The sequence below is a fragment of the Aplidium turbinatum genome, chromosome 13, assembly GCF_918807975.1.
Source record: "Aplidium turbinatum chromosome 13, kaAplTurb1.1, whole genome shotgun sequence".
NCBI classification, from domain to species: Eukaryota; Metazoa; Chordata; class Ascidiacea; order Aplousobranchia; family Polyclinidae; genus Aplidium; species Aplidium turbinatum.
In genome coordinates this window covers 13,226,801-13,336,601 of record NC_137484.1, presented here as the reverse complement: position 1 = coordinate 13,336,601, position 109,801 = coordinate 13,226,801, and the positions used below count along the sequence as shown (strand labels likewise).

At 38.4% G+C, this 109,801-nt stretch overlaps 6 protein-coding genes across 9 annotated transcripts; 4 read left to right on the top strand and 2 right to left on the bottom strand.

The window, feature by feature from the left end:
* The first annotated feature begins 16,197 nt into the window (after positions 1 to 16,197).
* LOC145782532 (PIN2/TERF1-interacting telomerase inhibitor 1-like) lies at positions 16,198 to 21,281 on the top strand. Its single transcript, XM_082594335.1, has one exon. It carries the CDS (start codon positions 16,198 to 16,200, stop codon positions 17,134 to 17,136), a length of 939 nt encoding a protein of 312 aa, XP_082450461.1. The 3' UTR covers positions 17,137 to 21,281.
* Positions 21,282 to 21,316: 35 nt separating this feature from the next.
* LOC145782531 (PDZ domain-containing protein GIPC1-like) lies at positions 21,317 to 28,870 on the top strand. The gene is made up of 8 exons (XM_082594333.1): positions 21,317 to 21,494; positions 22,407 to 22,505; positions 22,814 to 22,910; positions 23,066 to 23,163; positions 23,230 to 23,401; positions 25,266 to 25,378; positions 25,890 to 25,971; positions 26,350 to 28,870. The coding sequence occupies exons 1-8, from the start codon at positions 21,333 to 21,335 to the stop codon at positions 26,502 to 26,504; spliced, it is 978 nt and encodes a 325-aa protein (XP_082450459.1). The 5' UTR covers positions 21,317 to 21,332; the 3' UTR covers positions 26,505 to 28,870.
* A 6,213-nt stretch (positions 28,871 to 35,083) lies between these two features.
* Positions 35,084 to 69,903, bottom strand: LOC145781821 (protein HGV2-like). 3 transcript variants are annotated; one of them, XM_082593497.1, is made up of 16 exons: positions 69,845 to 69,903; positions 63,880 to 63,978; positions 59,922 to 60,035; positions 43,245 to 43,363; positions 43,089 to 43,154; positions 42,611 to 42,724; positions 39,941 to 39,997; positions 39,540 to 39,629; positions 39,278 to 39,431; positions 38,599 to 38,728; positions 38,383 to 38,518; positions 37,142 to 37,260; positions 36,448 to 36,564; positions 35,895 to 35,984; positions 35,681 to 35,824; positions 35,084 to 35,389 (listed from the first exon to the last, which is right to left on the bottom strand). In XM_082593497.1, the coding sequence occupies exons 1-16, from the start codon at positions 69,886 to 69,888 to the stop codon at positions 35,330 to 35,332; spliced, it is 1,653 nt and encodes a 550-aa protein (XP_082449623.1). In that variant the 5' UTR covers positions 69,889 to 69,903; the 3' UTR covers positions 35,084 to 35,329. The 3 variants fall into 3 exon arrangements, with proteins under 3 accessions (XP_082449623.1, XP_082449624.1, XP_082449626.1); XM_082593498.1 differs by lacking the exon at positions 42,611 to 42,724 and adding an exon at positions 42,067 to 42,159; XM_082593500.1 differs by having other exon boundaries at positions 63,880 to 63,997; positions 69,845 to 69,877.
* Positions 69,904 to 71,747: 1,844 nt separating this feature from the next.
* On the top strand, positions 71,748 to 80,433 carry LOC145781822 (serine palmitoyltransferase 1-like). Of its 2 annotated transcripts, XM_082593502.1 has the most exons (10): positions 71,748 to 71,801; positions 73,093 to 73,298; positions 74,562 to 74,728; positions 74,993 to 75,125; positions 75,336 to 75,465; positions 75,755 to 75,952; positions 76,228 to 76,420; positions 76,764 to 76,818; positions 77,762 to 77,876; positions 78,355 to 80,433. In XM_082593502.1, exons 1-10 carry the CDS (start codon positions 71,748 to 71,750, stop codon positions 78,520 to 78,522), a joined length of 1,419 nt encoding a protein of 472 aa, XP_082449628.1. In that variant the 3' UTR covers positions 78,523 to 80,433. The 2 variants fall into 2 exon arrangements, with proteins under 2 accessions (XP_082449628.1, XP_082449627.1); XM_082593501.1 differs by lacking the exon at positions 71,748 to 71,801 and having other exon boundaries at positions 72,423 to 73,298.
* Positions 80,434 to 81,603: 1,170 nt separating this feature from the next.
* LOC145781924 (serine palmitoyltransferase 1-like) lies at positions 81,604 to 88,461 on the top strand. Its single transcript, XM_082593620.1, has 10 exons — positions 81,604 to 81,734; positions 82,084 to 82,289; positions 82,543 to 82,709; positions 83,128 to 83,260; positions 83,645 to 83,774; positions 84,162 to 84,359; positions 84,699 to 84,891; positions 85,186 to 85,240; positions 85,592 to 85,706; positions 85,952 to 88,461. The coding sequence occupies exons 1-10, from the start codon at positions 81,681 to 81,683 to the stop codon at positions 86,132 to 86,134; spliced, it is 1,434 nt and encodes a 477-aa protein (XP_082449746.1). The 5' UTR covers positions 81,604 to 81,680; the 3' UTR covers positions 86,135 to 88,461.
* A 1,446-nt stretch (positions 88,462 to 89,907) lies between these two features.
* On the bottom strand, positions 89,908 to 94,228 carry LOC145781607 (transcription factor Atoh7-a-like). The gene is made up of 2 exons (XM_082593277.1): positions 94,122 to 94,228; positions 89,908 to 90,319 (listed from the first exon to the last, which is right to left on the bottom strand). Exons 1-2 carry the CDS (start codon positions 94,184 to 94,186, stop codon positions 90,127 to 90,129), a joined length of 258 nt encoding a protein of 85 aa, XP_082449403.1. The 5' UTR covers positions 94,187 to 94,228; the 3' UTR covers positions 89,908 to 90,126.
* Between the last annotated feature and the right edge of the window lie 15,573 nt (positions 94,229 to 109,801).

Genomic DNA, 109,801 nt, shown 5'->3' with positions numbered 1-109,801 from the left:
ATAGCGGCCTTACTTGCTAGTCGGCCTTACTTTGCGGCCGTCTGCTCCCTGACAGACACATGGTTCATAATTATGATGATGGAACTTGTGCAAAACCGCAGTTTTACCCTCACAACCGGCAGCGGTCGTCGAAGCAGACTATGCCGACTCAAAATCGACGTCCCACAGGGCTCAGTCTTGGCTCCTGTCCTGTTCAACACATAGCCTACACCTACGACATGCCCCCACCATCTCCACGAAATATGCTTACGCAGACGACCTGGCACTCCTGCACTCAGAGGGAAATTGGCAGTCAGTGGAGAGGAACCTCAGCCAAGACATGCAAACACTATCAGCATACCTCCAGAAATGGAAGCTACAGCTCAGCAAGGCTAAGACAGTGTCGGCGGCCTTCCACCTTAACAACTGGGAAGCACAGCGCGAGATAAACATCACCATTGACGGGGAACGCCTTCCCTGCTTGCCGAACCTACTTATCTCAGCATAACCCTGAACAGGTCACTCACGTACGGCCGACACTTGGAGTCACTGCGCAAAAAAATATTTACACGCTTCGCACTTTTGAGGCGATTGGCGGGTTCCTGCTTGGGAGCTGGTGCCAAAACTCTTCGTACAACTACCCTAGCCCTTGTTCATTCCACTGCTGAGTACTGCGCACCAGTCTGGTGCCGTAGTTCTCACACCCACCATATTAATACCGCCATCAACGATGCGCTGCGTACTGTGACTGGATGCCTGCGTCCCACCCCGACAGACTAAGTCTACCTATCCTAGCAGGCATCCAATCTGCTGAGCAACGTCGTAAAGGAGCCACGATTCCTCTCGCTCGCCGCGCTCTGGACCCCGACCATCCCCTCCATCCAACATTCAAGCGACCACCACCTATAAAGCAGCGACTGAAATCAAGACGCCCCTTTGTGCCTGTCGCACAACAACTACTTAAGAACGAAGAAGAACTTGGGTTAAGTGGGGAACACTGGACGAACCACATGTGGAACACGGAGTGGCAAAACCATATACCTCCACGCTCCGTGACTTCATACCCGACGGCGATCCCCGTCCACCGGGGATGTCCCTCGCAAGGCTTGCGTGGATCAGGCTTAACCGCCTGCGAACTGGCGTCGGCCGCTTTCGTTCGGACATGCACAAGTGGGGCCTGGCTCCTCCATCAGAATGCGAGTGTGGTGCCACAGAACAGACCGTAGACCATGTCATTCACCACTGCCTAATCCACCGGCCTCCACACGGTGCGCATGGCCTAAGGGTCCTGAACGACGAGACTGTTGAGTGGCTGATGACTTCCTGCCCTCCAATCTAGCCTGGAAAGACCTGCTCATACGTCGATGATGATGATGATTCAAACACGATGAATGTCTTTAGCCAATTCACTTTCTAACTTCGCAATGTTTGCAAAAACATTGAAAAAATATCAGGCAGTAGTAGGCTACCATTTTTGGTTACTGTTTAGGTACCACAAATGGGAAGCCTCTGCTTCACATTTTTATTTGAATTTCGTCTGCCACGAGAGCCAAATTATCCTTAAATAGTTGACTCTCTTCCTCATGGTAGACCCCAATTTTATCCGCTCTGCCTACTGGCAGACCGGGTATAAGAGTCAAAGTACCTGCGCCGAGGTCGCGTGAGGGAGACGTGGGCGCCGTCCGGCGGTCAATTACTGCCGGTTCCAGCGTCCACACGCGACGGGTCGCCCGGCCCGTCGCAGGCCATCTTTCTGGTCAATGCAGAAAGAGCCTGTCTCCCTGGCCCGCTCCGCCATTCTAAATTTGCGGACGGGTCATGTAACCTTTTTCGATCCACACTCTCCCTCCACAGGTACCTCGACTCCCCAGCCTGGCCCCCGCGACCTAAGCTGGTGGACTTACCCCTCCGGGTGCATCGTCACCCCTAAATCACGCCGCTCCCCGCCGCCGCGGGGTGTGGCAGGCCTGTTTCTGAAAGTCTTCGACCTGGCTATGTTTGTTTGTGCTCTCTCGCCGTGTCAATTATTTGTACCCGTGCGCTGTTGATGCGAATAAAACAGTTTAACACCTTAACTACTGCACTGATGAGACCGGGAGGTCGAAACGGTGTGCACTGTCTGCAGTTAAAGCAATATTTTAGATTATCACACACTACCTTCTCCCGATATGCTGCTCTTTCCCGCTCGGATCAACCTCGCGTTGCTTTTAACTCATCGATAAACATGATTTCCCGATCAACTCGATGCAACCTCCAAAGTTTCATCCCACTATTCTATATTTTTCCTGGTAACGTAGCCTAGTCATATCTATGCTTCGATCGCTAGTCCCCCCGATCTATCTGGGCGAACCTGCCTCAACGTCTGGCCAGTGCACATCCGTGCTCGTTGGTTCAACGTCAACACTTTTTCGGTAGGTAAAGCATAGGGGAAACTTGGGAGAGTTGAGCCACAGGGAGAGTTGAGCCACCCCGACTTTTTCAAAATATACTTGTTATAGAAATGAATTACCGCCACCTATTGGAAGAACTTGTAGTTAGGTTGCTTCTGACCTAAAATGTTTAGCAGGTTTAGACTCGTCGTACAACTGTTTTTACGAATAAGCATATTTACACCAAAAAAGTAAAAGTTGGACTTCAAGGTAAGAGCTTTTATATTATCGACGTATGTTTACTAGTTTAATTTTAATACATTTTGTTATGTAGCCAGTGCGCTACTCTTTCATTATGGTTGTGAAGGAAAATCATGTGGCTAGCTTTACAGCAACAAAGTTGCAAAAAGTTAAGATGACTGGATATGGGGAGAGTTGGGACACCAATGGTTGGGAGAGTTGAGCCGTGTCCCAACTCTCCCTCTATTAATTGGAGGCCTAATGACTTATTTATTGGAGGCCTAGTGACTATTGTAACTAACAAAAACACTTTTAGTACCGGTATTTATAAGTTCTTTGCTTTTAAGCTTATATTAAATGTTTTATAGGCTAATTACATTAAGCCAGACACAAAAAGGTTAAATTTTACATTAACCCGCCTTTGTGCTGAATAAATATTGCACATTCATTAGCTGTTTTGCAGATGCCTCGGAAATACGTCCGAAAGACTAATCGTGGAGCGACAGAGGAAGATTTAAGCATAGCTAGAGATCGCGTCAGAGAAGGAATTAGTATACGCAGTGCTGCTGATGAATTTAACATAGCTCGAATGACATTAAAAAGATATAGGCTATAGAGAAATGTAGTGAAATAAACGACGAGCAAAACAAAACCTTTGGGTACAAAAATTGTAAGCTTATGACAAAAAGTATGATATTTTCGTTAGAGATGGAGACAGAACTTTCCATCCACATAAAAATATTAGCAGAGAAGTTTCACGGACTCACGCGAAATAAATGCCGCGAGTTGATAGTGGAATATACATTAAGAAACCATGTGAAAAAAGTGGAATGCAAAGCCAAACAAGCGTTATTTCAAGCTTGAGCAAGAAAAGAAAAAACACCTAGTTCATCAGAGGAAAGTGATATTGCTATGGTATTTGCAGAAAATGGTGACAGCAGTGATGCAAACGAAGAAGAAAAATTTATAGAAGGTGATTTCGTTGTTGTGAAACTGGTGTCAGCCAAATCGAGGATTGTCCATTACATAGCACGAATTGATGTGGTTGATGAGAACGAGTATGAAGGTGTGTTTCTCAAACGGGAAAGCAGTCTTGTTCAAAGTGCATCCCTTTTTGTCATCAATGAAAATGACAAAGCGTCATTTTCTAATCACGACATTGTTATGAAGCTTCCTGCTCCTTGTCAAGTCGGTGGTACAGCTAGAAGGGCAGAAAAATTTACATTTTCATGTGACTTTTCAAGATGGGATTTTTTCTCATCATTCTATTAAGCATCCGGATTTGAAACTTTTTGATGACAATTTTTTTGACTGTTTGCAGCCCTCGCATCGAATTTACGAATTTGAGTTTGCCAGTCCAAAGTGCTAACGACTACGCCATATTTCGATTTCCTAGTGTGATTTTCTCCTGAATGATATGGGTATGGCAATATGAAGCCCGGTAGTTTTTAGTCATCTTCGTGTATGATCTGTAGGCCAATAGCGTTGATATTAACTTTTTTTCCATGTTTCAGCGAGTCAGTTCTCTTCATTCCTTCGTATTTCGAGTTTGCATATGTTGCTGAAATACAGATTGGCGCAAAATATAACGATTTTCGTGAACATGTATGTGTTTCATCTATAGAAAATTTCACTGTCCCAAGTCTCCTCTACATGTCCCAACTCACCCAATAGCATGGCTCAACTCTCCCCACTGCGTGGGAGAGTTGGGTCAAATTATTGCCTTTAGAAAATTTATTCTCGTTGTATTAATTTACATTGTCTTGTAACAACTTGCCTGCTATATAAGCGCTATAGGTCTGTGCATGTTACAAGCTAGGAAAAAATTCTCTCTTGTGAACAGAGGTTCTGTTACATGTTCAAATGCAAAAAATGACCCAACTCTCCCAAGCTTCCTACAATATATTCCCACTTGCCATCTTTTTTTTACACCAATTAATTGAGCCTTTGCTCCAGATTTTATATAATTTTCGTTTCCCACGAGTATTCAAATCGTCCTTGTAGCTAAGCTTCTCTTCCTCGTGGGAGACCCCAAAGTTTATCCGCTCTGCCTACGGGCAGACCGGGTATAGGAGTTAAACGTACCTGTATTACGGTCACGTGATGGAGACGTGGGCGCTGCCTGGCTTTATAAAACTTCTGTCGCCCGGCCCGTCGTGAGCTGACCTTTTTGCGTTTGCAGAAAGCAAAGCCCGTCTCCCTGGCCCGTTCCGCCATTCTAACTTTTGCGGACGAGTCGCACAAAATTCTCGATCCACACTTTCCTTCCACAGGTACCTAGACTCTCCAGCCTGGCCCCCGCGACCTAAGCTGGTGGACTTCCCTTCCGGGTGCATCGCCACCCCATAATCACGCCGCTTCCCGCCTCCACGGGGCGTGGCAGGCCGGTTCTTTAAAGTCTCTGACCTGGCTATGTTTATTGTGTTCTTCTCGCCGTGTCAATTATTTTGTACTCGTGCGTCGTTGATCAAAATAAAACAGTTCATCATCCAAGCCCTATATGCACCAACTACAAAAGTAAAGGTTTTCAAATTTCTTTCTTCAGAAACATCATTACAGCCCAGTGGGCTACTTTGTAACCAGCATGCCGTGGCACCGTAGTGTGCCGAGCGGCGGCACTAGGTGTAGCCAACGGAATGATAATTGATTTTGAGATGTTTCTATTCTTGGACTAAAAAACCTTCTTTGAAAGCTTAATTCTTGTAGTTTCCCATAGCCTACTTATAGAGGCTTTGAACCACCGCCGCTGGCCCGGTCACCTAGATTGGCAGAGTGAAGTTTTCGTTTGCTGAAGTGTTGTTATTATTCCATCCAGTAAGTGTAGCTGAATGGAGCTCTTCTTCATGATGCAATACCTTCAATAGCTTGCTCTCCTCCATGATGAGACACCCACCCCATGACTATAACGCACCCCTCCAGACCATCAACACTCTTGATAACGCACCAAGGTCGATCAACATAGCAACTGTTTATTATTTTTTGTTTTTACCAATATAAATTTAAAAAATTTTCCTTGCTCTTTTTTCCTCGTCGGTTTTCTAAATATTGAAACTCTTCGAAGGTGTTGGATGGATGGATGGTCATTTTATTTTTGTTTGGATGCGAAACGCCGAAACATACATAAAACAAAAACTGACAGTGTGCATCCAATGAGAGAGTGCGAAAGACCGTAGCCCTGAAGGCGTAGGCCGTAGGAGGTCGTCGAGTCTGCACTCTCTCATTAAAATAGTTATACGAAAGAAAGTAGGCCTATTGGGTTTTTAAATATTGTAGCAAATTGACACAAAAAAGAAGAAGGAAGGAAGAACAGAAAAAAACAAATACAGATACTACAAAAAATAATAACAATTAACAGTCAGGTAGTGGATGTCGTTTCTATAGCTCTTGATTATTGAAGAAGTGTTTTTTGCACATTTTACTGAAAGATTTGAAGCCTTTTTTCATGTTTTTTTTTCATATTTTGAGGTAAACTGTCCCATACCTTGATTCCCATGCATTTTAAACTTTTTTGAAATAATTGGGTATTTGCCTGTTTAATATAAAGTGAATTAGAGCTTGAACGTCGGGTGTTATACGAATGAATAGCTGATACATGTGTAAAGAAAGTTTTGAAGTTTTCCGGTAGTTTATTATTATAAAATTTGAACATAAATTTGCTTATTTCCAGTTTAGGCTATAAGTAGAATTAACTAGAATTAACAATGTCTTCTTAAGTAACTTAAATAAGTAGAATTAACAATGTCTTCTTAAGTAACTTAAATAAGTAAAATTAACAATGTCTTCTTAAGTAACTTAAATAAGTAGAATTAACAATGTCTTCTTAAGTAACTTAAATAAGTAGAATTAACAATGTCTTCCTGAACCAACAATTTGCGTGTACTGCAATGATAACAAAATTGAACAGGTTCAAAAATTCAAATATTTGGGCTCAATACTGAATCCAAGCACCCGATGTGAAGAAGAAATTAGACGACGCATTGCATTATCAAAGTCAAGTTTCAACACCATGGCAAAAATCTTTAAAGATCGAAAGCTCTCCAAAACCTTAAAAATTCGTTTGTTAAAATGCTTTGTTTGGTCAATTTTGATGTATGGATGTGAAAATTTTGACATATCATGGAAGCAAGTTTGTTTCCTATCTTCACTCTTTGTTGCTAGTGTAGATATTTTAGTGTAATGTTTACTAAATGTTTATTCATCGACTTGGCTGAGGGTGGCTGCTTGACTCGAAGACCGTCATGGTCACTTCGCAGCTTCCCGTTGTGATTTACTTATCAACGATGCAGTGTACATTTGTTATTTTTCTTTGTTTCAATTGTGTTCGTTAAGCGTACTGCATCATTTAATGATTTTGCTGTTATAATATTGCACAACAAATAAACCAATCAATCAATCAAACACTAACGGCAAAAACACGAAAAAAACTTGAAGCTGCAGAAATGTGGTTTTACCGAAGAATTCTTAAAATTCCATGGACAGCTTTTCGAACCAACAGAGCAGTTCTCCAATAGATGGGCCAGGAGCAGCAGATACTGAGATCTTTAGAAATGCGGCAGCTGAAGTTCTTAGGTCACATTATAAGGAAAGGCGAACTTGAAGATTTATCTTTAAGTGGAAAAATTCTAGGAAAACGGTCAAGAGGAGCACAAAGATTCACATTTTTGCACAATTTTCAACCACTTATCAAAAACCCTACTAAAATTTGGCAAGAAGCACGAGATCGATCAAACTGGAACATCATTGTACATCGAGGGCTGTATCTGCTATGATACCTAAATAGAAAGAATTAACAGTTAGTAGGCTATTTTATTTTCTTGATAGAGTGGCAGTAATTTAGTTTTCATTTTAATTATCTTATTTTGTCTAACTTGGATTCTATTCAAGTATTTTGTGGGTGCGCATCCCCAGTTGATAATTCCATATTGTAGGTGCGAGTGTAGCCTACAATGCTATAATAAATATTGATGAGAACTTTTCTAGAAGTAAATTTTCTAAGTTTACTCAGTAGCCTACGCCTGAAGAAGAGGATAGTTTTTTCGAGATAGTTCTTGCTTACCTTTGTGTCATATTTTAAGCTGATTATTCTATTTTGGTGTCAAGCACGTCATTAACTTTCGCGTTTTGTCGCTCCTACTTTTTTTAGACCTCTGTTAAGTTTGGTATATATTGTTATTCGCTGTGATGGTCAGAAATATAAACAAACTGTCCTTAAAATGCGTTGCTCGTACGTACACCCTGTGAACTGAATCAGAGAACCTTGCGGTTTCTCTCGTGCATAAAGGGGGGGGGGGGGGCGCTTAACCAACTGAGCTATCGGGACGGACCGCAATCTGAACATACTTTTAAAAAAGCGACTCGCAATTTGAAGGCAGACTAGTGATTTGAGAGGATGATTTGATTTTCAGACGTCAGCATAAATTGTCGGTCAGAGGTCCTATGAAGTTAGTTCTTTATGGGCCTACTGTTTGTTTTCCAGATTTGAATATGGAGAACTGCTTTGAAGTAGCCTACATTGCTCAAGCTCATATAGTTACATAGCCTACTCCAAAAATTAAAAAATTACTTTTGTTTGATCTTGCTGCTTTTTTGTTTATTTTACTAAAATATGATATTTATCCACAGACCATTCGGGGCAGACGTTTTCACCATTATTGAAGAACAAAAAGATTAGGCTTAAGTTCTATTTGAGCCTCATACTAAAATTCCGAGGCAAGGTTTGTCAAGTTGTCTTTGTTGAACTGACGGAACTCAAGGATTAAAGTTGTTTCAATACGCTATAGGCTACCACTTGACTATTTTTGGATTCCTGTTGAAGAAGATATAGCCTAAGCAAACTTCGGAAGCAGTTATTACAATTTGCTCCTGTTATACACTAGGCCAGGGATGGCCAACTTCTCATCGATTGTGATCGACTAGAAAATTTCTTAATCACTATAGCGATCAATCGGTCGGTGATCAAGTCACTAAACAATTTTTTTCCAGTGACACCTTTACTGTAAATGCATTTACATTTATCACACATCCACCATCGTCAGCACAGAGCAGAACACCAGTTTAAGATTTAGGCTTGCAGGTTTTGATTTTAATTTTATGTAACCATCTATTTAAAATAGAATTTTATGCATGTTGATAATATCGGAGTTTGCTTTATTTGTTCGTTTTACGTATTTTCAAATTTTCTTTTTTACATGTGCTAGCTGAAGATGCTATTACTAAAGCGAAATCGATTCTTATTTAATAAATAACACTAAGAGGTTAGATTGTTGTGCAAATGCCAGCATTTGATGAATGCAAAATAGCAGAGCAGTCTATTCATGTTTCAGTTAATTTGGTTCTTTACAGTAAAACACGAGAAGAATAATTATGTTCTACAAGTAAATTTACTTTAAATTTCTTCTAAATGAGTCAGTGAAATATTAGAGTCATCATGTTGTAGGTACTTCAGCTTGCCGTTATCGTTACATCAGGTGTCTAAAGCAATCGTCCAGGTGGCGGTCGGTTAGCACAGCACGTTGCTTTTTTTGATTACGTTCACAAATGAAAATGCAGATTGACATAAATAAGTTGAACCAAAACTAGAATGGATGTGTTCCGCACATCTTTTGATATTGCACTATTTTGCATCAACAACAAACCACCAGAAATCATCTTCGGATGCTCGAACCTTCAATGTCTACATTTCCACTTCAATCGTACCTACGTAGCCTACCTGTTTCCAACAAAAATATTTCATTTATTTTGAAAGAAATTAGTAGAGAGTAGACACAATTAAATCCGACTTGAACGGGTATGAGACGTAGTTGACTATTTCTTCGATTTCATGAAAAACACTAAATCGAGATTTAAAATCATCAAAAACAATTTTCATTTTTCAGCAATAGATATTTTGTTTCTATGGCCTAGTTACTAAAGCTCTGACTGGATTTATCTACCAAGCAAATTATCTGAGTCGATCGAAAATGTTTCTCTCCGGAATATTGATGAAAAACATGCCTTTTAGGAATGTTTTTCTTCCTTGTATGACTGTTTGTTATCAAAAACATGTGTTAATGTTTGTTCTTTGCTGTGTATTGTGGATAGTGTGTAACATCGACAATGCCTGATAAACCTGGAAATGATCGACAACCCAAGAAAACTTTCGACAATGCCTAACAAACCTAACAACCACTGAATATGTTCGACAATGCCTGGAAATCCCAGACAATGCTTGGAAATTATCGACAATGCCTGAAAGTAGCTACTCTACAATGCCTGACAACCCCTGCAAATGCTCGACAACCCCTGAATATGTTCGACAATGCCTGAAAATGTTCTATAATGCCTAACAAACCCGTCAACCACTGATAATGATCGACAATGCCTGGAAATCCTAAACAATGCCTGGAAATTCCAAACAATGCCTGAAAGTAGCTACTCTACAATGCCTGACAACCCCTGAAAATGCTCGACAATGCCTGAAAATGTTCGACAATGCCTGAAAATGTTCTATAATGTCTAACAAACCCGTCAACCACTAATAATGATCGACAATGCCTGGAAATCCTAGACAATGCTTGGAAATTCCCAACAATGCTTGAAAGTAGCTACTCTACAATGCCTGACAACCCCTGAAAATGCTCGACAATGCCTGAAAATGCTCGACAATGCCTGAAAATGTTCGACAATGCCTGAAAATGTTCTACAATGCCTAACAAACCCGTCAACCACTGATAATGATCGACAATGCCTGGAAATCCTAGACAATGCCTGGAAATCCTAGACAATGCCTGGAAATTCACAACAATGCCTAAAAGTATCTACTCTACAATGCCTGACAACCCCTGAAAATGCTCCACAACCCCTGAATATGTTCGACAATGCCTGAAAATGTTCTATAATGCCTAACAAACCCGTCAACCACTGATAATGATCGACAATGCCTGGAAATCCTAGACAATGCCTGGAAATTCACAACAATGCCTAAAAGTAGCTACTCTACAATGCCTGACAACCCCTGAAAATGCTCCACAACCCCTGAATATGTTCGACAATGCCTGAAAATGTTCTATAATGCCTAACAAACCCGTCAACCACTGATAATGATCGACAATGTCTGGAAATCCTAGACAATGCCTGGAAATCCTAGGCAATGCCTGGAAATTCACAACAGCAATGCCTAAAAGTATCTACTCTACAATGTCTGACAACCCCTGAAAATACTCCACAACCCCTGAATATGTTCGACAATGCATGAAAATGTTCTATAATGCCTAACAAACCCGTCAACCACTGATAATGATCGACAATGCCTGGAAATCCTAGACAATGCTTGGAAATTCCCAACAATGCTTGAAAGTAGCTATTCTACAATGCCTGACAACCCCTGCAAATGCTCAACAACCCCTGAACATGTTCGACAATGCCTGAAAATGTTCTATAATGCCTAACAAACCCGTCAACCACTGATAATGATCGACAATGCCTGGAAATCCTAGACAATGCCTGGAAATTCCCAACAATGCCTGAAAGTAGCTACTCTACAATGCCTGACAACCCCTGAAAATGCTCGACAAGCCCTGAAAATGTTCGACAATGCCTGAAAATGTTCTATAATGCCTAACAAACCCGTCAACCACTGATAATGATCGACAATGTCTGGAAATCTTAGACAATGCCTGGAAATTCCCAACAATGCCTGAAAATAGCTACTCTACAATGCCTGACAACCCCTGAAAATGCTTGACAACCCCTAGAAATGCTCCACAACCCCCCAAGAAGCCGACAATGCCCGACAATGCCTGACAATGCCTGACAATGCCTGACAATGCCTGACAATGCCCGACAATGTCTGACAATGCCCGACAATGCCTGACAATGCCTGACAATGGGTATTTAGAGGTACCGATATAATTGAACCTTTGGAACAAAAAAAAATAAAGCCAGTATTTGTGTTTACTTTAAGCATACCTTCGAGTGTTCTGCCAAGACACAGCTGCCTGCTTTTGATAAGTGTCAGGGATAAGACATGATTTTTCAACAAAAAGATATTCTGATCCATAGGCGCCGACTTCAAAAAACCTTGGGGGGCGAGAAAGGTGATGACGTCATAACCATAACGCTATTTTACTCCATTAAAATAGTGTTCGATTTACACTAGATTTAGTGTCTTGTTTATATTGACACCTAGGTCGCAAACCGAATTTATTAGAGCCGCTGCTTGAAACGATTAGTTTTACACATGCAGTAGGCTACGCCTAGTCGTGAAACTTTTGATATTGTTAGCTCATAATTAGAACAGTTGGAAAACAACCCGATTCATTTCCTTTTCGTGCGAGTGAATAACAACGATCAAGAACAAAATTATCGAAATAAAACGCAAAAATTCATGATCTCAAGCAGAGTGGAAACTCGCTGTCAGTTTTATTAGCTTCGTTTTGCTAATTACTTACCTTCAAAGCATTAACAACCACGAAGTGTTTTCTCTTATCGAAAACCGCGTATAGGTCGAGATGTTCGCAAGTGATTTTCACCTCAAAAAGGCAGGTCAACTTATACACGGGACAAGCTCGGCAGTTTTCAGAATGAACACATTTTTGCTAATGGGCAAAATCATTGCCGACGTAGATTACGGAGTGTGTAATGGCGTCGACCGAAATAAAAGTTTTGAATACGTTTATTTGCAGTGATTCAAATTAAATTTTTAAATTTAATGATTTCTTGTCAATTCTAAACTTTACGCACTTGTTGAGCAATATGCAAAGCTGCTCACTAGGGTGGTCCTCAAATGTATGGTAAAATTTTAAAGTTGGAAAAGTTTGGTTCTTACCCTCTCATTTGGTTCCTTTTTACTAAAAAACAGTTCACTAAAAGTTTGAAGTATTTTGATAAAAGTTTAGAGGTGCCACATGACCAGTGAAAATTGACAAAAATACGAAAAATTTGTCAAAATAGGTAAACCGCCTAAATGTATGTCTTAAAAACAAAACCTCAGCAATATACAATGCACTGCAGATACAAATGAAGAAAAATAGGCAACAATCTTGCCAAATCCGGCAGTAGCAACAACTCCAGTCTGTAGTGGGCTATAAAATATACTGTAATGATACGCTGAGTGAATATGTTTATAAGTTAGATCACACCCACCTAGAGTGGACACATTTACAGGTCTCGTATATCAAAATATAATTCAGTCTGTGGACTTTAAGTGGTTCTCAATATTCTTATTATTGCAATTTGGAAGATGATGCAGAATATACTGCATTTGATCTTCATCTTTTGTCAGCAAATTGTTAAAATTTTGCATCAATGCAACACCTCTTTCAGCAAAATCGTTGATCACATGAAGACCACTAACAATGCTTTTTTCTCTCTTATAACTTTCATCCAAATCCCATGCTACAACTTCCAGCTTTAGAAAGTCAGTATGGCAAATCCAAAATCTGGCACAATCGCATGGTGTTGGATGTGACAAAGTCTGATAAATCTTTTGAAAAGACGTTATCTGGCAATGAAGAAATATGCTTCAATGGTGGACTACTCATTCCTTTATTGGTCAAGGCAAAAACTATAGCTTCTTTTTCAATACTTGAAACACCATCATCAAAAAATACAAGGCCAATGAGTTCTTCACTTATGTACCATAAGTGCATAGAGAATTTTTTCATTGCTTCTTTGGCTACCGCTGAATCATGTAGCTGATATTCCTTTAGTCTTTTTAACAATTGCAGATCATTCCGTGGGTCGCACGTTGTTAGAAAAGCAGTAAACCAAGATTAGAAGTATCCATTGCAATGCGTATGCACATTGCAATGCGTATGCACATTGCAATGGATACTTTCAACACAAAAATGACAAATTTTTTGAAACCACGTTGCTCCTTATTGATCAAATCAAACTGCATTCTGAACAGCCAAATCTTCAATGCATATATAGCAGTGGCCATCCATCTTGCCTGATGAAGGGCGCCGGGATAACGAAACCGAATGCCATGTGGTGGTGCTCGATTAGGAATTATGATAAATATTTCAAGGAACTCTTGATAGTATCTCTTGATTGAGTTTTTTCCAACTGGTCTTTGCAAAAACTAATGATTTCATCAGAAGTCATCATTTTCTAGATTAGCAGAAGTCATCATTTTCTAAGGTGATATAACAATCTTTGTCAAAACTATCTCACTTTGCTTTAAATCCCTTGAAAACAAGAATATCCTGTCAGGATGATGACCCAAGACATGTTAAGAACGCTCTTTGCAACACAAGTTCTAGAATATGGTGACAGCAAGCCAAATGGAGCAAGTCCTTGTTTAATTCTTTTGCAATTGAGATACAGGCACCGGACTTAACACCAGTGTTGCTGGATGTGGTCAAAACACATTGCTCTTACATTGTCAACAACACCCCAATCTTTAACACATACCATTACTCCATTAGCTTGTGCACTTCCTGATGAAGACTGTAACTTTGGCACTCCAAGCAATTTGTTAGTAGTCATTCCTGTGACAATTACTGGTAATCGTTCAACTTTTTTTGTTATTAGTTATATCAAGAAGGAGTTTTCCATCCCAGTGAAATGTGAATATAGACTATAGTATAGAGTCATCAACAAATTCATCTCTAATTTTTATGGAGATCCCTTGCCGATGAACGATTCTTGCCCTACGTACGGTATCATACTGATGAGCAATTGAATGCTATTTCATCAAGGTCACATCCCGACTGCTAGCTGTTGCAGTTAAAACAAATGTCGCTTACCGATCACTTAGGGCAGTCTGATCTAAAGCAGATGATAAAGCCTTGTTCATGATTTTCTGAGGCCTCTTTTTGGAGTTGATGCTTTTTCCGTATGAATAACATCATCGTTCATTTTTTCACAATCACAACTGTCTTCGGCACTACTGCTAAAAGCTTCAACAGTCTTGACTTTCTTCCACAATAGCTGTTTTTCAACGTCTGATTTAGCTTTACATTTAAGCTGTACCTTCTAGACTTTTATTGCATGCTTTTGTCGTGGCGTAATACAAAGTCTTTACTACCCATTTTACCTTGTTGATCTGGCAATCTTTGCATCACCAAACACTGTTTATCTTCTTCATTGGTCATGATGGAAAGAGCATCTTCATGTGCATTGTGCAATGTCAAATAGTCCTAAAATTTCATGTTTAAATTTGTTTTCTTTTTCAATTTGTGGTTTGGATCTTTTTTGGAAATCTTTTTGCAATGATTTCCATTTCTGAAACAGCCTTTCTAATTTCTACTGCCCATTGAACTTTGGTAACAAAAACACCAACTTTCATAGCCAAATAGTGAATAAGTGCCACTGCTATGCCTTGTATTGATACTAAATAAAGTCATGGAAAGTTGAGGAGTAGAAGCCACATGGTTGTGTCATACTGTGATGGGAAGATTAACTCCGTTTATAGGAAACTACTTCTTTAATAGGTGCATTGGTGCAATTAAATAAATGAATACAATTACAGCCACCGGCAGACAGATACAGGCTGCCTGCAGTAAAGCGAAGATAATTCACTGAAGCTACATAGGGCGAAAAAGTTTGATTTTAACCCTATTTTCAGTTTTTTTGCATTTTTTCAAAAATTAAAGCAGTTAGAGCATACTTTCCTCTTGAGTACAGATAGGAATGTGGTTGCTTTGCATCTTTTGACACCAAGCACAGTTCTCTATCTCATTTGGTTCTGGAGTTACGTAAATTTGAGCAAAAATTCCCCGCAACCCCCCAGCTCGATTTTCAAGTTCATTGTGGCACCCCTAAACGTAGTCCAATGGGTCTCAATTTTTTATAGGTTTAGTTTTAAGTCATTTGGAAACTTTTCAAAGGGTAAGACATAGCAATTTCAAAAATTCGATTTTGGGGACCACCCTACTGCTCACGAGACAAAACAGCGGAAAGAGCTGTTTTAAGAGATCAATTTTTTTTTTTTTGCGTGTAGGATATATTATATATAATAATAATCGTTCTAATTACATAACATTCCATGATCGTTGAAGACTTGAAGTCGATGTCAAACCTTAGCGGCCGCATAAAACAATGATGTCAGGTTGGCTAGGTGATAACAGCGGTAAAAGACGTCGTTAAAGCAAGCAATATCTGCGACCAAGACCATTAAACACCTTTTCTTTTATCGGTTTTCAATTTAATTCTCACACATTGCGAACAAAACAATGCGTTCTGTTGAATCATAATTGATCTCACAGCGGGAAGACCTCGTTGAAAACAGCGCGTCTAATTTAGCTGGTTTACTTAATATTGCAGTGAATAGTTACGTGACTATTCCAGCAGCGTAAGTTACTCTACCATCTACTTCGAAATTTCCATACCTTATGAGAAAGCCATGCGATCAACTGCTGTTTTGCAGGCAAGAGCAACGTAGACTATTTTTCGCTTTCAGCATTCTTTAAGTCCGTTTCAATGATCTAAATCTCTTTCGCGATTCGCGAAGTATTTTATCTTTGAAACACCACTTGTAATAATCATTTTTGTTGCCCCTCAACCATAAATTTACGGGGGGCGTCGCCCCCGACCCCCCCGGAGGTCGGCACGTATGTTCTGATCCATAAATACCTTACATTATATTATTTTGATATGTTTCAGATTATTTAATATAAATGCAAATATGCTTGCGGACCCTAAAAAGAAACCAAAATGGTCATGTGACCCACAAAACACAGCATGGGCTAATGATCAGTCTAGATTTGGATTTAAAATGATGGAAAAAATGGGTTGGGAAAAAGGAAAAGGTCTTGGAGCTAATGAAAATGGAAAGGTGGCTCCAGTAAAAATTTTGAAAAAAAATGACAATCGTGGTGTTGGTTGTTCTCATTCACATGACAATAACTGGGTGGCTCATCAAGATGATTTTTCTTCTCTACTCTCAGAATTGAACAATCATTCTTCATCAAATTCTAAAGAAGAAGATAAAGGAACATCTGTTAGTTGCATGGAAGAGAAATCTAAAGTTCAAAAACGAGTCCACTACAAAAAATTTGCTAAAGGAAAAGACCTTTCCAATTACAAAGCAACTGACATGGCTGCAATTTTTGGGTCCAGGATTTCGCACAGTCTTCCAACAACTCCTTTGAATACATCAGATGTAGATGATTTAAGTGATACAGAATCATGCCCAGAATCTAATGAAAAACCAAAATCAAAGTATAGGAAAAAAGTTAAGATTGTAACACATCAAGAAAACTCAAATGTTATTACATCAAAACTAAGTATAACTGAATATTTTAAAATGAAAATGGAATCGATTGAAAGCAAAAGTGAGTGTGACTCAAATAATTTTGCTACAGATATAAAAAGTGAAAAGAAACTGAAAGATAAAGAGACCGCTTCCGCATATACTAATTCAGAAAAAAAGAAGAAACGACCAAAGAAAGAAAAATGTTCTATTGATAAACAGTGCTCTTCTATAAAAGATAGTATGAATGGTGTTGAAAATGTCATGAAAGTTGATTGTGTTAAAAAAAATCCTGGTGCTACTAAACGAAAAAATAAAAAATCTACTCGTGATGATAAAAAGCGTAGTAAAATTGCTACTAATGAAGTTTAATGTTATGCACTTTTATGGCGGTATATGTTGCTATGGGGTCATTTCAACATTATCAATTTGTGGTTGGTTGATGCAAATTTACATTTGGTCAAGTAGGAAAAATTTGAATAGTAATATGTTTGTTGAAGACCTTATTGCTGTTCAAAGTACTTGATGTTTATGTTCTTGAATGCACAAAAGTTGTTTCAGCTCCAGTAGCTGTGATGCTGCTTAGGTGTATTGTGACTTTATAGGCTATTGTGTCTGGATAGAAAAAGGTTTTGTGGTACAATTGCGGTTCAGTTTTTCCTCAATCCTGATCATGCTGAATGAACACTTCAGTAATTACTTTGACTAAGAAAATGAATGAACTACTGTATCTCTGATAGTTGTCAAACCCACTACAACACTTGATGCTAATGACTTGGTCTCATGTCTTTTAAAACAAACTGTAAATATATTTTCACATGTCAATAAATTCAATCATAAACAGCTAAAAAACCAATTTCAATCTGCCAGCAACTAGATCATTTTCAGTTTTGAAGCTTATCCGAAGAGAATCAATTTATTTGAAAAAGCTTGAATCTAGTTGCTAGCAGATCAAAATCACTTTTTCAGCTGTTTTGATAGCATTAATATGTGTGAAAATAAATTTGTTTGTTTTACTTTTTACCAACTGCCGTATTTTTGTTGTTGATGAATTTTAGAACATTTTTTCTGACAAGTTCATTCAGAAACAATTTTTTATAGTGTATTTTTTAATGATGAATATACTAAAAATTGCAAACATACTATCAGATATCAGTACAAAAGCATTTGTTAGTTACAGCAACTACACAATGTTATATTTATACAGTAGAATTTGCTTAATTCGTCACCTCAAGGGGATTAGAAAAAAGTGAAGAATTAGGCGAACTGACAAATCATGCAAACAGGTCAAAACTACTGTACACCAAAACGGCACCGACGAAAGTTTGACAAATAAGGCAAACTGACGAATTAAGCAATGACGAATTAGACGAGTTACCATACTGTATTGTAGGAAATTATGCCCAAAAGTGTATTGTATCATGCTGCTCATTTTGATTGCTTCTAAATTGTTGTATTCTATTAATATTACAAACCATAGTAGTGAGTGGAATTTGTGGCCGAAAGCAACACAGTCGTTTTAGGGTGTTGGAAGAACGCTAAACATGGTTACCGTAGAATAATAAGTCAACTGAACATTTTCAATCATAACAATGAATATAAAATCGGGTGCCAGTATAGTCTGTGAGCTGCATGTGAAAATGGTCCACAGCAGTGTGAAGAGAATATCGTATTAATAGAGCATGTTAAAGTAAGATTAACTTACATCCTAACTTTAATCGGAATGGCCCGTTTCGGCGAGTCCGATTCGGAGAGTTCCTTATTCGGAGACAGCCTTTTTCGGAGAGTTCCCTATTTGGAGATTTTTTGAAAATCCAACAACGCCTTCTGTTTATTTAGAGAATTTTGTATTTTATTCCACAATATCGTTTCTTTTGCATTCGGACAAAGAAAAATTAATTGAATTGAAATTTAACGAAAAATAAAAAGCGAATTAAATTTATATTTGAGCTATTAAATTAAAATGTTTGCTCACATAAAATTGACATGTATCCTGCGTCGCCGTCTGTATGCAAACGAATTTTGGATTTTATTTTTATTTATATTTTCAAAAAATCTCCAAATAGGAAACTCTCCGAAAAAGGCTGTCTCCGAATAGGAAACTCTCCGAATCGGACTCGCCGAATAGTAGCAGACCCAACTTTAATACTAGACTTTAATAGCAGAGCAGTATCATCATTTTGTATGTGATATCCATGTAGATCACATATTATTATTATACTGACACCAAACATTGTTTTGCTATTCCGGAATGGCCCGTTTCGGCAAGTCCGATTCGGCGAGTCCGATTCGGAGAGTCCGATTCGGAGAGTTCCCTATTTGGAGACAGCCTTTTTCGGAGAGTTCCCAATTCGGAGATTTTTTGAAATTATTTTTGAAAATTATCGGGTGCCGTAGCCTAATTATCATTGCCGTTTTTACATCGTTTTAACGTCGCTAAACGTTAAAATCGTGCAGAAAAAAATAGAAAATTATCGGGTATCGTGGCCTATTTATCATTGCCGTTTTTACATCGCTTCAACGTCGCTAAACGTTGAAATCGTGCAGAGAAAATAGAAATAAAATGTTTGAACAATTAAATGAAAATTCGTCATGTCAGTTCAGTTGAGTTGTTTTTATTTGTGACCATCATATCAAAAACAATACACGTCAACATAGCAAAGGTCGAGAAAAAGGTAGAATCGACAAAACGCGAACGTTAAAACGTGCTTGTGACCGAAGTAAGTGATTGAGTTGAAAGAAATTTGGCACGGCCGCAACACCTTCAGAAAAATTTAAGATATGAAGAGAAAATAAAAAAAGAAAATGTTACAAAAAAAAAAAATCATGTTTATGTCTATAAGTTAGTACTTTTGAATAGTTAAAATGATTACCGGTAGTTTGGATCAACAAATGTGTGGCCTACAGCTTGGATTGAAAGGAAATTATCGGGTACCGTAGCCTAGTTATCCCGACCAGTAAAAATTTGTTCCAAGAACCCAGTTAGCCTAACAGTTCATTTTTACATTGTAGTAACAGATAACCAAATGTGTGGCCTATCGTTTTAACGTCGCTAAACGTTGAAATACCGTAGCCAAGTTATCCCGACCAGCAGAAATTGCCGTTTCTACATCGTTTTAACGTCGCTAATCGTTGAAATTGTGTAGAAAAGAGAACTTTAGCTGACTAGGATACGCATACTAGGATATTCCACAATATTGTTTCTTTTATAGTTGAAATTTTCAAAGCTTTAGATGAGTGGGGTTTAGACCTAACCATTGAGATCTTAAAACTAAAAAGCGAATTAAAATTATTTTTGAAAGTTCTATTAATGTTTGCTCAGATAAAATTGACATGTATCCTGCGTCGCCTTCTGCATGCAAACTTAGAATATATTAGAATCTTCAACTATTACAAAATTCTAAATCCAACGACGCCTTCTGTTTATTTGCAGTAGAGAATTTTGTATTTTATTCCACAATATCGTTTCTTTTATAGTTGAAATTCTCGAAGCTTTAGATGAGTGGGGTTTAGACCTAACCACTGAGATCTTAAATCATATTTATGACACCGGAAAGACCCTAGTGATATGGTACGTTCCATATTCATAACTTTACCGAAGAAAACCGGAGCAACAGAATGCTCACTCCACAGAACAATTAGCCTTGTGAATCACCTAACAAACATCTTACTCCGAATCATGATGATGAGATTGAGACTAAAACTACAATCGGAAATTTCAACAGCACAGTTTTTATTTGTTCCAGACAAAGGGACCACAAAAGGAATTTTTACATTAAAAATGATAACAGAGAGATGTATGTCCGATTCTTCTGCTTATTTAGAGAATTTTGTATTTTATTCCACAATATCGTTTCCTTTGCATTCTTGCATTTTATCCAGTGTTTACCTTTGAGTGCCTTCCCAGACGGCAAAATCCGTCATTTTTACATTGATTCAACGTCTGCAGACGTTCGAATCAATGTAAAAATGATGAATTTTGTTGTCTGAGTTCGTTCAAAATATGTGTTTTACATCAAAACAACAGTTTTCATGATTAACAATAGGGGTTAATGAGATAAAGTCTCAGCGAAAACGTGTCAACTAAAAAAAGACAGTTGCCAAATAACGTTTTCCATAAAAGCTGAAGTTAAAACCTAAGTGGCAGTTTAGAGTAAACCTATAATTTTTAAAAAAATTTCAAAAAATCTTCGTATAGGGAACTCTTTGAAAAAGGCTGTCTCCGAATAGGGAACTCTCCGAATCGGACTCGCCGAATAGTAGCAGACCTTGATATACAGTGGATACTTGACAAAGTTTTTCACTAAAATTTCATGTTTGTTAAGTGCAATTTGCAATTTTTGTTTCGATTTCAAATTTTGTGACAGTTTACAGCATGACTGCTTGTATGTTATTTTGTGCATATGAATGCTTGCATAGAATATTTTGAAATCAATTAAGTTCAAACAAAATAGAAAAGAACAAAATGTGTGTTATTTATTTAGCAGCAACAAGTTGACATGACATACATTTTTGCGTTGCAGCATCGACTAAAAGTGTGATATATTTTTGTGTTGTTGATCATCACCATGCCCTTTTCAAATCCCTTTCGACGTGGGAAAAAGGATAAATCAGTTGTAGGTGCCAACAGATCGCCTGCTGTTGAGAACCATTACGCATCACCATCACAAGTCAATGGAACTCCAGGCTCTAAAACTGAATCATCACAGGCTCTAATGTTTCAGGCTCAGGTTGTTATAGTGTTGTTCTATATTCTATATATATATTAACCCAATTTATTAACTACCGTATTGATTTTAAACATAAGAAATTTAACTTGCCGGATTTAAGACATGCTTTACAAACCAATAATCCTTTGTATGGCAATGCATTGCAGCAAATTTTTTTGCAGCACTGGTAGTGGTATACAATGTGAGTATCTTTGAGAACAAAGTAATTAAGTTGAATAACGCCATTTAAGCTGAACAGAACTGAAATAAAACAGAACAATTCAGTAAAACACTTGTTTTGTCTGCACATTGTAAATACATAGAAACCATGCTTAAAGAATTCATTGGCTTTTCTTTTATTCAATTATCAACATGTACGACACGTACTGTGTTGTGCAGCTAATATAAAATATACTTTCTCTGAGTTATAACAGTTCAAAGTATTGCTGAACGCACCTTTTTCACTAACATTAACAGTTTCTTTACAATAGAAAAACTCTGTCTCAAGCCATTTAGATGTTCAATTGATTAATTAATATTACTTGTTATAATAATAGTAATGGTGTTGCAAGCACAGTAGTGCTTTTTCACTTTTCATAATGAAGTTACACATTATAAAAAATGATTATTTGACCGTGTATGGATTAACATGATTCTACTCTACGCAAAATCAATGCCCTTTAATGGAAGTTTATTGAATTTATTTTACAATCTTGGCAATTTGGTTCATTTGATTGGACCTAGCATAATGTTATGACACTGCTCTAGAGCTAGAAAAGTGCCATTCATGCCTGGTCAAAAAACCAGTGTTTTTGATAACATTGTGTTGTCTTGCTGCCAGTAAATATCTGTTGGTCTGACCTGGTTGTGTGGTTAAGCTTAATCGTATATTGCAGTAAATTTAAAGTTGGTTCTCATGAAAAATTATTTTAGCTTGCTCATGGCAGTCCGACTGCGAAGATAAGTGGATTTTCAAACGTTAAAGAGTTGTATTCTAAACTAGAAGATGCCTTCAAACTACCTCCCAACCAGGTAGGGTGTCAAAATAGCTTTTGACACTATTTTATGACTTTGCAGAACGTTGAACAAGGTTTGCTATGGTAGACTATTATGAGTGTACTGTACACCACAATTAATTTTAAACTGCTATTATATATAGATTTTTGTTAAGTGGTAAGTGATTTTTGTTAAACTTTTTGTATTTCTTTGAAGCACATTCTCAAGTCATGTGTGTCTGCTTACTTTTCTGGGCTTGTGACATAGCCAATGATAGTTTTTCAAACTTTTGTGTATGGTTGCAGTGTCTATTATAGGTCTCTCTCATTGCTTTGCACTTTCAGTTGATCTACTGTACTTTGAACACACACAAATGTGACATGGATCGTTTGCTTGGACCACAAATCGGTTTACAAGATTTTATATTTGCTCATATCAAAGGTATGTCAGGATTGTCATGTTGCTCTTTACCAGCTTCAATGACGTAAATATGAAATTACAGTTGCTGGTGCTATGTCATAAAGTACTAGACAGTATCATAAATTGGAGTCTCTACGAAATAGTTAATACATTTCTTCGTGTATTGTATTATACAGGTGAAAAAAAGCTTGCCACCATCACCAAAACAGAACCCACGATTGGACTGACCATCACAGACAACGGAACTGGATATCCTTTTATCAAACGGATAAGAGTAAGTACAGTACTTGCGCGAAATTGAAACTCTGGTAAAAATCATCACATTGTGATTTATGAACAGGAGAATTCTGTTACTGCTGTAAACAATGCGATCAAAGTCGGAGATCACATTGAGGCAATCGACGAGCAACAAACCGTTGGTTGCCGACACTTCCAAGTTGCAAAGATACTTAAAGATATTCCGGTTGGAACAACTTTCAGTATGACCCTGGTCGAACCACAAAAGGCGTTTGGTAAGATTCATAAATAGCGTTATTCTCGTTATGAATCTTCAACACATGGTATGTCATAGGCTTATATGGTGACATCTCCCAAGACAAGATAATGGAAGGGTATAGGTAGCAGTTGAATATATTATATGAGATGCGCTGAAAAGTTTTGACTTTTTACTGTACCGGTACAAGTATTTTTGTCTTGTGAGTTTGCTTGCATAGAAAATATTTTGATTGATGAATTTAGTAAGAATGTTGTTTTGAGTGCAGCTGCAAGCATTACTTCACATTTTATTTGCTCTTCTTGGCAAACCTGTTGTTAATTTTTCAGGCTCATTTAAAGTTAATCTGCAATTTTTCAAATGTAAATGGTTGTGGTGGTTGTACATGGTTTTTAAAATGCAATGATTGTGATGCCCCAACAATCCATATCGTATCGAGAACAAAACGCACTTCTGAATTACCGTTTTGAAGGTGGCGTGTGAGGTTTCAATCCCGTTTCTGCATCATAATACCACATCTTTAAGTTTCACTTCTTTATAGTGCACTGCGTTTTTGCTTTCCACCTACAGTTTGTGGATTTATTTGTGTGTTTGCTTAAGTGGTCGCTGTGAAAGAATGGAAGAGTCTTAAGTCTTAACAGTTTCTCAATTCCTTATTATGAACATGTTGTATTATAAGAATGGGCGTCATCTTCAATTTTAAGTCTTGTCGCGCTAATCAAAGATCTTCGTCAGCAGTTTAATTAACTAATTTCTCTACGTTTTGCTATTAAGTATTAACCATCAAAGAAAGTTCTTGGCCGGAAAGCCTGTCCCATTGTTTTGTGTTCACTTCTTATCGACTCATGAGTTTTTCTGATTAAGACATGGTTAGAATTCTTTTCGACCGTTTACGTCGTGAGCCTCTAATTCATTACATCGACTGCTTTTGGAACCCACGTCACTCATGATAATAATAACACACACACCGCTAGCGAGACAAACAACCTCAAATTCTAAATACTGTTGCTTTATATATTTGTAAGTTCTTTGTAGTCCTAGAAGAGTTAGCCGTTTAAAGCATAACTTTTCCCAAGAGCTGGAAAGTAGTCAATTACGTTGAAAACACAATCACGATTTTCTTATTTTAATTCCAATTATCTGGTACTTTTTCGACGTGATACGCTGTACAGGCGAGTATTGCATAAGTTGAACCACTGTGATCACGCATGGTTGAAAAAATTACGCAAAGGTTGCATGTCCTTTCGACTTCGGTTTGTTCAAAGCAGTTCAGTAGTTACGTGGATCGCGTTAAGTTTTCCAACAAAACCTTTTCATTTGACACTGCCAGCAAGTAAGTCATTTTTAGGGATTTAACGTCTGCAAATGTTAAGTCATTCTAAAAGATGGCTGATTTGCTCACTGGTAAGAGTGTTATGTCTATTCGTAGGTGTGTGTTCAATTGCCTGCTTTTTGTGCTATCCAAGAATTACCATGGATCTGTGATGCATTTCAAATGCAGCGATCTGAATTCTGTGTGGTTAAATGTATTTATTCCCATTCTGTTATTGATTTATAGAGTACGGATGACCAAATAGTTGTCTGAAGTTGTTTACTCTGTTGTGTACGCTCAGTAGTTAATCATTATTCACTTCATCGTTTCAATGCGAAAAGAAACAAAGTCGCATGCTTTCAGCACTGTAGTAGCACATACCAACCTGTCTAAAACTCTTGGTCGTTGTTGTTCATGTCAGTGTGACTTTTTTAAGTGGCACAGCTACGATAGTCACCCCAAGAAGACGAAACATGTTTAATGACCTAAACACAGTTTTCTTGGGAAAGCTGCTCAAAACGCCTTTCTATTTTACTGTAAATGTTTTATAATTCTTGCTTTGAAATTCTAGACATGATTTCTCAAAGAAGCGCAGTGACACTTCCCGTCTCCAACAGCAACGTAGGTACCGGCAAATCCACTCTGAGAATGAGATCACAAGGCCCAGCGACGTTGGAGGCTTTGGTATGATTTACTCTTGTGTCTGCCATGGACAGCAAAATTCGTCATTTTTACATCGTTGAAGTACGTCTACAGACGTTGAATCAATGTAAAAATGACGGATTTTGCTGTGAAGGTTGTAATAACTCATCAAAATACTCGTTTTTGATAAACTTTTGTTAAATTTTGAAATGCATCAACTTGAAAAGCTTCACCATTCAACAACTCGACGACCACAAACGTTATGAAATGGTGGATTAACCACTGCTTTCAAAATCTGTTTTTTCGTGCAACATCGTCACTGTTTTCGAGAAGCAATTGTAAAAGTTATTATACTCGCACTTTCTCATTTACTTGTTTGTTGTCTCAGCATATCATACACTTAGTTCACAATTACAACCAATTATAGGCTTCCAGTTAGATTCCTCGTCTTGTTACAAAATTTTGTCGTTAGAAAGTAGTTGAGAATCTCTTCGGTTTGTCTACTTCATGTACAACAGCTGAGTACCACAATTTGTAATGCGTTGTTTTTCAGCCGACAGAGACTGAAGATCGTGCCGTGAAGAAGATCGATGGTTTATTGGACAGCTTCCTAGGCATCCGCGACTTGGAACTCTGTAATTTACTTTTTATTACATACATTCAAAGCCAGCAAAGATTGTCTTTTTTATATGTAACGACGTTGTGAAAGGTTTGAATGATGTAAAAACGACGGTTTTTGCTGGCTGAGCTTTAAAATCTGGCAGCAGTCAATTTTTAAACATTTATTTTTTATCGTACTTTCCAAAACTGGCAGTGTTGTCAGAAGGATTTGAATCCAACAAGGTGCAAACTAATTTCCAAACTGTGATCTGCCAATGAGGTCCTCAACTCTTCATGCATCTCAAGTACGTCCGTTCTACACTCAAGTGTTTACGAAGTAACTTCATCTGTGATTTCGGATTGGCCAAACTTATTCGCCGCATTTCTTCAAATAACTCGACTTTCTATTCCAGCGAGCACCATTTGGGAGAGCGGGAAGAACAAGAACAACCCCGATGAATTTTTGACAACCCTGAACGATCAATTAGGTGATTTCGGATTTCCTCAAGAATTCATATTCGATGTCTGGGGAATTATCGTTGATTCGAGAAGCGCCAACACCTTCTAAAAACTACAGATTCGTTTTTTTTTCCATCAGTATCTGTGACTTCAAGTATCTACGCTTTCCAGCATTACGCGGATACATTGTTAACAAAAAGTATACAGATCAAAGTGCATTCATATTGAAAGTAGCATTGTGTTTGATCCCTTGTCATTTATTAACGTTTTGTTTCGTCCTTTGTAGTTGGTCATGTAGCTATCACAACAGAGAAAATATTCCTCTTTGTGACTGGATCTTTTTCTTTCTTTTTGTTCTCATCCCTAATTACTATTATTTATTGTTCATTGTGGAGTATTTCCCAAATATAATGATGGGTTGTGTGTTGTATGTTTGTTATTGAAAATAAATCGTCTATTTTTTCTGTGTTGCAATCGAGAAGTTGTTCTTAAACTTTGTGACATAACGTCTGCAATTGATCATTTTTAAGATTTGTAGTCATTGAGCTTGTGCAAAAACAACGTATTATTTTGCAATACGTCAACAATTCATTTGAATCGCGTTGCAAGTGCGCTCATACAATGTTGCTAAAGTATTGAGTGTTTGCTCATGCAGTGTTGCTACACCACAGACAGAAAACCCGTCATTTTTGCATTGATTTAACGTCTGCAGACGTTGAATCAATGTAAAAGTGACATATTTGGCTGTCTTGAGGACGTAGAGTGTTGCTAAAGTTTTTATCGTCTGCAAGGACATTGGCTTTTGATGTGGTTTGTTGGTTACATTCAACTTCTCTAAGAAAAGAAGTAGTTTAAAGTTTAAACTACTTCACTAATCCCTTACTTCTGATCAAGGTAGGCTACCTCCATTGAAATGCACTTTGGTTAAGCTGTCAGCACAAATTAGTTGTGGTTTCCGTACCACAAAACCGTCAACAGAGTTTATTTATAACATTTTAAGAAAGGTCACACCAGAACAACTCAAAGTTCACTGTCAACCGATGTGTACCGCAATGAACGCTGAATGTGCTTCTTAATTCCTTGTGAGATTCTACAGTTCCAGACGTACGATGAAGATTTTGTGTGAAATTTAATCACTGTGCATTATTTGCGCTCTTGGAAGTGATTGCCGTGTACTGGCAGCCGCATGATTATTCTCTTATGTCACAGCTTTTCGTAATTCATAACGAGTGTAAATTTTTTTTTGCGACATTTACGTACTGTGTGTATTGCTCATTATAACCTGCACGCGTTATCGCCGTGCAATGTTAATGTGTTCTCTAAATGTCGCTTGAATATTCATAATCTGCCGAATCATAAAGTTATTTGCGTTTCAACCTTAATATTATGTGATGGATAAAAACCGAACAACGCACCAAGCGCTTGAAGATAACGAAGGCTTTCTTGTTCCACGTTATGTAATCAAAACACGAAGCGCTCCAAATATTTCGAATGCAACCAACACTAGATTTAAGAAGATTATATCAGTATTTGCTTTATGTTTGTTAAACAATGTATTTTATTGATTTTAATAATCTTATTGTGACTTGCTTCAACCGCGTGAAAGCTTATAACCGACAGATCGTGACCTGAGCCTCCTTTCTGCGAGCTATAATAACTTGCTAGGCAGCTAGGATAATAACTAAACGTAGTAGCTAAAACATCAAGCAAATACAGTATTATAAATGTCTTTTATTTAGGCTACATGTTTTGTATTAACACGTCAACAATTCATGACCCATTTTGCCTCACCATATAGCCACGTCAGTTTAGCAGCCCAATGAACAGAAAATGTTTGGTAACTTTTTTAAGCTAACAAAAACTAGTTTTGTAAAAAAAACTTTCAATCTTTAGCATCCAGTGCTTGTTCGTTAGCAACTATGACGTAATATTTGGGTAGATTTTAATGCAGGAAAAATTTGTCGAAGCCCACCAAATGATTTCAAGGTGACACTGGTACCACTTATTAACCAACATGCCGTAGCCTACTTGGTACTTTTATGCTTTTTATAGATGTACTTATTTTCTGTTTGTTTTCATCCTGCAGTATCACTTGCAACGTTAGACGAATCTTGGACTTTACGACTTTCTAAAAACCGACTTCACGACTTTCTAAAAACTTTAAAAACCGAACTGTTGAAGACGCATAATCAACCCCCACGTAATTGTTGGGTTTTGAGCTGACTAACTAACTGCTCAGTTAACCTCTGACAATCTTAAATGTGTGTCGTACTGTAACGAAATGTTTTGACGAAAGGCTGCCGTTGCATCTTGTCACCAACTGAAATTCCTAAAATAGGCGACATAAACTTTGAGCCACCGCGTACCATGTGAACTATCGTCTATGCGTAACTGCATTTTCAGTTTTCTAGAAGTGACTTGAGGAAAAAATAATTGTGCTTTTACATCGAGAATTAATAATAAAGTGAAATTTTTAAAGAGAAGCATAGTTGTACCGGTGGTCACGATCTGTGGAATGAAAGTGTTCCACATGAAATCTGGCCTGCGTCAGGGTTGAAATCTTTTACAAGAATGCGAAACTGCCAGGTCCCCTTCAGAGGCTTACTCAGTTCGAAGGTGAAGACTTCAGCGATATTTTTTTAGGAAGGGGTTCAAAGGTTGGAAATAAAAAATTTCCCACGACATTCAAACGTTTGCGCGAAACTTTCGTTCTAAATTAAGAAATTTAAAAGTTTGTATGTCTGGTTCTGCAAACTAGCCTACTGTAGAATATCTCGCTGTTTATATTGTAATGCAACGAAAGCAGTTGAGACTTGAATATTGATACACCGAAGCAGTGGCGGCTCGTGCTGCAGCCTCACCTGAAAAGAAAAAGAGAAAATATGTTTTCCTCTGTGTTTGTCCAACCCGGTTACTTTTTTCACTTAAGAATTGCGGATTGAAAATTAAAATATTAAAAGTTTCGTTTGGCAACACCGACTTTGGGCAAACTTGTCTGCAGCCCGAGATTCTGGATTTCAGGTGCTCTGATTGGCTAAAAATTATCCTTGAAGCTCCACCGCTTTTGGTATTTTATAGCAATTTTTGAATCTGCTGGGGCTGCATGGAAAACAGCCCTACCTAACCGGTAGGCACTTTAACATCACCCACTCGTCGAAGAGTGCCTGCTTTTCAATGTGAAATTGTTTTGTGTTTTAGTCACAATTTTCCTTATAAACTCCATTGATTGCAGTCATTAAGATCCTTCTTGCACTCAGTTCAGTTGCAGAAGAAAAAATAGTATTAGCAGAGGGTGGGAATCGAACCCACGAAATCGAAATTACTACTTCTCTGCCCTAACCATTAGGCAACGCTGGTTGTAGCGAAGCATTCAGTTAAATTTCTTTGTATCAAAATTTTTCGATATTCAACAGGTTATAGGCAGTGGCTCCGAGAGGGGGGAAGTCGGGCTACTTTCCCCCCTAGCATGACATTGTAAAGGAAAAACGAGTAGTTTTTCGTTTTGTCACTTTTGAAGGGGGCCCATTTTTACTAACTTACTAAAATAAAAATTTATCAACTTAAAAATAAACAAATTTTTGAATGAAATGCGTAGTTACAAGTATTTTCCGATCATTGTAAATGCTACTTGTTTCTTATCAAGAACAAACCATTCTCGTATTGAGTCCGGCTATGTTAGACTGCTTCAACACGTTAAATCTGTTGTTGTTAAGCCTGCTGATCTCTGTATCACTGAACGTTTTGTCTTGTTTTAACTTGAAAACTAGTGCTGCTTTGGCTAAGCGTGTATTATGTTTGCTTGACCAACTGTACCTTGACATGAAAAACTGCGTTAGTCAGGCATATGATAATGGATCCAACATATTTGGAAAAGTGTCCAAGCAAGTTTGAAGGAAGTAAACCCTTCTTGCCTATTTTTTGCTTATGGATGTCATTGCTTAAATGCACTAGAGTTGGAGTTCATGGTATGCAGTGTTGTCCAAATATTATATCATTTTTTAGTAGTCTAATTGAACGACTAAGCTTATGTCATTTTCAATTGCAGCCAAGTCAGATAGGAAATTTTAAAGAAAGTTATCCCATTTCCAAGCAGCCTACCTGAGCAGCTTCAAACCTGTGCTTTTCTGCATTATGTAGATCACAGTCCTAAGCGAGATTCACTCTACTAACCTATTTATGCAGCGATTAAGAACTGTGCAATGTTTTTCGGCCCCAGAGGAGGCTCACACGACGACGACGAATGGACAATAAGCTGATGAATTTAATGAAGTTAAAGGAAGATGTAATCAAAGTTACAGAAAGCTGGAAAGTAGGCTACTCGCAAACGTTGTTATAGGAAATATGAATTAAAAAAAGATTTTATTTTTCTGGGGACGGAACGCTCCAACAACTCCGCGACACCAGCTCAATCTTACAAACAAAATTTATTCTACTGTACACTATGTTGCAAAGGATTCGCTAGCTGTTGGTAGTTTATTCACAAATGTATCAACAAACTCAAAGATGTCGATAAGTTTGAAGTCCAATGGAAATACCCTTGTATGTCTGATGTGTAGTTGCAAGCATGTGGAACAAATTTAAACAAGTTGTACAACAATGACATTTTGGATGAGTTGGTAGGCTACTTTTGAAAGAAAGCTACCCAGCAAAATTGAGCTGCAAACCGGAACGCATCACCCCATGATATATACTCAAGGAAATCATTGATTGCAACTTTCGAAACACTTTTCCAAATATTTTTGTTGCTCTGAAAATTTGTTACGTAAACCTGTACCTCCAACGGTTGCGAGTTGAAAACGTGGTTTTAGCACACAGAAATTTGTAGGAATTGTTTACGCTCCATCACGACTCAAAACCGAGTGAACAGTATATGCATGTTGTGCATCAAATTAGACCTTGCAAAATCTTTATTATTTGATGCTGTGATCCGTAACTGCATTGCAAAAGGTTCGGAATGGATTGAATGCTTTGTTGAGCTATTTTTATTGCCCGCATTGTGTGTTTACAATTCTTCCTCTATCTACTGTAGGTTATACTAAAATTACCACCTATAACAATTTCGATTCACAACATGACTGGAACCAACGCAGACGCAGTGACGTAGACTAGTCAAAGGTGGAGACGTTATCACCGACCCAAAAGCGGCTCTTCCAGGATTCCACACAACAAACAGACAAGAATTTATCAGAAAACACGCCCACACTGCCCAAGCACTAGAGAGTTTGCACAGCCACAATCTACTGCATTCAGTTCAGTTGTTGTTGTTCAGTTGTTTTTTTATTTCTGACCATCATATCAAAACAATACACATCAACATAGCAAAGGTCAAGAAAAAGGTAGAAGCGACAAAACGCGAACGTTAAAACGTGCTTGTGATCGAAGTAAGTTATTGAGTTGAAAAAAATTTGGCACGGTCGCAACACCTTCAGAAAAATTTAAGATATAAAGGGAAAATAAAAAATGTTACAAAACAAATAAACATATATAGGCTATAACTTTATTAGCCTACATAACTTTAGCTGATATATTGAAGATTTGTATGGACAGTTGCTATGAAGATCGGCCATGGTGCGTTATCAAGAGTGCTGATGGTCATAAGGGGAACACGTCTTGATGCGTTTAGCTCGCTGACGGACAAATTGAAAACCTTAGCTGTCCTCGCGAACTGCACTGTGGAGGATATCAAGAGTCAAATTGACTTTTGGATGTCTGACCGGGCAGCTGATTGTAATGCTTTACTGGACAAACTGGACATAGACACCAACAAGCGATTAAAATGTTGTGCTCACATAATACTGTGTGTTGACCACGGCATAGATAAAGTGTACAAAAATGCTGAGCAGAAAATTGGATTGCAAAATCTCTTACCACTAACTGTTGGTGAGAAAGTCTTCGGCTCCCATGGCACATCAGTTCATACCTTAGGACTCATAGCACTCGCTAAGTTGTTTTCGCCAAGTCATGCGTCTCACAGTGTTTCGCTTTACAATGACTATACACAGTGGATGGAAGATAATAAAATTGATCACCGAGGATTCAGAGGATTTGTATCTAACCGATTTGGGCGTATTGCAGATTTAGCGCGGTTGTATTTACAACATCGTGTGCACATAGATGCGTTCTTTAACCAAGTGGTAGACATCAACAGCAATAAGTTGGTGCTTGCAGTTGCCGCATACGTTCAGAATGAATGGTTCACTCGATGCTCAGAAATCTACACCAAAATGGGAAATGTAATCATATTCCCTCTGATGCAATTTTTGGGCATTGATGAGACTGACAACAAGGTGCGGCATGACGACAGAAATTGCAATGGAGTGAAGGTTTTTTTTATCAAAAATTGAATGTGATGAAAGAAGTGATGGAGGCCAAGCGAGAAGGCGAACCAAGTGGTCTGGATAAGTTGGAAGCTGCAGTGATGGGGGAAGTTATTGATTCTGTGGAGAGGCAACTTTCGGCAGTCGAATTCCTGTGGCAAGATGTAAACGTGGGCGTAAATAGAGAAGCACTGAAGCAGGCACCACTGACAAATTTGGGCTGCGAGTCACAGTTTGCAAAATTTGACAATCGTGTAAGAGTTACAGGTGGGAGTACGTCTGTTACTACACACTCGCGGAAAAATGTGGTTTTCACAAATTGCTTACTGGTGGACTCCAGCTTTGAACAAAAATCTGTATTGGAAAAGAAAGCACGCTGGAAATGGGCAAGATGCTCAGAAGAAGTCAACAGCGTGAAAAAACTGGAATCGGACTTTCTGGCTACTGTCGAGGCAACAAAAAAACTTTCACTGATTAAAAAAGCAGATCTAAAGAACAAGAAGACACAGAAGACCTTACGTCAGATCGACTTGTGCAAGTTGCATGGCGGTCCAGTTACAAGTACATCGCTTGATTTATTGGAATGTTTGAGTGGAAAACAACTTTTAGCCGAAGTTAGCCATCTTTGACTAACTATAGCACCCGAAATTCGACAAATGAGACGAGTTAAGGCGGCTGACGGACGATACCGGGTTGAAAAATTTGGTGCAGAAGAACTGAAGTCCTCCATTAAAAATGTACTAAAGCCAGTATCCAACATTACGACGACTGTGGACTCTCTTTTGAGCAGAATTATGTGAACTGGCATGTGTAATTATGCGAGAATGATTGTCAATGAGATATTCGTATGATTGCTTTCGGTTAGATGGTGAAACACACTAAAAAATTTTAATTTTTCATGTAAAAAGCGTTTTTTTTCGTACTTTCAGATGATATCGCCACAGCAATGCAGTGAATCGCAAAACTGAGTTAATTTTTAGAATCTACGCCCCAAACAACCTATATTTAGACATATTACATGACCCATATGATCAAATCTTCATCTGATTGATAGAAAATATCAATTTTTCAGCGGCCATTTTGAAAATGGCCGCTGAACCAACCTAAAATGACGTCATAGACAAAAGAACTCATCGGATTCTTATTCAGAGAGAAAAATGGCCATAAAAAAATTGGGTCCTGGAAATACTATTATCAAAATGCCTTTATTTGCCCACCCCTAGTATTAAGGAGTCTTGCTTCCAACTATCACAATTTGCGGGAAGATGTTGACCGAGATCAGTGATCTTGTGACCTGTGAGAAGTTGAAAGTCCTTGAAGGGGTGAAGAAACGATTCAACAAATGCTTCAACAACATGAAATGCGTTATGGCATCATGTCTTCATCCCTCCTTCAAGACGTCGTGGCTACAATTTCTGCACTACGTTTCCACGGATGATGCTGACGCACTGCGAGAAAAGTCAAGACAGATGTAATTCGACTGTTGCGGGAGACCTCAAGCCAGGTTCATACCGAGAAGAGTGACACCAACACCAGTCATGACTCCGAGGATGTATTTTTTGGAGTGTTTGCGCCATCCCGTGAAACGTCGGTGCAGAAGGAAGCAGCAATTGTGGACGCCTTTTTTTCGGACAAGAGCAAGTCCTTGAGCTTTTCGAATACCGAGTTAAAACATCTGTTCATTAAATACAACACCCCCATTCCTTCCAGTGCTGCGGTGGAGAGACTTTTTTCTGTTGGAAAAGATGTGCTGGACTTAGGGTCCAAAAAAGCGGGCAGGACTTGGTGACTCTCATTTTGAAATGCTCGTGTTTTTGAAAGTTGCGTAACAATAAATTTCCCTTAGAATGTGTTTTCTATAACGACGTTAAAATGACAGTGTAAACGAATGATAACATTCGTTTTCAAGGTCATTTTTGTGTCACTAGGGACTTGAGTGTTTCTTAGTGTCATTTTAGACAAAAGTAGCGGAAGAAGTAGCGGTAGCGCGCGCTACTTTGGCCCGAGTATCGGTAGCCGGTAGCGCGCTACTTTTGTAAATTGGTAGCGGGTAGCGGTAGTGCGCGCTACTTTGGCCCAAGTAGCGGTAGCGGGTAGCGCGCTACTTTAAAAGTAGCGGGTGCCCACCTCTGTTGATTGCAGCCCCACTGCTCACAAACAGCACCAGCCGCCACTGCACCTAAGTCTAATTGGAGGAAATACATGTGAAACGCCTAATACAACTCAACAATTACCGGTACCGACATTTCGCATACCAACTATAATCTATTGAAGAGCTGATAATATATGACGTCATTCAGTTTTTCATCACCCTTCCCTAATGTGACGGTGCTGACACCTTCAAGGATTGTTTGGATGAAACTAGTGATAACAAAACAAGTTTATTTGAAAAAAGGCAGTGTTTACAAAAAATAACATAGAATGCGAAAAAGCTGTCACCCAGTTACACGAAGGTTTCACTCCTCAACTCGTTTTCATTTTCGAAGCAATACGTCGCAAACTTTGATTTGAACAGAAATTATGAGTTGGTTGGACCCCCGAACAAGGCAAATATTTGACAGTCACGATAAAGTGAAACTTAAGTTCAAGTCGGGATCTCTGCAAAATGAAAACGCTGCTAGGTCTGAACTTCATCTTTGGTTTCTTTCTCGGTAGCGGGTTTTCCTTCCACTATATCCTAAAGTAGCACATAGGTTGGTTTGCGAAATAAAGTTACGGTAGCAGAAAAAAAAGTTTCCATTACGTAACTAATGCGGATTACGTTTGATGTGAATAAAAAACCAAATACTTTGTAAACTCGAATCACAAGTTAAAAATTTGCAAATTATAGATGTTAGGCACAAATCTATTTTGCTTTGGCGCAAACTTCTTTCTCTTGATTTCTTTTGTTTCAAACAGCCCCACTGCTTCGTAAAAAACAAGGAATTCATACAAACGTGACTATTACGATTTAAAACTTCAAATGTACCGAGATGGCAGAAGAACTGTCTTCTTGCTTTGTATTTCCTGTCGTCTCCGAACCTTCTCCACTGACTGGGGTGATAGCAGCAGCAGCTGGAGGTTCTTCTTTCGTCTTTTTACTAAAAGTTGCTTCCTCGCCGGTAGACGGTCGCTGTAGCAATCAGTGAAATATTGTAACAGGACGTTAGTTCAACGTAATAACAACATGAACAAACGATTACCTTTCTGCGAACAAGATGAGAAATGTCAGTTGAAGCTGCAGCGGGTGACGCTGTGGGCGGTGATGCGCGGTCTCCTTTCCGGACTGGAATCTTGATAAAAATTGACAAGATCGGGTTACTCGCAGCAAGCAACCCATCACCAAAACAGTCAGACAAACTTGTGGACTAAAACTTAGAAAACTGTCGCATCGGCCCATGCTGCAAGAGAATGATCCACAAAAGATACAAACTGATTTTGAACTATACGTTCAACAAGTGAAAACAAAAAGATCAGCAACCGTTCAAGCATATACGTCATACGGATTGCCAAATGCAGACAAATATTGGTGTCGGATAACGTTGACCAAATGCAAAAAAATGGCGTTGTGTGGTCTTTCAACAGCCTTTAAACGACTTAGACAATTATCCAATCCTACTAAAACGCTAAGCGTACCAACAGTCCAACACTCTAATTATATATGAAGCGAGAGTTTTTCCTTATTTGAAGAGTTCTTCAGTATGCTGTTTCGCTGTCTAACCAGTGACTAAGGGTACTGGCGAGTGGCAATCTTACCACTGTGCAAATCGGAGAGGCTGTTTGATTTGACGATCCAGATGATTCTCCTGCTTGAGCAAACGCAGCAGACCGTGCACGACTTTCCTGGGATTTCATCAAGAAAACATCTTCGATCTGAACGAACACCATTGAAAGTTAGGTGCTGCTAGTCTATAACGTGAAGTCTATCGCTGCATTAGGCTACACAATACACATCTCTGATAGCCTGAATAGTTAAAATGAACATGTTATCATAGGTTTCTGCAATTTAATACAAGTGGACAAGTCATGTGGGCTGGACTGCACCCGTGTAAGCGACATATAGCGGTAAACCTCACCCGGAACGGAAGTACTACCGAAAGTTATTCATCCAGCGGAAAAAATAGATTTGTTTGCAGCAATTCCGCTCTCAGTGACATTGAGATTAAAATAACTGAATAAAACAAATTTATTGTCAGACACGGTGTCCGACGTTTTCTTCGTAAACAGTTCTTCGTAAAACAATTCTTCGTAAGCAATTCTTCGTAGACAATATTCTTCGTAAAATTAAATCTTTGTAAAACAATTCTTCCCAAAGCATTTTTTCGTGCATGCTATTGAGATTTGATGTATACGAAGAAATGCTTTACGAAGACTTGTTTTACGGATTTCATTTCACCAACAACTGTTTACGAACAATTTGCCTATAACCGTCCGACACAACGTTCATTACCTTTGAATTAATATCAGGGATCAAACTTTTAATTTCTCCGACTTCAGCACATTCTTCCATCACTTCTCTGTCTTTTTCTGCACTTCCGTCATTCGAGTCGATCCGCTCATTCAAGAAATCTTTTTTTCAGAACGAAACACAAAAATAAACGATTATTCGACATTGAAACGACATAAGATTCTATACAAAATCACGAAAGGCTAATTCTGCATGGCCGATCGACCACTAATGCATCAAGCAGAGCCGTTGAGAGGATCATTTGGGCCCGGTATCAATGAGATCCTTGCACCCAAATGAAGACATTTCTAAGAAAAATGCACTGTCTTCGAATAATATGCGATGGTGTCTTCAATTTCCCGGGCGCGAAATTTTTTTCCCACGAACTTTTTCTTACTTCGCATAGAGTTTGTATTAGTACAGTGTGAATGCAAAACTTTTCGTTGGCGTGTTTGGTTCAGTGGTTTCGTCTTTTGCCTTGTGTTCGTGAGGACAACGACTCGACGCCATCGAAGTCAATTTTTTTCTTTAAATTAAGTTTTGCGGTGCACAAAAGCTTTTCAAAAAAAGTAGGGTTAGGGTTAATTCTTAATCAATTCTGAAAATCTTACTCTCAGAGTGACCAGATTCCAGAGTCAATTTGTTTTCTCAACTTTTTTAAACTTGACTAGACAAGGTGTGTCTCCAGACATTTCTTTTCTCAACTTTTTTAAACTTGACTAGACTAGGTGTGTCTCCAGGCTACGTTATTTTTCAAGATTGATGTTTAGATTTGGACCTGGAGGGCAAAAATTGGCTGCTGACTTTGAAAACCGCGCGAAAAAAATGAATCGGTAAAAACAGTTACACGCGCCTCGCGGTAACCAGCAATGGCTACACTTACAGAAATATGCAAATGAGACAAAAAGTTTGTGTGAAAAAAAATTCGCTTCCGGGCCCCTTGCAAAGGTTACGGGCCCCTAAAATCATTCCGGGCCCGGGTTCAAAAGTACCCCTGGATTTCCCTTTCAATGCTACTGGCATAAAGAGAAGATAGAGGTCTACACATATAACAGTTTGAGGGTAAATTAAATGGCCACTCTTCTGAATTGAATACACCACGATTGATAACCTGTATAAAATATCAAAGTTATGTAGATTCAACTCTTGCCAGTGAGGTTGTGTTCTATGCGACCAAAATTACTAGGTCTAGACCACAAAAAGGAGAAATATCCTTGTATCTCATCGCATCGAAACTTACTTACCAATTCTGCTTTGCAATGCAGCAAGCGAGGCTTGATAATGCTTCGTAGCATCATTGTAGTCTGTATTGAAGCCGTATGCAAGGCCCAAGCTGTAGTGTGTTTCTGCCAAGCGTCGATCATGCGCAGGTAGAATCTCCTACGAAAAAAAATATGACAGAGTGTTGCAATTCCAAAGCATTCACTGTGTCTGAGATTTTATTCAAACGGGTCGCATACTTTATGAATAGAAAGCGCTGTAAGAAAATCTTCGATTGCTTGAGGGTAGTTTTCGATTTCAAGTCCAAGTTCGCCCAGCTTCAACTGGCATTGGGCAATCATGAGGCTGGACTCTTCAGTTTTCGGTTTTCTGGAACAAACCACAGCATACAATTAAGAAATCCACATTTGTCAGCTATAACCTACAAAGGCCGAATGGGTCTTTATTGCACGGCATTGAAACGTCAAATGGGAAGTAACTCTCTGCTATGGAAAAAAAAACACGGCTATGGAGTCTTAAGGATTTTGGCATGTCCAAAGTTGTTAAAAAAGGACGACTCAAACTTGATACAAAACGATGAACAATAAAATTTTTGTTTGTAATTTTTATTCAAAATATTGTTTCTTGTTCTCTATATTGCGCTTTAAAACTTTACAAGAAAATAGACGTGTTTTTTCTTGTCAGTCTCCACTTCAATACCGATCGCAACTTTTGTGAAATTAAAAAAAAAAAAACGGAAAATACAAAAATTAAAATAAAACATCTGGCAACACTGAAGCCAGAGTTGACCAGATAAATCGAGCATTCGGAGGCGTATATTGCTCGCCCGACTCCAAAACACCGGCAAAAACTCAAATGTCATATTTATTATACAGGAAAAAAACATCTTTTCTTTTCTAATAATATAATGAAACTAACTTCGAGTACAAAACTTTTGCTAATTCCAGCATCTCCCAAGCGAGTTGCATGTTAGGAATATCATCTGGGTCCTCCAAGTCTTCCTCAGCGTCTTCATCTGTCTTCTTAACACTACTTGATGGCTCTTGGTCATCGGGCTGTGTGGTACTTGGTTCTAAGGTTTGGAAAAGGCGTGAACAGGTTAAAAACATAAATTTTTGTTCACAAAGCAAGTCAACAACCAAAGAAAGATGAGTCAAACTAAGAATTGGGGATACTTTACCTTCACTGTTTTCATCTTTTTTTGCCTGGTCAGTGCTGCAATCTTTTTCTTCACTTGGACCGTCCATGGTAGAACTTTTATCTTCTGGAGCTTTATGGTAAGAATGTGTAAAAAAATTTGTGCAATATCGTGAAGTAAAAATAGCGCAGCTACAAAGCACACGCATTTATATCAACGCAACGTAGGCCACGACGCAACTCATTTAGATATTTACGTTTTCGCGGGACACATACGAATTGTTGCATAGTCTTTTAATCTGAAGAACCAAATCAATCTGCTATTGTTTTTACAAGAAATAAAAAGAAAATCACTACTGGTAGTTCCGCGATAGACCAGATCACAAAGTTCATCCGACCAACAACGTCAAGCTTCTGTAGCAACAAAGTGAACTTGGAGCTCACCTGGAGTTGCATCGTCGTTATCTTTTTCTTCCTTTGTCTTGTCTTCTTCTTTGATATCTGGACACAAGCATGAAACTTATAAATGACATGACAATTATAGAACGTACAATCGTACATGTACAATGTGAAACAATATTGACAAAGCAACGGAGCTTTGTTCCTTTTTGCATTACAAAAACATTTATTTGTTTTTACACGACGGAATGGCTATTCCCAGGACATAAGTATTGCAGCAGTGAGAAATGTCATCATGTACCAAGGTTTTTGAATATACTTACACCAAAAGCAATTAGATCATTCAACTCTGTGTGTATGAAAAGTATGAACAACGTAGCGGTGATGATTTTGTGCACAAAAATCTAAACTATGCAACAAAAAATGGGTCTGCTACTATTCGGAGAACTCGATTGGGAGAAATCCCAGTTCGGAGAAAGCATTTTTCGGAGAATTTTAAAATTCTACAGCGGCATCTTTTATTTAACGGAATGAGCTTACAATAGAGGTTAACCAAGTAAAGTTTCAGCGAAAAAGTCTCAACTAAGGAAGAATAAAAGTTATCTAACGGCGTTTCATGACTAACAATAGAGGTTAATTAAATAAACTGTCAGTCAAAAAAAGCAGTGGTTAAACAGTAAGTGAAGAGTCAGCAAAAAAGTCTCAACTAAAGTCTCAGCAAGAAAAAAATAAAGAGTTATTAAACGTTAAATAGCTTTCGAAACTACCGTGCCGGTAGACCATGTTAGGCCGGCTTCCACAATTCAACATTAGTCCATTTCGTTGGTATTTAAAATGTTTTTCTCTTCACTCGCATGTGACGCAATATTTTTTTACCAACAAGGCAAAGTATGAACGTCGCTGTCAACCTATAAAAACTCGAAGACTAGCTTAACACCTACTTGGGAAGCAGTGCGTTTAAATACAACTGCAAATATGGTTCAGGTCCTTGTTTGCGTTGTTCTTCTCTGAGTGAACGCAACACACGATATCAATTAATGAATTTTTATAAACACAATTTGTAACGGATTTTTGTTTCGGCCGCCGGGGACGAGAATTTAGCCGCCGGGATGCAGATCTGGTAGGCCATGCTTCGTCTTCGAAAGAATAAACGAAGTTAGAAGCCTGCTAGATTACCCTAGTTAGGCCTACATCGAATACGATTCGATACATTTCCGCGATAGGAAACGAAGCAAACTCAGCATGAAGTCAATGTTTTGTTTGCAACAACAGATTATAGCCTCCCCATAAAAACGTACAGTTTTTTGCAGTGGTACACTTGTACCCTGTGTATATTTATTTTTCTTTGTCGGAATGCAGAAAATAACGATATTGTGGAAATAAAATACAGTGATATAACCAACAAACGGAAAAGGTGGCAAAGCCGTAATGCCGCAAAGTCATGCGTGCAAAGATCTAATTCCAAATTGCCCATCCATACATGTCAGGCATGAATCGTTATCAGTTATCATGGTCGATATATCAGTGGTGTATCTGGCAATTGCGCCTTTAAACATAATAAATCAACTTCATCATCCCAGGCAAGCTTGTGGCCGGTGGGCAGCTTTATCAGAAGGTAACTGTGTCTACTCTCCGCATATGAAGCAAACCTTTGTTTCGATGTTCAATCAACCTCGTCTTGAGCAACTTGGTCTAGCACTCATACTTGTTGCAGTCGCTCTTGCCAGCTATGCTAATAACAAAAATACAGCAACCTGAAAGCTACCTTATACAGTTCAAGCTTCCAAAAAGAAAGTTTTGACCAAGCATAGCACTGGCTGCGTATAAGCATTGAATCACCGTACTTACTTGGGTACCAGAATTACTTGGAAATGATTGTTAGTTTGTCTTGTAAAAATCTGTCTAGCTTGTCCAGTGTTATAGGTTAAGTTAATTGCCTACCCTTTTGCATGGGTATAGAAAGATAAACACAAAAACCGCCTACCTAAATAATCCCTACAAATTTTCCGAATCAATTTTCTCCGAAAATGGCTGTCTCCGAATCGGATTCGCCGAAAAGGGCCATTCCACAAAAAACAGATACGCATAGTGAAACTCAAAGCGCAACACAGGTTTGCATTAAACAGTCAGAAATAACATAACAAAGTGCAACAATGTTTGAAATTTCATACCGAACAATGTTCTCGATGCTTTAGCATCAGGCTTGGCAAAATCACCAGTCTTTATAAATCTGGTTGTGGCCTCTCGCAAACTCTTTGGCAAACCTCAGGTGAAAACAAGTGAGTCAAAACAAATCTGCGAATCTTTAGACTAGCTAGTGACAAACATGCAACAGTTGTAAAAAAATTAGACATTAAAAAGTAAAAAGTGCCATATTCCTGAAACATAATTCTTTTTGCAGTAAGTATCAAACTAAACCGTTATCATGTACTTCCTGCATTGTACCGTAGTATAAGTTTTAATTGACTGTTTCCTTAGTTCAAGACTTAATTTTTTAGTACAAACAACAAATAAAGCAAAACGTGATTCCAAATCTTTAAAAGTAAAAATCTAAAGCAAACAATGCAATTCTGTGCCTAAAAGTGGCTTGACATGACTGAAGTCCACTGCAATATGAATAAACAAAAAAGTGAAGCACATTGCAGTATAAGATGTCCAACATCAAAACTAATGATTTGATGTTGGAGTGGGAAACAAAATTGGAAATACAGGTACCACTGATGTTTTCATCAACGTTTTCATTTTCAAATGCATTGCCATCATTGTCATCATCATCTTCTGTGGCCATAGCAGCTTCAATATCCAGTCTTATTCGTTGTCGTTCACTGTCTTGAGTGGATTGTATCAATCAAAGGGTGTACATAAAGATTATTCATTCATTCAATTGCATTCCTATCTGTAACTGTTTCAGCATACATGTCAGCATGTATGAATACAGATACAAGCTCACTGGCTTGGCGATGTGTGTCACCGTGGAGACATACGGAGAGAGGTTGCTCCACAAAGTGCCTGCTCCAAAATTGCTGGATGACAGTGCAATGCCTTATAAGGACATATCAAAAAGTTAAATGTCGTTGTAAACCTACAGAGCTCTGGACTAGCAATAGTTTGTGTTGGCCAAATCCATGGCTGAAAATACATAAATATTGCAACAAAATGTCTGAAAGTAAAAACATCTTTATCTAATACATACCAGGAATATCTCCCGTTTTTCCAAATTGTTCATCAGTGTCTGAATCAGAATCTTCGGTTTCAGGGACTAGAAACAGAGTTTACAACTTCAAATCATAACTTTGTATCGTTTCAAAAAGAAATGAGATCGAAACTTATACAATAATCAAATGCACACCTCCTTTCAAAGCGTTTCCTAAAACACCATTTTCAGCACGTGCCAACTCCAATAAAGCTCTTCCATAATAGAAAAAGGCTTCTGCGCATTCTGGTGAAGTATCTCCAAATCTTTCAGACCTTCAAGTCAGAAGTTAATAACTTTAAGTGCTGGCAAAAGAAATGCACATAAATAAGGTACTTTGCTCAGTTAGTTTGCTTTGAACCATGCATTCAACAATGTTTTCAGCGTTACCAGTACGCTACTAAATTTCCATAGCAGCAATTGAGAGGCACACATTGTGAAAACTAGCCTAATTCATTTAATATGAATTTACATTTATCATTCCATTCATTTTTGTCATATTATATGTTAGTAGGGTGGCCCTTTTTGAGGCAATTTTTTTCATTTCAACTTGCCTGGGTGATAAATTTTTGCCTTAGCCCAAAATATTAATAAATCCAAAAATTTTTTTGAAATATGACCCTGTTTAGATCCTACCAACAGCAGTTTTAAATCGAGCCCCCTAAATCACGTTTTTAATGATAAAATTAGTACTATTTGAGCTAGATATATGTTGTTGGTATTCATTTTTATTGCTTTTCAGAAAGGAAGTCACTTGCATGCCTTGATTCAAGATTTGAACAACTTTTTATAAATTCATTTTATAGTATCAATGTAAATGCTTCTTAAATTGACCGATAAAGTGATATGATTTCTTTCTGATAGTTAGGCAAAAGACAAAGTGATGAAAGTACTACTAATTTATTAACCAAGAAGTAACAGCACATCGCATTTCACACAATAGAATCTATGTTTGCTTGGATTTTCTGGTGACACGTGATACTTTTTCCCCATCCATGGCTTTTTTTCCCTTCTATGGTGCACAAAGCTTCACCAATTTGTCGTTTTTGCCCAGCTATCCGCCCAGTTACTGTTGTTGTCAGTTTAACTCCACGTTCTACAGATTGAGTGTGACTTGGATAATTTAGATGAAGAGGATGTTCCACAAATTGCTTAATAAAGCTTTAGTAGAGAGTTTGCTTTGTTGAACCATAGAGAAATAAAACATAGTAACTTTAGCGGGTTTAACATACTTTATTTCACACAAAATATTTATGCTTAATGTTAATGCATGATTATTTTCACACAAAAAAAATGCTTAATGTTAATGCATGATTTGGTCAGGGGAGGTTTGTTTGTTTGTCGTATACAGGCTTCCACCCGGTGGTGGAAGATTTAGATTAAGTGGACGGGAAGGCAAGGAATCCAATCATCGTGTCCACCTTCAGGCATGCCTTCAAGTGTTATGTCAGAGACACAGCCGCATGCTCTTGAGCGGTGTCAAACCGGCGCCCTTTCGATTGCCATTCCAGTTCTCACACCACTCGGCTATGCAGCCGACAGGGGGGGTTCATTCAAGGGAAGGATTCCTTTTTTGTTTAAGAGGTAAGATATTGTGGAGCACCCACTGTCATATATGGTTATCATTTCTGTATAAGATGTGCCTCAAAATTTAATTTGAGAAGGAGAAATTCTTGCACTGAAGAATTTTGCGATTGACTTTCATCATTTAGTCAGGTTCACTATGTCAAAAAAAAGAGTTTTGTTCAAAATTTTTGGAGATTAGCAAACCTATACATTTTCGGAAAGCTTAGATCATGAGGAATCCGAAAAACGTTGATTACATTTGCAGAGATGTCCCCATGGCCGCCATTTTGAATTTTTAAAATGGCCGCCGCAAAATATATATTTTGATATATCTCGGCTCCTAATAAACTTAGAAACTTCATCAAACATGCTAATTCTATATTTTAAGGGTCAAGAAATCCATTAGAAGCATACCTAGATACCAAGCGTTAACCACTTTGCAATTATCCGCCATATTGGTTTTCAAAATGGCCGCCGAAATTATATTTCGTTACACTACTACTTACTAGTTGAGATATAGACTTCATTCAACATGCTAGTGCTAAGTTATGTTGACTAAGGCAGGCCTCGAAATTCGTTTTTGTTGACGGCAGACAAACGTGTCCGGTCTGAGCAGCTATCTCGGCGGACAAATTAAGTCTCACGGCGGACACACCAGTTTTAGCATCGATCGTCACGCTTAATCACTTTATCTTGATAATTCTTCGCCATTTGAGAACTATAGCTACGGTTGAGAAGTCTTTTTAAAATTTCAGCAAAGTCACTCTGAAAGGCTTTCATCAGACCAACGACGTGCGTTTGAAGAGTCAAAGCGCCGCGTAGCTGCTTAATACGCCGCATAACTAATTAACTTCCACCGAACGAGGTCGTGTGGCTTCTTACGTCACATTGCTCTGGACACGAGTTGAAAAACTTTTACACTAACGCTACTATTTTCTGTTGTGCAAAGTTTCACTAGGCTTTTTTCTTTAGGTTTATTTTTGCGAGTCATGTGAGCGAAAGTGAATTTTCTCTGGGCCTTTTCATTCTTACTGTAATACAAAAACTAAACAAATTTTGCTGCATCTTGCTGTAATAGCCTACTCGTATAATCTAATTTTGTAACCAACCTTGCCTTATCAATATTACTCGGAGATCAAAGCCAGACATTGTGACGTAAGACTTGAACTAAGTTGCGCGTGATTAGTGTAAAAGTACCGGTACTCCCATCGATTCTTAGCAAATAATTCACCTTTGTTACGCTGATTCAATGTCACCAATCGTTGAAGCAACGTAAAAATCGAAAGTTTTCCTGCTTGAATGGAAGCTAAGGGATACAGTATTAACATTTTCTAGTATGCGCGCTAGAATGCGCGTGAAATTATATATTCGCAACAATTGTTTGTGCTATGCAATGACGATTTCTTCCGCGGACATCACATGCTGTGACGGCAGACATGACCGCCGTGTCCGCCGTGAATTTCGAGGCCTGCTAAGGAGTTCATTAGAAGCAAGCCTGCACGCCACTGTCATATTTTGGACAAACAAAAAACAATTCAATTTTCCAACAGCTGTCCTGAGTCTCATTTCCAGCATTACAGTCAACGTCATTTTCGCAGTCTGTCCCACACAGGCACAAGTCGATGCAGGTCAAGTTGTTCCTTCGACACGAACATCTCTGGGTTGAGCAGTTGGTTTTGCATTGGCATCGGTCTAGCTCAGGGGTGGGGAACCATTTTAGTATTGCGGGCCACATAAAATGAGAAATAACACAAAAATTTCGAAATTTTATTTACAGATAAAAAAATGCAGCGAAGTAGACAATGATTTATTTCACTTTCACGGCTAGTGGGATGGCTAAAAGTTTTATTTTTGGTGAATCGTGTGATGTCTCCTGACACGGAAGATGTTGCAACTCTTAACTGCATCTCCACGTTTTTATCAGTCAGTCTGGAGCGAAGCTGACTTTTTGTTAGATTCAATTTGGAAAAATCTGCTCGCAACGGTAGGTGCTTCCAAACTGAGACACATATTTCAAAGCATGTTTCCGCATGACTGGAAAATCATCAGCATTTATGTAGCGTTGATAAAAGTTGAGCAGTGGAATGTTTTGGTAGCCTACCGTAAATCGGTTTCAATGTACCGTCACTGTGGATCTCTACTATTTCACGGAATGGCCCGTTTCGGCGAGTCCGATTCGACTAGTCCGATTCGGCGAGTTCCCTATTCGGCGAGAGCCTTTTTCGGCGAGTGCCCTATTCGGCGAGTTTTTGAAATTTTTAAAAGGAAATTATCGGGTACCGTAGCCTAATTACAATTGCCGTTTTTACATCGTTTTAACGTCGCTAAACGTTGAAATCGTGCAGAAAGGAATAAAAAGAAAATGTTTGAACTATTAAATTACAATTCGTCATGTCAGTTCAGTTATTTTTATTTTTGACCATCATATCAAAAACAATACACGTCAACATAGCAAAGGTAGAAGCGACAAAACGCGAACGTTTAAACGTGCTTGAATTCGTCATGTCAGTTCAGTTGTTTTTACTTCTGATCATGATATCAAAAACAATTCACGTCAACATAGCAAAGGTGTAGAAAAAGGTAGAAGCGACAAAACGCGAACGTTAAAACGTGCTTGTGACCGAAGTAAGTTATTGAGTTGAAAGAAATTTGGCAAGGTGGCATCACCTTCAGAAAAATTTAAGATATGAAGGAAAAATAAAACAAAGAAAATGTTAGAAAAAAAATAATGTTTATGTCTATAAGTTAGTACTTTTGAATAGTTAAAATCATAGGCGCCTAACTATTTTTTTGGCCGTGGGGGCGAAAGCGTGTTTCATCAGCAGCAACGTAAATTCAGCGAAATGTCACGCAGATGGATGACGTAATTATGTCGTCACACTAGCATTGCTTTTATTGCCACACTCGGAGTTATCGCTACGTTCGACCTGCCGTTAATTATTATAAACAAAGCTCGACCAAAACACATGCTATGCGTCTGCGTTGGCTAGCGGTTGATGGACTGCGACTCTTTAAGCTAAGCACAACATAAAGTTTAGCAACGAACTAGATTTATTAGCATGAAACAAGAGACGAAAAGGTTTACTAAAAGGTATACTGTAAATGGAATGAAAATACTAACTTGATCATAATTATGCTTGAAAATATACCTGTTGAAAGCAAAATCATTCATGTTTACATCAATTCAACAGCACGTCACCTTTAATAAATTTAAAAGTTGCTGACATCCCTAAACAGTCCTTGAAAAATAGTTACAGAGAGACGTTTGATTAAGTTTTCGACTTGACATTGCTCCCTTTTCACTACAATATCGCAACTTATGGCTGACCAGCTTTCAAGTTCCAATTCGTTGTAATACGCCCGTTTTCGTGTTGCAGATGAAACAAAAGATGCGCATATTCCCCGCCTTTGATCGGGTTTCCATGGCAACGGACGTGTGTGCGCCATGCAGTTTGCGCGAGTCCGTTGTTGTGTTGATTATGCCGCTTGTGCGACTGCGGGCAGTGCGGTTTGTACCAGCCCTTGTTACGTTGGTTAGTGGTAACCTCGGGCCGAGACTTCAAATTCATTTTCACAGCAAGCGATTCACTGCCGCGACAATTCTCTGCAGAGGTTTCGACTTTCGAAAGCGACAGCGAGGCTGTTTGCAAGCGCATTAAGTTAAACGCACGCTGCGTCAACGTAGCAAATTATGTTGTTTTTGAGTGCATTCAACATCTGATGACATTGAATCGACGCAAAATGGTAGATTTTTGCTATGTCACAGGCAGCAAAATCAGTCATTTTTACATTGATTCAACGTCTGCAGACGTTAAATCAACGTAAAAATGACAGATTTTTTTGTCTGGGGTGGGATTGTAGCATCGCTACTCGTTCTAGTGATTAGCCTATTTACTGCGAAGCTGTTGCGGTTTGCATTTAAAAATGTTTTCCTGCTGCCGATCGCTAGTTCATCTATTGTTTTATGTATCAATGCCGCATAAAAAGTTGCTCCCATGCGGAAATATGCGTGGGGGCCTGGTCCCCACGGCTTAGGCGCCTATGGTTAAAATGATTAGTTTGGATCAACAACTGTGTGACCTACACTCCTACAGCTTAGATTGAAAGGAAATTATCGGTTAGGCTACCGTAGCCTAGTTATCCCGACCAGCAAAAATTTGTTCCAAGAACCCAGTTAGCCTAACAGTTCATTTTTACATTGTAGTAACAGAATGAAAAGGCTAACCAAGTGTGTGGCCTATCGTTTTAACGTCGCTAAACGTTGAAATCGTGTAGAAAAGGGTGCTTAGGATACGTTGAAACTGAGAAACATTCACAGAAGCCCTACGATACGTTGCATTTTTAAGATAATGTATTCAGACGTTGAATCAATGTACAAATGAAATGTTATGCTAAATGGGTTCTTGGAACAAATCGTAGGGCTTCTGTGAATGTTTCTCAGTTTCAAAGTATCCTAGTCAGCAAAAGCTCCCTTTTCTACACGATTTCAACGTTTAGCGACGTTAACACGATAGGCCACACATTTGGTTAGCCTTTTCATTCTGTTACTACAATGTAAAAATGAACTGTGTTCTTGGAACAAATTTTTGCTGGTCGGGATAACTAGGCTACGGTACCCGATAACTTCCTTTCAATCCAAGCTGTAGGCCACACATTTGTTGGTCCAAACTAATCATTTTAACTATTCAAAAGTACTAACTTATAGACATAAACATAATCTATTTTGTTTTTTGTAACATTTTCTTTGTTTTATTTTCCCTTCATATCTTAAATTTTTCTGAAAGTGTTGCGACCGTGCCAAATTTCTTTCAACTCAATAACTTACTTCGGTCACAAGCACGTTTTAACGTTCGCGTTTTGTCGCTTCTACCTTTTTCTACACCTTTGCTATGTTGACGTGTATTGTTTTTGATATCATGATCAGAAATAAAAACAACTGAACTGACATGACGAATTCAAGCACGTTTAAACGTTCGCGTTTTGTCGCTTCTACCTTTGCTATGTTGACGTGTATTGTTTTTCATATGATGGTCAGAAATAAAAACAACTAAACTGACATGAAGAATTTTAATTTAATAGTTCAAACATTTTCTTTTTATTCCTTTCTGCACGATTTCAACGTTTAGCGACGTTAAAACGATGTAAAAACGGCAATTATAATTAGGCTACGGTACCCGATAATTTCCTTTCAAAATATTCAAAAACTCGCCGAATAGGGCACTCGCCGAAAAGGGCTCTCGCCGAATAGGGAACTCGCCGAATCGGACTAGTCGAATCGGACTCGCCGAATAGTAGCAGACCCACTATTTCATGTTGGAAGTTACTAGGTTGCAACCACATTGAAAGGAGAGGCAAAAATATCTAACTCCATTTCTTTACTTTTTATGTCCAAAAATCTTGCATTAAATGTCTCCATAAGATTGACACATAGGCTACATGGGCGTATTTGGCTGTTGTAGAAGGCTCTTGCAAGATAGGGAAATGCGCGGTGTCATTGTTTTCAAGTTGTAGCCTACTTTCCATCCACAGACGTAGTTTAGCTTCAAATGATTTCACTTTTGCAAACAAGGAGCCCAATTTTGACGCGGGCCACATAGAACAGTCACGCGGGCCGCAGGTTCCCCAACCCTGGTCTAGCTGAATAATGGCTTGTGGTGCAGGTAGAATCTCTGTGATAATAGGTGAAATCCATGCCGAAGTGAATCAAGGAGCTGTCGCCACATGACAGTGGCTTGGCACCAGACACGACTCTGAATTCGCACGCGTTCAATGTGCTCCTCTAATGCACCAATTGTTGGAGGCAAGTTTTAATTCTCCGCCAAGTTTTTGCAAAACAAGTGCATCTCAGTTCATCTTTATGTGGACACCCTTCAGGCAGTAATCGTGCAGACAAAGTTGGCCAGCATTTCTTTCTCATTCTGAGATAGTGTGCTGTCCTCAGGTAATTGTATTAGTGCCCTGATTGTTTCCATTCCTGCCTTCAAGTACTGTTGGAACCACTTGGTTTTATCCAATCCTGAAAATCTGCCAACATTATCAGCTCCACTGAAAGTATGGAATATGGGTAATGCTTTTGCCTTCTCTTGTCCTAGAGCTCTCCATATTGGTGCGATCACCAGTGTACCTGATAGCATGGAAATGGACGAGTGTTTGCAGAGTTGGTCGTAGTTTGCAACAGCAAGGACAAGAACGTCTGTGTCCAGACTGAAGAAGACTAACTGTGCACCAGTACTCCGCTGTGATGCTGATTGATTGATTGAATCTTTATCCTCAGACTGGGAAAGCTTCTTGTAGAGCTTAATCCTGGCAGTTTCGCATACTTGTAGAGCAGCGTTTCTTAACCGGGGGTGCTAGCACCCCTTGGGGGTGCTGGAAAAGACTGTAGGGGGTGCTAAATGCATGCAGTATTATATAATATCAAAAAAATGCCATTTTACATTTCTGCATTTTCGTCTTATTGCCAGTATCAGCAATTGTCATATCAATGATTGCTGTTTCGAAATAGCCTACATGATTTGCTGTTATTGTAGTCATCTTCGAGTCAAGTACGCAAATTGATCCTGAGTAGTTTCTGCGAACTTACCTGGTGGGTGCTTTGTTGTAATATTGTTGCTCACCTCTCGCTTCCAGAAACCACCATGGCAAAATACGTTCCCACAAATCACTCACATCCACAGTGGATACAGCAGCCCTTCTTGGCAGACATGAGTGATGATAATAAACTAAAGAAGGAGCTGATTGACATGCAGATGAATCAGAGTTGTCGGACAAAATTTTGTCAACTTTCGCTTGCTGATTTCTGGTGTGATCAGTTGACAGCATATCCTGCATTGGTACGAGCAGCATTAGAATTGATCGTTCCATTTCCGACTACGGTACCTACCTGTGTGAAAATGCATTCTCCACCATCCTCCAAATCAAAACAATTGGCCGGAACCGCCTTCAACGTGGGTCGCTCCACGGTATGAGAGTGGCTTTGACCAACACGAAGCCTCGAATAAAGAAATTGGTCACACATCAGCAACAACAGAAATCGCATTGATAGGCTACATGTGTAACTAGTTACCCAACTGTGTAACATAAGTAATAAGTATGCTTAAGTCTTTCCATGTTCTTTCACTATTCTCGGGTTTTCCTATTTTTTTTATCACCAATGAGTCAATGACGACAGTAGTTTTGAAGAATAAACAAAATGATCAATTTGTACATCGCTTTCCTTTCAATAGTGCAGGCCAAAGTTTAATAGCGGTGCCGAAATTTTGACATGCTTTTTAATCACTGGCGGTATATTTTGTATTTTTTTGTCGCCTAACAAACTGTGCTGTTGTTGAGAGTTGATTCTATGGTTATAATTCAATTTCTGTTGGTGAATGAAAGTCAAATACCAAATCCTAAATCAACTTCGTTAAAACAATTGCACACTGCACAGTTTGTTAAACAACAAGAGACTTCATTACAAAATATATCGCCAGCAATCCGAAGGCATGTCAAAATTGCAGCCTCTAACCTACTAAACTTTTGGTAGGCACTGTAGTAGTCGTATGTCAACGATAGTTAGGGGGTGCTAGACTGTTCAAGCCTGTTTACAGGGGTGCTAGAGTCAGAAAAGGTTAAGAAACGCTGTTGTAGAGGCTTTGAATCACTGACGCAGGCCCGGTCACCGAGATTGGCAGAGTGAAGTTTCCGATTGTTGAAGTCTTGTTACCGGGGAATTATTCCATCCATTAGATGCCGCTGAATGGAGAGCAGTCCTTCACGTGAGTTGCTCAAGCGAACGCCCTGAGAGTCGAACCAGCGCCACTTGATCATGAAGCTTCTTCGTTCCAGAAGTGACGCGCTAACCAATTGAGCTATCGGGGCGGACATGATGCTGCGAGGCAGATCATCAAGGTGTCAGCTTCTTCGTGATTGTTCACTTCAAACGTGATGTTTGAAGATTGCTTCTGGTGTGGCCTGACGCTGAAGTTATCACCAGCTTTGGAGAATGCTTGTTGTATCCGATTACTTCTTCAGCAAGATACTGTGTCAATCTGCTTTCGTTTGGTCATGGGACAGGAACCTACTGAGTGGTATGTGCTTGATTCTGGTGTCATCCATGATTTGGTATTAGATGGGATCTTTGTCTTTTCGTCGTCTTGCTCTAGTTTTCTGTTTCAAAGAGTCAGACTTGTACGTGTCGAACACCAGAATAATCTCGTCAAACTCTGCTGTCAATGTCATGAGCTTGTCATTGAAGCGTTGGCTAAGATCTTTGACCATCGTGTAGGCCCCGTATTCTTTGTCATCTTATGGACGACCACCATGCTATTGACAATGGCAATTTTCTGACTCATGTGCGATGCCGATGGTAACAGTTCTGTATCAGCAGTGTCAACGCTCTGTCCACCCGATGCTGGTTCATGCTCTGTTCCATCAGTTTCAACTAGATGCTGCAGCCTGCAGGCAATGGATGAGCTTTGATTTATCAGTGCATGGTAGAACTGATCCATCTGGAGCAAATAGTGCTCTTGGTGTGAGGGTGAATTCATAGTTACCGATTAGAGATGTACCGATACCAATATTTTGGCCGATACCGATATCACTTTTTAGGCCGATACCGATACTGATACCGATATTTTGGCCGATACTTTGGTGTTACAAAAAGAAGCAATTTTAGTATTTGCAAGGAATTATATCAAATGCTAAGTTTTACCTTATTTGCATAAAACTATTAAAAAAAGCTTTAAATTGGCATAATTTATTAAAGATTCAAGAATCCAATCTCAACCGCATTGTTGTGTCATAATAGTAGGTTTTAGTAATGAAAAGCCACCGTAATTGATGATTGGGGTATAAGGGAAGAAACATTACATCATAATTGGGGTTTCTGAAAAATTAATAAAGTGTTTGCGCAAACTCTCCAAATAGGCTATCATAATTGATAATAAGATGTAAAATGTAAACCAAGTGATTTGTGTAGTCGTACAAAAAACTATTCGACAAGTAATGTGCAACCTAAGGGCGCTTGTTGTTTGGTTGAAAAGCTTTTGCCAGGCCAAGACTACCCAGGTAGCAAAAATGCACAATTCTGCATCGCTCCCACCCCGCCAAATGCTCAAAAAACCCGTGCAACTCGGCTGCCCCCAGCAAGCCGGCTCCAATAGTCGGCGATTCAACTTCCACCCTTAGCCGCAACAAACTCACCAAGCCCAAACAATGTCACGGCAGAATAAGTAGGCCCAAAAAGAAAGCAATGGGACCACGAATCCTCACCAAACCAATCAAAATGGTCTTGTTGCGCCCAAGATGACAACCTCATTGCGAAGAAAGGAGCGTCCCCCCCGGCACAAGGTTGAGCACTCACCAGCACAGCGAGCTGCCGCGACCCCCCAACCACAACGGTGGAGCTTCCACACTAGCCATTTCAATTCTTGTCGATGTCAATTCTTGCTACAAAACGGCTGCCGAGAAACATATAGTTGATTGGATGGTCTAAATGGCTAGCGTGGAAGCTACACCGTTATGGCCAGCGAATCGCAACAGCCCGCCGCACCAGTAAGCGCCCAGCCCCGTGCCGACAGCAGGGAAGGAAACTCCCCTCCTGACAATGAGACCGCCATCCCAGGCGCAACAAGACTACTTATTGATTAATTCAGTGAGGATTTGCAGTCCCACCGCCCCACCCCGAGCCCACCCACTCCGCCACAACATTGTTCAAGCCTGGTGAGTCCACCACAACGAAAGGCGGAAACCAAATCACAAACTGACAGAACCAGCCCACCAAAAAACAACCAAGCCACACGGGTCCCTCAAACGTCCAGCAACACAAAAACGATGCAAAACTACACATTCCCGCCACCTGGGTAGTCTTGGCCTGGTTTTATCCTCTGCTGAGAGTATAAAAAAAACACAAATGATAAATATTGGAGAAATTGAGTCTCCTTCACAACTTAAGAATCGAACAACGCAAAACTGCCGAAACAAAACGTTTAGTTTGAGTGAAAGAATCACTGTAAGCAAACAATGCCAAAAGGTGCGCGCATGATGTCATGGGACTGTGAGGTATTAAAAATTTGAACAGGTTGTTATTTTTGGGTCTGCTACTATTCGGTGAGTCCGATTCGGTGAGAGCCTTTTTCGGTGAGAGCCTTTTTCGGTGAGAGCCCTATTCGGTGAGTTTTTTTTTTTTAATTATTGCGCGCCGTAGCCTAATTATCTCTGCCGTTATAGGGTTAGGGATAGGGGTTAGGGGATAGGGGTTAGGGGATAGGGGTTAGGGGATAGAGGTTAGGGGATATGGGTTGGGGGTTTTTGGGGTTGGGGATTTTTGTGTTTTTTTTTTGAATTTTTGTTTGAAAATTATCGGGTACCGTAGCCTAATTAAAACCCCTAACCCCAAACCCCCTAACCCAAACCCCCAAAAACCGCAAACCCCAACCCCCAAAAACCCCCAAACCCAAAAAACCCCAACCCCAAAAACCCCCAACCCCAACCTCCAAAAACCCCCAAACCCCAACCCCAAAAACCCCCAACCCCAAAAACCCCCAACCTCCTAACCCCAAAAACCCCCAAACCCCCAAAAAACCCCAAACCCCAAAAACCCCCAACCCCAAAAACCCCCAACCCCAAAAACCCCCAAACCCAACCCCAAAAACCCCCAACCTCAAAAACCCCCAACCCCAAAAATCCCCAACCCCCTAACCCCAAAAACCCCCAACCCCAAAAAACCCTCAACCCCCTAACCCCAAAAACCCCCTATCCCCTAACCCCAAAAACCCCCAACCCCCTAACCTCTATCCCCTAACCCTATAACGGCAATGATAATTAGGCTACGGCGCGCAATAATTTTAAAAAAAAATCTCACCGAATAGGGCTCTCACCGAAAAAGGCTCTCACCGAATCGGACTCACCGAATCGGGCCATTCCGGTTATTTTTCTACTTCAATGTGACGTTAGTTACTACTTTAAAAAATCTATATTTTTGTTTCCGCAGAAAATCCGCAGCAAACGCCTTTTTTTACATGTTTAGTATCGGCCACAGTATCGGCCAAATTTTGCCGATACCGATGCTGATACTCAAAAAATGGCCGATATCACCGATACCGATATATCGGTACATCTCTATTCCCGATAGCATTCTTCTGGTCAATGTCCCGGCTTGATCTGGATAGGACCATGAAGCGCCCGTAGAGATCTTTTGTTTCTTTCAAATCGACCGACTGGTCACGAACCTTGACTGTTTGCTTCTTGTTTCTTGACATGTACATGGGGTTGTTCTGCTTCTTAACTGGTGCCCATAAGCTGACATCACCATTAATGCGTTCTGCAACACACTCTTTGTAGAGCTGTTGTCCCTGCTCATCAACGGTCAGGATCTGTTTGACATTTTCTTGTGGAACACATGCGTGTGTGATGAAGTTATAAAACTCATCACCTTCAACTGCGAATGGATTTCTGTGACTCAGTATGGTAGCTTTTATCTTGTCAACAGCTTCATGCTCTTTCCTGACAATGGCTGGTTGTACTTCAGGGTGACTTTTTTTTTGGAAGAAGTGTCTCCAAACTGCTCTTTGAATTTTTCTAAGAGGCGCGACAGCTTTGGTGCAGCCAAGAAAAACCGTTGCCGGGGATTCGTGTTGTTAGAAATGCCAATTAGTTCAGAGCAGACTTTCATCATCTTGTTGAACTGCTCGCATGCACGTTCTACACCAATGGACACAAATGGGATCTCACCCTTGGTAACAGACACATTGTCTTCTTGAAGTTTACACCAAGTCTCTGGGTGGTTGATCTTCAGGTCATGCAGAGTTGGTCGTAGTTTGCAACAGCAAGGACAAGAACGTCTGTGTCCAGACTGAAGAAGACTAACTGTGCACCAGTACTCCGCTGTGATGCTGATTGATTGATTGAATCTTTATCCTCAGACTGGGAAAGCTTCTTGTCAGTTGACAGAGTTGACAGAATCGCCGCCTGGAAGAAGAGAATGGAAGCAAAGGGCCTAAGCGTGAACATGGGTAAGACCAAAATAATGATCTCTGGCATCAACCAGAACTCCCTAAGAAGATCAGGAAAGCACCCTTGCTCGGTATGCCTAAGTGGAACTGGTAGCAACTCTATCTTCTGCACCAATTGCTCCCACTGGGTCCACAAAAAGTGTAGTGGAATTAAAGGGTCACTCAGACCGGACCCACACTACTCATGCCCACGCTGTCAGGGCACAGCAAGACCAATAGATGGCAGGCCGGTAAGCGAGGTTGAGATTGAAGGTGGCACACTTGACGTGGTAGCTGACTTTTGCTACCTTGGTGATACCATGTCTTCTGGAGGGGGGTGTGAGCATGCGGCTATAACTCGGTGCAAGTCAGCCTGGAAAAAGTTTAGAGAACTTCTCCCTATCTTCACAAGCAAGCAACTTCCTGCTGCAACCAGAGGACAAGTTTACTCCAGTTGTGTGAGGAGTGTCATGCTCTATGGCTCTGAAACGTGGGCTACTTTAGCAAGCACCGTCAAGCGCCTACAACATAATGACAGAGCGATGGTAAGATGGACCTGCCTGGTCGGGCCTGAGGACAACATCCGGTTTGAGACTCTGCTATCAAAGCTCAAATTAAAAGACATCAGTGAAGTCCTCCAATTAGGCAGACTGAGATGGCTTGGTCACGTTGAGCGCAGCTCAAGCTGGATCTCACAGGTCAGATGTGTCAACATCGCAGCACAGCGGGGTCAAGGTAGACCAAAACTTTCTTGGGAAGAACTTGTAAAACGTGACCTTGTAGCCCTGAACATGGACTCTGCCAACCCAATGAATCGCGAAGTGTGGAGGGGAAGACTTCGTTCTCGACAGACAGACAGGCCACACCCTCGACATGAGGATTAATTCATGGCCTGTATAATCTAAATTGGTTGATGATGATGATGCATATCTGCAATATACCGTGGCCAAAGGCGCTTGTACTTTATCCGATCTAGGGCTTATTCAGTTCCTCACCAGCTTGCAAATGGAGATTGAGATCTGCATTCCAGGATGCCTCGACAAAAAATAAGATCGTTTCCACACGGTGAACATAGTTCATCATTGACTTGAACATCGCATTAGAGGACTTCTCCATTTCCCATGCTTTCGATTGCTGCATCACATCTTCATCTATGAGGATTTGTTTCAGATGGTCATGAGCAGTCGAGATGGATTCAGGACTAATGTTTCTGTTATCAGATGACGATGTACATGCCTCTTGGACCTTATCTGTTGATCTTGAGCAGACAATCTTCAGATGTGGCTTCTCTGTGAAAAACTGATCCAAGGCCAGTTCATACAAAGCTATGTAAGTGTGGATGTGTGCACGAAGAGTTCTCTTGTAGTGCGCATTGCGCACACTTGAGAATTTGTCTTGTGGTTGCAGATCCATACACATCGGCTTCGATCCAGGCATTATCATTCCCAGAGTTCTCTATAGAAGTTCCGAGAGCTCTTAGTGCAGCCATCACAGCATGCAGCTCACCCAGTCTGAAAACAATTTCTCTTTTCAGGTCGACCCGTGCGTCTAGCAACTGCACTGCCTTTTCGTAGAGGGCCATGTCGAAGGTTATCACAGTTGGGTACCACTGACCAACGACTAAAGTCTTCAGCTGGGATACTTGTAGAATCACAGTCAGCATAGTAGGCCACTCGTGAGCAACTTCAGATAGCAGGGGCAGTGCACCAACGTGAGTGAGTGGCTGGCAAGATGAGATGAGTGACTTGTATCCTGCCCATCCGGGAATCTGGCTCTGTTCATCATTTGCTCTTGCTCTGGACAAAGTAGATGCTGTGACCCACCCTAACTGGGTCAGTTCCTACTGTTTTTTTTTCGCTGAGCCATTTTGGTCATTTGTCCGAAATGACTTGAAAAAATTGGTCATTTTTTATTTATTTCGGTCATTTTTTCTGATGAAAATATTTCCTTTCAAGTATTATAGCTGATACAACCCAAAATTTTCACTTCCTGACTAGCTACAACATTAAGTTTTGCTGAGAAACGTTGTCGTGTTTCTCAGTGAAACTTTGAAACAGCGTTGTCGTGTCATTTTGATCGAATTGACTATGTATTTTTTCGGACATTTTGACCAAATTGACTATATTTTTTTCGGACATTTTGCTAAAAAATCGGTCAATGACCAATAAAATAAACCCAGGTCAGTTCATATGACTGAGCAACACCTGTTGTGTTGGCCTCAAACCCCCACGCTCTGTTGTCAAATTCTGGTTTTGACTTGGCACATGACTTAATGGGCACATGATATGGAAGAACTGATAAGTTGTTAGCGGTAGTAAGTTCGAGCTTTGGTGCGACTAGTTCTCCTGGAACATTTGCTTTCTGATACATTGCAGTGATTGTTCCATGTGTGGTGCCTTTCCAGTAGGCTGACAACAAATACGAATAAACACTTTTTTATTTCATTATTTTCATTTTTTATACTTAATTACGGACAAATACGACGTAACACTGTACATAAGTAGTAATGTAACGAAATATAATTTCGGCGAACATTTTGAAAACCAATATGGCGGATAATTGCAAAGTGGTTAACGCTTGGTATCTAGGTATGCTTCTAATGGATTTCTTGACCCTTAAAACATAGAATTAGAATGATTGATAAAGTTTCTAAGTTTATTAGAAGCCAAGATATATCAAAATATATATTTTGCGGCGGCCATTTTAAAAATTCAAAATGGCGGCCATGGGGACATCTCTGCAAATGTAATCAACGTTTTTCGGATTCCTCATGGTCTAATCTTTCCGAAAATGTATAGGTTTGCTAATCTCCAAAAATTTTGAACAAAATTACATAACGAACCTGACTAATTGGTGGTGCGCCTAATCTTGAATTAAGGCATGCAAGTGTCTTCCTTTCTGAAAGGCAATAAAAATGAATACCAACAACATATATCTAGCTCAATTAATACTAATTTTATCATTAAAAACGTGATTTAGGGGGCTCGATTTAAAAATGCTGTTGGGGCAGGGTTTAAACAGGGTCAGATTTCAAAAAATTTTTGGATTTATTCATATTTTGGGCTAAGGCAAAAATTTATCACCCAAGCAAGTTGAAATGAAAAAATTGCCTCAAAAGGGGCCACCCTAAATGTTAGTGACAAACACAATGTGATATACCACTATGCCTCCAAAAGAATGTCTTGAACCAGACTGGCTAAGCTCAATGTCAACCCATTATCCACAAGGTAATTAGGTCTATGTTAAACAGTAATAGTACTAGGGTAGTTGCCTAAATATAAACCAATCTATTTACTGTACTGCACATGCAGCTTGAAAGCATTCCACAGCATCGGGAAAATCGTTGCATAAGAGATTTTTCTTGCCATTAGCCAGGTTTATGGCATAATCACGCATCAATTCTTCATCGCTACAAATATAAAACTTTTGATTAAAAAATCATCAAATAAAATGCTTTAAATATTCAAGAAACTTAAAAAATGTTGATAAATGATATGTATATATATAAAGAAAAGCTTTACAAATAATAAAAAGTTTTATAAAAAAAAACAGAATCTGGAAAAAAGTCCATATTGTACAGGACACAGGTACTGGGACTAATGATCTGGTCAGAGGTTCCAAGCATCTTAAAAAACTAATTATTATCAGAGATGTACGTATACGCCGCAAATTCTACGCCGTAGACTTGCGGCGTAGACTTTTTGTTTACGCTCACGGCCACATTTTTTTGGATAGTAGTCGCTTGAGGCTACGCCGTAAAGTTTTCGCGGTTTTTTAGCGTATAGCGCCAACGCATACTTTTTAATGTCTTAGCTGTTGTTTGCATTTTTTTCTCAAACTGGGAAATGTTTTTTTTTCGCTACAACATGCCGACAGGCCTCGAAACAACTTTTTCTTCCGGCGACAAACGTGTCCGACTGAAGCAAGCTGTTCGGCGGCCAATCACACGCACATGGCGGCCATCGGAACCTCGACACGCATTGACATACAGTCTTCAAAATTAGCACATTTTTACTTCAGCAGAAGCGTTGCCGAGGCCAAACGACAAAAGTTGAAATTGCCTTGGCAATTACTGTGAACGTTTATTACAAAACAATTGTACCTAAACATGCAAAATGAGAAGCGAAAAATATACTAGAGTAGTTCATCACGACCGCACTGTTTGATTTGTTGTGATGTAATAATACCAAAAGTAGCGATAAAGCGAGCAACAAGATATCAATCAATCAAACATTTTATTTTTCGTCATTAACGCGTCCGGGACGAAAAAGATACTAACTACAAAAATCCATAGGTTATAGACCTACCAGCTCGTTAATGAACGGGAAAAGGTGGCAAAACCTTGGAAGGTCAGGCCTCGAAATTTACGGCGGACACGGCGGTCATGTCCGCCGTCACAGCATGTGATGTCCGCGGGAAGTACCATCTAGATCAGTCATATTTGTCCGCCGAGAAATACTACAATACAGGAACTAGCAATACAAATCGTCATTGCATAGCACAAACAATTGTTGCGAGAATATAATTTCCCACGCATTCTAGCGCGCATCTAAAAAATGAAAATACTGTAGTGTATGATATCCTTAGCTTCCATTCAAGCAGGAAAACTTTCGATTTTTACGTTGCTTCAACGATTGATGACATCAAATCAGCGTAACAAAGGTAAATTCTTCGCTACGAATCGATGGGAGTACGGTTTTTCTACAGCAATCACGCGCAACTAAGTTAAAGTCTTACGTCACAATGTCTGGCCTTGATATCCGAGTAATATTGATAAAGCAAGGTTGGTTAGAGAATTTGATTATACGAGTAGGCTATTACAGTAAGATGTAGCAAAATTTGTTAAGTTTTGGTATTACAGTAAGAAAGAAAAGGTCCAGGGAAAATTCACTTTCGCTTACATGACACGCAAAAATAAACCTAAAGAAATAATCCTAGTGAAACTTCACACAGCAGAAAATGGTAGCGTTGCCGTTAATGTAGAAGTTTTCCGACTCGTGCCCAGAACATTGTGACGCAAGAAGCTACACGACCTCGTTCGGTGGAAGTTAATCAGATATGCGGCATATTAAGCAGCTACATGGCGCTTTGACTCTTCAAGCGCACGTCGTTGGTCTTCTCAAATGGCGAAGAATTATTAAGATAAAGTGATTAAGCATGACGATCGACACTAAAACTCGTGTGTCCGCCGTGAGACTTAATTTGTCCACCGAGATAGCTGCTCAGACCGGACACGTTTGTCCGCCGTCAACAAAAACGAATTTCGAGGCCTGAAGGTTTAAAACGTGCCTGAATGGAAAATTATGTAGTAGGCTATATATCAGTAGTTAGCACGGCCACACGCTGTCGTCGCACGCTGTTACAGTAATTCACGGGGAAAAAAGTAAGTTAATTTTGGGTTGATTCAACGTTCGAGTCAGCACACATCGATTTAATTTTCCCGCGGGTTAAATTGCGTAACAACAATGCCCAATAAGAAATTTAGGTTTGTTTTACATTAATTCGACATGTAACAACGTTGAATGATCATAAAATAACGTTAATTGCTCAACCAGGTACGGTAACAAATTAATAGCTCCCTGCGAGAAGATTGCCTCGATTGACGTATACACTATAATATAATTTCGACACAATTAGGATACTGCAAACAACACAAAGTATGTTTGATAAAGAACTAGCTGTCAGAATCGGAATCATCAGATGCTGTATCGGAGCATGAGGTTGTCGCGTCGCCACTGGAATAAGACACATCAAGAGGCTCATCGCTTGGCTGTAAATCTACACTGTCTTCGCCGTTCGCAATGAAGCGTCCACGTTTTGCGGCTTTCGGGCTTTGATACTAATCCACACGCCTCTTTCTTTTTCGTAGAGCTCCATCAGGGTGTTGACTAAGGAACAAATCTATGGCTGTGCCATAACGACTGGGAGGAATGTCTAACCCTAACCTTACAAGCGCTCTTGTGGCCTCGGCATTTTTATTGCCGAGGCCACAAGCTAATGCCGCATGCCGCAAAGCTAGGCCGCATGCTAATGCGCCATTCATGCATCTGCGTCAGCAATGAAGACTGAATATATCACATCAATAAAGTGTATTGTGATGTCACTTGCATCCTGCTTATGTTAGACATCAGCTGCTGGGTCAATCAATTTAATGTTAAGAATTCAAGCATAGACAGTGTGTATTGTGATTGATCGGGTGCTTTGACTGCTTTCTAATCCTTTGTGATTATAAGTGGCAAAGTACTTTATTCACAAGGCCGCTTGCGCAAAATTTTCTCGGAACTTCATAGCGGACAAATGCGGCCGACGGAAGGGCGAGACCTGGCGAACAAAATCTCGGTTTTTGTAGGTTAATCGTGGCCATGGCCGCGATAGCCGCCTTCAGTTTCGAGGCCTGCGCCGATACCTTCCAGCGCTGCAGTTGAAAGAATGTTTTCAATGGGCAAACGCACATTCAAACCAAAAGGCAGCAAAATGTCAGATGAACACTTTTAGATGCTTGTGTTTCTTCGTGGAAACTCAAAATAAGACGTGTTTGTTTCGAGTGGTTTATGCCGTGTGAATGTTCGGCACCTAGTAAACAAAATGAGTTAACGCTAGTGTATGCGCTGACGCCGCCAACTTTTTTACAAGTTGCGTTGACGCATACCGCGTATGATTTTTCAAACGTTTGCGTTTACGCTGACGGCGCCAATATTTTTTGTATATGCGTAGCCGCGTACATCACTAATCATTATATTGTTTTAAAAAAGAGATGAAAGCCTTAATTTTACAAAGCTATGGAGAATCGTAAACTGTATAATCGTAAATCTAATATTTGGTTTATTTCTTGCTATTTTGAGTAAACTTTATCTAAAATATATAAATGTTTGTTTTCCTTTTGGTGTGTATTTTAAAGAGCAGGAGCGTATTTTTCTGTTACATTTTTTATGTCTGCAATGACAAAATTGTCCTTTCTGTAAGGTGGCAATTGACTAGTAGACTGTAAGGCTGTTTTGATGTCTCCCAGTCAGCTTGTGCCACTTTTGCAGTGTATATATAGGATAGGCTATACAACTTGTATATTTCGACCATGTACTAGTCCTGGCAAATAAACCATTGATTGATTGAACAATAAGAATTGTTTTATTGAGGTCATTTTGCCAAAACTGATAATAATTTTGTACATGTAATGTGATTTATATAGTCACAGATATCTTCCATGTATTTACAGTAAGAACAATATATTTTACTGACTACGATCTGAAACATACCTCTGTACGTTTTTATCTGCTGTAAGACCAGTAGGAGGTGTGGAGGTACTGTGCATTGTTGGAATTGAAAAATGCAATATTTTCAATTGTACAAATAAACTAAAAATAATAAGTTGGCCTGAAAATTATTCACAGTGTTAGATGTAAGCTTAGTGGCTGAATAATGAGAGCACCTGCACAACGCTCAAAAGGATAACAGTTTCACACTTATGAAGGGTATGTGGGTATCAAGACATGCTTGAAAGTACGGTAGACACTGTAAGAATGGCTTCCTTGGCTTCTTGTTTGCTTAATCTAAATGTTTTAAAACAAATTATAAAATTAGAGTGACTAATCCTCAGTCTACACTAGAGCTGGGCGATATTACAATATTTCGATACGATATTTTTTCGGAAGCGATATTTATTCACAAAGCTCCGATTTTATCGTTTACAAATGTACCGGTACTGAAATTATAGCAACATTTTCGCATGCGCAGTGACACAGACATCGATGCGCAGTGACACAGACATCGCATGCGCAGACAACCCAGTGTGTGTGTGCATTGTTTACGCATTGCGTGCAGTGTTTGTGATTACGCAATCCTGCTTATTGATTCCCAGGTGTTGCGTTGTTGCGAAGGATGAAGTTCGGTAAATACGATAGGAAACTTGCAAGCTGACTTAATTTACGTAGCATACCATAGCGGCCGTAGCATAGTGTAGCGGCCGTAGGGTAGATACTTTATTTTGTTTTGCTACTCACAGCTGTACCGGTATCTCTATTTTGCATCAAAAACTATCAACAAGGATTGCTGCATCTGTACATGGTGGCGAGCTAATGCACTGACTTTTCCTTTACTTGCAAAAGTTGCAAGAAAACTTCTGTGCATTCAAGCCACCAGTGTTAGTAGTGAAAGGGTGTTTTCACTTAGTGGCTCAATTGTTTCCAAGAAGAGATCGTGCCTAAAACCCTGCAATGTCAACATGCTGACATTTTTGCCCAAAAATCTTTAGTTTGCGACAGTTAAATCACAGCATTGTTTGCAATATTTTGAATACAAGGGTTTAATACTATACATTCTATGTTTAATATAATTGTTTAATATAATACATTCTATTTGAATACAAGGGTTTAAGGATTCTATTTGATAAGGTTATATCCTGCTTTGTAAATTTGTTAATGTAATTATGCCACCAAAATCAAGCAAGGTGGATGTGAAATGTGGCTCATGCCCAAGTAACATTTTGGATGGGGAGGATGCATTGCAGTGTGATATCTGCGACATGTGGCATCATCCAAACTGTGAAGGTGTCAGTAAAACCATCTACGATTTCCTGAATGACAATAATACTATTTGCCTTAAGTGGTTTTGTCGTAAGTGTGAAACAACAACGGCAAAAATTCTTAAGAGCATGACGGAATTAAAGACGGAACAGGCAAGACTGTCCCAGGTTCAGCAGAAACAGCAGATAAAAATTACTGATCTTGAGAAAGAGGTGGAGTCAATAAAAGTAACACAATCAAAAGAAGAAATGACACAAGAAGTACTTTCTGAACTCCAAGATCGAAAACGAAGACAAAAAAATGTTGTAATTTTCAACCTTCCTGAACCACAAGGAGCAGCCACAACTAGTCAACAAAAAGAAGTCGATGCCATTAAGTTACATCAAGCAATTAATGAAGATGTTAAATGCGACATTGATGTATCCAACAACAGAAGGCTTGGCAAACCTAAGAAAGATGGAGATGCTCGACCATTACTGGTGACTCTGAAAGACGAGGACGATGTATCTGTTTTGATAAAAAATAGCAAAATTCTGAAAGAGTCAAAAAACTTATTTGTGAAGAAGGACTACACCCCACTAGAAAGACAAAGGTGGAGAGATCTACTGACAGAACTAAATGCAAAGAGGAGTGCATGCACCAGCGATGTCGAAAAATACAAATGGCAGATCAGACAGATGAAAGTGGTAAAGGTGAACATGAAATGATCACCTCAACAGAAAATAAAGAGTGCCTTGTTTTATATACCAACTCGGATACACTAACTAACAAACTAGATGAATTGATTGCCAGAATACACCAAGTAAATGCAAAAATAATTGTTGTTGTTGAAGTAGTGCCTAAAAATTCGAAATTTGGTTTAACTTCACAAGAGCTAAATATAGATGGATTTAACCTTTTCTGTGACATTACCAATAATGGTAGGGGTGTTTGTATATACGTCCATTGTTCATTGAAGTGTGTTAATTGTACTAATATTCCCTGTATGATTCCTGATACCGTGTTTGTTGAAATTTCAACAGCTAACTGCAAAAATTTGGTTGTTGGGGGAGTATACAGAAGTCCCAATAGCAGTGAAGCAAGAAATCAAGAAGTAAATGAAATGTTGAGACAACTGTCATCCCTGAACTGCGACCTCATGCTTTTAGGTGACTTCAACTTTCCTGAGATTGACTGGAACGTGCCTTCCTGCTCTAAACCCCCTACCCACCCTGCCAGTATTTTTCTTGAAACTACAAGAGATGCATTTCTTGAACAGTTTGTGACAGAACCCACAAGAGCGTCTTCTCTTGGGAAATGCAATACCCTAGACCTTATTTTTTCCAACTGCCAAGATTTAATTTCACAAGTACAAGTTGGAGCACCGCTTGGAAAAAGTGACCATGTCACACTACTGGTGTCCATTGCTTTGTCTTCCTCATCAGTGAAGAGCGCTGCTACAACATGGTTTGATTACAATAAGGGGGATTACGAGTTGATGAGGAAAATGCTTGGACATACTGACTGGGAAAGTATTGTTTCTTGTAATAATATGAATGTTGACACTTTGTGGACAAGAGTGAGTGGGGAAATTATTGCAGCCAGAAATGCCTGTGTGCCCAAACGAAAGTGCAACGAGAAGAAAAGAAAGAAACCTGCCTGGCTGTCAGTCGATGTTCTCCAACAGATTAGGCAAAAAAGGAAAGCATACAGGAAATGGCTTAAAACAAAAACTGCTGCTGCTTATGCCAAATACACTCTCGCAAGGAATAAAACTACCAGAACAATACGTAATGCAGTCAAATGTTATGAACAGACTGTGGCTTCTAAACTCCCCTCTGAACCAAAACAATTTTGGAACTATGTAAAAAGCAAGACCAGATTTCGGGAAAATGTGGCAGACATATCAACTGAACATGGACTGGAAACTCATGATCAAGGGAAAGCAAATGCATTGTGCAAAGCTTTCTCATCCGTTTTCACCGTCGAAGATGATGGCCCGCTGCCAGAATACAATGTACTGAAAGTCCCTTATGCCATGAGTCAACCCCAAGTTTCAATGAAAGAAGTCGAAGACTGCTTTAAGAATCTGAATGTGTCAAAGTCAAGTGGACCTGATGAAATCCATCCTCGGCTCCTAAAAGAAGCCACTAGTCAACTACTGTCCCCATTTCAGAAAATGTTTCAGCTTTCTCTTGATACAGGACAACTTCCTCAAGTCTGGAAACTTGCCAATGTAACTCCAGTGTTCAAAAAAGGTGACCGACATTTGGCACTTAACTATAGGCCTATCAGCTTGACATCGATTCCTTGTAAGATGCTTGAAACCATTTTGAGAGAAAGAATGACTGAACACTTGGCAAAAAATTCCTTAATATCAGAGAATCAACATGGTTTCATGCGGAGGAGGTCTTGCTTGACACAGCACCTGGAGTCTGTTGCCAATTGGGTGAAAGCTATGGATGAAGGTGGCTGCACTGATGTGATTTTTATGGATATTATGAAGGCCTTTGATACGGTTCCCCACAAAAGATTGATGTTAAAACTGAAAGCTTTCAAACTCCATGACAATGTTCTGAAATGGCTCGACTCTTTTCTACAAAATCGTAGACACAGAGTAACAATTCACAATGAGTTTTCTGACTGGTCTAATGTGACAAGTGGAGTCCCTCAGGGCAGCGTCTTGGGCCCATTGCTGTTCATAATCTATATTAATGATTTGCCTCTTGGTTTGAAAAGTTCGGTTAAACTGTTTGCTGATGACACTAAGATGTATAAGAGAATTCGAGACCATACTGATTTGGAAGCCTTACAAACTGACTTGGATCTTCTGACAAAATGGTCAAAAGTATGGAAACTAAAGTTTCATCCCGACAAGTGCTGCTTCCTCAGAGTTGGAAAAGAACATCAACACATGAAATCACAGTATAATATGGTTACAGAAAGCGGAGAAAAAGTTGTTTTAAAAAGTGTGAGTGAGGAAAAGGACCTTGGAGTGATATTCGATAACAATCTATCCTTCTCATCTCACATTGACAAGATGGTATCTAAGGCAAATCGTATCGTTGGTGTGATAAAAAGAACCTTCACTTTTCTTGATGTAAATATGTTTCTCCTTCTATACAAAACGCTAGTCAGAACAATATTGGAATACAACAACATCATCTCGTGGCCAAATTTCAAACATCAAACTGTAAAAGTAGAAGCAGTTCAACGAAGAGCCACAAAACTTGTGTTTGAATTTCGAAAACTAACCTATCCAGAAAGGCTGAAAAAACTTGGTCTGCCCACTTAGAACACAGAAAACTCCGAGGTGACCTCATCGAAACATTTAAATACATGCATGGCTTGTATGATGTCAATGTCAACAATCTATTCACACTGGACCTGAAAAACATTGCTACAAGAGGACACAGCCTTAAGCTGGAAAAGCCAAGGCCCAAGACCAGAAAATTTAGTAACTTTTTTACTTGCCGTGTGATCAATGGGTGGAACAGTCTCCCTGAACATGTGGTTACTTCGCCAAGTGTAAATTCGTTCAAAGCTTCGTTAGATAAATTTTTCCAAAACCGGGATATTGTGTACACCCCACAATGTTTCTAATTTTTATGTTGTGTTTTGTGTAAGCTTACCACAGTAAGTTTTGTTTCCAACATTTTTAACGTTACCTTCTATTTATACTGTTGTTGCCAATATCTAATACTGTAGTGTACTATTTATTGTTGTGATTGTGTAGCCTACTGTTATTACTGTACCAACACTAGTGTTCAATTACACTGTTAGCATTAGGCATTCCAGTAGTCACTGCCTAATTGATGCATACCAATATTGCTTTAGTACAATAACAAAAATTTTGGTATTGTTTTTGTGTGTCTTTTTACCTTATATAGCTGTTTACTTTTGCGTGTGTATCACTGTTGACACCTCTGTTAATCTTAATATTGTTATTATCCTTATTAGTTGTTTACTGTACGTGATTGAAAGATGAATAAGCACTCTGCTTTACAACATCTCATATATTATTATTATTATTATTATAATAAATGTTGTTCATTTCAGTACCAGTGCTCAGTATGTTTTTCATGCAGTTATAGAAAGCCGTGCTTTGCGATTCGCCATAAAATATCGAAACTTAGATAATATCGTTTTATTTTTGGTACCGTAATATCGTATCGAAATTATTTTACCAATATCGCCCAGCTCTAGTCTACACACATATATGCCGAGTATACTTTGTGTTACAGTTCTGTATTAGATTATGTCTCGTTTTAAAACATCTAATTTTCAACAAAACTTAAAATGCTACCCGTACCGGTAGTGATTAGACAAGACATGCAACAAATCCATCATTACACTATATTTTAAACTTTCATACTCCAGAAAAATTTTGTATCACACAATATTAATTGGCTACCAGTGGGCAAGACATTAGCAGTTTTTACTGAGTTTGAAAGACAGTTTCATTCATCAAGTATATTCTCAACCACTTCAACATTTTTGATTATTACCGGTACCGTAGATTGTCTGTCAAAGTGCCATACCTAAAACCTTTCAATAACATTACAAACTTGTCAGATGTTTTAAATACATTTCAGACCCCTGATTTCAGAAAAATGGAACTGGCAATGCATCTCACATCTAGCTTAATGGAAAACTGAAAGCTCAAAATTCTACAAAACGAACCACAATATTCCACATCCAAAGCTGGACAGCTGGTTACCTAGTTTCAGTTTTTCCCGCAATAAAATCAGCAGAGCGCAGCATCCAATAAAAAGTGGCTTGAAACAATAGCTCACTCAGCGCAAGCACCACCAGAGATGTTGGAATTTACCTTTTTCAAGAAGATTTTAATCCAGTCCTGATCCGATGTTTTTTTCAAATTTACAAGATCTGATCTAGTCCAAAGTAAATATATTCCATAAATTTTACAAATTAAAGTTAGGACACCTGGCAGCTCTGATACCTAGGAGCCTGCTTCAAAACAAAAACCCGACTTAACTGAATAGGCTACTGTAGCATGTCAATGTTATTCAGAATGCAAAGAATATAATCGTAAATGGTGTCTCGTATCTGCTCAACGTATTAAATTAGATTGCATTACGATGTGTATTTCTTGTGTAAATAAACCGTTTTGTGATGTGCCCGAATTTCTTTGACACGTTTGTTCACTTGCTTGGATTTGATGTTTTATAGAAATTCGGTATTAAGATGTGTAACAAAGGCTAGCATGTTGTACAGTCAAAAACGTTTGCAATTTTTAGTTTATGTTCATATGTTATGTTGAATGCCGCGTCATTGCTTAGTTTTATCATTTTTTAAAAATTAGTTAAAAAAATTTTTTGACTCAATTTATTGTTTTGTTTTGTCATAAATTCAAAGCAATAACCCTACACGAGATAAAAATAGCTCGTTGCTAATTTGAGGTTTTAGAGATTTATGTTCTTTAAATTACGGCAGAATTTTCAGTGGTAAGCTATTTCAATGAACAATTCTAAGTGTTGTATATTTGTGTCTGGGATTTTTTTTCCCAGCAATGTTACAATACCCAATAAACAAAAAGTAAAAAAAAAAAAAAAAAAAAAAGAGTTTAAGATCAGCTCCAAGATGTTTCAAATAGATAAGTAGAAATGCTTGGTAGGTTTCAGAAAAACGTTTTTCCATCGTGTTTTTTTTTCGTGGGTTGACAGCATTTCATTTTCACGTTTTTTGGCAGGAAAAGCAACTTCTATGTGGCAACTCTGATCTGGGCGGTTGTCAGGAAATATTTTTGATAGCTTCAGCCTCAGGGTTGGTAAGGTTTTGCTGTGTTTCTTTCCTTAGAAAAATCGGCCGGTTCTTTAACTGTAACTTTCATAAGAAGTACTATAACATAAATCAAGCATGTGCAGCCTTGTTTATTGGTAGGCCAAACATTAAATTTTAATGCGGGCCACATCAATTTAATTATTATTATTTATTTGCATCAGACAAAGCTGTCCATATTCAAAACAAAACAATGCACAAAAGTCACAGTGAGCCACTTTGGATGTCGTCAGCTTAAGAGTTTATTAAATATCTACTGTTACAAATTTACATACAATGAACGTTGGAAGAGTTGATGAGCACGATTGTAGGATTACATATCATATGACAGCAGGTGATACTGGTCACCAAAAACAGATTTATTGCAGGCCACCTCGTACATTTGCAAGACAATATAATAAAAAAATTTATTTGACTACGAAAGCTAAGAAAAATAATAGAAGTAAAACTTGTTTAATCAAGGGTGAATGTGATTTTTTTTGTTTCTGCGTATATTTACCAGTCTTATTAAATATTATTTTCTTTTACAGAACTACGAGCAATTCGAAGTTTACTTTTAAATTGAAAAATTTTGAGTATCACGGGCTGCAAGAAATAATGTAGTGGAACATGGGTTGCACATTCCTGTTATGATAAAACACTTTCATCATCTATAGGTTACATAAGTTAAGTTTTTTGCTATGCTACTTAAGTACAATTCTATGGTTCCTTATATGATACATTTTAATCAGAGTTACGTTGGTCTGAGTTAAGCAAGATGTTAGCTTAATTTAATCTAGTCTTTTGTTACTTTACTGGTACCTGAACTTGAAGCACAAACAATGGAGTATCCTGAAAGATGGTTTCTTGCAGAAGCTATTTATAGCATATATCAGGCTAGTAAACAAATTGACATTGTTTCAAAGTATCCTGCATAGTTTTGTTTTTTACATTGCAAATTTGACCATTAAGTTGTGTTAAAAATACCCAAGTCTTATTGTGATGGTAAGGAGAATAGTATCATAGAACAGATGTTCTCTAATTGTTTGTTGTGACACCCTGGTGTTTTCACTATCTCTTCGTCATATGGCACATCACAGTTTATGGGATATTTCTTATTGTTTTTATGTTTATACTATATGATAAATAAACTAAAACCGATTCTGATGCTGGTGTGTCGTTTCAACTCTTCAAGCGTGTTACACAATAATTTTGTTTTGTATCGAAACTCAATTGCGGTAATAAAATACTTGCAGATATTATTCTTTCTTGATATAGTTATTACTCTCCATACCCTTGACAGCCTGTTTCACCCAAAAGGAGGATCATCAGAAGGTCCTTATTCAAATAGAATAAATATTTGCTCTGCTTGGCATTGAGCACTTTTGTAGTATTAATAGTATATATATATATAATATTTATTGTTTAATTCTTTCTTGATATGTGCAATGTGCATTTGATCTCATTGCTATAAAACTATAGCTATTGATTATGATTTAACAATCATACAATTGTAATTCACTTTGCTGCCAGCCAAATGAAGGCTGGAGACACATAAATAGAAATTACTGAATTTCCTATTGCTGGGTGCATCGAAAGTCCTGCAAACTTCTGTAAAGGCATTGCAACAAAGAAAGTTTGAGAACCACTGATGGAGAATATATTCTGGATGCCCTTCCTAACTCCAGCTCAAACATTTTGCAGCTGCCAGAGAGTTACTGGGTTTATAAGTTTTCCTTCTTCACCAATCCATGAGCTTAGTCTTCCTTTATCGATCCATTAGTATCGTGATGGTATATGTGTTCAAATGTTAGTTTTTTCATCAAGGCAGCAAGCTTGTCTCAAGGCCAAAGTTGGTGGTGCTTAATGTAATCTCGGTTACACTGCTAATTACTCAGAGAACAGCTGACTTCAATGTCCACTTCGTCTTTTTGTTGTGACTTGTCATTCAGAATAAATCAATCGTTTCTTATTTTTTTGTTGTTAAAATTTTTGTTAATGCTGCTGGATGGAAGCATAAGTTTGGTTATTAAAGTTTTTGTTCATATCTATCAGTTTGCCTTTTTTCTCTTCTGTGCTATCATTATTGCTTTTGAAAACCTAATTTTGTTTTTCACTCGCATACTGTCATTGGGACATAAGCTTTTATGTTTAACTAGTTTTGACCATTACAAAAATTTTTTTCAGGCCCCTTTATATCACCTCATTCTTGAAGGGCTGCTTGTAGTTTGGATAGCTCGCCTCATATTCTTCAAAAGTTATAAAATTCATCAGAGAATTTCTTTAACCAAACAAGAAAAAGAAGACCTTATTGCTGAATGGAAACCTGATCCTTTGGTACCACCGCTGGAACAAACTCTTGCTAATTCTGTGCCATATCGTCTTGTAACTGGGTATGTCGTACTAACTGTTGCATTTTTGTATCGTATATAGGTAGACACTGAATAAAACTTGTGCAGTTTTTGTAATCTAAGTTTATTGTCAAATCATGACACCTAATATTTAGATTTTATATATAATTTGCAATTAAAGTATTGACAGTGGTTATATTTTCTCGGAAAGGTGCACATTTCTGAATGTAGATTGTACAACAATTATGATACCGTTTGAACAAAGCCTTGCATTCAAAAGCAGATTTGGAGTAACAATACCTAATTGGTTCTTACAGTATTTGGTAAATGTACCTGTGATGGACTTTTCTCATTAATGTGCAAAACAACATTTATCATACACAGTGTTGTACGCGTCAATGAAATAAATTGACGGCGTCAGTGCGAATTGCCTAAAAACTTTATGGCGTAAAGTACTGCGTCAGCTCTTAAAGAAATTGACGGCGTTAGTGCTAATTTCTAGCGCTATTTTAGCCAGTTGCTCACAAAACGGAAGTATTTCAACCAAGTGTACGCTAACAATAGCTATAAATAGAGAGCAGGTTTTATGTTTTGAGACTGTATTGTAATTAGCTGCTTTAGCTTATTAGTTATTTCTTTGTAGAAACACAAGCATTTCAATACATTTGTCTGACAATCTGCTGCATTTGGTATGTCCTTTTTTCATATATCATATTTCGCATAATGTCCTTTCCAAGTGAAAACATGCGTTCCACAGCAGCACTGAATGGCATTGGTGTGTTGTATTTCAAAAACAAGCCTTGAAAACGTTTACTCGGAAAGGTAGCCTATCACTGTTCCAAGCGTGCTGTGATGGCTTAGCATATATATATAAATCTTATTTTAACGAGGTCCACTGCACCAACATCGCTCTTTTCAGGGGCATAGAGCTCTTAAAATAAAGTTTCTCCAAACTCCGCGATGACATTCATTGATTTTTCGCTTTCTCTCTCTGATCCCTCGTTCTCGCATACTGCTCACAATATGAGTGATCACTGATCACCATTTGGCGAGCTTCTTCCGCTTGTATTCCAGGTAGCCATTCGAACCAACGCAAAAGCGGATAATTCGGATGAGTCGCGCTGGCCAGAATACATTGTGAAACGAGATTTTCCATGAAAACAAAAAATGACGCAAAGCGCTTGATGCTTAAAATCGGCAAAATAGTTGACGGCGCTATCACTTCTGTCAACTAAAAAATAAACTGACTTTAGTATTAACCAGTTTAACCAAATGTCAGTAAATTAATTTAAGATTTTATTTCAGCCGACCAAACAAAATCATTAATATTGATGACTACGAGTGTTTAAATTTGGCATCGAACAATTTTCTTGGACTTTCAAGCAACTCTAAGATTGGAGAAGCATCTTCTCGTTGCATTTTGAAGTATGGTGTTGGGGCATGTGGCCCAAGAGCTTTTTATGGGACAGTAGGTGTGTTACTGTTTGCTAAGCTGTGCAAATTAAATCATTCTTAAAAATATCTTTCAGCTACTTACTGTGTAAGGTTTGCTTGTGTATATTGTGCTGCTGCAAATTTTGTGAGCTTAGTTTCTTGACACTTTTTATCTTAAATGAACAATGATAATACTGCTCTTTCCATTTTTGCAGAATTACTTAACATTATTTGTCATTCTTGCAATAGTTTATTAACTTTTTCAGTATGAAATAGGAATTAACATGGAATTATCTTTTTAGATGTTCATGTTGAACTTGAGAAGCAGCTGGCAAAGTTCATGGGCTGCGAAAAGGCTATCATATACTCTTACGGATTTGCAACTGTTGCAAGTGCTATTCCTGCTTATGCAAAACGAGGAGATATAATATTTGCGTAAGTTTTTAGTAAAATTTTACATTTATAATATATGGATCCTGCTAACATGTAGTTTTATGTTTATGGTACACAAACAGTGTGCTAATTACACAAAGACACCATTTGTGTCTTTGTGTACCGGTAATTAACTTTTGCTACAAGATATTAGCTTTCACATCACAAGTTAACCACTTTCTTCGATGTTCAACCATGTCTTGCATGTTACAGTGATGAAGCAGTCTACTTTGCCATTCAGAAGGGATTACTAGCTTCGAGAAGTAACATTGTTTATTTCAAACACAACGATCTTGAGGATTTAGAAAAGAAACTTAAAGCGCAACACCAGCTCGACTTGAAAGTATTTATGAAGTTGTATATAGAAACTAAACTACTTTTTTATTAAAAAAAAGTTTTAAGAGCTTTGCTGTGTTTTCATTTGTTACCCTTTTGGTGAGATGCCGTTAGATGTCTCTGCGACAGGTCGGTCGCAGTGAATTATCTTGCGACAAGTCGGCCGTGTTAGAATGTTGTGTACGGTACCTATATTCTCGTAGTTGGTGTCCTAGCTTACCTTTTTGTTACTTTTCTTTTATTACTGTAGTTTTACCTTACTAGTACGGAACACATGATTTTTTGATTTTGTACAGGATCCTAAAAAGGCGTCTGTGACTAGAAAGTTCATGATCGTGGAAGGAATTTACATGAACACTGGACAGCTGTGTGATTTGCCCCGTCTTGTAGAGTTGAAGTACAAGTACAAAGTCCGTCTGTTCGTAGAGGAGTCGTTTTCGTTCGGCGTGCTGGGAAAGCATGGTCGTGGTGTCACTGAACACTTCAATATTCCAGTAAACATTTCATAATTCAAATTTTCTTAACAGATTTCTGTTGATTCCTGACAATTAAATGCTTTTTAAATCTTGGCTAGTCTTTTTGTTCACTGGTTTCTTAAGATGCAATGATGCATATATATTATTTTGAAGATGTTGAATCAATATAAAAATGGTTGCTTGTCTGTCTGGGATGCTTCGTTGCACTATAGCTAAAGCTGCTCTCTTTATTGTCAAATAGTTTTTTGTCACAAATTTTCTTCATAAATTTATTTGTTTGTATTAATTTCTAGATTAAAAAGGTGGACCTGATCTGTGCTAGCATGGAAAACTCGCTCGCTTCTTCTGGAGGATTTTGCTGTGGCAGAGCTTATGTGGTAGATCATCAGTGTCTGTCCGGTCAAGGCTATGTCTTCTCTGCATCCCTGCCTCCTGCATTAGCTCAGGGCACAATGGAAGCTTTGAAAATCATGGATGAAGACACAGGTCCGATAACTTGTTCTGCTAACAATGTGATTTTCACCTTAACTTAAGGCAAAATTTCATGCCGTTTATAGTTATGACATTTTTTATATTTTGAAGACGTTGCCAGATTGTATGGACAACAAACAATGTAATCAGTGAAAAATGAAGCAGGAGTTACGTTAACATCAACAACTATTGCTTTAGCTTAAATTAAGCGTAATTATCACAGTTTACATACAGCTCTAGTTCTTGCGATTGGAGAGAAAAGTTTTTATGAATGGCGTCTCAGCCAAAATAATTCCACAGTGAAGTTCCCACTATTGGGGCAGTTTTTATAATAAAATGAATTTCTTGTTTTCTCTAGATATGTTTTCTAAAGTACGTTCAAATGGCAGACTGATGCAGTCACTTTTAACCAAGTAAGTACTGAGTGGCTGATGGTTTGAAGTAAAAAGATATGTGATGACATGCTAAAAGTGAATTTGTTGACAGTTTGTTCGAAGGGACCAGTACAATGTAAGGTTTTTAAGTGTTAGAAGTTGTCTAATTTGCAGCAAACGTATTGAATGACATTCAGTGGATAGCCCACAACCGCCCATAAACCATGTTCTCTTATGTCAAAATGTAATCTTCGAACAGTTGGCAGCCTCATCTCCCAGTTGGCAGCCTCATCTCCGTTTTTCAATGCATTGTGTACTGTAGATCAGTTATTTGTCTTCAATGTAGATGTAAAATCAGTTATTTTTCGTTGTAACTCGAAAAGGGCTAACATGTGTAATTGTGCATGTATGGCCGAAAACGTTCGTAGTTTATACTTAAGTTCAGTTTAAATGTAAGTTATTATGTTAAATGCCGTGTGGTTGCTTGGTTTTATCTGTATATGGTTGAAGAAAGTCACCTCTTTACCAAAATTGTATCATATCCCAAAGTACTTCATTTTTTATGCAGATTTGCGCATAATTGTTATGAGTATTTTTTTTTCTATGAGTATTTTTTTAATGTCCTTGATCATATACTTTGTGAAGGCAGAGATTGTCAACTGGTTTACTCTCATTTTCCTCTTGCGTTTTTGTAGAAATAGATTGATGATTGCTTCCATTTCCTCCAACTGTTTTCTAATTCTTGGGCATTTACTATGCAGTTTATTGTCACTGTCTTAATAAGGTAGCCCGTTTAATCAAGTTTTTCCATGCTCAGAGGTCATGATCTCAAGCTGATAATTTTATTTCTGGGCCAGTGGACACTTTGAGTTTATCCATGAAACTAGAAACAGACGGCGTTTACCGAAACGCTTGCACGCGAAGCAACAACGCATTGAACAAATCCATCTTTCCACCAAGTAACTGATTCGTTTTCACTCAGAATTCCCAACCTGGAACTTACTGGATACCCGGATTCCCCAACGTTTCACTTGCGCCGCAAAATTCCTGTTTCACCAGAAGAAGATTTGAATTTTTTGTCCCGAGTTGTTGAACAAGTAATGTTTTCATCTTTGTCTTAAATAAGACATGGACAATATGCAGGAAAATGTTGGCTTAGTCGGTTGCAATGGTATCATTTAAACGTTAGTGTGCACCTGTTTAAATTGTTATTGTGAAAACAGCCCCTTGCTTGCACCTGCGTAATTCATATGGTCTTTGACCTTGTAAAGAAACAGGAAACTATAAAAATATTATTTCTATTTAATATTCTCGGTGTGCTGAATAGATGTAACCACTAACCACGGTATGGTTTTGCTTACCGTAGCAAGATTATGTTTTGAATAAGTGTTAAGCTATGCTCACTGGATGTCACGAATTGTGTAATATGCAATACTGGTTTGTATATGTTGGACAATTACTTCAAGAATTAATATGACTTTTGATTAGCCTATAGGCTTCAGGCGTTCCTTTGTGCGTTTTTGTAGTTGTTTTTACTTTTTAAACATAACCAACAAGTATATTTTGTCGCTTTAGTGCCAGAGAAACGGAGTTTGCCTGACGATTGCAAGTCGGTTAAAGCATGAAGAATTATTTTCTGATTGGCCAGCAAGTATCCGAGTGGCAGTTTCTGTGGAAATGTGCGAAGAAGACCTTGAGAAAGCTGCCTGTGTCATCCGGCAGGCTTTCATTGACGGTGTCTAGTATTGCTTATTTGCTTTAGTATAGGAAGTCTAGCGTAGTGTACAGTAGATCACTTTCTGTAGTTTATATCCGTCACTTAACCAGGATCTGTAATCAGATGGAGTCTCGTATTAACTAAGTGTTTGTGCAATGTAATTATGTTTCAAATGTTGATTACCGAACAGTTTGCAATGAATTAGAAACTTTAAATAAAAAGTGCATACCGGTACTTCCTTGTTTGGATTTGAAGCCGTGCAATCTGGTGACTGTTTGATTTCAGTGTTCTATCATTTGCCTTAAAAAGTGTACGTTTTGAGAAAGTTGACGTAACCTGAAATGAAAAAACGAAGCGTGCTGTGTGCTGATGGTCGCTATGTACTCATGATGCTACAGTATGTACGTGACACCACTGTCATCCGTCCATCGTTTTTTGCGGAGCTTTCGCATCAAAACCAACCATGTTGCAAGGTGCCAAGTATTTTAATTTAAGGATTTGATACTGAGCTTACTTTCTATCTAGGGTTGTAGGTCATGGGGATGCGCAACTACACCCGCTTTCGGCTTATCCGCAACACTAGTTACGTTTTTTCTCGTGTATAAAATAATGTGCTTTTATGGGTTGTAGAAGAAGTGCAGTTGGTTTTAAAGTAATTTAAGGCTTTTAGTTGAAACCAAGCTAGTAGCAAGGCGTAAAAAAATGTCAAATTGGCAATTGATCCCTCTAATGTTGCCGGAACAGCGGAGTTGCGTATCCCGTAATGTACTGTTCCTACTTTCTATCGCACAGCCGTAAAGCATTACCAAGCTGCATGAGGAGGCAACAAAATGTGATTGGTATAAATGCAATGTAAATACATGTTGTACTGTTGCAGATGTTTCTCAAAATAAAAAATAAAACTGTAATAGCTGTTTTATTTTGTCACGCAGTTTTGCAGTAAAAATTTAAGCAACTAATTGCTTCACAATGTGTGTGTCGCTGCATTTTTCTTGATTGTATTATTTTTCAAGTAACAGGAAAATACATCATGCTCTTTGGTGCGTGTTTACAACCCCAAAACTCGGTTAAATGTTTATATATACTTTGCTTTACCTACTTAAATCTATACTTTTTCAATATGCGTTTGGGGTGCTCAATGTAGATTATTTACTAATCTCGCGCATCACACCATTTTTGTCAATATTTTTAGTTTCCTGGCATCACTGCTGATTTTATTTAATCTCCACGACGCTCTGCGTTACTTTGAAAGCTATGCTATCACGTATTGCGATTCCGTAATGAAAACCTATTTTATGACAACATTTTGTTCTCACCAATTGTATTCCCATGCCTGTTGCAAGGAACGTTGAAGTATTTTGTTTCAAGTGATAAAAAACGATTTTATCAGTCACTCAGTGTCTTAGTGCAGCAGAATTATTTCCCTTTTTTGCAATGAAAATGTAACTGACAGTGTGACTTCAAGTGTATACATAGTTTGTCAGAACGCTGCAATATTGCTAAGTTTAACCGTGGCTCTCTGGAAATGCTGCCTGATTTCTCATATTTTGCAACTTTTTCAGACTGTTACCGACAGTCCGACTGAAATTGTCTAAAAATTATTTTTCTCATCTTTCACTGAGTGATGATGTCAGAACTACTCTTATCACCTGCGTGAAGCAAAGAGAAAAAGTATCATGTTTGGAAAATTTCGCTTGGACTTTTGGCAACAGTTTGCATATAAAATTTTAGAGGTGTATCAAATCAGGCCATATTTCTTAGCAGCCATGATTCAACAGAAAGTGACACCGCTTAGTTACTGCGTAGATATATTGCGATTTTTTTTTTTTGTCGTATCCAGGCTTACACCTGGTGGTTGAAGATTTAGATTAAGTGGACGGGAAGGCAAGGAAGCCAATCTTCATGTCCACCTTCAGGCATGCCTTTAAGTGTCCTGCCAAAGACACAGCTGCATGCTCATGAGCGGTGTCGAACCGGCGCCCTTTCGATTGCCGTTCCATCGCTCTCACCACTCGGCAATGCAGCCGTCAGTCGGCTGCATAGCCGAGTGGTGAGAGCGTTGGAACGGCAATCGAAAGGGCGCCGGTTCGACACCGCTCATGAGCATGCGGCTGTGTCTTTAGCAAGACACTTAAAGGCATGTTTGAAGGTGGACACGAAGATTGGCTTCCTTGCTTTCCCGTCCACTTAATCTAAATCTTCAACCACTGGGTGTAAGCCTGGATACGACAAAAAAAAAAATATATATATATATTGCGATATTAGATGTATAGCGATTAGCGTTACTTATCATAACTTGAAAGTATAGTTTTTACATCAATGTTTTTTCATACTTAGCTTTGCTCGTTGAATTCGCTTGCGTGAATGTGTCTAATGCTAATGACGTGCCATAACTATTCCTGCACAAGAAGCTCTCTTTGTTAAAGTTTTTCACCCAAAACCTCAGATTTCATTATTCATTGCGTGCCGTGGCCACGATTTTGATTCGATATTCGTACACGCCTTATTGCATCATGTTTCTCAGTTTTTATATGCCGTAGTTGTATTAGTTGCATCAATAAGAAGCCTTTTGAAGAAGTTGTTAATCACTGAGTCTGTTCCCTGCTGTCTCTGCTCGATATCTTGTTGATCATAGTATTGTTTCGCACCAGCCGCCCAGATTATGACGTGAAAACTGCATTTTTTGCCCTCACAGAAACCTTAAACAATGGACACCGTGCTACTTTCGATAGTTGGAATTTTTCAGAAGAACAAGGCAGGCATGGACGTCACAATGTGATTAAATGAAAAAAGACGCGTTCTTTTTGACATGTCCATCGCACCAGAACTTGTTCTTCTAGAAAGTTCGATCAACCTAAATTGAACATACCGTGCTGCATGTGGTTGAAAATGTGCTTCAAAACCATTTTCTGACTGTTAATGTAAAAGAAAAACTCGTTTCGGTTTATCACTATATCTTGTTGAAATATTTGTTTAGAAAGTAGTTTTTTCTTGTCTGTTTATCGTTGTAAGATGTCATACCAACGCAAAAAATATAGATTCTTCTAGCCCAGTAATCACTGATCGCATGTGTCTTATCTGCATCACAAATTTTGTGTTTTCAACAGATTGTATTGATTTAAGTTAGAAACTTAGTGATTGTGCAAAGAACTCTGGTGGTCGTTGGTACTGGTCAAGTGTAAAAATGGACTGGGACAAGCCATGGGTGGTCGCCGACGCCATTCAATCGGCACTTCAGGTTTTCACTTATTTTACTAATTTACTTCACTAGTCTCTGCCAATGATATTCGCTGGCATTAAGCTACTTATTTTTTAAACATTTAAAAAGTTTTACTGGGTGTATGAGTCCTCATTTTGTTTTGTTTTGACTAGTTAACACTTGGAGGAAAAAGAGATGGTTGCAGCTTCATTAATATGTTGATAAGAGTATTCTGAAATGCAATTAAATTCATTTATATAATATATTTGCGCTGTGCAGCATTTCTCAATGTTGTTAAATTTGCTTCGTTAAGTTTGCATACAAATTGTAAAAATACTTTGTTAAGCGAATGACATGATTGACACACACGCACGTTGTTAACTCCCAGGCGCCATTCTACCACTTCATATTGGAAGGATTGCTTTTACTTTGGATCATTCGTTTATTATTCTTCAAAAGCTACACGATCCATGAAAAGGATCCACCCACGGAAGCGGAAAAGAAGGAACTGATAAGAGACTGGCAACCGGAGCCGCTTGCTCCTCCGCTTGAAGAAACCTTATCGGAAAGCACGCCGTACCGGATCATTAGCGGGTATGTGTTTTTCTCGTATAAACTGTATTGATTCATCAGGGAAATGTTCTTATATTGTTTCTCGGCAGTCAAATGTAATCAGATTTGCCACCGGTGGATACATATGTCGCCCATGAGGCTCACCAGTATCGTCACGATCGCACTAATCCAATCATTACCATTTGTTGAAAATAGATTATGTTGCCTGTCTGTATCGTTTGTTGTACCATTTTTAGAAGTCATTCTTAGCATTTTTTGGTTTATTTCGTTGCAGTGACTTGGGGAAGAATGTCGTCGTTGATGGCATGGAATGTAAGAATTTTGCGTCGATGAATTTTCTTGGTTTGCTCAAAAACTCTTGCGTCACTGACGTCACCGAAAAGAGTGTTCGAAAATACGGCGTGGGTTCTTGTGGGCCGAGAGGCTTCTACGGTACTGTCGGTAAGCATCAGTTCTCCAGCTTCCTGCTTTGTTACAAATCTTACAATCACTGTGTGTGAAACTCAACAGCTCCACCGGCAGGGCGGAATGCAAAAATCAATATCACCATTCGATGGTAATACGATACTAGTTACTAGATACGGTACGATAGTACGATACGATACAGTAATAGTTTACATATTGGCAACACAACTTCAAGTCTTCAAGTACAAGATAACTGGCGATCTTGTTATGTGGGTGGATCAGTGGTGTCAAACCTTTTCAAGTTTTTAAAACTTTCGGGATGAAGTTTTAGAAAAGTCTTCTTCAGTTTGAAAATAACGGTTTCACAATAAGTCAATCCGTATTGTTAATCTTGGTAGGCTACATGCTTCATCGCAGTTTCGAGTTTAACGACATTGCGTGCGTGATGTTGCAGATGTGCATTTGGAGCTTGAAGAACGAATTGCAAAGTACATGGGTGTCGAAGAAGCGATCATCTATTCTTATGGCTTTGCTACCATCGGAAGTGCCATTCCAGCGTATTCCAAGCGAGGAGATATCATATTTGTGTAATGGCTTTTACTTTATACTTTTTTATGTATCTGTAGTGTGTAGACTGTAGAGTAGATACTCTACTAAGGCCTGCAGCGTTAAAGAATATGTTTAATGTATCGAACAAGATGAAATGCCATTCAGCTCATGCTAGTTGTACCCAGCGCACCTTTCGTAAAGCTGAGCTGCATTTGTGGTTCTGCTATTTACAATTTAAAAGTATTTTTAACCAGTTTTTTTGCTTGCGTTACATTTTACTGTGGTAAGATTTTAACCAGATCAAATAATTTCAAGAAAAAACCTCCAGCGGATCTTGTACACGGCATTTAAATAAATTAGTAATGCTCTGCAATTTAAGCTTCCTTCTAAACGCTTATATATGTATACTCGTTTGTTTGCAGTGACGAAGCCGCGTGCTTTGCCATTCAAAAAGGTCTGCAAGCGTCGAGAAGCAAAGTTATTTATTTCAAGCACAACGACATGAAAGATCTCGAAGAAAAGATTCAACTGCAAGAGAAGATAGACCAGAAAGTAAGCGCTCCATGCCCTGGCAATAAAAAATGATTTTTTGTTACTTTAACGTTGCGAAGCGTAGAATAATCGTCTCTAAATGCATCGTTTTTCATGTTACAGCAATCCAGTAAGCATATCAGCTCTTTCTTTACGTTGCTGCAATTACTTCAATCTCTCCAGACGGTGAATCTTTGTACAAAAGACCGGGTTTGGTAGTTAGGAATATACTGCAGAAGAATGTGCTATATAAATCTAGCCGCACATTACATCTCATTGGCTTTGAAGAAAACAAATTTTCTTGATTATTTTCGTTGTGATAGTCATTGAATCCGCATTGATTTATTAAACTCAAAATTGCATCGAACTGGCTTAGATCTCTGTTTCGTAACAACAAATTTATCTTAGGATCCCAAGAAAGCGTCCGTTGTGAGAAAGTTCATCATCGTGGAAGGGATTTACATCAACACCGGCCACTTGTGCGACCTCCCCAAGCTGATAGAGCTCAAGTACAAATACAAGATCCGGCTCTTCATAGAAGAATCATTGTCGTTTGGAGTGCTTGGCGAGCATGGACGAGGGGTTACCGAACATTTCGATATCCCTGTAAGTTAATAGCTAGGTGAACGGTGTTGTACAGTAAAACGCAAAGCTTTCTATTATGGCATGGACTGATAGAGCCATAAAAGGGTCGCTCTAAAGGCTGACATTTCAAAAAGAAAGTCAGCCCTAGATTTTTCAACTTATAACAGTATTGACCAAATTTTAATAAATATGTTGCTTACTTTGTCAAATAGAGTTTGCTTACATTTAATTTTTGTTGTGAATCTAGCTCTGGCTGGTTGCTAATATTTTTTTTCTCAAAATCTGTGACACGATTGTTCTTGATTGTTGATTGTCGACAGACATTGTTGATAATCATTCGCACATTTCGAAATATTTCAGGTCTTCCAGGTGGATCTGATTTGCGCCTCGTTGGAAAATGCTTTTGCGTCCACAGGTGGCTTTTGTTGCGGCCGCAAATTCACCATCAACCATCAGCGTCTATCTGGCATGGGCTACGTCTTCTCTGCTTCCTTGCCTCCTCTACTTGCACGCGGCGCTATTGAAGGACTGAACGTAGTGGAAAAAGATCCAGGTTACTCGTATTTATATTTTGTTTGTGTTGCACTGCAAAACTGCTTTTTTTTATTCAAACATCCCCTTCAAAAAGTGACCAAAACCGTGACCACCCACCCAGTAAGACAAGAGGCTGGTTTACTAGCTAGTTAGGCTTACACAAAGGTGAACTGAATCAAAATAATGGCGACCATTGCTCGTATAATGCGAGAGATGTGACGTCATGATCCGTGATAGCCGCAATAGATCTCGACGCTCGTAAATATCATATTGCGGATGTGGCGCTGAAATATTCATTTGTCTTCTTCTTTAGATATTTTCGCTCGCTTGAGACAGAACGGAGCTCGTTTCCAAGATCTTCTTAAACGGTGAGTTGTATCAAGGAAAAATATTTTTCTCATGCACCTGCGTTGTGAAGCGCTGAGACAAACGCACATCTGCGATAAATGCATCGTCATTTTGAAACACACGCAGCATCACATCAATTTGCTGAGTCTGTTTTATGGTTTCCGGTGATTTGGCGTCCCCACCGATAGTTCTTTTTTTTTTGGTGAGGAAAAAAACTGTACAATTGCAACAAACACACGGCAACTAGTTTGCACAATAAGGATAGCAGCGAAAGACTAAAAAGCCACCAAAGTCAGCTGCCACTCAAAGTGTTTGCAAAATGTTTCTTCGTCTCGTAACAAAAAACTGAAATTCGATTGTTTTTAACTTAGAATCGAAGATATTGAAATAACCGGATATTCTGAGTCGCCGTCGTTCCATTTCCGCAAGAAGGAACCTGTGTCCCCAAAAGCTGACAAACAATTTCTGCAGACGATAGTGGAATATGTGAGTTGCGTTTCTGTGCATCTTGGACTTACATTCTGCTGCTCACTATAGCCAATTACTAACAAATCTTCCTTTTTTTACATTGAGTCAATGAATAGACTTGTAATGAGTGGTACATCATCATTCAAACACAGTAGAGTTAGCCTAAATCGTTAATTCGTCATCTCTAGGGGATTAGAAGAAATTGACGAACAAGGCGAACTGATGAATTGAACGAATTCTATTGTTAATTTCTTTCGCTTTAGTGCCAGAGAAACGGGGTTTGCTTGACGATTGCGAGTCGGTTGAAGCATGAAGAATTATTTTCTGATTGGCCAGCAAGTATCCGAGTGGCAGTTTCTGTGGAAATGTGCGAAGAGGAACTTAAAGATGCTGCAACCACCATCCAAAGAGCTGTGGATGTTGCAATGGGACGAGAGCACTCCTAGTTGTGTCAAGTGGGGCGGAAACCACAGTTTAGGTTGCGTACATTAATAAATATTGTCATTTTGCGGCAGAGCATTGAAACTTGTTAAATAAGGCTAGTGTTAACATCAACTGATGTGTTAATGGAAGATCAGTTTTCGCATTAATAAAGCGAGAGTTGGCATCAACTGATGTGGTTTCAATGTTATTAAATCTTGTTTTACAGCTGTCGGCTTGATGGTAGCGTACTTACAAATGGTGAAATTTAATTTCTTTAATGAACGTAATATCTATGTGGTTGAATAAAACGCTCATAAAGATGTTGAATTGAAGTTAGGTTTAAGAAGCATAGTTTCATTTTGATGTTGCATAGCTATTTGCATTCCATTATGTAGAGATTTCTCAGTACGTAGCCGCCTATGCATTGCAGCGTACAAATTGCTTTTCTATACTTTACCTCTATGCGTACGTTGTAGAACTGGAAATTTCTGTTGACGGTTTTTGAACAATAGTCTGCAGCTTTTTGTTGCCTTGGTAGTTGATTATGCAAAAGTTGTTTTTGAATTCGAATTTTAGTATTTCTCTTTTGTTAGTTGTTAAGTTAGATGCGAATTTTCCGGTACCATTGATGCTGAAATGCTTGAGAATCGATTGTGTTTAATTTTTATCATTTACTTGAAATCTAACCAACAACACCGACTACTACTGCACTTGGTTTTGTGGCTTGTTCTAAACATTTTCTGATATAAAAAATAGAAACATTTGTTTTATAAAAGTAGTCTTTCCCTTAAAGGTATTTTATTTCAATGAGCATTTAAAAAATCTTTCTTTTGTATGCCACAAGTAATTCATTGTGAAACAATGTAGTGATTTTGGCATCTTATTCATGTACATAACATTGTGTAATGTGTATAGCTGTATACTATAGTATATTGTACGTTTTTGGCTTTCTTGTCATGTTAAATGCGTCTTCTATTTATCGATCACATTAAGTTCTTTCCTATTGGAAATGTATTATTATGTCTTACTGCTCTCGTAAGTTCATCTGAGGGTTGTATTTATTGTAACAGCCAACCATGCGTAGGTCAGTCCTCAAGTCAACACTACTTTTGATATCCTATCTTATGCATTTACGTTTTTTTGTGTGTGTTGCGTAATCATGTTTGAATGATCTTACGTAAGTGGCTGTTCAAATATCGTATGACGCTCTCAGGAGCGCCAGCGGTTGACGACAAACGTCATATGATACTTGAACAACCTCTACTCTTGCTGTGGTAGCTTGTTCGTCTGACAGCCAGCCTAGTGCTTTGGAGCACAGCAGGCCGCAGGGCGATTCATTGAATGTAATTTTGAATTGATTTTTCATTAATTTTTTAATGCAATTTTGAATCGTGAAATCTTTTGGATTTGAAGTCGCTCAGTAAGACCATATCTATATCGACTTTTCTGGACCTTCACAATTTTTGAATCTTTGTGTTTTAAATCGACCTTTCAAAAAAGTTTTATTTAGTGTCGACCTAGTCTTGGTGACTAAAAAGCCACTAATTTTTTCACATCCACTAAATATTGTGATGGGTCCTGTCCAGGAATATTTAAAGAAGGGGATACGAAGGCTCGCACCTATTGCTTTGGTCTGACGACACTAGAAGGGCGGTAGTTGGTACTGCGTTAAATGTGGGGCTTTTTTTTAATTGCAGAAATTTTGTAGTGCTGCTGGTGCAGTCAACTACAGAAGACAGTTAGCAAATGTTATGTGGAGCATATGTAAAGTATTCTTGTTTAGAAACACAGCTGAACGGCTACCAGTAAGCTGGGGTTTTTTTAACAAAGCCATTGTTGTAGGCTAGGTGTAAAGCAAGTATACGGGTATTTGAATTTACAAGTAACTATGAGCAATTGAGCATGCAGTAAATATCCAGGCCTGATGCTAATAGCGCAATGCAAGTTATCATAACAAGGTTTATTAAATTACTATTGGTGCCAATTGTCATTTCACGCTTCAAACGTTGTTTTAAAAACTATAAACAGAAGCCCTTCTATTGTCAGAGGTTATAAAAGCCTTCGCATTCTCTTCTTCATATATCCCTGGTATAGCCGACAAAATCTGTTCTTTTCGTTTGTTTGCTGTGATTGTTTTGTTTTTTTGATGCAAAAAGGACAGTTATTGTTAGCTGTTGATAGATGGACCTTACAATCATTGAGTACTTGCATTTCTTCAAACGGTTCTTTCATTTTCAAAGATAGAATTACATTTGGTCGTGTTTCAATACGGAGATGACAGTTCATTCTCACGTACATACAGAGCAAAACATTTTGAATGATAAAAGGGAACGTTCAAATATTACGTAACGCCTTCGAGGGGGAGGGGGGGTTTATGCAAAGCGTTACGTTAGCGTCACATCGGGGGGGAGGGGGTTCAAGCAAAACGTTACGTAACGCTTTCGAGTACGGAATGGTAGTTTTTTGTGCTGAATTCGTAGTGAAAAAGCGTTACATGGGGGAGGGGGGGATTGAAAAAAGCGTTACGTTGGCGTTACATGGGGGAGGGGGGGTCAAAAATTCGGAAAAAAAGCGTTACGTAATATTTTAACGTTCCCAAAGCTGCAGAAACAATCTTTAAAGTGAGAGCTTCGTCATTATTACGATTTCTAAAAGAGCGTTTGTCATGTTTTCGTACGATTTTAAATTTTTATGATGTTTTACAAGCAAGTAGTGTACTTAAGAATTCGCATATACGGTAGATTGTTTCATATCATTGTAACACGCAGTTAAAACATTATGCAAGTACATTACTAATGCAAGCATAAAATGTCAAACTACTCGACTAAGTTTTAACACCTCGTATAATGTCTTGTTTGATTTAATAAACTTCATTGATAACACAGAAAAGCAAAGTGATAATTTGGTACTCTTTAACCACCAAAGCATACTGAATGATGATTTAGTCACGTTTATGAATTCGTATTTATCAGGCAGGCAGTTGGAACAAGTTCATTTTTTCAATTTAGAAGCGATAGAGTTACTAAAAATTTACCGCCAACAGTCACCAGTTTATAAAATCTGCAGACAAATTTCCAAATACGTCAATACAACACAGTGCAGTGTTCCGTTCCATACGAAGATAGCTGACTTGAAGCGGCTTTTAAACCTTGGATCGATGCATTATTCATCTCGCAAACTGTATCTGAGTTTAAAACGAGAGTAGGGTGGATGAATTCTCACACGATTGCCAACTGACGCATCTGATTGATAAGTTTTGTTTTTAAAAAACCAACTTGCTTTATTTATTCATGAATTTCTCAGCGTCGTGCTCATGAGAAAAACACAGGTTTTTATTTCGGAAATGATTTTTGCATTGACTTTGCTTGTAACAAGGAAGACCCGGGTTAGTTTTATCTGCATCACCAGATCAACCGATTTCATATTCAGTTAAACTAGGGATTTTTAGATGTCGTCAACGCCAAGAAAATATTCTGGAATGAACCGCAGTTGTTGACTTTTTTTGATTGAATGTTTGTGCCATGGCTGAGAAAACATTGTTTTAAAAACTTTCGCAAAAGGTTGCAAGCATTTGGGAATTTTGTGCGCACTGAAAAGTATCGCAGCTTGATGTATTCACCTTGGAACAATCATCATCATTGAAATAACTTAGTAAGCGGTGATATTTTATTGATTTTTATAAATTTGTCAGAAAAAAACAAAACACTAAAGTTTACAAGATAGCAACACGAATACAGTATTGTGCAAGAATAGCGAAAAAACACCACTGCAGTTTAATTAATTTACAAAAGGGGCTACCAATTAAAAGCGACTTGCTGCCTGTATTGTATCTAGTCTGTCAGCTGATGCGCGTATATATGAGGTTGCAACGTAAATTGACATAGATTGGGGTACTTGGGCATGATCAACAGTTAGACTACTGGCAACCCTGCTGCTTTGCAACGTAGGCTACATCAGCCCGATGAAAAAACTGTAGCTTAGCAGGCTCGTCACCTATTCACAGAAAAAAATACTGTTAAAAATCTTCAGTACTCTCTGGGATCTCGTGCTTAACAATTGCATCATGGCTAGAATTAATGATTGTCGTATTATCGTTGCTTTCTGTTTCGCTGCTCGATTCCTCGGTGTCAGATCGACCATGTAAAACTCGATCAAGTTCTTCGATGTAGCTGAGCGCCATTCGTAGAGTTTCGTATTTTGAAAGTTTTCTGAAAATACATGCACAACAACTTCAACGCAGGTAATTTTGACCTACATGCCGTAAAAGGCCTATATTGGTTCTTTTCAGGCTGGGACTTCATCTTGCTGTAGGCAACTTTGCCGAGGGGAAAGGTTTGTAATCTGGAACTCCGAGATTAAAAAACCTACAGTATAAGCCTACTTTTCAAAGTCTCAGCATCTGGATTCTTCGGAAACAATGATGAATGTGACAATAATAAGTGCATTTCTTGAAGTATAACATTTATTGTTGGAAAATTGCAGCAAATTTCACCCCTGCATTTTATATTGGGCTACAGCCTCCAGTCCATACAATAACCCTAGTCACCACTTCTTGGGGAGCTCGGCCCTCTGAAATTCGAGAAAGTGAGACATGATGAGAACTCTGCTTACCGGTCAATATAAGTCTGAAGAGACTGTGAATTATAATTCAGCCGAAGTAGCCAAGATCATTGGTTCTCAAACGCCGGTCCGCGGACCGGTGCCGGTCCGTGTATTTTTTTGCCGGTCCGCAGAAGATCTTACTTTTTGCAAAGCTTATTTTAATGTGGAGTCATTAGCATATTATAAAATTGTGATCGCACTGTGAACCATGCACAGCTGTAAAACTGACATATCTCCACGTAAAATTGTTTGATAATAAAAGTGAACTTTTTGATGACCTAATTCTGTGCCGTTGATAATGTTTTTGTGACAAATTGCGTGTAGTTTTCAAAAAGTTTTGAAACACAGAAATACATAACCAAATGGGGAATTTTGTTCTTGATTTTGGAAAATTTTAAAGTCGTTGGAGTAGAAAAGTTGGAACAAAGATCTTGTTTTTCAAAGACTATGCGGAAAATAGCGTTTCGGAATGGAATGAAGAAAAGCCGATTCGCTGTGGAAAATTGTGGTAAAATGAAGTGGTGAAAAAAGTAAAAAGAGGTGCTGAGCATTGTGAGTCAACACTTGAAAGAGTTGGCTAACAATTTTGACGATCATTTTGCGTAGCATGAAGATCCTTGACATGGAAACTGTTGGATAAACAACCCATGCATCGATGATGTCAACACATGCGACCTTAATCTTCATGAAAAAGAAAGTTTGATTGAATTACAATATACTTTGCAGTCCAGGTTCGAAAAACATCATTGTCACAATTCTGGTTATGTCTTGCAAACGAACTCGTGCCTAACTTTTAAAACAATCGATTTGATGGTAATTGTTTCAACTAGCTATTTAGAAACGACAATTCCTTTTCATCTCTAGCTTTAATAACAAAGTAAAGAAATCGCTTCGATGCCGAAACAAAGCTACGTGTTTTAGAAACTTCTTTGATATCTCGTTTTCCTCATACAGGGTACCGGCAGCGTAACAGCAGCAAATTTCCCACTGGCATTGATTTTGTATGCAAATGGATTGACATTTTTCTGTTTGAGTTGATTTGATTGCCGTTTTATTCCAATTTTTGTCCTGAATACAAATCATATGCTAAAACCTTGCATTATGGTGCGCAACGACAACTTTGGTTAACAAAACGTTTCAAATATTCATTCTATTCACTGCGATCTTTGGTTGCCGGTCCGCGAACATTTTATAGAAATTTTGCCGGTCCCCCACTGTTAAAAGATTGAGAACCACTGGCCTAGATCATAACTAACACTTTATTGGTCATCATTCCCAAATCAACGTCACTCTCAGAAAATCATGCTTAGCCTAAATGTGTGATGAAGGCGCTGCAATATGTGTTGCAGTGATTCACTATTAACAGATTTTTAGATCTTTCTAAGACAGTGGTTCCCAACCTGCGGTTCGCGGACCCCTTGGGGGTCCGTGAGAAAGCATTTGGGGGTCCGTGATTACCTTGATGAATTTCGGAAAAAAAAATAAAAGCGATCTTTTTACTTTCATTTCTCTGTTTAAATGCAAGTGTGTCAAGTACACCGTACTTTTAAAGCGCTCTGTCAAGAAGTAGGGTCAGATTACGAAGTACTTTTGTATCATTTTGAGGTACGTTTGTTATCTAGAGGAGTAGTTTTAAAACGACTGCAGCAGCTAAAAAATGAGGTATCAACTCTTTTGAAAGCGAAAGGAAGTCCACTCTCAAAATTATTTGAGAGTAAAAGTTTTCTGTTCGGCATGGCCTACTTAGCCGATATTTTGGGTCATATTAAAAGTGTTAATCATGGCATTGCATGGCATAATCAAGGACCAGGTGTGACAATAATTGATGCAGCTGAAAAACTGAAGGCGTTTTTAGCTAAGTTGCCGGTTTGAAAACGCAGATTGGAAGCAGGTAATTACGTTAACTTTCCAATGTTAGAAGATCTTATCTTGATGGATGAAACTCAAAGAGAATGTACTCTTTTGATCTCTATGGGAGAAAAATTTTGCGCACACTTGGAAACCCTGCAAAATGTCATTTCGACGTTATTTTTATTTAGAACACCTGCCGAACGAAGTTGAAACATGGATTCGAAATCCTTTTTCTTTTTGACTTGAACGACATTAGCGATGACGATCTCAGTAAAGATGACCTAATTGATTTGAGATTAAAAGAGTTATTACGCATTGAATTTCATTCAAAAACTGTGGAAGAATTTTGGTGCTCACAACTGCAAACCTACCCATTCTTGGCAAAGCAAGCGATTATTGTTTTGTTACCATTCATAACCACTTAACCTTTGCGAGGCAGGATTCTCAGCTCTTGTTACAATAAAAACTAAACATCGAAATCGCCTGGACGTTGAAGATGACATGCGTGTTGCATTGTCAAACTCAACCACAGTTCAGTCATTTAGTTCAGGAAAGGCAGCAACAGCCCTCTCATTAAATTTGCTTACGTTGAACAAGTTTCGGCATGGCACTTTGGGTCACCTTAATATTCAAATACTGCTGACATTTCTTGAACAATTCATTCATTTTCTTATTTGAGCAACTGTTTAACCTGATATTTGCCGCAGGAGTCATAGCGACAATACAATATGACACAATACAGTAGTTGAGGCAAAATTTAGGTAGGGGTCCGCAGAATTAATAATTTGTCTAGAGGGGCCCGTGACAACCAAAAGGTTGGGAACCACCGTTCTACGATGAACTTGATGGGGTAAGTTCGGTCTCTGCTTATAAAGAAATTATAAAGGTTCTGAAAAATTGTTGCACTGAACCCAAGCTACAAATGAAACAGCAGGTGGTCTCCTTTGCACTATATAACCTACAATACATATCATAAGCTATACAATACAAGGCATATTTCACCTCATAGGTCTTACCTCTATTCATACTAAAATAGGCTTAGGCCTATTTATTTGAGAAATAATTGGGTAAACAATGTGTTTAGTCTATTGCGATATATAGCCAAAAAAAAAATTTTCTACTCCTAAATCTATTGCTAGACAGGCGTGCCCAATGCCGTCGATCAAGTCAATGAAATGTGATTGACCGAAGCGAGCAAAAACAAGGAAGTAGCCTAGGCTATATATATTTTTTTTTCTCGATTTTGAGGGGCTTGGGGCACTTCTTTCTGGATTCACTACGAGAGTGTGCTGACTTTGGGAGCTTTTTTTTAGATCAACAGGATGTTAGAAATCACGTGTCTCCAAACAGAAGAAAAAGCGATGCAATATAAGATCACATCCGAATAATAGACTATAGCCTATTACCATCAACAGTAGGCTTTACTTGCAACCGTTGTGATCTCCCCTGTCGGTCACGCATCGGACATTTCAGTTTACAATATAACAAAATTGCAAATAACGTGATGACGTTATTAGTACAGGGAAATAAAATAAGTTAACTTTGCTTGAAACTCACCTTCTTCGACTCATGGAAGGGATGACTTTTCTCAAAGAGTCAAATGCTTTGTTCAATCCTTCCATTCTCCTTCTTTCTCTCGCATTTGCAGCTTGCCGTCGCTTTCTGTTGGTTGTTAAATTGATCTGCCGACTTTCCTAAATTATTAAAACGTTACAACGTTAAAATTACCACAATTGGAAATACAACGTATCGTAATGTTTTCAAACCTAACCATCAAGTTATGTTCTTGCTTGACATAAAAAACTGTCGAAAGATTTAGTGACCACTTACAAATGACAGCTTGAAACAAAAATAATTTATTTTGTTTGATTTTGAAGCATTTTTTTGTTTTGATTTCGTGTAGAGAATGCAGTTTCGTTGTGACATTGCAGCGAAACGAAACGTTCGTCAAAGATTAATTACAGAAATGGAGTGCGACTGTAGATTTACTGGTCGCTTCATTGATCTACGCCCAGCCAAATTTGTTCTCCAGTTGTCTGTAATAGCTGTAGGCTACAATAGGCCTATAATGGGTAATTGGCAGTAGCTAATTTTTAATCAACCATTGGTCACAGCGGTAAACCATAATCTCTTCGTGGGAAAATTGTAACATAAGATTCCCAGATCCGTTCGTCTGTATGTAATGACCGAAAAGAAACACTCTTCAGGAAACGTCTATTCGAGAATTGTATTTCTGTAAAAATAGCCTCAAAGCTGTTGAAAATGGGGTGCAACGCGATACACCACTAAAAACTTGTCACTACAGAACAGATTACTTGGATAAAAGACGGAAATTTTCGTCCAGCTGACAAGCACTAAGCAAAATAGTTAAACATGCGACCAACCTCTTCAAGCAACCATTTTAAAATGACTAGAGTAATTTGCGATATCTCAAACTCACGTAAACAGTAACTGTGACGCAATAATGAAAGACATTGTCACGCAATTCTAACAGGTGTTCAAAGGTGGTGATCCAATGTTTCATGTTTAAACAGGTTTGACACAAGTCTTACGGAACGATGGTGCAATTTTGGCTCATTTTTAGGAAAAATTCCATGACGTAATACGCTAAGATTCAGTAGACCTGAACGGTTTTTATATGACGTTTGATTAGGTGAACAATTGTCTGGAACAACCATGTTTAACCTTTAATCAATACTACTAGGCTACGTTAATTCATCCGGACTATATCACAAAGTAGCCTTGAGCCGAAATACTTTTAACGTTTTTGCGGTAGGCTATTACCATAGCCTATAGATTGATTTTATCATGGTTAGGAAACAAACGCATCAGACTAGTTAAACGTAGTGCCAATACAAAGACCTCTCAAGCTTAAGCCGTTTGAAATTCACAAAATTATTTCGAACTCACTTCAGTTATTTTTTGCCATAAGATCTATTTAACTCACTTCTTGGACCTTGGTTACCCTGGTTAGGCTATAGGCTCACAACTTTTGATTGACTAAGTTGTTTAACAATTAACTTTCACAACTTACCACATTGGTTAAAAAGTTATTTGGTAAAATAGCGGTTGCTGTGAGATCGAGTGAAATAGAAGTAGACTGAGAGTGATCGCAATGTGGTGTCGTATAAGACACGTTTCTCCAATTCCATATTTGTTCATGGGGTCTTTGCATTGTCACAATTTCTGTTGAACTTGCGAGTTGGGAAAGCGAAGCTGGTAAAAAATGTTCTGAATTTGTTTGGTATGGTATGGTAGAAGTATTAATGTAGTCTAAGGCTTGGTTTTCATCACAACTCACATCACTTTCTTCTTCACTCTCGTCATCTTCCCAATCTTCTTCCTCACCTTCTTCGTCTTCAATAACTTCTCCTACTACTCCGCCATCGTCAGCTTTCCACTGTGCTGAAATTGCATTCAAAACTACCCCATCAGCACTTATTTCCGAAGAATGGGTACTTTCATGTTGATTTAACAGGGTCATCACAGATGACAAGGGGGTGACAGGTACATTTTGTTGGATTATAATTTCATTTGAGCTCGGTTCTGTTGTATCAGTGAAGTCGTCGTAAATGAAATTGGTATTTCTGTAAAATGGTTCCTGCTGCGGATGAATATTGTTGCAATTGTTAAAATTGTTGCTTAAATCCATTGCAGGTGTGCTTGAATTTTTCATATCCATATTTTCAATCCAAGTTATGTCTTCCATTATAAAAATTTCTACAATCTTAGAATGTCTTATTGCGCCATTAAATTCAACTTTGCCCACTAACCTACAATAAAAGCTATTTTTATATTGCATTAACTTACAAATAAATCCAACTTTAATTTCAACCAAATAAATGAAATAGGCTACTACTTTTTTATAAATATAGCTTCACACACAAAATTTAATAATTTTTGAATTCTTGTTTTTAAGAAAATTGTTTTCATTTAGCTTACATTCTTGCACTTGACACCTTCAATTTCACGATGATAGTTCTAATATTTTTAAGCTTAGAAATAATTTTGGAGCTCACTTGGCCATACTTTTGAATATCTTACTGCTCTGCATTTAGAATTTAGATGTTTTTTTCTCACAAAGCTACTTTATAATGACTGTTTAAAACGTAGGAAAAAGGCGTGCGATTGGTTTTAAATATTTGATGAAAGAGCTACCTCTACGCTTGCACTACGAACCACGCCACCCTGGGTGTATTTGTGTTTCAAAAACAATTCTTTTTGTTTTAGCAAAAGAATTTGAAATATTTAAAATCTCGAGAAAGTCAAGAAAAAACTTCTCCGATTTGGCCATGAAATAGATTTTTTTGTAGCCTACTCCATGATAACAAAGTCGTCAGGTAGTTAGATGCAGAATAGTCAAACGGTTAATATAATATGAAATGACTATTATGGAAGCATAAAAAAAATGGATAGTCTCAAGCTTGTAGGTAGCCTATAACGTAACCTCATGCATAAAATTGTTATTAGTGTAACTAATTCTAAATTTGAGTTACTTCCCCTGGTGTTTGAAATATCACAGGCAGCAGGCACGTATTAATTTAGCCTTCTTCGCTAAAGGTATGCCGTCGCATCGAAATCAGCATTTCCACAAATTCAAATTTTTTTCTTAAAATATACAGCTTTGTTAATCAACATACTTTCAGTGTAGACCAAAAGTGCTTTTATTATTTTTCTATCTAGGCTACCAACTGTTCCCGCAACAACCTATTAGGCCTATAAATCAAATTTAGATAACTCACATCCGTTTTCTGCAGCCAAAATTAAGATTGCGATATTACGGTACGCTTAGCCTATTATGTTCGTTTTATTTCGTGAATTTTTTTCTTATGAATTTTGTGTACGCTAAAAGATTAACAGCGAATACATCATATTCTGGTAGCAGCAGGTCATAAGCTACTCTTTGTCGAGAAATTTGCAGAAATGAAACTCAACTTTAGTCAACACAAACAATTTAAATTTCCAATCAATAAATTTCAGTTACACATTCCACAAATCAATGCGATAGGCTAATAAATAAGCGGGCAAATTAAATATTTCGCTTCATACATATACCAAAAGTTTGGAAGACACTAAATTAATTTTTGTATTTTGTTTCTTTTATTGCCAAGGCAACGGCATTATTTAAAAATTAATGCAGCTGCTTGACGTTTTAAACTGCTCACTCATCAATAATTTAACTGCGTCATAAATTCAAACACCGTTGTTCGTTGTACAAGAGTCAGCCGTTAAAACCGACATTTTTGTTATGTTTATTTTTTTGTGCGTATGGCGACTTTACCAAAGACAAATTTAAAGCGATAAACATCAGCTAAAATTTCAATTCTAGCCTCCCCTATAGCTCCCTTGGTTAGCGCGTGATTTCGTGAACGAAGAAGCTTCAAGATCAAACGGCATTGATTCGATTCTCGGATTGTGCGCTTGAGCAACGCACGAGACTGCTCTCCATTCAGCGGCATTTAACGGATGAAATAATTCCCCGGCAACAACACTTCAATAATCAGAAACTCCGCTCTGTCAATCTCGATGACCGGCCTGTGTCAGTGGTTCAAAGCATTTACAAGTATGCGAAACTGCCAAGTTTAAGCTCTCAAAGAAGCTTTCCCAGTCCGAGAATAAAAATTCAATCAATCAATCAAAACAACTTATTTGGGCTAGGCTGCAGGTTGAATGTAAATTGCATCGCCGAAGATTTTTTATCAATTTTGACACGTTGTAAGTACATTGGCTGACGAACACATTGTGAGCCTGTATGGTCATTGGTCATAGGCTAATCATCACCAAAGTTAGATTTTTGTTAAAGCTGAGCACAATTCGAATTGGTGGAGATGTCGGACAACTGGCAATCTGGCATGGCGGTGTTTTTACTTAAGATTTGTTTCTAAGTTTTTGCACAGCGTAGCCTACATGGCCAAATTTCTACCCGCTAAACACGACGCTGATTTAACTCTATATAGTCCATTCTGCTTGCGTGCTTGTAAAGTTTACACTGACGACGCAACGTCCGTGCAAAGTTATTAAAGATCACTGGCATAGTTCACAATATCATTCAGTAATAGCCTAAGTGTTTTTTACGCCGTACGCATAGACTCCTTTAGATATGGACTTCTTCATATAACTATTTTAGATGTGATCTTATATTGCATCGCTTTTTCTTCTTTCTGGAGACACGTGATTCCTAACATCGTGTTGACCTAAAAAAGCTCCCAGTCAGCACACTCTCGTAGTGAACCCAGGAATTGTCCGCCCCGTTAGCTTAGTGGTTACGCGCCCGGCTCAAGATTAAGCGGCGCTAGTTCGGCTCTCGGGGTGTGCGCTATTGAGCAACGCATTTCAGGATTGCTCTCCATTCAGCGGCACCTAGTGAATGGAATAATTCCCCGGCAACAACACCTCAACAATCGGAAAATTTCACTTTGTCAATCTCGGTAACCGGCCCTGCGTCAAGAGCCTCTACATACAAGTATGCGAAACTACCAGGAATAACCTATCAAGGCTTTGTCAGTCCGAGAATAAAGATTCCAAACCAAACCAGGAAGAAGTGCCCCAAGCCCCTCAAAGTCGAGAAAAAAATATTTACTTCCCTGCTTTTGCTCGCTTCGGTCAATCACATTTCATTGACTTTATCGACGGCATTGGGCAATGGGCACGTGTGTCTAGCAATAATAATATTTATTTGCATCATACAAAGCTGTCCATATCCAAAACAAAACAACGAAATAATACACAAACTGCATAAGCACAAAGGTCACAGAGAGCCACTTTGGATGTCGTCAGTTTAAACTCTCACTAAATAGGCTATCTGCTGTTACAAGTTTACATACAATATGGTACGGTAGTGTGACAAGTTAAAAGAATTGAAAGTATTCAGAACGATAAAAACAATCAGATGACATGGCAGCCATCAAGACTAGATAACAGCATACATAGAATTATTATAATGAAGGCGGTAATTTGATATACGATGACAATCGGACCTCACCAGGAAGGCAACAATAGAGTTAGACGATACTTCGCATCTTCCAACAAAAGAAAAAACATATTTCCGAAGTAATGCATCAAATGTTGTAATGTTGCACAAGACTTGATGTTCACGTACGCTATAGTGTTTAGGCAAATTGTGTATAATTCTAAATGCACTATTGAAGGCAACACGCAGGCCTGCGATTAATGTCACGTTGATGATAATTTTCCCACAGATGACATGCATAGGCTACATTGGAGTACAATATGAACGGAATAGAACATTTTTAATATTAGTGGAGCACATGTAAAATTTTGATTTTAATTTGTTGGCAGAACAGTAGATTGATCGCACTTGTCGATTTATATCCTTGTCGTCACACATTGCCGTGTCAAGAAAAACACCCAAATATTTGACACTGTCTACGAATTTGATCTCACTTCCATTGAGCCGTACAATTGGATTCAAATTTAACTTTAAGTGATTGGTTTGGAAGTACATAGCAAATGACTTTTTGCAGTTAAAAATGACATCGTTAGAAAGCGCATAATCTTCACACACATTCAAGATATTCTGCAGACCATGAACACTTGGAGAGATACAACAAATAGGCTATCATCAGCAAACATGAGATGATTGACAAGTGTATTACCAATATAACAGCCTGCCTTGGTTTTGCTTAACGCAGTCGATAGATCATCCATATACATCCATATACAATCCAATAGATTTAGGAGTCGAATTGTTTGATGTGCTCTCACAAACTAAAATGTTAGGCTATATTTCGAATTAGACTAAACACATTGATTTCTCAATCATTCCACAAGACTGACATAGACTCCTTTATATAACTAAAGGAGTCTATGGCTGTAGGTTACGTAATAAAAATTAACTTCAACTTCGTTGCGCGAAAAGAAAAAAAAAGAAAAAAAAGTTCAAGCGGCGATTGTATGATTTGAGCAATAAAAGCTTGGTGGCCAGTGGCCACACACAGATTGAATTTTTTTTTGTAACACATAAAATCATGCGCGTTGAGTGGCAGTCAGTGGTGCCGAAGTTAGTTTAGGATTGGGGGGAGATAATTCAACAATTTATCAAATTTTAGACGATTTTTGAACATTGGGGGGGGATGCAAATTTTTGTACACAATTTTAGTGGTGCAGGTATTAAATTTATTAAACAATCACCGGACCTGGGTAAATTAACTGCTAACAGCATACGGTACAGATAAGAAATCATGGAGATAAAAGTGCTACCAGTGCGCTTGTGAATGCTTGTTTCTTATTCTTGCAGCAGTCAAAGAAAAATTGGTCACTCCAGCAGGATTCGAACTTATGACCTTCCAATGAATAGGCTACTTAGTTTTTCAAAAAAACACAGAAGTTATACTTTTCTTCTTGTCCTCTCCTTCACTAGAATCACTACACTTAGTGCACCATAAAACAAAGTCACTAGTCAGGATACTGAAAACAATCGAAACTACAGAAGAACATTTGCAAATTTATGACAAAAATAATAACTTTCAAACACTTAACAAGAACTTGTTACAACCGAACATGTTGTGTCTTACGGTAGTGCACATTGAAAACTCATTAGCAATGTCATTTATGCTGATGTCATTAAGAATATTTTGGTGAATGTTGCAAATAATACTAGCATTCAACCTCTCCTGTCCCAAAGTATTTCTCAGAATGGTTTTCAATCTACGAAGATTGGAAAATGACCTCTTACAAGCAGCAGAGCTTACCAGGCAAACTAAGAGAAGAGGATCTTAATCAGCTGAAGTATTTGAGAATAGAGAGGTTTTTCCAACTCGGACAATGCCTGCTAAGCTCTTTTAGATTAGAACAGCAGACACTATAGTTAGGAGCTGCGATTAAACGCAGGAGATTAATTCATTGCATACCAGAGACACAAGGCCTGCACAAGATATTAAAACAACGAGTCTCCTCATGAGCATTACTGCAGTGCCGTGGCCGGTGGGCTGGTCCAACTCGTCCTTAATACCTTCAATGAAGGTCCTTCATTGTCATGCGTCAAATCCAAGATAATTTAGAACTGTGATCAAACATCAATAAAAGAAAAACAACAGCAATGCAAGATGCTTGCATACAACTAAATCGAAGTAGGCTACAACTTCATAGCAAATATTTTTTTCTAATTTATTGGGGGAGATGCTGCCAAAATATTGGGGGGGATATATCCCCCTCATCCCCCCTACTTCGGCACCGCTGGTGGCAGTAGGCTATAGCGTTGACAGGAAAGTCAAGGAGGTAGGATACTTTTGGACCAGTGCCCGGGATGATTTTAGAGACACGTAACCTTTCTAAGGGGCCAGTAGACTTGAAGAAACCACTTTGCATTGTTTGGATATTGTGCATTTATTTTAGAAGTGTCTTAATTTGCAAATTTGGGGCCCGCGGGTTTCATTGGTAGCCTACTGGGCCCAAATTACCCTTTCAACAGCCCTGTCAGTGGCGTACGCATGGGAGGGCATTGGGCCACGACCTCCCTTCCAATAATGTTTGAAAAACATTTCATTAATTTTACTTGAAATAGTTACTCTTTGTCAAAACATGTCAGATTGAATCGTATGCCCTTCCATTTAAAAAAAAGTTGAATCAGTTCCATAATTTTCAGTAGGCTACAATTACGCTTACATTACAATTACACGATCAAAGTTTTTAATTACATCATGGTTAGGCTACATTGTTCCAAAATTTTCAAATTGCAATTACTTCCAAATGTAATTAATTGTAGCCTACGTCAGGGATGGAGGAACCACGTGGGCCTGGGCCCACCTAGGCTACTTTATTTTCTGGGTGGGCCTGACCCACCCACTTTTGAAAGCTAAATTTCTTTGAAAAGGTAGCGAAAACGACAAATTAGAGAAGGAGTTCCAAAAAAAGCTCCACTCATTTGATATAGGCTACACTAGTTTGATTACACAGGCCAACAAAACTATTTTGACACAAAAGGTGAGAGTCATTTTAGAGTATTTCAGGGCCCCTGATTCCAAAAATGCACTTGGTTTTTTCGAATTTTTGAAATTTCTAGTTTGAAGAACATAACTTTGTATTCTGTAATTATATAAATGGCCTTCGTATACCTTGATGAGTGTTGTTCAGTAGGCTATAGTAGGCTTACCATAATAAAGAATTGCGTTTGTTCATCGATGGCTTTGTTTTGCTTATTCGTTTAATTTGTTAAGCAAAACAATGTAGGCCTATGCATATCGTTAGTAGCCTACTTAGTAGCTTAGTTAGTAAGTCTGATACTGTTGAAGTCAACAAATATATTAACGCAAAGCACAAGTTATATATTCTACATCTTGTATCCTAATGCTTGCTTCACGTCGTATTTTGATTGTTACTAGGCCAGTAAACGTTAAATAGCTGTTTTTTTTTTGGGTTGTAATCAACGTGATTGGTTTCAAATAGCGTTTATACAACTCAGAAATGTGCCTGGAATAGGGGCTCAAAATTGCAAAAACGATGTTTTTGCTGTAGGCTTATCTCAAAAACTAGAACCAATTCGAAAGAAACAAGTGCATTGTCGGAATCAGAGGCCTCAAAGTACCCTAAAATGACTCTCACATGCCGTGCCTTTTTTAATTTTTTTTTTTTTATTGGCCTGTGTTATCTTTGATAGCTCAGTGATGAAATCTAATCTTCAAACTTTTCTGTTGAGGCCACTGTTGATGGGCAGCACGTGTGGGTGTGGTTGCGTGTGATTGGTGGAGTAATCTATAAATCAATTTCATTGTTCTCTAAGGTTGAAACAATGATATCATTACATATTATGCAGTGCATGCACGTAGGCCTACTGTATAATGCTGCAGATCATTTCTCCCAGGTTGGTATTATAACTGTGTGTGTATTTTGCCGTTTTATTTGTGTGTACATCGCCATATTTTGTACAGCGCTATAGAGCAATTTAACAATTTTGTAATTTGTTCGGCCAAATCGTGCCAAAATCGGAAATTTTTCGCTGGTCGGCACAAAGGACAATCATGAAAACACAATGTATAAACGATTTCAAGTATTAGGAATGCAGCAATGTTATGGGGGGTCTGGGGGGCTTCGCCCCCCAGAAGTTTTATTACCTTTGACTGCTAAGACTTTGGGCCCACCTACTTTTAAAATGGTTCCTCCATCCCTGGCCTACGTTTCGATTACCGAACAAAAATTAAATGTTACAATATCATGTTCATCGATAATAATTTTTTATGGTTTGATTTCATCAAAAACAATTAGAATTGCATTTGATAAAGATTAACTTGTAATATAGAACTCTCTTTTGAGTGCCAACTAGCGCCTGAACAAAAGTAGTCTTACTGATATCATGCTTGCAATCAGGGCCGTAGCCTACTAAACATCATCTTAAGCCCACCCCCTCCAAAAAATCCACGTGTGGACCTCTAGGCTATGTTTAGTGATAGTGCCTAAAAGTAAGACAAAAAAGCGTTAATCTAAGGGCGCAAACTCTTTTAAAGAGGGGAAAGATTTTACATTTAATATTTTAGCAAAGAGTAGCTTAGGCTACGTTTCTTTTTCTTCTTTGTTAAATCGATGGCTATTCTCAAATAGGCTTATTTACAGTAAATTTTATTGGAAATGTACTAATTAAATGTATTAATTGTTTCCATATTTCAAAACCTTAATGCTAATGCCTGCTCCATTAGCTCAGTGGTTAAGCGCCCTACTTTACACACAAAGAAACCTCAAGGTCAAGCGGCGCTGGTTTAGCTCACGGGATGTGCTTGAACCACTTGAACAACGCATTTCAGGTTGTTCTCCAGCGGCACTTAGTGGATGAAACAATTCATAGATAACAATACTTCAAGCAAAGATTTTAAGTCATCTATGCTTCAATCATCTCTGCTTTAACAACAACAACAAAACTTTGCTTATCAATCTCGGTGACCATGACTGCGTCAGTGGTTCAAAGCCTTTACAAGTATGCGAAATTGCCAGGAATAATAACCTTTCAGAGGCTTCATCAAGCAATCAACTTATGCTGTCCGAGATGATAACGGATTATCTGGCAACTCTGATATGCTACAGAATCAAAATGTCATAGTGGTGGAGGCCAGAGCCCAGCCCCAGAGGGGAAATGTATCGTAATGTGTAATGTGTATATAGCTGGTATATATAGGCTACTGTAGGCTGCCTACGTGCGTAGTGCATAGCCGAGTGGTGAGAGCACTGCACGACGCTCCAAAGAGCGCCGGTTCGACACCGTTCAAGAGCATATGGCTGTGTCTTTGGCAGGACACTAAAAAGCATGCCTGAAGGTGGGCTTGAAGATTAGCTTCCTTGCCTTCCCGTCCTCTTAATCTAAATCATCAACCACCGGACGAAAGCCTGGATACGCAAAAAAATAACACAATGTTTTTGTGTCACAACAAAAACAATATATTTCAAACATAGCAGAGGTCTAGAAAGGTAGAAGGGACAAACAGGCACCTTTTTTGACTTATGGCCGCCAGTGAATCTGGGATATTTGTTAAATTACGTTTAAGAATAGGCATCTTGTGTGCATGCGTGTGCAGATAAGCCAAGTTCATTCGGCAGCAGTGGCCGAGTGGTTAGCACTTTGGGCTCGTAGTCGAGAGCCTGCATGTTCGACTCCAGCCACCCGCACTTGCTGTTGTTTCTCTAGGCAAGAAACTTTACGATAATTGCCTCTACCCAGTGATCGATTTTGAGTAATAGGTAGTACCAAATTTAAGTCATAAGTAGAGTAGACAACCGGAAACAGACATTGCCGTCGGCTGCAGCGTGGGTCACGTGTACGTTGGAAGGCGTACACCGATGCATAGTGCTCAAGTCCGCTTTCCCGCAATGCAGGATAAAGATATGAAAAACAAGATAGGCAAGCAGCCTAGCACAATGAAGGCAATTTGCTGGATAGTGGATATAGCCTACTTTAGATCAGTTTTTAGATTGCTATTTAGAAATCAGGTTGGGTATTTACATATTCAATTAAGTATTTGCATTAAGTAATTGTATTTTTAATTTTTACGCATTCACATTTAACTTTCATCAATACAAAGCCACCATAACTTGAACTTGTTTTTTTGTATGTGAAATATCATCAACTTTTGTATCTTTTAGATGACCTCACCTGTCTTACAAATTCCAGCATATAAACTGCTGTGCAGTCAACTAACTCAAGCTCAACGAGTTGTTAATATTGAAAATCAGAAATTCAATAAATGGAAAGTTCCTTTCAATCTTGATTCTGCCACTTCTGATCGTTCATTTCATCCAACAGTAACTCTCTCTAATATTTGGATTCAAGGAAGCATTAAAACAATTAAAGAAGATTTTATGCTGGTTGATGATGGAACAGGTGTTGCATTAGTGACTGGGCTGTCAAAGCTTCCCAAACTGGCCAAATCATTTAAAGAAAACGATTATGTAATTGTTATTGCACATGTCACACATGCTGGTGTCACCATTAATACAAATGTTCCTCTAAATTTTTCCTTGTTGCCTAATCTAGCTGTATGTGCAAAATTGCAGGCAATAAAAGTTGCTGATGTAACTGAAAACAAAAACTGTAGAAATGGTGATTGGTGGCAACTGGAAGTAATGGATGCACAAGCTAGTATCATAGACAGTCTTGCATTAATGAATTAATTTTTTTTTATAAATGATAACTGCAATTTGCTATAATATATGTTTTAGATTAGCCATGCTAAAATTTTTCTAGGCATAAAACATTGCCAGGCCACATTATACTTTTAATAATTGTCCTTAAACTTCAGCTTGTATTAGAGAATAGCCTTGACAAGCCACAGTAATTTTTTTCTGGGCAACATGTAGTTTGGGCATTTCCAAATCAGTCAATTAGAAAATAGCACAGATAGCAGTTACAATTAGGTGTAGAAATTTTGCAACATATCTAAACCAGCAACTAGACTGTGGATTGCATTAGTGGTATTGCATAATGCATATAATATATGTTATCATATATATATATATGGAGAATAATTAAAAATAAATTATGCATCAGGCCAGTTAGCAGAGCTTCAACAATGATTACAGAGCCATTTAGGCAAGTGATTCTTAACCTTTAGCGGTGACTCAAAATTGTGGTTTAATTAGCTTTAATAACTCATTAAGTATTATATTGATTTCCTGAACATTAAAAATTTTTGTGTTCCTAAAGATTGGTGGAAAAAACAAAATCAATTCTACAAGTAACCCAAGTGGCCGTGTGAAAAATATACATATCGTATTTATCCGTGTATAAGTCGCATGATTCGTGTATAAGTCGCACCCCAAAATTTGGCTCAAATATTGATACAAAATTTTTTTTAGCAAATTTTATTGAAAAACAACAATCACCAATTCGCAAAAACAATTGTTTTGAAATAAAAAAATACCATACTTTTATGTCGCCACGTGTTTGCTTGCCGAGACTTTGCTTTGCTTTTCTCATTGCAATCAAGCGTGCCGCACACGCACATGCGAGATGTTTGCATTAAAATTCACATGCATGCTGTGCAGTGAATTTTAAGCACAAAGTGAATTTTAAACACAAAAAATTTTAAGCACAAAAAATTTTAAGCAGCATGTTAATGCGATGCACGCAATCCTCGCACGCAAAATACAAACGCTTAATAGCAGCATATAAGGTGCATAGGCTACATAATTTGAAAATTACAGAAAAACGAATTCTTGTGCTTAATTTACAGAGAAATCCACTTGGTTATGCAGTATGTCCAAAGTTTAAATGTTACTACTGTAAATGCCTTTTAGATATTGTTTTGTTGATCATACATGTAGATCGTACTGATACCTTTGTTGAAAAGTGTCATTGTATTGGTTTGTCTGTAACTTAAATGTATGTTGCATTAACAATTTTACTTACTATTTTTTTGTTTTGTCAGCTCGTTACTAATTTTTAACTTACATACCGTATGGCATCTAAACTTGCTATATTAAAAGAAGAAGAAACAAAGCTGCTTAAGGTCAAAGAAAAACTTCAAGATCAACTTCGGAGATTGCAAGTGGAAGAGCTAGCACTTCGAAGTATGTTGCAAGCTGATGATCAAGAAAACAGAGTGAATGGTAAAGAAGAAAATATTGAAAAGACCCATGATAAATCAACAAAGAGCAATGACCTTACGGGTTTAGATAACAGTTTCAAAATATAAAATTTTATACAATTGCTGATAGCTATGTAGTTGTCAGCTACACTTTTTTTCTTGTGAGTGAAAAAGTTTATCAGTGAAGAGAGTGATTTTGGTTGACACTAATCGGAAAGAGGTTTTCAAAGTTTTCATTCTGGCATTATTTCATCATGTAAAAGTGTCAGCTCATCAGCAGTCTTTTGATATTTTGTTCAAGTAAACTTGTACACAAAAACACTGCAACACAAGTTCAGTAATCGTTGTTATGATTTTTTACGGACACTGTACGAAATCATTAAAATAGGCATTGCCCACTAGGGTGGGCCGTTTTTGACTTTTTTTCGAAATTTAAAAACGGCTAGTCATAAAAAGTGGCACATGCATGAAAAAATTACGTGTGCAAAATTTTGTCAGTTTGGGGGTGCATCTTCTGCCCCCGCAGGGGGGTCACACTTTCAATTTTTTGAAAAAAAAGGGGAAATTTCACATTCCGCTTTAACATAATTTTTTTTATAATTTTTCTACTGGCTAGTTATAAATTGTAAGTGGGATGTACCCAGAACTTTCCTATGTAAAGGCATGTTCGAAGCTTAAGGTTTACTGCCCCACATCGACGACCAAAATGCTAAACATTCACCAATTTGAGATGCTATTTTGTCATTGCTCAATAAACAAACTTGTCGCAAAATGGCGAGATGGCGTTAACGCTGTACGCTCATTTATGTTCTGTCCACTAGGCCTAACTTTGCAGGATGATACGAACTGGCAAACTATAAGACGTAGTCTTGCTTAAACTAAAAGCAATAGTAGCCTACGTTTGATCAGTTGCAGCTATAAAACGCAACCTATAATTTACTTCAAAATAAAAGCAATATGATCTGCAGGTTCCGTAAATGGAATGTACTGTACAGTTCCACGTGAATTGTTATCATGATTTTGTTTACACAAATTTGTCATTTACAAACATTTACAATTGTTTTCAGGATGGGCATAAAACGCATTCCTCTATATTACTTTGTTGAGGACATTGGGGGTTTATTCGATAGCTTCTGAGCAGAGTGTAGAATTTTAAAGAAATGTTTTTGGCCATTAGTAAAATTGCTTTCCTTCATAATGGCAAACCATACTGGAATATAAACATTCATCATATAGTCCACACGTTCCACCAATACAGCTGACGCGTTAGATGCAACATATAAACGTAGAATTCTATTGGCTGTGTTCAACCATCTTGAGTGGTTCATCATACCTGAACTCCTATATGCGAAATGAATTGATATATCTCCAATTTTCACTGCTCTGTGCATGTGTAGAAGATATTTTTGGTCAGTCCTGAGGTCATTTTCATCAATTTCAATCTCTGGTGCAGGAACTGCTTTATATTTTACAACATCTAGTTGTGTGACGGTGGCTAGCTGCTTTATAATGGGCCCAGTGAAGCTATCAGGTCTGCTAGAATTGCCATATATTTATAAGATACCTAAGAGGCAATTCATTACTATGGAGTAGGCATATTAACCATTGAAGTGGCTTTTGGAAATAATCTTCCAGGAGCTTTATCACGACGCCTTTTTGACCTTTGTTTATTGCGGTTCCATCGCATCCAATTGCCATTACATTATCGTAGCTAATTTTATTGGATCCAAGATATTCAAGAATCCCGGTAGCTATGGCACATTATATCAGTTGGCTGCAGTAAAATGACCACTGAAATGAGAACTTGGCTCCTCAAGTAAAGTAATGTGTTCTTCAACTGCGAAATGTTTTCGAAGTCGCCCAGCAATTTCATTTTGTCTGATGGTTTAATCTTTTCGGCCATCAAAATATATGCTTTGCAAATTTATGCACATGATAGGCCTACTTTCTATTTGAGTTGTAAACCTCATTTTTTTCTCGCTCTTCTCACTTTGCTTTTATCTATGACTGATTGAGATTCGCTATCCGTTACAACTCCCGCATCTTCTAGAAATGATGAAGCAATAAGTGCTGCAGACCTATCCAAAATGCCAGTACGATCGCATGATTCAGCAAATACTACTAAACTGGAAGTAACCTTGCTTTTTCTGGGGTTTTCCGAGGCAAAACTGGGTTGATAATCAAAATCTTCGCAGCGTTCTTCATTGGATG

Bases quoted from the DNA above. Each gene is read 5' to 3' on its own strand.
- LOC145781924 (XM_082593620.1), top strand. From the start codon at position 81,681: ATGGACTGGGACAAGCCATGGGTGGTCGCCGACGCCATTCAATCGGCA. The intron at 83,775-84,161 runs GTAAGCGCTCCA...AATTTATCTTAG, and splicing joins AAGAGAAGATAGACCAGAAA to GATCCCAAGAAAGCGTCCGT. The intron at 85,707-85,951 runs GTGAGTTGCGTT...CTTTCGCTTTAG, and splicing joins TGCAGACGATAGTGGAATAT to TGCCAGAGAAACGGGGTTTG.
- LOC145782532 (XM_082594335.1), top strand. From the start codon at position 16,198: ATGCTTGCGGACCCTAAAAAGAAACCAAAATGGTCATGTGACCCACAA.
- LOC145782531 (XM_082594333.1), top strand. From the start codon at position 21,333: ATGCCCTTTTCAAATCCCTTTCGACGTGGGAAAAAGGATAAATCAGTT. The intron at 22,506-22,813 runs GTAGGGTGTCAA...TTGCACTTTCAG, and splicing joins TCAAACTACCTCCCAACCAG to TTGATCTACTGTACTTTGAA. The intron at 23,402-25,265 runs GTAAGATTCATA...TTGAAATTCTAG, and splicing joins CGAACCACAAAAGGCGTTTG to ACATGATTTCTCAAAGAAGC.
- LOC145781607 (XM_082593277.1), bottom strand. From the start codon at position 94,186: ATGGAAGGATTGAACAAAGCATTTGACTCTTTGAGAAAAGTCATCCCT. The intron at 90,320-94,121 runs GTGAGTTTCAAG...ATGTATTTTCAG, and splicing joins CCTTCCATGAGTCGAAGAAG to AAAACTTTCAAAATACGAAA.
- LOC145781821 (XM_082593497.1), bottom strand. From the start codon at position 69,888: ATGCTGCGCTCTGCTGATTTTATTGCGGGAAAAACTGAAACTAG. The intron at 60,036-63,879 runs GTATGTTTCAGA...TTATATTTGTAG, and splicing joins GCAGATAAAAACGTACAGAG to CGATGAAGAATTGATGCGTG. The intron at 38,519-38,598 runs GTATGCGACCCG...TTTTTTTCGTAG, and splicing joins CAGCGCTTTCTATTCATAAA to GAGATTCTACCTGCGCATGA.
- LOC145781822 (XM_082593501.1), top strand. From the start codon at position 72,820: ATGTCCACTTCGTCTTTTTGTTGTGACTTGTCATTCAGAATAAATCAA. The intron at 73,299-74,561 runs GTATGTCGTACT...ATTTTATTTCAG, and splicing joins CCATATCGTCTTGTAACTGG to CCGACCAAACAAAATCATTA. The intron at 76,421-76,763 runs GTCCGATAACTT...TGTTTTCTCTAG, and splicing joins AATCATGGATGAAGACACAG to ATATGTTTTCTAAAGTACGT.